This window comes from Ischnura elegans, chromosome 6 (genome assembly GCF_921293095.1).
Source record: "Ischnura elegans chromosome 6, ioIscEleg1.1, whole genome shotgun sequence".
NCBI lineage: Eukaryota > Metazoa > Arthropoda > Insecta > Odonata > Coenagrionidae > Ischnura > Ischnura elegans.
In genome coordinates this window covers 43,065,921-43,210,099 of record NC_060251.1, presented here as the reverse complement: position 1 = coordinate 43,210,099, position 144,179 = coordinate 43,065,921, and positions in this window count along the sequence as shown.

The following is a 144,179-nucleotide window of genomic DNA, read 5'->3' as shown; positions in this document are numbered from 1 at the left end:
TTCTAATGAAACTACCATGAAAAATTCAAACACACTTTTAACCTTAAAATAATTGTTATCGGACTACCCTGGTGGGAGATGGATAAAGACTTTGCAACTCCAGTCCAATCGTCGTCAATGTCACGTTTTGCCAAACCTTTCAGGCATTTCTCGCCATTCAGCTGAAACTTTGTAGGAGACATATAGGTTGAATGTATTACTTATATTACCTAAAAACAAATCTGAATTAACACCTGGATGGCAGCAGTTATATTTTGTTTTCTCGAAAAATCTTAATGCCAAATCATTGGGAAAAAATATTTCAACTATCCATACGATTAAGTGTGTAGTAAGTATAATGAAATGGCCTCTTAAGGCCTGGTTACACGGTACATTAGAATGTACAAGATTCTGTACATTTTTCTGAATGGTTTTCTGAACAGATTCTTGTACATTCTCATGGACAAGATCCACGAGTAGGTGGTTACACGGTACATTATTTCGTACATTTTTTCGTACATTTTAAATGCGCAACAAATTATTTCAACTTCAAATATAAACCAATGGGGAACATGCGAACTTTTTTAAAAGTACAAGAGCAATAAGATACTTACCTCAAATGTACTTGCCGAAAATTTCGCGGATGAATAATGTTTTATAGCTGAGATATGAGTCATTAAAAATAATCTTCATCGACTGTTTGAAAACACGTGACGGAGCGTGCGCACGTTACATCACGGCACGGTATCCACTAATGACAGGCCTAGGAAGTGGATAGAAAAACTGTATATGTGGGGCCTCAAACGCATATTTGGCGAATATAATTGCTGTTTTAACGTCAAACTTCGGATTGTGAATATTTTGGGTTGCCAAGGCGTTGTTGAAATAAATAAAGGCGATTGTTTGGGGATCTTTGGAAAGATTAAATTCAAATACGTTGATTGCAGATTGTGATCTACGTTACACACCTACATCATTTGCTTAATGCAGTAAGTGAATTGCAGCATGGACCTTCAATAGAAAAACGTGTGAAAACCATATAAATCGTGTATCCCATAAAACCATATAAAGTGCTCCGTCGCGGTCGTCTAGTACCTCTATTTACTCGCCGGAGAAGTTTTTTGCTTGTGTTCGAAAGGACAAAAATAAGAGGAATAAGTGGTTAATGATTCACAGAATGGAGTCAAATACATTATCTATATTGTCAACGGGATATCCTCAACGTAAGTACACTCTTAAATCATGGTTACCGCAGGATTTTATCAAGTTACTTATTTTACTTTGTAAACAACTCTATAAATGTACCTATCATTCTACCCATGTAGGATCAAATTATAAGGAAAGTGGCTGTTTACGAGAATAAATACTGATTACGATTAAACCACGGAGAAAAATAAGGAATGTAAGGGGCGGCCGGCCTCTCGTCGAAAGGAGCCCCTAACAAGGAATATTCACGAAGTGTCTTTCGCCGATATCGTTCAAATTTTGTTGGGTAGTAGTGTTCCATAATAAAAGCACATTAAAAAATTTTCTCGTGCCCTTAAGCCTTGTGATATAAAAAACAGGAAATAATAAAGGCAGTTGAATTTTAGCCTTGAAAGCGAGTGTGTCGTGATTTCCCTCCATCCTTCTCCTGTGAATCGGCGCACGCTACAGGAATATACTAGAAATATGAGGTTTTTGGCAAGGTAAATTCAATATTTATTACTGCGATGCCCATAGCGTTCGCTGCATGTCAACGCAACACCTAAAATTTCGACTCGTTTTGCAGTCGGTCTTGATTCAAAAACAGGAACTCTAGTAAATACAGCGTAAATAGTACTTGAAACTTATTTCTTTGCCTATCACATGCTTTTTTATGACCTTTTAACGATCATTTGGATCTCATTCTTGGACAATTCTCGCGGTTCATACATTAATGGCCATTCCATCTGATCCTTCCTTTTACCCATCCCCTTTTCTTGTGTTCCATTCTTTCGCTACCCATATCCAATCAGTGAGATATCCAAGTCAAGCAAGATCATATCAAATCCAAATAACTATCGGGGCCGTACGTAAACAAAGAAGTAGCCTATACAAGCCAGATGAAATGAATGTGTCATTTTCCTAGTCTGCCACCAGGTGACTCTGAGTTCAAATTGTATTATTGTCTGAATGAAATTAGAGCAGGCGTTCAGAAATTCATACATTCTTACATTTTGTGTGGTTACACGGTGCATTTTCGCGTTCATTCTGAGATTCAGACATTCTCACATTTTCTTGTACATTCTCATGTACCGTGTAACCAGGCCTTTAGAAAGTTACCATAAACTTGAAGTATCTCTCATCGGTATATACTCAATTGTATCGTATTTAAAGGTGCATATATTTATTGAAAAATATGGTTTGGAATCGAATTGCTACTTATAAGATATATTTCCTTAACCAGTAGATTACTCGTAGTGGTCTTATTAAAACAGCAAATTGCTTATTGGCGTAATAAAAACTTATATGCCGATATCTATCAAAATATATGGCTTTCATTCATATTCTAAACGGTTATCTTAAATTTAATTATAATCGTCAACAGTACAACGGATTTATAACAAAATATGTATTTATTAATTGGTAAATTATATTCTACAAAACTGGCTGCGTTATTCATATTGTTTATTAGCTTCGTTATTATATCGCGTTTCTGTCCATGACATTTTCAATCAGTTTGAACTCTAGAACTCATGATTGTCTTGCGATGACAGTAATTATCCAGTAAATTTTGTTGTTACCTTATTTCAATCATTTTATTGCGTTTCTCCTTTGCTTTGGACGATGCCATTTTTTCTGTCCAATGGCGCTTTGTATTTTTTTGTATTAATGACTTACATGTAAATGAATATAATGTATTGTACTGTCCACTAGAAGTTTGTTCAAGCCTTATGACATCGCGCTTCTACTCCAGAACGTCATTTTCAGTTTACAATGCACCACAGTATAACATCTGGTGCTCATTTGCATTAGCCATGTTCCGCAAAGTGTCGCCGATTTCAGTTGAACTTAACAGCAGTGGTCATGGTGATTGAAATTTTTCATAAATGTCAACTCGCGGGAGCAAATGATTGTCACGGAGCCGAAGTAGGCCACCATAGGTGGGTGATTCCTCAACGTTTTGAGTGCATATGAATGTCAGCGGGCGTCGACACGGTGAATATACACATAAAAGCGGCAAGGTCGACTATGACCCGCCGGAAAGGCATGCAAACAACTGCCCGGATGTCAAACAACTCAATTACGGCGCGGATAGAGGGAGGACGACACTGGGACCGAGGAGAAAACTCGTCCAGCTCACTTTATGAGAGCGATTGCGTGCGAGTGCGCGCTTGTTTTATCCCGAACGCGAACTCACTTTGCGGAAATGCACGTGTTTGAACATATGGGGTTTGTGGGATGAGTATCTCTTCTTTCTCTTTCCCAATCATTTCTCCAACAACCTGCCGCACCGGCCCATTCAACTCCCAATCATTTCTCCAACAGCTTGGGCCATTCAACTCCTTCCTTTTTGAATGCGTATCCACGTGTGTGCATGAGTTGAAACAATCGAATGACGAAAACACGCTCCCTCTGGAAACGTATGAAACACGCAATTTACTACCGAAATATGATGGCTTCTGAGAGTGTGTGGAGTGCCATTTTGGCAGGTGGCGCCGTTTCCGAGTGTTTTTCTGTGTCCAGCGCCCAAGGTATGGTCACAGTCACTCCATTTCTGGCAGCGCCATGTTGCCGCAACGCTCGAGGTTTGTGGTTGATTGCGAGTGATGCGTTGCTGCCGCGGCAAGTGGGTCCTTTTGTGCCACTGATTTTTCGAGATTCGCCGGGAAGAAATGTGACAGAGTAAGTGAAATTACATTTGAAATAATTCTGTTACTAGTTCACATCCATTAATTCTGCTTACGTTGCTATTATTCGCTGAAATAGAACGCATTATTCATTAAAAATTTCTCAGCGATAACGTAACCACCACACATTTCTGTTCAAAGAGAGAAATTTCTTACTGTACTTTGTTAAACACATACATTGCTACTGAAAAGCAGGCATATACTTAATTTAAACGACCATTTTTCAATGGTATTCAGTATGACTGCAGTACCAGCAATCAAGAATTTGATAGCTTAGAAACTTCCCGGCCAATGAGTGAGATTTTTTACCTGAATGGTGATTGTCTACTAGCCAAACTACTAACTTTCGACGCTGAGGCGTGGTTGATTATTTGTAAAACTAAAAATCTTATGTGTAGGGACTTGGGATCATAAATAATATCCGGGTTGGAATGAAACTATTAATTTCTTTTCCGTAGGCCACTGCATTGCCTAAATGCCTTACAATATGAAAAAAATCATTGGCTGACTGATACATGTTTTCAACGGCTGCGGTTATATTTTTGCAATCATTGACGCCGATTTATCAGACCTGAAAGTTTTTAGAACTTTATTTTTACAAAATACCAACGTCTTAGCGTCAAAAGTTACTAGAATATTGGCTAGTAAACAATCACCAATTAGGTAATACACGTGAGACATTGGCTGGGAAGTTTCTTAGCAACCGATCTCTTGATTGTTGGTACTGCAGTCCTACTGAATACCATTGAAAAATAGTCGTTTAAATTAAGGATATGCCTGCTTTTCAGTAGCATTATACGTGTTTAACAATAGGGTAAATAGTACAGTGAGAGGCAAGGCATTGCCAAAGCCATATGTAGGCGAAAAAATCATCTTGACTGGTGATTCTGAAAGCTTCTGAGAAATCTAATTAATATCTTTGAGTAAGTACGATGCGAGAGTGCACCCACCATTGCCGTTTTACAAACACTGGACAATAATCAAACTGTTCATCCGTGGTAGCAGTAGCGAAACTCACTCAGTGGCGACATTTTTGATGCGATTTGTGGTGCATCCACTGTACAAGGTCGGAAGTACACCGATGAAATTCTATTTGGAAATTGGAACTTACAACAGAGCTGCATTCAAACGGCGTCATTTTCACATAACTTTTATCACTCAAAACAATTGATAAGGTGGAAACATCCATTATAGAATGACGTAATTGAATTCCATTGCTACGTATTGTTAACAAAAGACTGTATCGATCTATATTTTTCTCGTGGAAACATCGTCACCCAATCAACGAGTTAAAATTAATTTTTCTTTAGAGAGCACATCACTCCAGCTTGATCGGCCTTATTCTGCAACTTCGTACTGTACAACAAATCGTAATCCAGTTGCATTAGAGGTATAAAGAGCTGGAGAGCATTAGCAATTCATGCAAAAGGACAAAAATGTCAGAAGTAACGCTAATTGCCGTTTGAAAGGGACTCAACCGCCAGCCGTATTCTGATTCGTATCTTCCAAAAACTTGCAGCAATGCTTCTTCTCCGCCCTACGTGCGGATTCAAAGGGATTTAGGATAAACAGTGGAAACGAGACTCAAGGGCGGGCTCGCAAGGTTACACTCCTGGGGCAGGGACTGTAAGCGCGAGCTTTTCTCCTCTGCACCCAGAAGGGGATGGACGGGAAGGAACAAGGAAGGAGGCGCCGCCGCGATAGGAGCCCGACGACGCCTCCTAGGAGGGGATAGGAAAGGAAGAGAAGGGACGAGGAATCCCGCACCGTCACAAAGGCGGGCGGGTGCTACTGTTAGCGAAACAAAGCATAAGCAATTAATGTGCCAGCGATTTTAGTGCATTTTCTTATGAGGAAGAAAAATCCATCGATAAAATTGCTAGATGGTATGATATACAGTAGAATTTTACAGTCCATCAAATTCCTCCGCTCTCTCAAAAAAAGACAGGATTTTTCCCCAGGGCGCAGCGTGCAGTTCACCTGCCCAAAACTCCGACGGGATCAGGCGGCACTAAGGCTGGACACACGGCAAAGGGGCAAGGCCGAGTGACAGTGCCATCATGCCAGAAAAATCAAACAGTTATTCGTAAACCTGATGAGGCGATGATGAAAAATAATGTCTCTATATGAGCTCTGAATTTTGGCCGACGGAAAACAGTCATGGGATACGTGATGATATTCCGGCGTGGGTATTACAACAATCATTGAACGATAAAAGAAATAGAAAATTAAAATATCATTATTGCATGAATTTCACGCAAATCAAGGATTGAGAACGTCTTATTTCCCTTTGCTGCCCGTAAAATATCGAAAGATTAAGCACAACAAGTCTCTATGCCTAGGTTTTGGAATTCTGGTAGGAGCCCTTGGGACGAAACTGGTATTGAACCGGGTACTTGCTGGTTCAAAATGAAGGAAATCATCCACAACACTAGCCTCTTGCTGATTGTAAGCTATGTATAGCACAAAAGAGCCCACGGGCAAGAAAAAAAGTAGAAAATAGCGCGAAAACAAGTTGTGGGTCAAATGACCGCCAGCCGTCCTTCTGTGTATAACATGTCATAAAAATTTAAAACAAAACAATATAGTTAAATTTTCACAAATTTATCAAAATATAGGCCAAAATTAATAAAGTGAAAAAGTTTCAACATTAAAAAAAATATTTTAATAGGAGAAAAATAAATTTGAATTCTGAAAATGGGTCAAATGACCCCTGCCGTCTTTCTAGTGCTAATCAGCTCATCCTTTAATATAAGCACAATTTTTGTGTGTTACGTCCTTTACAAACTGCCCCAAACCCCTCCAATAAGTTCATCCCACGCAGATTAACTCTTGCACTTGCCCTTCAACGATTGTCTTCGTCACCCATATTACGCAATGACGAGGTAGATTATTTTCCTCCTCCTTCTCAAATTTTTAGAAATGCTTTTTTCTCTCTGCTGGAGTTCTCTGGCTCGCTCACTTAGTCATGCCATTTGATCTTCACATTTCTCCTCTAGCACCACAATTCGAACGATCCTGAGTTCTCTGCGGGTGTCGTCATCCTTACTTCACCACCATATAAAAAGCGTACAATAAACCAAAAGCCTCACGGGTTGCCTGTTTACTTTGCTGCCATTCTTCCTATTTACTACTTCCTCACTCGTAGAGCTATCAATATATTGATCAATGTTTTCTGAATTCTTTTAGAAATGTAGCATCGCGTCGGCTACGTTGCGCAATGTGCACTCGGGAGGAATACGACTGAAATGCAGTTTATTCGATAAAGTGTATCGTAAATATCATTACTTTCGATTAACAGCATTAATTGTTGCTTAGTTTGGTTAATAATTACTATTTAATATGCATTGTTTTCGCAACGATATTAGGCAGACGAAAATGCTCATCTATTGGCTCCTCGGTATGTGACGTCATTCTGGTCTATCTCATCAGCGTGCAAGGTGTTTATCGTGTTTATGATTCAATAAACTACGTGTGCATTGGAAAAAGTTGGTGGATCTGATCTGTGTAATGGGAAATACGTTTAAGTGCTTATCGTGGAATCAGGTTTCGTGAGGGTTTCTTCAAATAATATCCCGAAGGTGGATGCTTCAATGATTGACCGTGCTGATTATGTTGGACTATACCTACATGCCTCGGCACGAAGTTTTAATGTTGAACTGGAGCTTTTTTGTTGTCTTGTCTCATTCATAATAAAGAGAAATGGACGAAAAACCTCATCGGAAATTAGGTCTAACATAAGTGAATTAAGTAAGATTGTTTACAGTAGGTAATTGGCCAAAAGTTTGTTAGCACGATTCAAAGGTTTACGGAAGTAAAAGTGCCGGTAGGTAGATAACTATCGATATTTGTATTATTGTCATTTCAAATACCGATCATAATTTAATTTATCTATTTAACTATTTTCTATTCTATTATTATTTAACCTACTGACTCGCGAAAAATAATTTTTCATGTTCAGTTATGGCCCGTGGTGAATGCATGAATATCCATAGTTAATTATTAAATTGCCGTTACTGAACTGGGTTCTTCTTCTTCTGGGCTATTTAAGGTTTTAAACGTAAGCACAAATAACTGAAGTTACATTTTGGTCCAGTTTAAGCAGTAATCTGATCTTAATTTCTTAAAAAAAAGCACTTTTAGTCGACGTATTTGTTCTTTCGTAGAATTAATGTATTCAAAAGCAGAGTTCTGATTATCTCAATGTTTCTACAAGTTATTTTCAGTTCGCTAACATAGATATGTCAGTCAGATGTACATTTGCTTGGTTGAGGTGTATGAATAGCATTTGTGAGGTATGTCTAAAAATTGGTTATTGAAAACTTGGTCCGGATGAATGACGGAAATCTCTCGGGCAGGAAATCAAATGTTTGATAGTTAGATCAGACGATTACTTTTCATTCATTCGGTTTCAATATGCTTCTCGAAGCATTTGTTAGCACAATTTAATAATTGGTTCATTTTATATTTCTTCACAGCATAAGTTCATTGGTTTTCAAGGTACAATATAGTGTCTTGTTATGACCGGTTATGCTATCCATTAAGCGAGGAATCCCTGCGCGCGGTGCATTTCCAAAAAGTAGTCCCGACTTGTGATACGTAATAATGAGCTTATTTCACATTCGATTTAGAAAATATTAGCATCACTGTGTTTGGAATTAAATTACAAACATTTTGAATACCCAAACTATCACTTTTTATCGAAAATTATTTTTCCGTTTTTTAGTTAGTAGTACGGGTACAGTTACTAAGTTAGTTACTAATTAGTGACTTAGTTTTCACGAATTAAGTCGTACTATTTTCAAGGATCATCACTGTTTAAGTGTCTCTTAATTTTAATGTCACTATAAATCTGCAAACGAACGCAAATGCGAGAACCGAGGAGTAAGAAATACGATTAGGTAGTTCGAGGTAGAAAAGTTGATGGAGTCTTGTCGTCAGCGTAACCGAGAAACAAATGAATTAAAAGATGTAGATGATGGCATGTACACACTTTAAATCTAGTTCATAAGGCATTCCATGGCTTCTTTCCAAACTCAGTTTACGCTGTAGAGGGGCTCACCCTAAAGAACAAGGAATGCCTGAGAACACGTCGAACAAAATGACGTCACAGCCTTGAGAATATGGCCGACTGGTGTTTCAGCGCATCATTAATTTTACAAATTTTAATAATTAATATCTCGCTTAAAAAGTACCTCTCTATTCTCAGACTCGGAATTTAGCCTAATTGAGGTGTAAATTCTTATTTAAGATCACTTCCCAAAAATGTGCACATACTCTATTATTCCATTTTCTCAAATTTTCACTCCAGTTTCATATTTCAATTTTACTGGAATACTGACGTTTTCTTAACGACTTTCTTGCGAAATATTTGGTTTAACTGAGAAGTAATTTTCTATATTTTTTCCACAAATATCGACGTTTGCACAAATTTTATTGCAGCCTATTATTTTCTTAGTATTTAAAACATTCTTCCTCCATGTTTCTATTATTTTACTCTGCTGGGATTAATAATTAGTTATATTAAGTTTTATCTGGTAATTTTTAAGAAAGGGAACTTGAAGTGAATCTAAGAGATAATTATGTTTCTCTCCCTCTAGTTATACAGTATACACTATATTTACAGTTTACACTACACTGTATTTCCAGGTACAGTTTACACTATATTTCCAGATCCGATAGAAGCGATAAATTAAGAGAGATGTTTTGCCGAACGGATAGATATGGGAATTCGTTTTTCCCCCGAACCATAAAGGACTTTAATAAACGCTAGTCCCAACCTCGTTAGAGCACTTCATTTTTTTTGTTGTAAACGGCTGGTGTCCTAGCACCCCCAGCCACACGCCTTTTAGACGGCTTGCGGGGTATTATATAGATGTAGATGTAGTCAAATTTCTGTATGGGGTAATAGTGTGATAAATTGGCATTCTTTGTATCACTATGGTCTGTAAAATAAGTTAGCAAAATTGCCGTGATTGAAATATGTAGACAAGTCCCATACCTAAACTTATATCCAAACGGATGTATGATTAGTGAATACTTTTGCTATAGTTTAATAAGCTACCTTTCTATTGAAATAAGGGAAAAAAGCACCCAGTTCAGGAAAGTTAATTCAAGTTTCTAAAGTACAATTTTCTGGAGCCAGTACTAGAGATAAATTGAATCCACACTCAAGTACACAATTTCATCAGCGTTAATGTTTGAATGTCATGAATCCTAGAGGGCATCTTTTTTGGCCAATTTTTCCAGTATTGGGAGGTATACACATTCCATGCCGTGCCTATGCATTTATTGATTTTTTTAGGGAAGTGAAGAGCTTTGGATGTCGCTTGAGTAAATATTTACGGACAATCTCCTCGGTCAAACAAACAGAAAATTCTCTTCCTTGCTGCGGTGTTTTACGATCTTTTTTTTTTTTGGAAAATTCCATTATAGTAATTGCATTTTCTCGTTGGTCTATTGATTCCCAGTGAAAAAAAGTTTTTGCTTCATCCCGTAATTAAAAACATTTTTATTTCTTTATTCACACTAAAAAGTCAGGTCAACTCCATTTAGGGTGACTTTGCTACAATATTTTTTGCTCAAGATGCCTATTTTGTCTCATTTTAGGTCTGAAATCCAAGGAAATTAAAGATGAAATGCCAAAAACTCTCTTGGGAACGCACCCGGAGTGCTAATTGGTAAGCCTTTCCCTTAATCTTCCATTAATGTTTTTGCTTGTATTAAAGCCTTTTCATTAGCCTTTGTGCTTTTTGACTTAAAATTTCTGCTTAATAGCCTTTCACCATTGCGACTATCAATACAGTGTAGGAATATCAAAGCTTCCCTTTAGAAACAGAACGAATATGAGCGCATATCACTGAATAGAAATGCTTAGTTCATATCTCCAATTAGAGTGAAATTGCTACGGTGCTCTGTTAGCGGAATTCGAAGTAGTTATCGGTGGTGGCCTTGTTAATTAGTGGGATATGATTGGAAAGAAAGTTATGTTTGCAGAAATTGGTAGCAGTCTATATATATGTATCTACACGGATCCCTATTCTCCATTCTTGATTCTTTTATCCAATGTTTGATTTTCAGCTGCTCTCCATTTGAATTGTTGCTTTCACTTATGCTTCATGTCTGCTCTGAAGACTCTACCTCTTATTCTCTTGGTGTATCTGACCTGTGTAGTTCTCAGGATTCCATCACGGAGCAGAATGATTAGATATTCTTTTCACGGTGATATTTCAATGATTTCTTATTTTAGACATTCTACAGAAATTCTCTTCATTTTTAAACTTTTGGGATCCATTCGTAGTCTAAAATATTGTCACTTTAGGCCATGTCATGGAAAAAAACGTTGAGATAGGCTAAGTATGATGCAGCGATATTGATTCTTTGATAATATATCGATGCGGCGCATCAAATATTACGAGGATCAGCGGACGAAAAACAACAGAAACGAGAAACTTTGAGACGTGGCAGGTGAATAACGAAACTTTTCGTGATAACCAGAAGCAAGCAGAGATGTTTTCTGGAGCGGGTAATAAGTGCCGTGGGAATGCAGGAAGATGTTATAGGTGGAGAAAGGTTGATATTAAGGGGAAACAGTAAGGGCTATGAGGAAAAGGGCCTCCTACATGGATAAAAGAGCAATGGACGTAATAACTTCAAAATTGTGGTATAGTAGGTGATGAAAAGAGCTTTTCTTGGGGCATTATCCAATTATTAGTTTTTTTTATAAAACAAACCAAGTGAATTTGATTTCACACATCTTCTCTTGTTAAAACTATGGGTATCTTACCTCGAAACTACGAACTTATATGAGTCCCTGAATGTAAATTTTAGTTTTCGACAAAACCAGCGCAAGTTATAGGGCAGCATAATTTGGAGGATACTTTTCAGTATTAAAATGTGAAATTACTGAAAAACAATAGTGATAAGCATATTCTCAACTAATGAACTGGAGTAAAAAACTAATCTTGCCATAAAACACCTCAATGTATCAACTCAATATCTGAAAATTTTGGATTGCTTAGTATCAAAAACTTAGGAAAATATGTGGTAGTAATCGATAACTATTTTAATTAAAGAATTTGTTGGTAAAATGTAATTATTTAAAAATTTTATTTCGTGTTTGCCCATTAATATCTGACTCTATAGTACTCTCTATTATTTTGGTAATTAGTGTACACATTCAATAAATCTTTTTTATGAATATCAGCATTAAATGTATTTTAAAAAAAAGATGCGTATTAATCCAGAAGATGAGTTGTATGAGAGGTTTGTTGTGGAGATATCCTCAATATTCGAGACAGTTTTTCATAAAATGAATAATATATGCTAATTTCCCATTGAATTCCCTGGGTAATTGATTTCCGCGATTTCCCCGAACCAATAACGGACTCACGGAAGTTTGGATTCAATCGGTAAATTGCCACATAACTTCAAGGAACTAGGATAGCGTAGTGGTCCGCGAAATGTCCCGGAAGTTGATCCTTAAGTAATTACGTCGGGTTTTTACTACCCGACAGGGTTTTTCGAATTAAAACTCACATTCAGCTAAATATTTTAGCGATTTCCATCCCATGCAATCTTATAACGTACTTTTCTGTTTTTCCCCTCCCAGCACCGTAAGACAAATGTATACGAGGTTTTCACTTACTACAGCTTCCCTTTCTAATCCAAGATGCTTCAGAATAAGGCTCATCGACGTTCTATGACGTCGTATTTCTCTCTCATTTTCACATCCATTCTATTTCTCATTTCATCATCGCATGCCTTTTCCGCCTTTGAGTGCCACCCACACAGAGGACTATAACATGGTTTGACTTCTAGACCACTTCAACTTGAAGGCGCTCCTTGGATCAGGGATGAGCTATCTTCCGGGAAAAGTAGATGCTTGCAGCTCTAAGTTCCTGAGTTTTGAGTAAGAACTTGGATATATATGAAATCGTTTTTTTCCGGGCAGTAGCTGCAAAATTGGGATGCTTCCATGGCGTAATTGGTGGAATTAAATATCGATTAGTTTGTATTAAAAGTAGCTATTGTAATTTTCGACTCGCTTTTTTTCGCTTTGAAAATATATTCAACTTGTCCATTTTTCGTGTTTTTTTTTCCTGAAATTATGCATACGTCTTGATAAGCATCGGAAGTAGCTAATCATCAATAAACATCAAGAAATTCCAGCACGCCTTCACCATGTCAATGTTTGCTGGCAAGTCAAGCATTGCTTTCGGCCATTGCATGCATAGGGCCGCTTATTTTGAAATCCGCAAATAAAAATTCTCAAACCTTTTGGTCAACTGACGAGAAGTGGCGAGAAGATAGAGCGATTTTTGTATTCACGCGACTTAATCTCGTTCAATGGCCACAAGAGGGCAATGTATGCATTCAACTTCTCCCTGTTAAGTTTTTGCTGTGCCTCATTTCGTTCAGTTCCAACCTGGACACCGTCGAAGGCAGTTATACTCGTCATACCCAACCCTGATCACACCTCAAGAATTCCCACAAGATTTTGAAATTTTGTGGTAAGTCAAAGTTCATTTCTTTTTTTTCGTAGCTTTCATATAGCCCACAAATTTTTATATCCGAAAATATCAAATCTCTTCCATTTAGGTTAATTTTCCATAGTTAATATAGGCCGACAAAGAAACCAATGTTTGTGGCTCTGCGACCCCCGCTTATTTTTTTCAGGATGAATTTTCTAACGTAGTTTGCCTACCTGTATTGGGACAGGATAATTTGCATTTAATTTCCCATGCCCACGAATCATATTTTGATTGTTCTGGTCATATTTAAATCCTAATTTCACGTTTATCTGTCTTAGTCAGAACGGCTAATTTTCAACTACTATTCAGTTGAGTTTCACAATATCTCACAATAGGTCTATTTTTTCTAATGATTTTTTCTTTAATTTTTTTGTGCAAATTTAACTAACGTTGTTTCAATTGATGACGAGAGAATTTAACAGGAAAATATTTTTGTGGTATACGGGCGTGAAAACAGAAACGATGCCATTCGAACTTAGTGTCAAGTACGGTTTTTCCACCAAGAGATGAATCATCAGTTTAGTTAGGTCGTGTTTAGGTTATGAAACCTTATTTCATGTCTTCTCTCGGACGAAGTATGAAGGGCGAATTTCGTGAGTTATTATTCGACACGAATGCAGAGAAGGAGGTGTCTGAAACCGCGTTTTAGGAGCTCATTGTATGCCACTATCATAAAATCGTCGCGGCAGTGGAATGGACCCTAGTGGGTACCTTATCCTAGATAAAAATTGGGAAGCAGGTCCTCCGAAGGACATCGATCACGGCCAAGGTTGTAGAGCTCGGAAATAATCACAATATGGCCGCATTTTATTCGGTGCATGGCGCAAGCCGACTCACACACCCGAACTATTCTTTGCGTCGTATCACTGCATGTAAGTCCCGTTAGCGGTGGCTGGCCTTCCTGATTTCCCAGTCAACTCCCCCTTATCTTCATACGTGTCCTCTCTTGCTCTGCGAACGTCCTCAGAAACCAACCTTTCTTTACTGGCACATAGGCTCAAAATAGCGGACACACTTACACCCTTTAGTATGTCCGCTTTTTTACTTTACTTTTACTTCGGTCTCTACTCGGAGGTTTTCCATTTACTGCTCTTTTCAGGGACGTAAAAATGTTTGTAAGTGATATAAAATATACTAGTTACTAAAATAAAAATAATTTTTAATTTTAAAATGCATTAAATTTTGATTTTTTTAATTTACGAAGTCCTTCTCGTAGGTCCTTTTTTGGCATATAGTGATATCCTCCTGTTAATTAACTCTCTTCAATCCCATATTCCTCCAGATATTCAATTCCTGCGTTTGCAGTACTATTTTCCGTACAACTAAAGACAGCTAGCACTTATAGAAATTTTACGCAGTGAGGAATCGGATTAGTGAGGTGGAAATAAATTTGGCTTCCCACCCTGTGGGTCAGGGTTCAAGTTTTAGCGGTGGAAAAGTTTTCGAATACTTCCAGATTTCTAGTCATATGCTTTGTGGAGGGCGCTAAATTACGTATAAGAATCTATCCGTCGGGTGGGGTGTTGAGCCGTGCTCTCCTAGGTTCCGTTTCTAGCAGCAGTGCACTACCAACGCCAGGATACTATCCACTCTGCCATTCCCTCATCGCGCTAATTACCTCATATGCCGGTCGCTTCCTCCAAATATTAAGCAGCATAGAAAGGCTTAAATACTAAGCAATTTCTTTATTTCTCTAAAACAAGTTAATTGCACTAATAGAATAAATAAGGATGATTTTCTTATCCACGTCAAAACTAACAGATAATTATTTTCACTTACAAGCGACGGAAGTGACCTTTTTACTATCCGGAAAAAAATTAGTTGAATTTCAATTGACAGTCACCATTTTCTTACCACGGGGTATGGCAATGTTCTTAAAATCAGGAACTTGTAGATCTTTTTTTTTGCGGTCCAACTTTTTTCACATTAATTAACGCACTTTTCTTTTAATTTTTCATCACTTCACCATATAAAACGCTGTAAGAAGTAGAATCAGTACGCTTCAAAAATAATATTTAATATTTAACATTTAGATTTACCTCAATATCACTAAATGCAATTATAATTAATTATCTTTAAAATTCGGTTACCACTACCTTTACTTCGGAGTTTTTTTTTCATTTACTGCTCGTTCCAGGGACGTAAAAATGTTTGTAAGTGATATTAAAAATACTAGTTACTAAAATGAAAAAACTTTTTAATTTTAAAGTGCATTCAATTTTAATTTATTTAATTTACGAAGTCCTTCTCGTAGATCCTTTTTTGGCACGTAGTGATATCCACCCCCTCACCATATCGTATCCAAGGCAACTTCCCTTTCTCCGCTTAATCCACCACATCCTTACTTACTCCAAACCTGAATCCCAAACAGAGACCACATGCAATCAACCTATCCTTGCTCCTCCATTCCACTCACTTAGTTCCCTCGGCACATTCACCTCTTCAGTTTACGGTAATACGCTCCTTACAATTGAAGGTAGTTTTTAGAAATTATAATCGAAGACTTTTATTTTTCGAAGAAAACTCAAAAGCACTAATAGAACGAATGAGAAGGTTCTATTTCAATAAGTAAGAAGATGAGCGGTAGATGAATGTTTCACTCACTAGCTACGGAAGCAGCCGTTTTTACTGTCATGTACGGAGTCGTCACCTGTCAATTGCATTTCTAACTAAGGAAGATCTTAATAAGGAAAACCTTTATTCATTCATTTTGCTGCTAATAGTAGAGATAACCTCAATGCATTTTTTTTGCTGCCAATGGTAGAGCCATACATGAAATAGAAAACATCAATAAACAAAAATAGTTACATTCTTCAATAAAATAGAAAAACATAAGTTTTCGCTTCAGTAAAATAAATATGTAATCATAAAATACTTTTGCATTTAGATTAATGCAGACTGGAACCTCCTTAAATATTGACTGATCTTTACGCTTCCCCGAGGACAGCAAACCCTTCTGTAAATAAACCACCCTATCCTTACCTACTCCTAAATCTAAACAGATCTCTCACGCCCCCTGGTCCTTTATCCCATCTCACTCATTTATTCCCTTCAATCCGATCCCTCGGCTCATACACGTCTGTCATGCTAGGGTCATTTAGCAGGTAATATTGCCCACATAATTGAAGGCAGTTATTAGAAATTAGAACCTTATTCTACTTTACCGCTACTCGCCGAAGAAAAGTCAGAACCATTAAGTATAAACGAGAAATATCTAACTTAATTAGCATAAACGGTAGATGAATCGGTTTTGGCGTACTTGCAGAGGAACCAATTAGTCCTACTCTCATGCACTAAGTCGTTGTCTGTCAATTGATTTTCTAATCACGGGTGATCTTATTAATGACAACTTTTTGGCATTCCTTATGCTGCAAATGGTAGGGTCATGTATAACTATCCCTAAATAAAACAGAAAAAAGTCATTCTCAAATCATTGAAATAACTTTATATTCTTAAAATAAATCTGTATTTAGCTCAATTTAGACTAGCACCTCTGATCTCCACACTCTCCCAAAGACAACATACCCTTCTGCGATTAAACCACCCCATCCTTACCCACTCCAAGAGCTGACTCCAAAACAGACCTCTCGCGCCCCCTTGTCCTGTCTCCCCCATTCCAACCACTCAGTCCCCTCAATCCCATATCCCCGGGAGAGAGGGACTCAAGTTTCAATCTCCTCTCCTTCCTGTCCCACCGACCCTGACTTACACCTCCACCTCCTCCTTCAGCTTTCTCCAACAGAGACGTCTGTCTTACTCTCTCTCCCTTTTCCACCCTGTAAACCGGGCCACTTTGGCTAATTGGGGTGGGGAATGGATTTTATACGGGGTGAGAGATACTAGCGCAATGTCCCAGCCCGTATCTCCTACGCACCATTCCCTTTCCACCTAAACTTACGCACTACAGGAAGGAAGTCCCTCGCATGCTACGCAAGGGTCTCGGGGAGAGAAGGCGATGGAAGGTATAAAGGGGTCTTGACGGAGGTGGCGCCAGGGGAGGCGCCTTAATCATTCAGGCGTGGCGGAAGAGGGCGGTGGGAAGATTAGGAGATGGCGCCGAAGTAAACGGGATGAGGTGGCGGAGGGTGGGTGTTGGGATGATATAGTCGTGGGAGATCGCGTGGACCGGAATATAACAGGAGATGGTTGAAGCATTGGGGTGAAAGGAGAGATCTCGCGTCCCGAATTGGTTACACAGCCGTTCCACACGGGGCCCGAAATGACACATCTCCTAACAGAATTTATTCGATTGAGCATGCAATCATTTTTAGGGATGAGGAAAGGGTCATTTTATAACCTTCGTCAACGCGTTCTTTTTTTCATGGCTAAAGACTTCACTCCAAGTCACGTCTTACTGCAATTTATACTGCAATGGAAATGAATTAATATTGAAATATGAACATTCACGCATCCTTCAGGTTGTGCAATAAATTTCTTCGTGTCAAACAGTCTTCAGAAGGAGCCGTGAGGAGAGAAGCTGCGTGTCGGGTTTTGTCTACCCTTCGTATAAGGCGCCCAGAGAAACGTGGCCTTAATGTCCCATCTGCTGGACAGACTGCTGTCCTTAAAGTGCCCTCTTCATATCTCTCAATTTTATTCTGGCAGTAGCTATTATTCTGCCGTAGCCGGAATTTTAACCAGACTTGCAGCAACAACATAATGAGGCAAGTATTCGTATTGTATGATCACGAACTAAGAATAGATGGGGATATTTCGTTGAGAAAAACTATGAATGGTAAACTTCCACACAATTTTATTTAAATACCGACCCACTTTCAACGCGTAGTGGCATGTCGAAACATCGATTCTCGATTCTCATGGAGATCAAAAATTTCCATAAGGTATCGCCGGAGACTTGGAACGGGTAATATTATTTCATAGAAATTGCCACGAGAAAAAATATTCCACTTCATCGGGAATCGTACAACGGACCTTAGACTTTCCGGGTTAACCCGTAGACTAATAAGCTATTCAGATTCTAATGGCAATTCTACCATGCGCATGACCCACTACCGCTATGCGCGGCATTAGTGAAGGTTTGAGGCTCTCAACCGGCTGTGGCTTCATTGAAGTCCTCTCTCCCTCGCGTTCGCGTAGCAAGCATTAACGAGGTGGAAATCACCTTTTCAACTCCACGTGTCAGTCGGGGTGTAAAGTTTGAATGATTCACAGAATTTTAGGTTTCAAAAAATCATGTGACCAAACGTATTCAATTTTTTGGCCATCAGGCAATCACATTCAGCCCATCATGTCTCAAAATATGGCCTATAGCATCATTTATGATGCTTAATTTTATTTCTGGAATGAAAAACGTTTTCGGAAAGGTTTAGCTGGCTTAGAAACATAAAATCCCACCTAAGCACACGTTTCCAGCAAGAGCAAGCACTCGCTAGGTTGAAATCGCCATAGCATTTCCACGCGCCGGTCGAGGGTTGAAAGTGAGGGTTGAAATCAGCGAAAGATCCGACCGAGAGCCGAGGCCGGAACACCCTTTCCGCACAATAACCCGCGGGTAATCGCCCGGAGGGACCATTAAAACCTCCCGGGAGGGAACGACGACAAAGACGCATCGATGACAATTACTCGAATGAACGGCCCGCGAGCAGACGTATATTACGAAGAGGTGCGAGATCATAGACCATTGAATCCGGCCTCGCGCGATCCGACAGTCAATTGTTCCCCAACCCCGCACGGTTTCCCCCGCACGGTTTTCATCGGAGCCCCGTTGCGATCGGGGTCGGCTACATCCCACGTACATATGTATGCCTGCGCCCTCATACTGCACACTTTGGCCGAACGGCGTGAGACCATTTCCGCCCGTGGGGAGTTCTCCGGCGACCGCAGAGTTTCCGCCTTTCCACGTCCGACCACGGTCGCGACACGTCGGCCATCCTCGATTTGCTGGGAGGAAATGCACGCGTATTGAGCTGGTTGGTGCGGAATGCATGCCATTCCGAGCGTCGGTCGGCTATTGGATCGGTGGAAGCTTCGGGGATAACCTATCACTAGCGCATCTACCTCTCTGAAAGTTTATTATAGAGTAGAAGAGTTTAGGGCGTTATTTGCGAAGCAACTACTGATTACAGAAACTATAGCCAGGTAAAATTAGCCCAAAAAATAGGGCCACCCTTGCATAAATTCCCAGCAAGATGAAACTTACATCATCGTTAGAAATACCACTTTTATGAAATCCTGGAAAGTCCCCATCGATCCCGTGGGTGTGAAAAATTTTATTCGAGGTCAAAGGCCACAGAAATGTGTTTTTTTTTGCCAAACGGTTAGTTTTACGATAAAAATTGCTCAGTAAAGATTGTGTATGTGAATATTATCTACAATATGGTCAATGAACTTTTTTCTCTAAGATTTATCATTTCTAAGAAAAAGCCATTTGAAAGTGAGTTAGATCTGTTCTCTCCGTAATGTACATGACTTTATTGTTTCGCTCTCCGTGCGTTCATGGACAGCTCTAGCAAAATTTCAAATGGCTTTATCTCAGAAGTGGTAAATCTTAGAGAAAAAGTACGGTGACAATTTTCCAAATAATTTCCTAGCCTACCATATTGGTCCTAGAAATTTTAATGGTATAACTAACCGTTTGGCCAAAAAATGCAAAAAATATTTTTGTGACCTTTGACCTTGAATAAAATTTTTGCACACATGGCATCGATGGAGACTTTTAAAGATTTCATAAGATTGGTATTCCTAATGTTTCTGTAAATTTTCAGCTTATTGGGAATTTATGCAAGGGCCAATGTCTATTTTCACCTGGCTGCAAGTCAAAGTCGAACCAGTATTGTTGCCTCCTTTATTGTAAGGCAGACCTCGCACGTTGTAAGTATAATTTGTACTCTGGCTGCGTAGAAAACGAAATCCGATTCTTTAAATGTCGCTAACGTATTTTAAGAAAAACAGATCCGTTATGTGAAGAGGGGCTGAACATGAACTGGAAATTTTTAAGTCGATCTCTATATGGGAAGGGGGTTAAATTTTTATTGAAAGATTGATTTTTCCCGGAAAGATAAATAAATGAACAATCAGACGAGAATATGGCACTATAAACCTTGCAAATCAGTAGCTTGAATTTTAGCTTAGCGATGAAACTACGTTACTAAATAATATTCCGCCATTATTATCGGAAGGAGGTTTGCATATTGAAGATTGGAATCTCAGCCGAGCTCCTCTCATTCACAGTGATTCTAAAAATTTACCAGAAACTAAACCTTGAAGTAGAACATTTTGCCACACCACTGCAATTTAAATAGTGTTGTCTATGAAATAGATCAACAAGGGGTCTATAATTTCATGGAAATATGAAGGGTAGTGATTGATTTTCGGTTTCAAATTTTTTAGTCCGTCCCATTCATAGCAGTTTAAATCACTTTTTCTTATACTATACTTCGTTCAACCACGAGCACGGTCGTGATGCGTCGATTTTCTCGAAGGAATTGTACGCTTATGAGCTGGACGGTTGCGGAATGAAAGACATTCCTTTCGTCGGTCGTCTATTACTTCGGTCGGGGATTCACGTGGGAACCTATCATTAGTGCATACATCCCTTTCGGAAGTTTAACTCGACAGATGAAGAGTTAAGGTGATACGATGAGGAAAATACTGGTAACAGAAACTTAACAAAGTGAAACCATTATGAACGCAATCTTTTACAGCGAAAGCAGCTTCAGAACAAGTGTGAACACAATACGCTCTTCTTGTGTATCAGATAAAACCTACTTTAGCATTGAGATCACGCAATTTAAAAATAATTTGATACTCAGGGCTAGAATGAAAATGAGCGCTATGGTTTCTAATCAGAAACCACATTGTTTTGTCAATAATGAAGCAAAGAGAGTGAAAGTATTGGTTCTTCATATTAGTGTAATCTTTTTTCTCAACATATCTTCCAACTACCGTGAAATTTCATATGGTATCACGAGCAAAAATCAAATTATAGACACAATCTTCCTGGGTATTTACTCACCCAGAAAACCGAGGGAAATAAACAATAAATTACGCATAGGAAGCATTCCACAAATATGATAAAAGCATTAATTAAGGCATTTTATGCTATCTATGATTTCTATCAGTTACCTATCTTCCCTGATAAGGAAAGGTTTAGGTGGGTTTCGTCACTAGATTTCCGATTGGAAATCTTTGTCATATGCGAAAAGTTGAGGTGAAAATTATGATGGAAGAAATTTTTCGTCTTGCAAAAGAATATTTTATAACGATCCCTATACATATAAACTTTTGCTGAATATTACAGTTCACTATTATTACAGTAAAGTGATCCAGCATAATTATAATAGAAAATTTGAGTTTATAACAGCTGTAAGGTAATTGCAAATACCATTCTGATGATCCTCCTAGGACAACGTTCAGAATTTTTTTCAAAAAAGTTACCTTAACTTGAAATAATACTTACCATCCCTCCGCGGTAATTCTTCTGGTCATTTGTTCCTTCAGAATCAGTCAAGTAACGGTCTCTCCTATAACGGAAAAACGAAGGGGTAGGTTTGCTCGCTCGGTTTCCGAACTTCCAATCCTGGTGGAATTTTCATCAACCCAAAATCACTCTTTCCCACATTCAATACGAGGTTCGGCCACGGTCGTGACCGTCGGACGATTTGGTGGGTGTAAATGTATGCGAATGGCTAGGAATGTTTCCTAGCGTCGGCTATATTCGATATTTCGAGACTTCGGGGAGAACCAAATGGAAGGAAACCCTAGGGCGGGCTCGCGAGGATACACTCCCGGGGGCAGGGTCCGTAAGCGCAAGCTTTTCACCGCTGCACCCAGAAGGGGGAGGACTGGAAGGAAAAAAGGAAGCAGGCTCCGCCGCGATAGGAGCCCGACGACGCCTCATGGGGGTGGATAGGGAAGGAAGGGAAGGGACGAGGAATCCCGCACCGTCACAAAGGTGGGCGAGTCCTACCACCAGCGAAACCAGGCATCAGCCATTGCTATTCTAACAATTTTGGAGGATTATCCTATGAGGAAGAATAATACAACGATCAAATCGCTAGATCGGGGAGACCCAGTCGCTGTTGCATGTATCTCTCTCAAAGACTAAGATAGGTTTATTCAACAGTTCATGTTACTATTACATACAATACTGCCAGCCGTCACACTAGGTCTATAGCGGTAGTTGTTGGGACAACAGTCACTTTCCAATAACCTTTCTCGTATTCTGACGACATCCTCTTGAAATCAGGGATGGCAAGTGAAACGAAATAAAAATGTTTCGATTCGACCCGGAGGGATACGAAAATACGAGGCCTGGGTGTAGTTTCGTTCCCGCACGAAAATAAAATCACCAAGGAGTTTAGTTTCCACCCGGGACAAAACTCTGCTCCCAGGAACGAAATTAAATGAATCGAAACTAGGCTGCTCATAGTTAAGTGTTGATCCCAGAAGTTGAGTGGAGGGGGATAAGAGGGAATTGTTTCGACCCATAACGTGTGACATACGTGGAGAGGTTAAAGCATTGAGCTTAAAAATGGAATGTTTGGTTTGCGTTCACCATTCTGTTAGTGGAAAAAAAATAAGTGGCCCATGCATCTAATGGGCGTAGGCCGAAACTCTACTTCATTAAACCACACTTTACCGATACATAACCGATTTTATTTCAACCCTGAGTTTAACTCCCCGGATTTAATGCATTTTCGTTTCGTTTCCACATTTCGCTCCAGGGAACGGAACAATTGAAATTTTACTGAATTTGACTCCCGTTTAGTTTCTGTTGCCATTCCTGCTTGAAACATGTTTTGGGAGCAGAATCAATATCTTTAAGAAATTATGCGTATCGTTGAAAATTTAGTGGTTGCTCAAGAACATTATTTTCATGCAAATAATTTCCTTAAATAGACCAAGTAACTTCATACTTGAGGCTAAAATGGAAAATTTCAGTTCTGTAGAACCCAATCCACTACGTTTTCATTTCCGAGCGCAAGTTTTCGAGATATAAAATAGCTTCAAACTCGGGCCCACTAGTAAAGTGCATACGATCGAAAAAAATGAGCTTTAAGCTGCTTCAGTTATTTGGCTGCGGTCTTTGAAGTTGAAATACACCATTGCTCGAGTAAAACCATATTCTTATCCGTACAAGTAGTCTCTCGTTTCTTCGACTTCAGCGCCTCTTAACCTAATTTTGCAAAATATAAATAAAACCCTCTTTTTATTTGTAGGAGATATTACAAATTTGCTAAGTTACTAAATGTTTTCACATATTTTATCAGTATTTTCGCTTAATGTCGATATCGCGAAGAAGTCAGCGTTAACTACACCTCTCCAATCGGCTTATCAGCTCCTGAAATTTTTTTCCTAACTACGCGTTCCATAATTACAATGATATTATTGGAGAAAATATATATGAAAAAAAGCGTTTAAGCTTAAAATACGATACTTCTATGAAGTTATATTACAGTGTTGCCAAATATCTCTACGCCTCTACTTTTTGGGAGCGTTTGAGGGCAAAAATCAATTGCTAATTAAATTTAAAATTAAATTTTTAATCTAGACCACGTGATACGCCGAGAAGTTATTTTCAGACGGACTGTCAGAGCTCTTTTAATTTTGGAATGGAATTTCACCATTTCGTGAATCATTATCTTAGCAGCGGGGGAGGTATGGTGTTGCATTATTGGGCTCAAAAAAAATTGTAAGAACTGGCAAAGTGGCCGAAATTTGTCGTACCAGCGGGTTGCCGATATCGCGGGTATAAACTTTCTCCCCCTAGACTAGTGTCACTATCGGATTTTGCTGTACGACAATGAGTACCTGTTCCTATCCCATACCAGTTCCTCTGCTTCCCTATGTTTCATCTTCGTAGATCAATATCACCCATACCGGAAATGGGCGTAGAATATCACAGTCACACCCGCGGGGCCATCTTCCTCTTGTGAGGGTGCTGAGTTGAGGGATGGATCGGGAAACCACCCCGTCGACAGGACTCCGGGAGGGTGATTGATGCGAAAAAGGGGTTTGTGGTGAGCGGGCAAGGTTTGCCTCTGTCTCCGCCCTCGGAGGGGATCCGCTCTTCAGGGGTGGAATGATATGGGTGAATAAGGATGGTTAGGGAACGGGGTTGAACCAAGCCAACGGATTGGGTTACATCCTCGAATGTGCGACGAAGGATAGGAGGGATAATCTGCGTGCGGACAGAGATTTATCACGCTAGATTTGTTTTTAACATCAGTATCACAAATTATTTCAGGATCAACATCGCTTTTCGAAATGTTTCCATCATCATTGGCTCAACTTTGTGGTATTTCGCCATAATAATGGAGGTAGTAACGAGTTTTCCTCACACCGTTTATTGAGGGCCGTTTGTTTAATATCTGGTTAACGTCAACCGGAGCATGATTGAGACGTAACTGCAATTTGAAGAATATTTAAAAACTAGAGTAAAGCAATCTAGTTTAGAAAAATGATTAATGAAACTAGCGGCACTGCATTTTTCACGCTACGTAAAATTGTAAATAGGGAGGACAATAGGATAGGAAGGATAAATTGAGTGAGGACAGAGATTTATCACGCAATATTTGTTTCTAACATCAGTATCACTGATAATTTCTGGGTCAACATCGCTTTTCGTCATGTTCCCACCGTCGCTGGCCCAACTTTGTGAAATGTTCCCTGTTTAATGGGAGAAATAGCAAATTTTGCTCACCAAGTCCATTTACCCAACTGGATTTTCACTGAGCATAATGATATCTGGTTAGCAGTAACTGGAAAATGATTCAGCCGTAACCGCAACTTAAGAGCATCTTAAAGTAAAGCAAAGTAATTTCGAATGAAGTTTAGTTAAAATAGTGACCTTATATGGAGGTTTTCGTTAACTGCAGTTATCACTCTCTGCGAAATTTTAACTATGATGGATAGTGAGATAGGAAGAAAGATCGTAGAGTGGAAAGAGATTTATCGCGCAAAATTTGTTTTTAACATCAGTATCACTTATGATATCAGTAAAATAATGTCTTATCGCCATCGATTTACGTAATTTTCCCATCGTCGCTGGTTCAACTTTGTGGAATTTTGCCATGATAATGAGAGTAATGATAACTATTCATAAAGCGTATATTTACCCAACTGCTTCCAACAGGGCCGGTATTATATCTGATTAGCGTTAACCGGAACATGATTTGGCCTTAACTGCATCTCGAGAAAATTAAAAAGCTAGATTTAAGCAAAGTAGTTAGGAATAACGTTTAGTAAAACAAGCGGTATTACAAGGAAGTAGTCGTTAGCTGCAGTTTTCACACCCCACCAAATTTCACAACCCTTTAAAAAGGATGGATAATAGGATAGGAAGGATATTCTGAGTGTGGACTGAGATCTGTCACGTAATATTATTTTTAACATCAGTATTACTAATAATATCTTACCACTATCGCTTATCGTCATGTTCCCGTCGTCGCTTGCTCAACTTGTGGAATTTCGCTGTGATAATGGTAGGTAATAATAACGAATTTTCTACACAGCATCTATTCACCCAACTGGTTTCGATAGGCCGGTTGTATAATGTCTGGTTCATGTTAACAAGAACATGATTAAGCACTAATCGCAACTTGAGAACATTTAAAAAACTAAAGTAAACCAGTGTAGTTTAGAAAAAAGTTTAGTGAAACTAGCGGCATTACAAGTAAGCAGTCCCTAACTGCTGTTTTCACACACCGAAAATTTTTAATTACGAGGGATTACCTGAGTGTAGACAGAGATTGCTTACGCAATATTTTTTAACATTTGTATAACTCATAATTTCAGGATCACCAACGCTTTTTGTAATATTCCTGTCGTCGCTTACTCAATTCTGTGGAAATTTGCTATTATAATGGAGTTAATAACGAATTTTCCACACAAAGTATATTCACCTAACTAGTTTCGTCAGACCCAGAGGTATAATATCTGGTTAGCGTTATCCGGAACATGATTTGGTCGTAACAGCAATTTGAGAGCATTTTAAAGCTGCTGTATGGCAAAGCAGTTTAGAAAAATAAACAGTGAAACTAGAGATATTACACGGAGGCAGTCCTCAACTGCATTTTTCACACCACGAAGCATTTTAACAAGGAGGTATATTCTGAGGCCAGACAGAGATGTGCGACGAAAGATTTGTTCTTAACATCAGTATCACTAATAAATTCTGGATCGCCATCGCTTTTTGCAGTGTTCCCATCGTCGCTGGCTTAACTTTGCGCAATTTCGCCATTACCATGAAGAAGTTACGAATTTTCCGCACAAAGTCGATTGGAATAACTAGTTTCGGCAGGGCCGGTCGCTTGATTTCTGGCTTACGTTAACCGGAGCATGAATTAGCCAAAACATCAACTTGAGGACATTTATGAGCCATAGTTTAGCAAATTAGTTTAGAATAACGTTTATTGTTAGTGAAACTAGCGACCTTACACAGAAACAGGCAATATCTTTAGTTTTCACACGCCGCAAAATCTTAACTAAACATATCAAAATCGACCCTCACTGAACAATTATAAAGGGTGTGAGAACGAAGATTTCAGCGGCGTACTTTGAACTTCTTCATTTCTGGCTACTAACGCGTTGTTTGTTATGGCGACGGCAACAGTTTATCTGAATATCTATTCACCCAACTTATTGATCTTCGACATGAAGACGCTGGGAGTAGTGCCAGCGAAACTGTTGTCATCGTCACAGCAGCCAACGCTGTGGTAACCGGAAATGATAAAGTCCAAATTATCATGGGAACAACTACCAACAGCAGTTGAAACCCGTAGCGAGAATGATCACTGTGAAGAAAATTACGAAGTTGTTATAACACCCATAATCAATGTGTTTCGTGTCCAACTGGTGCGAAGAAGAAATCGTATAGGCAGTAAATTCATGACATTCCTGGAAGAATCGTTACGAACCCTCCGCTTGTATTGAGAGATATGAATTTAATTACATTCCTTATGGGGATCTGGAGGTTGTGTTATCACATTTTGGTTCAAGGTGTGGCATTATGGTGTCCCTCACCCCGAATTTGCCATTCATGATGAGATTAATGGAGATTGAAGTGAAATATTAAATCTTCCTCATTCAGCCATTTCTCATAAGTTTGAAATCAAAATATCGCTGCTCGTTGTCTTATCCCGGAAAAAGTGCGTATTAACGTAAAGATGCGATCACCACAATTTAAGCAACAAAAAACCTGGGCCAGTTTGCTAAGCGGAGAAGTGTTTGAGAATTGGCGATCCACTAACCATTACCTTACCTACCAAAGGTCGTCGATTTGTCATCGTGAATAACTCGAGAAGTATGCAGCGGAAGGAATGCGAGGGGCAGTACAGGTATCTAATTTTCAAACATTATTACTATCGAAAATAATATCGTATACTAACCCTTTGAAAATGTTAGTGTTCAATATATTACATGATTGAGCTATTTTTAATATCCATGACTGGTCGAGGCTGAGAAAGAGTTCTGGAGAATTTTTCGTTAATCTTAAGTTACCCAAGCTACATCAGCAAGATACATAAATTAAAACACAAAATAATATTTTGGCTAGGTAATAATTCGGTTACTTTTCAACCCGCGGAATTTACTTGTGAATTTTCGATGTCCAAGACGTATTTCACTCTGACAATTAAGGTTTCACTTCTATACGTTTCATTATTTTGATAACGTTGATACTTTGGATCAAAGGTTTCCGCGGCGTTTCTCCGTATGTGTTATGGCTTTCGGGCGTTCCTCCGCGTTTTGTTACTCGTAGCGTAGGCGACAACAGATTCCCCAGCCATCCTTTTGGCGTCTTCACGTCAGAAGTCACGAAGAAAAAATTCTGACCTGAAGACGCCAGCAGGATGGCTGGAGAAACTGTCGTCACCAATGGACGGTGGATCCAGGAACCCAGGGTGGGCCCGCTCTTGAGGGCCGGGAACCAAGTCAGAGACTTATACACCCGCGCCATCTCAAGAGGGGATGGACAGAGGATGGAAAAAGGATGGGAGGTATCGCCGCGATGAGAGCCCGATGACACCTCCTGGGGAAGGATAGGGAAGGAAGGGAGGGACGGAAAAAACCCTCGTCGCTATAGAAGCGACCAGGGCACGCTACTAGCGAAACCATAGTTAAATCTTTCTATAAAAAAGAAAGATTTTCCTATGAGGAAGAAAAATCCTACGATTTTTTGTAGATTGTCAGCTATGGACAGAGAGATCAGGACTCATGAGTGGGTCCTCTGAGGAATACAACACGCCGGGGTCGGGAACCGACTCCGAGAGTTGTATGCCCACGCTCCCAGGGAGGGGTTTGGATGGGAAGGAACAAGGGAAGAGGCGCCGCCGCGATAGGAGCCCGTCGACGCCTCTGAGATAGGGATAGGGTTATAAGGGAGGGACGTGGTAAACACCTCACCGCTATAGAAGCGGAAAGGGCCCACTAAATAGTGATACCAGGCATCAGCCATTAATGCGCCAACGATTTTGGTGGATTTTTCTTATTAAAGAGAAAAATCCATCGATCAAATCATTGGATCTCAAATCTTTGGATCTCCTATGGATAACACAACGCGGAGGAACGACCGAAAGTCATGACTCATTAGGTTGACACGTTTTGCTCCGCTCACGATCTGGTTTCTTCAGATTACGCTGCTCATGTGTTGACACGTATTTTGCCTACTTATTAAAGTGCCTCGATTTGGTCTGTTCATTTTGGAATGAGTAGAATCCAATCGGAGCTCACTCAGAAATTATTGCCAAATTAGTTTTATAACTATATTTTAGCGTCATTTCCATCCTACACGTACAGCATAACTTAGAGATTTCCTCTCGGCTCCAGGCCTCCTAGCCTAATTTCCTTTTCTAATTACAATCATGAATACTGCAGCTACGTTTTTAATTAATTCAGATTGTATAGAAAGAGCTTTCTTTCATTCAACTGCGCTTCATAGTTTTTCAAACCTTTCAAATTTTCTAAGACATCAAGATGAGGAAGTTGTACAAAGATATCTTGGAACTAATAAAGTAAAGAATTAATTAGTCCTTTTAACGCAATGTGTTTCCTTTAATCCCGTGTTTTACGAGGCAGTCCCTATTCATAACCCGTAAATTTATTTCCAACAAATATCAAAGACATAAAATAAACATTTATTCACCTGTTTATTTTGCAGCTTCGTCGGATTTAACGGTAGAATACGCTCGCTAAATTCGTCAAAGCTGGCGCGCCTATCGTAAAATGCATTTTTTACTCTCGTCTGCTACAATGGGATTTTTGTAGACAAATTTATAAGGAATGAGTGATTGTACCCACTAATCCTAAATCCGCGTAAAACAGCATGGTAAAGTGATTAAACTCAAGTGAAATTAGGTTCTTTTTACACGATGGATCATGTACGAGGACTGACCTTGGTGTTCCCAGCAAGTAAAGGGATCCCAAATATTGTCTAATTATTGCCTGTCTAGTAGCTCGTTGGTAGATGAGGGTTCAATTTCAGTTATCATCCCACAGCTACTTCTACTGGTTTTTGATAATTCTTTTCCTACTAAGGTGTCTCTTTGTCACCTCCACATGGGATACCCTATTTTTAATTCAAGCTAGTTCTAAAAAAATAAAGATAAAGGAACTAGTGGAGTGACAGAGAAGAGTGCACAAGAACTTGTGGATTAGGCACATTTTATTGCACATGCTGCCCAGAATATCGATTCTTAGTGTATGTTTTTGGTAAAATAGCATATTCTAAGGTTTCCTTATACCCAATTCAGAAATTATCACATTGGAGTGCTAAGTGCTCAATTGAGGACATTTTATGCTTTATGATTTGCCAGTGCCTGTCCAAGTTTTTTTTTAGAAAAGCCGAACTTCTGTTGCACATCTGTTGTTGTGTCTTTTTTCTCTGTACCAAATTTTGCTTTATAACCTCAATGGATGATGCCTATAGTGAAAAAAAAATTTCATAGCGAATGTAAAGAGTATTTGTTATGAAACATAAGTCGCAGATAAACTTCCTCAATTTGGGATTTTTTTAACTTTATTTTTCTTCAGTGTCTGTCGAAGCTTTTTTTCTAGAAATACCGAATTTATATAGTATATCCACTTTATTCTGTGTGTCCAAGTTTTGATTTATTACCTCGATGGATGTCGCCTATAATAATAAAAAAATATTTTGTAGCGTATATAGAGAGTATTTGTTCACAAACATGCAGTCGCGAATCAACCTCCTATGCAATATTACGACGGCTCGCTTCGTTGGCCTCTTCATCGATGGGTTGGGCAGCAGTACGCTGCCCTGCTGAGAAAAAGGCACCCTGGACGTTCACCGCTTAAATGAGCACATTGGGTCATATTTCCCCGAGCATTTTTTTAACTTCTCTTCCGGGTTGTTCGATTTCCTCAACACTTCCTTTTTCAAAGCCCCGTTTCGTTACAAAAAGAGAGAAAAATATTTTTTAGCTTCGCTTCGAATTCCGGAGCTCGGACGTCCGAACCCTGTTGACAAACGAAGTTCGCTTGATGTCCCATGGAGTTCCCCTCGTTCACTTCACCTGTGTATATATCCCCATTGTGTGATATTCAAGCCAGTATTCGGAGTCATGTTCCACGATAAATCCTTTGTCCTTTCTCTTTGATGTATCGAGTCGTATTTGGGTCTCTGTCCCCTCCATATAATTTGAATGGATTATGGATATTCGGAATCGTGAAGTTACAATCTGAGGAAATAATTCGGTACCGAAACCTGCTAAATTGATGAGTAAGTACCTTCGTTCGCAGCAATAAGTTAACTTGGCGTAACTTGACTTATTGTGACTTATACCAAAAAGTAATGTACATAGATTATCCCACCGCACACTTCTCAACAAACATGAGATCGACTTGATAGGGAACCGATAGTTTTTAGAGCGTTGGTTAGGCATTTAGGGCAATCCTATGTCCCTTCATATCATTATTATTAAAGTATTCTGCCGATGAAGGTAGGTTTCCATGGAATACTTAAGACAAATTCTGGGAGCCTCCCTTTCCATCAAGCATTTCCCTCTTCACTTCACCATAAAGCCTACTCATTCTGTCTAAAAACCCTATTCTTCTCCTTCCTCTCCCTCGTTTGTCTAACATTCTACCCTCTAACACTGTTTACAACATCGGGACATCAACTTGGACCACCTTGGAGTAAAACCCGGAAAAGTTATATCTTCATTCATAGGAAAGCAGCCACGTATTCAGGAAGTGAGCTGATAGATTTCAATGTTTGTTCGTTGTAGTTGGAGTAGTCAAGACACACTCACTCATTTATTTAATTACTCAAGATTGGTTTGGAAATATGATATTAGAGCTCGCTACGAACTAAAATATGGGCATTTTATATAGGAATGTATGGTAACGCACTGTAACACGCTTTCATCATGGTTATTGTGGCGAGATTACCAATAATTTTCATATAATATCTATTTGATGAGATTTTAGCATTTGCCTAATTTTGGGAAAAAAATTTACTCGTGATTTAAAAAGAATACCGTGGCCAAAAAATTACCTATTTTTCATCATCTTTTTTACTTTAAAATTTTTATGGTGATATTGAATTTTTTACTCCTCCGTTTATTCAAAAACATGTTCATTTTATACGTTTTTCATGATCATTTGCTATGATTTTCTCTTTTAGGTTTAACTAAAAGTTTTTGTGCTCCTCAGGAAAATATAAAATCTCTCCTCGAGTTGACATATTTGAAAAATGTATCTATTAGTGAAATTTACCTTTAATACAGTGTTGAACGCAGTAGCTAATAATTTATATTTTCAACTTGTACAATGTGTTCATTTACATTCCAAGCATTGAATTCATATACGTTAGCAATTTGATACTGGTAATGGCCAAGTACAAAATTCTTTCTCCGATTATTCGTGGTATTCTGACAACATTTCGTGCTGGAAAACTGCGTGGATATGATGGCCATAAATATGGTGAGCCATGATCAGTCAGCGCCGTTCTGTGTTATTGTGAGCAGCATTAAATTTATGACAAGTGATTCACAAGGCTTAGCTCTTGTGCTATTTGACGTTTCGATATGGGGCAATATTAGTCATTTCGAGTAGTACTACGTCCTTTGGGAATTGAGGGCGTCGTTGAGTCCTCATATAATCTTATGTTAGAGAAAACTTCGGGTGAATCCATTGGAAATGATACCGCAGACCTTCTTTACGAATCGCGTCGAACTGTCTTGGGTGACGACCCATCTCGTTTCCGGGACGAGGACAGTAAACGCACGCAAGATTCATTGCCTTTCCGAAGAAGGCATTGGAATTTAGTCTTTTATCACCGCGTTCGTCAGCCGTTATCTAGATTTTTCCTGAGGAGAAGTGAAGTCCCTAGAATGATCAATCAAACTGCCGTGACGTGTCTGCATGACGGAGGAAATAACTGGAGAATAGTAACGGTTTCTCCGATTCAAATTGACACATTAGCCAATAGCGTTATGGCTTAAGTTCAGCGCCCAGGGACATGGGTAAAATGTTTTAAATTATTTTTGGCTTTTTGTCGAAATTAAATGCATCAATTATTAATGTTAAATTTGGAAAGAAAAAATTATTTGACTGTTATTTTCGCCGATGCACTATGATTCACCAAACGTCCAAAAATCCTAACTTGGTGAAATAATTTTTGTTGATGTATACCAACAAGGTTTAAAATAACGTAGTCCATTTAACTAAGTATACATGCGAAATTAAAATTTTCACGGGTGCTCGTGACGTCTATGTGTAATATTATGATAACTCACTGCGTCATTTTCAGATCATATTGAGAAACTGGCCATCATCGTTCGAAAAAGTTTTTCTCATCCTCACATTGACACGGTATTAAAGCTACTTACATATTTAATTGACATTAGCTATCAAAGACTCTTTTTATAAAATGTAGTACTTACCTATTAGTATCACATAATGTGGTATTTTTAATTACTCTATATTTATGGCATCCATGCAGCGATGACATCAGGGGGCTATTTTTAAACGAATCCAAATCGGGTGTGGGGAAATAGCATTAATATAATATAGGAAGCTGGTGTTTCAATTGCCGGCCAGTACTTTTATCGATATCAGGAATAAGATGAAATTAGGGTCAAAAGACCGTCCCTTCAATCCATAAGACCATCTGTTAGAATTCGAAATACTCTGGGGGTCATCGTACATGCTTCTTTTTCCTTCTTGCGTCCCTATTCTCATTTACTTACTTCTATGGGTTCTTCGCACCCAATCCATTCCTTTACTCAATCTGGTTACTTTGCCACTAAGTAATACGCCTTGGAGAATTCACGTTATCCGAATAATATCCATTACGAGATAGATGTCAAAATCATGTTTTAGGATATTATGAGAAAAAGTATTGGACTCGGGATCACTAACACCTTCCGAAACAAGAGAAATTGTCAGCAGGATATGTTGCGAGGATTTTTCTCATCCCCTTGGAAACCAACCGATGCCACGAGCCTGGGCCAGTCATTGCCTCGGATATCCGATAGACAGGATGGGAGGGAGGAGAGTGCCCCTGCGACCTAATTTCAGGACCTCAGCGATAACTCTCAAGGACTCTCTCAAATGGTGTCCCTCATGTATAGGCAAAAAATATAATTTCTCCCCCTTAACGCTTCCTTTTCTCTCTTCCATTCATTTTTTTTATCCACTCCACTCAACCTACAGTCCGGGAGAGGGGAACAAAGAGGAAGTGATTTATCGAATGGGTATTGCTTTCAGATTCGTCGATAAATACAAAACCCTCTTCGAAATCGACACCGCTTACGCATCGGTGGAGGACAATGTCAGGAGACGAGGCGGAAGGATGGGCCCCATTTTACTCTCGGCGATGGTGGCGCCGAGAGTAGAATGGGGCCCATCGAGCTTCCACGCCCAATTTTACTTCCCCTTACCAATGTAACCCTCTTATTCTCCCCCCCCCCCTGGTTCGCACATTTCCGCCTTTCGACCCACCCCACTCGTCCACAAATTCGCAAGCTCTCCCCCATCCCATTCTCCCTCATCCCCCAAAGGCAAACTAACTCCGTCCGAATATCTCGAGATCATTAATTTCCTCGAACCTCGTTTTTCTTCATGACAATCGTTCGCAGAATTTTTCTCCCTCCTTCCAGTTTCAATTTATCAAGTGAGGGGTGTGTCTTTTTTCTTCGAATTTTTCTTCCATCCTCTCTCCTCACCGTGTCTTTCTCAGTTTCCTTCTCTTCTCTCTCGCCGGTTTGACCATTGTCCCTAAAAAGTGCCCTTCCCCCCATGAATTAGCTGTTGAATGTGTCAGCACTTGTTATTTTTGTGCCTGCATGTGTATTGTTTCCTTTTCTTGTTTCACCCGGTCACAGTACAGGTCACGTGAAAGCTTACGGCTTATCGGGAAGGTTAATTTTGAGGTTGGTATCTCGATCCCCTAAAAAAAGAATAGTAATATATCACAAAAAGTAGTAGGGAATATCCACCCTCTCAATTAATGGATTATTTGCATAACCTATAAGACTCTTACGCTAATCCTATTGTCTTGTAATATATAGGATGAATTTATTTAGTTATTTACACTATTTGCTAGTATTTTTAATCCATATAAGCTACATATGAGGAAATAATGAGCTGAAGTCTTAAAATCTGAGATGAAAGGAACTATCATTTATGGTCTGTTTTGCACAGTATGAAAATTTCATGATAACAGCAAAAAGGTTTAAGTGACTAATGCTTCAAAAACAATCATTGGAAGATATGCGACTTCTTAATTGATGGAATTGACGGAATGACAGCTTGGAAGTCCCGGCTCAAAGGTCTTTTCATCATAATGTAGCATAAAAGCTCCAATTGACTGGTCTTTATCGGTGTCGTGTTACCTGCTTGAAACGTATAGCAGTGTCATGATATTTTCACTCTGTACAAAGGAAAATAACAAAAAAAACTTCCTTATATCCCAAATTTTATCATTGCACCTCATTATTTCCTCAAGCATATTTTTCTTATTTGAAACACTGAAAATATTGTAGGAAAAACTCTATCTATCCTGAAATTTTCAATCAAATATTTTAAGCTATTAATGAGCAATGGGTCATTAATAATTAAAGAAAAATGACCAGTCAAGAGGGAGGTTTGCGCCTAGATTACATATTTTATTTCATCTTGTTCCAAATTATCAAGAAGTCAGTGTCCTTTGGAGACCCTTGAGCATTACAATTTAATTCACCGTCTCGACGTCCAGTCCAGTCTCGACCACTGTCTCTCTAATCAGCTGTTTTATATGTCCGCAAGATTTTTCGTATCTACGAGTGTCTTTTCATTTCTTTTCTCCCTCTTGGCCTGCATATTTTGTTTTGGTGATATTGCGTGGCCGCTTAGTTATTTTTTCCCTTTTAATCATCACAGCCACGGCTTTTGCATTAACATGCCTGTTACGCAATACTCCCGTAGAAATATTTCGAATCGTCCACACCTTATATAACACGACGGCAGTAATAACATCTTAGTAATTTTTCACACGGTTGCCCATCCTACCAATTTGATAATCCCTGTTTCTTTAACATGGGTACAACTGTACACCGATGGAGTGATAATAACTCAGTAAGTGTCGAATTCTTAGATGCTTTGAATGTGTGCTGCCTTTCCCCTAGTCAAACGTCAGCTCCAGTACCATAATCTGTCAATTAAGATTCCCACCTAAGCCGTTAGCGGGCAGCGTGCCAATTCCTGGCTGGTTTAGAATCTTTGAGTAACACGTTTTGGTGATTGAGCCCAAACGACCCGATTAAAAGGCTGCACGCCTTCTGACCATCCCTGGATATTCCCTTCACCTCACTTCACCTATTTCACCGCCTCATCTCTTATCCAACCCCTCACTCGCCCCTTTCGGTTCCATTCTGCAAGAGTGGCTAGGATACTCCACCCCCTCCCTTGCCCCTTGAGGCTCAGGCCAGCGGCGCGCTATGAGGAACGGGGTCAAGTGGAGGTCGAGGTCATATCCTACGCCGAGGAAAGTGATATGAGTCTCAGTAGTAGGGCGCAACAGGGAAAGATGCTAGCACATATGCTAACTTACATGTAAGTGGATAGGTTCGCAGGTGGTAATACCATAAGTATTTAAGTAAGGTGTTCATGGATTCAACAGAGTGGTAGGCTTCTTGTGACATTCCAACAATTTAATTATATGAAAATAGCTGATAATTTTCCAGAAAAAAATAATCTCACGACCAGATATGATATATATTGCATTATTTTCTACTGGAAGAATACGAATTGGAAGGAATAAGAATTGAAGCTAATGATAAATAGTGAAAAATAGGCCTGAAGATCATAAGGTACCTAGTATAAAACGCATTGAAACCTGCCGCGAGATAATTTTTTCGTGGAAAATTTCTTGTAATTTTATTGTGATTATACATCTGGACATGTGGACAAGATGGTGTATCTATACTTGTGATTAAAGCCACAATTAAGGCATTTCACTTGCAAAGGGACATGGCTTGCCTCAGTACCGAATTTTCTGGCACTTCTATAAGTTTCATTATACATTTTAGTGATGCAAATATTATGAAATATCGTTGGTCAAATCCTGGAAATAATGTGATATGAATGCTGTAAAAAATACGACCATGCTAATGAATGTGCAAAAAAGTGTTTTTGAAGCCTTCGAAACCTTGTCTTCAGACTAATCCTCTCAGAGCAGGGCAGCGGCTTTCTTAACATATCATTTGACTTTTTTGTAACATACCTGACAGTGATAATCAAATTAAGTTTAAACTCTGGAAAAGGAAAAACAAGTATTCATATTGACTGATGGCCAAAACAGTCTATCCCAATGCAAATCAGTATTATTGAATATAATCATAAATATTCATTGCTTCATTCATTATCTCTCGGAATACCACCAGAAATATACTCGTACTGTCTTTAAAGAGATGCATAATTCCATTTCGACCGGCATTTTAAACTATGAATAGCCTTTTTATACCGACTCTATTATCTTGAAATACTTAGGGTTCGTAGAGTAGACAAGTTTCAAGATTTTGCGGACCTTCTAAATAGAATATTTTACCTTAATATGCGCTCTCGTGTAATATTTTTATGGTTGAGACACTGGTAGAATTCAATAAAGTTCTACCGTTTTGTGTATTGTATTTAATTAAAATTAATGACGAGGATATCACAATTTTTAAATTCTAATTCCACAAAAAAGAACATGACCAGTGTGGCGGGAATAACACGTAATCTTATGGGCAGTATTGTTAAAACCTCTCTCCCATGCAGGCAGTTCCTTTGTCTCCGCTCTTACAATATTTCTTTCTTCGTTTTACACTCGTCCCATTCCAGAAGCGGGCTAAAGTTATCCATCCCATACCTTTAACCAGACTTCCAGTCCTTTTCCGCAATTCCTCTCCCATTGGGGGCCAAGGGTGACCCAGAGTTCTTTTTTATTTCACGTGCCTTGTATTAATTATGCTACCTGTTAAGGCCCCAAAACTCCCTCTCCCTTACTTCCTTCTCTCGAATTCCACTTTTATGTATTCTTCCACGGTAAGGGGAGTGCCAGCGAAGGGGAAAGTTGTCCTTTTTCTCCCTTTTTTCTGCATATTTTATTTTTTCCCGCTCGCGTGTGAGAATCGACAAGATAATCACGCAGTCGGAAAAAAAGCAGCGTGGCTAAACAAGGCCATAAATTTCCTCCTCGGTTGCAAAAAGTCAGCTGTAATTGCTCAATCAACAGACAAGGACCGTGTGATTTTTTTTGGGATACTGAATGTTACATAAAATAGCCAGGTCTCGCTGAGTTATTGTTGAGCGAAATAATCCGGGGTAAACTTGCCAGCCTGTTCATGTTACTAGTTTTTATTTTGCTATATAGGAGTGGAATCAATTCTAGAACCCTATCTTTGTCCGATAGAGGCTTTAAATTTACCATAAAAACTACGTAAAATCTTTAAATTAATAATTCCCGGGGTAAAAAGATGAATTTCAATAATTATGAATTTTATTTTCCTTTGATTAGTCTCTTCTTTTCTTATAATTATCTATAAGGAATATTGTCTATTCATTTTATTGCAATTCTAAGTTTAGTATCCTGCTTCTCATCATTTTTCTCTTTTCTTATGTAGTTCCTTCCTTATCTCACATCTTAATCCCTTATATCCTTCACATATCCCATTATTTAACTCTAGATCCTCATCTGGGAACCTCTAGTACAAATTTTATTTCCTCATAGAATCTTTGTGTGTGTGAACAAAGTTTCTTTATCTTTACATGGTATTTGGCTACCTCCATAAAATACGCAGCTGATAAAAATTGCCTAGTAAACTTTTCTACAGTCGGGTTCCTCCTCGAGAGGTGATCGATTCTGGCTCACGTGGCAGACAATTCAATGCACAACGTGAAGCGTTGCTTCATTTCCTATCTGCGAATTTCCATTTTAGACTTTTGGTTAATGTGATGTTTTTATAAGGTAGTTGGCATAATTAATACGAAAAGGTGTAAATAATTAAAGCCAACGTCCTTCTACAACGGTTTAATCTCCACTGACTTACAGATGGTTTTACAAATGCTTTCAGAAAACGAAAAAAAAACAAATGAGGGAATAAAAGAGAAACATTAGTATGAGAAGTTTTCGTTCACTTAACAATATAAAATAGTATTCAGTGGTGCCGACTACATGAGGCCTGAGGGGACCCGAGCCCCCTCAAAAATTCGTTATGGGTGTGAGGAAAAAAATTGTCAGGCTTGTCGATTTTTCCCGGAGTGTCCAGATTTCGAGATTCGAGTTTTAAGGGATCTAATGTTGATCATATGACTAATCTAAAATGCTTTAAAAAATTTAAAACTCACTACTTATCAAATTTCCCGGGCCAAGATCCCCGGTTTGGGCCCCCCCAATATTTTTTGTAAGTCGGCATGCCTGATAGTATTTAGCTTAGCAACTGAAGAGACATGTTTCTCGTGTTAAATCTACGTGTATCCAATTTCCTGGGCTACTAATAGAGCAATAGTACACAGAAAAATTTAAAAAAGTGGAAGATAACATCCATGTCTAGTGCTCCTCGTATACTACTTCGCAAAAACATTTCCTGTGGCGCACTCATGCTTCACTAACCACCAGTACCACCCTTGTCCGCAAATGCCCAACTCTGCGGTTCCTTCACTGGCGTCTCCGAATGTTCGCTTGAATATATTTTCCTGCTTTTTAATTCAGGAAATCATTCAATCTTTCTTTTTGGCTGCATTGTTTGGAGAATCATTCTCCAGTGTGCGACAAAAAAAGGGTAGCTAGAGGAGGAAAAAGTGTGTATCGCTCTTCACGTACTCGCTGTTGTCTCTGCCGTGGACGTCGGTAATGATGCGTCAGGAGCGAGCCTTGGGGGATGGATTCTGTTGCGCTATCGTGATAAATCGAACTCCCAGGGTGCACCGGACTCGGCAGAGATTCCGGAAAAAGGGCGCAAAAAATACGGAATGTATGGAAATTAAATCCGCCTCTCGGATCCGGTGTGAGACGTACCCTCTCTTGTTCTCTAGCTGCCTGCCTTCGTTCAGAACGCTTGCACGCAACGAGTCCCCGTCTACGACGATCCTCATTGCCGTACTTCTCGGCATACAAGGCACGTAAGACGCACTGAGGTTTTTCAGGAGAGAAATACTTAAATCTGAATGATTAAAAGAACTTATTTCCTGCCCTTAGTCGGATCTTATCACAAGGGATGGGAAGGCTCTTTGCTCAGCCGCAGTGCAGACGAAGTTCTGCTTATGAAGTTCACATTGGGTAGTACTTATATACCATGTAAAAAAATCTTGTATACAACTTATTTGTAAAATTTTAAGATCTACTGTCAAAAAGGTAGTAGAACCCTTTTGCTTCGTAGCAAAACATAGTCATTATCCACTATTTCACAAAAGATAACAGATTTCTTGGAGAATTTCTATTTGATTTATTTAAAGATAAGGTTATACCCCTGTGTCATCGCTGAGTTTTGGACAAGTTACAGAGTAAAAGAAGTGTACCATTTGGGAATGAAAATTAAGTACTTAGATTTCTCCTTTCTCTTAGATAAAGTTGGTCACCTTCTGATCAGAAGTTTGTCTTCTTATTTTTATTTTTAATGATCATGATTCGTCTATATTTTCAAATGATGAGCTAGTCCACTAATTTTCATTCATTATCGATTTTGGATAGAGTTTTTAAAATATAACAGAACTGCATTCTTCCTTTTTCTGATCTATCGCCAACTTTTTGTTGTATTTGTGGCGAAAACTCAACGGTTCCAACCCTTTAGAAGGTAAGTCGATGACCCCACAAATCCATTCCGAGCATGCCACTGTTTTTCCTCCACTCCGCTACTCGTGTCGTACATGAGCAAAAACTATGATGTCGTCGCAAACTCATGAGAAGTGGACGGACTTCCGCGTTTCTTTAAATTATTTTTTCTTTTCGCGTCAAACAATAGAAGTCTGTGTTAATCTTTGGCTCTAACTTTGGGTAAATGTTTTAGTTAATTAATCATGCCTTAAATATTCAGGAAAAATATCGGAATATTATCCAATGTACCGTTCGCTGTTAATGCTCTAAGTTACCTCAGAGTTCGGTTATGCCTATATTCGAATTTTTACGATAATTTATTGCTTTCCTTCACCACAACATTGGCTGTACGACTTTTTGTAAGAAAATATTCAATGTATAACCGTGAATGGCTGCCAGTCACCAATGATTTCCTACGTTCTTTATTTTTTGTGATTGATGGCCAAAAACATATATACGTCAATCCTGCCCTCGGCATATGTCATTTTATTGACATTTTAATAAAAAGAAGGAACAAGCTCTTATTCCTGCCTCTTCGTGGCGTAAAAATCCAACTTTGTGACATTTGTCATTGTATTTTCATCCGTAAAAACTCACTCGTAATTTTTTATCTGTCACCAATCTCATGCAGAGAAGTATTTTTTTAGTTAAGGTGCACGATAACCTTTTCAAATAACCACTCTACCCATTATCAGTGGAATTTTTCAATTAAAATCAAATAATGTTGAGAGGTTTTCAAATGTAAAAAATGGTTAAGGTGGATCATGTTGGTTGGGTGGCTAGAAATTTTTCTTCCCACCCCTTGGGCCCGGGTTCAAATCCTGGCAGTGCCAGAGATCTTATAAAAACTGCCAATTGCTGCTTGAGTGCTTCGTCAACTTAACAAGTACTGCACTTCATTTGTCGAATGGGACGTTTAGCCGCAGCCCCCTTGATTTTTTCCTCTATGATCAGGCTAATGCAGGCTCAGAATTTCTCTCAATTCTCCATTATATACCAAGTACCTGACCACAGCTGTAGGTCACCTGCTCCAAATTTCAATGACACTTGGGAACATTTTATAGCGTATTTTCTATTGACTTCAATTTTTGAGCTTCTCTAGGGTAAAACAGGCATTCTGATTTCAAAACTGTAAATAGGTTTCTTGAACCACGCCAAGTTTTTCACTACACCAGTGGTGTCATGGTGCTGGAACGCCTTTCCGGCACTGATTAAGAAAAGGCATAAGAGTCAAATAATATTTTTATCAATTTTGGTGCTTCAAAATTTCTAATAGATACATTCGTATCCAAAAAAAATTGTAGTTAAATGTAAATAATATCTTGAAACAAAAAAACACAGAGTAATATTTCAATTGTAAAAAAAGTTAAGTAAACTGCGTTCCGACACTGCTAATTTTACTATGACGTCACTGCACTACACCTTGTGTGATTGTGACCACACTCCGCTACATTGAGCGTCTATCGCAAGAGGCATCGTTGCTCTCCAATTGGCTGATATTAACCGTGTGCGACTGTTTCCAAGTGACTGACGCCGTAGGAGACCAACAATAGGTGCATGGTAAACTAGTTAGGCAGGAGACGCAGACAAGAAGTCCAAAATTTGCAAAGTGGGGAGCTAATGTGTCGTGAGAGTTGGATGCACTGATATTTTGTTGCCAGTTCACACATATCGGTAAACAGTAGCGGATCCAGGATAGGGACCAAGGTGGGGGGCCTTAATATGGAGTAAACTCCTAGAAGTACTGCGGGTCCGAACAAAAATTATCATTCTTACTAGTGTAAATTGGGTATCCAAGGGGGGGGGCTATAGCCCCATTAGCCCCCCTCCACAGAATCGCCACTGTAGGCAAACCGTTCATTCATCGGTACCAAGCCATTCACCGGTATTCATTCTGTATCGGCAGTACATAACGGCAGGTAGGATTTCCCTTTAAATTCCTTCACATGAAAATTTTGTATGTAAAATATGATACAAAAAGAGGGTAATCCTGTAGCTCAAAAATTTGACGTGATTGATAAAAACTGAGGCTATTTCCTCATTCAGAGGCCAAAAGTTAGTCGGAAACTAGTCTCAGATCTTAGAAAACAAATTGGTTGTTCCCTAGCGTAATGGTTTACCATTTACCGATCGAAATATCTTCTATGAAAATGCTATCAAATACATTTTCTTTACTGGGTGAAATGATGCAGCAAGTAAAGTGATATGAATGCAAAAGCATATGCGGCAGTGCTTACGTAATTCACATACCCAATTTTCAACAATGACTGGAGTTGAGTGAACGATCAAGTACATTTTCAATAATATACGACAATAAGTTAGCATGCAGTAAATCCTGCATCATCTGGGCCATTATGATGGATCTCATTATTGATAACCCCTTGGTTTCCATTCCTGCTAATAACCGTCAACTAATAAAGCTTCCTAGATGTAAAACGTCATGGAGTTCATCGATCGTTCATACTAGAGAAATGAAGGTTTTGTGATCTATCCGGGTGCTTTTATGCAATTCACGATACTTGATAAACAAATTATTGAAAATTCTCATTTTTCTTTAGTTGGAAGGACGAAAATAAATAAAAATTATTCGTCTAATTGCATAATTCATTATTTCAAACGTTATTTTCGAAACGATTTAGGTGCTTACATTGATTTTGTGCGATATGGGAGGAATCTTTTATATTTTGCTATTGTAATTGTACATTGACTAGCATGCTATAAGTAAACAAGTATATAAAGTACCATCATACAGAATATTGGCGTTAGAGAAGTTATAATTTAATAAAATTTATTGCACTCAACTTTTATCCCTGCGCTAATATAAGAAACAAGTTTTATTTTTCCCGCCACAGCTGTGCAGAGTAACTCAGATACACTAACAGTAAAAGTTTTCAAAAACAATTTAAATGTAAGAAAACCATTTGTCGCCTAAATAACGACAAAGTGCTTGAGCTGATATACAAAATCATCAAAGGGACAAAATAAAAAATTATACAACATTAACATTATTTGGGGTAACTGAGTTACCCCGCAAAGTCACGTAAGATATAATGTAATACTACATAATTTTCATTCAACAACTTGAATATTACGATGAAAAAAACAGTAATTTAATTTAGTTATTTAATTATTCCAGTCAAAATATAGAATGATAACAAACCAGTCGTCATAGCCAGTATGTATATTCGAATATTGCCAATTGATTCTTGATCGCAAGCACAAAATTTGAAGGTCTCCATTGTTTATATTTACTTCGAGGATTTCACCTCATGAATTCCTGCACCCTCTGCTTGAATTTTCTCGACCCACCAATGTTATGAGAACCCTGTTATTGCGAGTGTGTTGCGTGCGATTCTCACTATCTCTCATGCATCAGAAAGTAAGGTAAATCCGCCATGCCTCTCAAGTTGCGACTTTCACTGCCTTCGACCCCACGTTGACCTTCGCTATATCCGGCGTCACGTGTTGCTTCGGCCCTTATTTCCTGCCTTCAATCCAGTCGGTCACCTCAGGCAAGAACAGAAATAATATTTCTGATTTATTCCCGCTAGTTTAGATAAAAATGTATCTGAAACAATGGATTTTTTAAGGTGAAAATTATATTTTACTAAATTATCATTTGCCATTAGCAACTAAATCTTCAACATAAATTTTATTGTGGGAGGAAATAAGCCGTTAAAATTCAAGATTTGCATGAATTGTCTTAAATACGGAATACATTACGGTCTTGCGAGGGTATAAATGCAAAGGAATTTCCGTTAACATTTTGTTCGAAATGAAATGTTTTGATATTCCACCAGTCAAGTTTTATTCCACCGTTCAAGTTCAAAAGACTAGTGGAGGATGATATAAAACAACACTCATCATACTGACCTTGGTCTCGTCTTAGCAAGTTAGATTCAAACATAAGTAATTTTAAATACGCTAGCATTAGCCCGTTCTACTGATATCGACCGATCAAGTTTTCTAACGAAGAAACTGTGGTAAACAAACTTTCATTGAAAATATAGTTAAGCCCTCTTTATATCTCCAAAGTGAGTGGTACCGTTATCGATTGCAGCATATTTTTCAGGGTTGGACAGACTGCACGGTACGACCGTGCCGCGTCTGATTGTGCGTAAGTAATATCGCCGCAAACAATGGCGCCGTTTGACTCCGTCTCCAGGCAATCGCATTTGGCGCCAGCTCACCCGCCGTGTCGGGACGAGCTTCATATCTCGGTGGTTCTTCCAATTCTCCTTTCTTGAATCCGCCACGGGGCCTGGCTTTGCGCCTTCGAAGAAAATGAGTTCGCCCACCGGGAGTCCCCCATTCAATCTCGGCTTTTGTTTCTCGCCAATAATTCGTGCCTGGTGTTAAGATTTCAGTGCTGTGTTCCGGGAAGCGCTCTGAGGGGTTCCCTGCCTTTTGCGAAGCTCCTTTTGTTTCGAGGATAAATATCAAAGGAGACGGCGTTGATCTTAATGCCAAACCCTCTCCCAATAACTGCGTGGACAAATTTGGAAGATATTGCGTGGGTATCGCAGTGACGAACAAAAAACCTTGGGGAACCTACCTAATTAGATTTTATTGAAATTATAAGACGTCGTGTACAACAGGCTCGATTCCTTGCGTTCTGATTGCCAATGTATTCTTGAGAAGATGGAATAAGAGACTCTTACCTTGTGAAGCCTAATGCGGTGTCTAAAATATATTGTGTTAAATGAGCTGTTAAATGTTGTGTGGTGGTACATTCGAGATATCTGTATCCTTAGGTTTGAACTATATCTTTTTGATAATTTTCCTTTTTGTTACGTACAAATGTTTTGGTCACAGAAAAACTGATAATTTCTCAAATCATCGTACCCTTTCATTTTTAAACCATACTTTCCATAAGCAACTCGCTAACTTGTTTTTTGAAAATCCCTCCTACTTTATTTTTCCTCATTCTAATATTACCTGCTGCATAATTATGGGTAAAATCGTTCACAAAATTTCGTGTACTCTCAATCCGTAGAAAAAAAATGAGCATGGAAAAATCCAACCCAATTACAAACAAAACTTTAGGAATAAGATGTGAGGAATATGTGAGGGGAATTTTAAGTGCAGGAACATTATCCGCGAATTCGGGAGACCGGGGATCGAATCCTGTTGAAGGAGAAGAATATTTCCTTGATGTAGTTTTCACATTTTACTTTCATTTGCGGGGTATCCGTAGAAGGCATGTCGCTGGCTTGCCTGCAGCTATTTCCTTGAGCAATATTCAGTATAAGACTTTAATCACACATGCATGTAGTGAAATTCTCAAATTTTATGGTTTTTCCGTCCATACGAATTTTTTTATACTTCTATGGTCTTTATTTATTTGATATTATATTAAAAACCCAAAAGAACTATTGATTAGCATGATAATGAATTAACAGCTACATATCATAGACACAAAAATAAAAAATTGCGACACTGATTTCCTGTTAATTGATAGATATATATGAGTGGGTGAGAATCCAAGGGGTACAAGTGATTTTTCCTAAACAGAGTTAGGTATAGATATTAGGTAAAATAACAAATGGGATCAACTAGATATTTAGTTGTGCATTTAATTTTTTCTGTTCTGCACAGAACAGAGACTCACTCGTATCCCTTGGCCAACAAGTTTTTTTGTACATTTCTTCTATTAGTTTCTTTCCCTAACTCTGTTTAAAAAATCACTTGTGCTCTTCTCACCCCCTCATATGAAGTTGAAGTTAGTCAAATTAGGAAGGTATTTGTTTTTAATACGAGCGGGCAATTAAATTAAATATTTTTGAAGCTGTTAGACAGAGATCTCAAGTAAATAATGGATACAAAAAAGTGTGTTGTACAGCTTTGGGGTTATAATTTCAGAAAAAACGCGATTTCTGGGTGAGTGTAAGGCGAAATTTCATTAAATTTAGGAGATCACTGGTGCAGGTTTCACGTCCTGGTACGTCTCGGGATAAAATAGTTAAGGATATCTTTTGAATACAGAAAAAAAGATATCCTGGCTTCATTTTGCTATTACTAAATTTATTCTCGTGGAATAATTCAAATGCTGATACAAAATATATGTTAACTGGCTGCGGCTAAGTTGACCGGAACGGTTGGGTTGCTTGTCGACAATGACTCGCAGTAGCTCGGTTGAAGCACGCCCCACCATTCACCGCGGTGCGTAGAGACCGGACGAAGCCGGTTGGGTCGCGCATGCGTAGTGGGGAGCACCAGACGATGCACAGAGCCCGCTTCGCTCTCCAGCAATATCCTATGCAAGGAAATTACCGTTGAAGGTAGAGAGTAGGAAACGCATTCTTGGATTTTCAGAATCTTAGATGGGGAAGAAATTCCAAGTGATAGTATGATTTCGAAGTAGGATAAATTACGCATGTGGAAAAGTGGGTTGGAGGATTACATTTAGGGGAGCTTAAAAGCGAATCCTTTAATTTGGTAAAATTAGGATGGACAGGTACTAATTAGCATATTCTGAAAGCAGAGACGGATCTGGGCCGCCATCTTGCAAGTCTGGAGCTACATTAGCTTTGAAATGTTCCTAAATATACTATATATTTCGATATGAGTCCCGTCATTTATTATTTCAGTCTCCCATTCTCTTTTTCCTTTCGCTTTTCCCGGGGGAACTGGATACATCTCAGTCTTTCGAGCGGAAGAACGACTTCTCATTTCCTCGTTTTCTTTCGGATCAATCTGCGCGGCTCCTTCTGCTCTGCTACCTCATTTCTGCTCCTTGCGAGGTTTGGCGAAGCGGAACAAAACAACACGCGTGGCGACCGGAAGTGGCAAACAGAAGAAGATCGCGGTCCATACCAAGACGTATCAGAAGAGGAAATGGAGTTCGGCGTTCTTATCTATGACCCATCTCCGACTCTGGACCCATTTCGCAACGACACATTCCAAAGTGGCCCCAGATCTTCCTATTCCAGTCCTCTCTCTTTTTTTAGTACGAGTATATATGAATGTGCGTGTCGGAAAAAGGCCCTTATACTACATTACAGTCTATCTCTGATAAGTGCATCCATCGGAAGTCGAATCAAGAAAATGTTCGCGCGAAATATGCGGTGGCACCCCAGGATGTTGGCCGTTCGCCATATAGGAATGGAAGGAGTGGAACTAACTCATGACATTCATCTGTGTCTGTCAGTGGAGACATTGCGTTGGTTTTCTGAGGAAATTACCATAAGAGTCGAGAAGAGTGGGTTGGAATAAATATTCAAAAGGGGAAAATATTTACAAATGTCAATGTGGCAGGCAGAGCCGGAGTTTTTTCTGGCGTCATCTAATTCGTTCGGAAATAAATATTCACATCCAACGAAAAAAGGAATGTCGACTTGTTTTGAAGGTTTCTCATTCACGCTGCTAATTACTCTGAACTGTTAGCCAATACAAAATTCAACGTGTTTGCTTAAGGTGAAACTCTTTCTGGGAATGCGTCACATAGTTTAAATGTACATAACACTAAAGCATGTAGTAGCTACCAAAGTTTTATTGAAATCGCCGAGCACACATCAATGATAAAGCTTGGACTCTCGACACCAATTACCAGAAATGATTTTTACTCCTAAATGAAGTACTAATGCATACTGTTTGCATTTGGCGACAATGGGTAAACTTTTGCACTCTTTTTCCTCAAGTCCAACCCTACACTGCATTATTTCCCACAATAATTAACCAATTTTATCCTTACCTTATTAGTTAGCCTCCATAAAAATGGCTCCACTATCGAGAAAATCTTTTAGTCGGCTCTCTTATTTATAATATCATTAAAAAGACGCAAGGTAGAAGTCACTAGTAAATTTACAGAGTGTGAATTAAAATACTTAGAATCCTCATGTGGAGGTGTATTATGTTTGTTTTTCATGAAAACTATGACGATTTGTTCGCAATAGCTGAAATTATCAATATATTCATCGGTCGTAACATATTGTAACACTTTTTCTGTTTTAAATTCTTCATTTATTTCATATATATTGCTGCAAGTAGGCGATTGCCTGGTGGCAGCATGAGATTTAAATAAATGAATTTGGTTACTAAATCACAAGGCCATTAAATGAAACGACGTTAAGAACTAAGTATATTTCATTTTCTTATCTGTCATTGGTCTTTAGAAACAGTGGAGGTAATTCAGTTAAGTTTTGTAGTTCAGTCGAAATTCAACTTCCTTCTCAGTCGGTGTCGCTAATTACCGTTTCCTTGCTCCGACACGTGTTCCTTATCAGCGTCGGCATACGCACACGAGTGGACTGGTGTGTTGGTGATGGAGGTTTGGCAACATGGGCAGTCTTGCTCGGCATATAAATCATAAGTAGGCGGGCTGGTAGGTTCGCCGGCCACCCATCGCTTTCTAAAAGGGACGGCATTAATCACGCGGCGGGCGACACGCGCGGTCCGGCGGTGAACCCCTTAACGAATGCGACAACATGGCGACCGTCAGTCCGTCGTGCTGGTGGACGTAGGTACTCCTCTTTCGCACGTCGTCATTCTTGTTTTTATTCCGTTAGAACACGTCACTTCTCAAATGCACGCACCGCCAACTCCGTGCGAAGACGATGACTGTCATGATAAGGCCGCGAAGTAATCGCTGGCCTCGGTATGTTGACAAGTTAGACCGTGTTCACCGTTTCATTCTGTACTATATCTAAAGAATGAAGGGGAGTTTTAATTGGTTTGGCATTCAGGTAATACGTACATATATCCCGTTATTTCAAAATATTTGGGATATGGGCATTTATGTAGGATAATTTCATTAATTTATCAAATGTAATTACAGGTTACTAATGGCTGGAAAATATAGTTGGCATTGAATTTATTCATAAGACGAAGCAAGTATTATTTTGATAAAAAAAATAGGGAATCAGATGTTCTTAATTCTGTTCACATCAATTACACACCAAATGGATGATTCTCGAGTTCACTTCGCGGAACGGTGACATGTTAGAATCAAGGATAAACTACATTTTATTCCGCACAGTTTATTTCACACTACCGTTTTTCATGTCATCGAGGGGTGAAAGAGCTTTTGCTACCCTTTACCTCTAGATAATGACCTCAAACGGTCGAAACTGGTAGAGTTTTTAATTTATACTGTGTGGAATATAAAAACGTTTTCTTTCTGATTTTATCATTAATTATGCGCATGAAGAATTTTGTGTTTGCTCAAGAGCGTAAATTGCTTTTACCCTTCGGTTTTTTTCCAAGTTCATAATTTATTTTTTAAGAAGAACCATATTGCGGCAAAAATGGGTTAAAATGTTGGGACGTTTAAATGATGACTAAGCTAAATAATGGCATTCATCAATGAATTTACCTATTTAATTTTTACTTGACTATCCAAAAACATCTGACTTCTCTTCCTACACCCCCTTCCATTCAAGGGCACTCTTAAAGGTTACCCCCCATGCTCAGACTTGTAAGTCCCTTGAAAATGGCTTTAATAGTGTTGAAACTAGTCGCGTAGAAATAATTGTGAATTAAGCTCTGTGCAATGGACATACTTGAATAAAGTGACGGCCGAAGTTCTCCTCATATTTTACTTTTAATGGCATGTAATTATTGTGCACCCTACTTATTTCACTTTGAGTCAAGTGATGGGACATGATCAGAAGAGAGGCGATCAGAGAATAATCGCGTGTGTCTGATTCATTAAAAGGATTCACCCTTTCCCCATCCTCATACTATGAACTGAACGATAGGCCTAAGGGAGGGAGGGGCAGATAAGGGTTGTGTCGGGGCTGGGGGTCAAAAAGGGTTTGGGAGAAAAATTTTGAATGCGGAACAGGATGTTTGTCGTAAATCATTCCCTTCGTCTTCTATTGTTTGAAAAGACGAGAAACTTGGCTCGAATAATAAAAAAATAAAGTGTTATTCCCCTCGGAAAGGGTCTCAGTGCTCCCGGCGACAGAGGAATGAAAAGGTTATTTTCGCTTTGAGACATTGAAGGGTTATAAGGGCACGGGTTCTTGACTTCTTCGGATGGCAGTCGCTTCCTCCTCCTAAAGGTCTCAATTCTTCTCCCTGCTCACTTGTCCTATCGGGAAAATCAGCTTCGAGATGCGAAAACAAATGGTTCTCTCTATCGGTGTGGACGATCGCGGTAGTATGCTCCAATTGGCTTGATAGAGCCACAGTCACTTTAGAATCTGATTGTGTGACGTCTTCTTCATTCGGGAATGACCCTTTTTTTAATAGAAACTATTCATAAAATTGTCTTCTTATACACAAGAAAAGCTGATTTGCGGTAGAAACTTAACGAAATGACTACCAGTGCAACCTGTCTATTCAAAAGCCAGGTTGACTTTGCTGCGCTACCGGTCGTTACCATGTAGCTAATCGTTGTGGCGCTGTTGCCTGTCGTAGTATTACACCTGTTGCTGCTTGCTAGAGTTTTGCAGCGGAGAACTACTGCAGTGGTAATGCAGGAATTAATTGTGGCTTACTACTGTTTGTCTCCCGTTTTGTGGGCAGGCAGATTTTTGCCCGTTTTTGCAATTTTTTTCCGAAACTTTACTCTTTGTCAAGCTATAGCGTTAAGATTAAGTGTAACCCATTTAGTACCAGCCTATTTTGCCTTGGCTTTGCTGAAGAATGCCAGGGCTTTTTTTAGTGAATTTGTAAGTTTGCGCTTAAAAATTTACATGAAGCCCAATATGCATTTTAAGAAACTATTTTTTTAATTTGCTCTCAAAACTTACAGGTATGTTAAAGCATGGCAGATACGAAAAAATTTGCCAAAGTTACATGCAGGACAAAAAATAAAAGGCAGGAGCGTAAAAGAAAGCGGCCTTTAAATTGGCCCTTGGAACTATTCGCATATATCCTCTTGGCCGATGGATCGGCTCCCCTGGCACTATAAGGGTTAAGACTTGAGTGCGGATATTAAGCATGAAACGCACCAAACCCCATTCCTGTAGAACTTGGTATAGCTGAAATAGACAGTGAAGTTTGATTGCGCAAAATGCAGACAGACTAACACGCTTCAAACTTAATATATGTACAAAGTGCAATAGCAATATTAAAATCATCAATGAAGAAACCAGAGGAGAGTGGAAATATTTTAGTTGCTGACAGTTGGGATACGGCTCAGGGGATGAAATATTTACGTGATAAATTGAGGTGATCCTAAGGGTAAGGGAGTGAATTTTGAAGGGAGGAGAGGCGATGTAATGGTGAGCGCTTGGTGAGAAATAATCTGGAAATAGGCGGGTGGAGTAAGGATTGCGAGCAGGTGGATCGACTTGTTATCCTTGGGTTGAAGATAAAAAGCAGTTTAGGACAGATAATAGTCGAGTTTAGGGTATAGTAGAGTTGTTTAACACCCATCTTAGTAGGTTAGGTAAGGAAAGATACATAAGATCTATATAAGATGCACTAATTATCGGGGTTTGGAACCTCAGGGAAACATAAATGTAGGCCATAACCAGCGTCACACATAACATACTACGTTTGTTGTGTTTGTGTGTTTGATGTGGTTTTAGGAATTACATCTACACACTTTGCTTGTAAACATGTGCTGTGGCTCAATTTGACCTAGTCTGTTGAAAATGCCTAACAAGGAACAATGGCGCAAATTTAGAAGGAAACCTTCAACTGCAAAGCCAATTGTTCACTTGCTGATCGTTATAATTAGCTGAGGTACGCATTTTCCTAAATCACGGAGTGAGCCATAAGTCTACCAACTATTTCCCAATTACTCATCATTAAAATATAAAATAACTTTCAGGTGTTGTATATATGTAGCGTAAGGAATTTCTTCTCTTGCTATCATAAATTGAAATATCGTGTAACGTGTAACGTGTAACGTTACAATTTATTTCGTAATATGATAAATATTACTAGTACTTAGCATACATATCAGCAGATTTAAAAGAAAAACCGCTATATATGCCGTCATTTATGGGAGACGTACGATTACTTCATTAGGTATTTTTTGTAATCCTACATTTTGAATTTTTTTGGTTGCTTATAAACGTTTTGAAAAGATTTATTCGGATACAAAGATAGCTAATATTAAATGTTATCAAATAGTCGTACTGCGTAGCTTATCTTGCTTACGTAGGCAACAAGAGAAATTAGAAATAATAGATATTAAGTCAATTTTTCATCACTATTCTTGCCCACAGAAAAGAACGTCTAAGTGAATTTGGGATCGTTGATCATTGTTCTAACACGTTCCTCTGCTCCATCTGTGTTGCCAAGGGGCTCTTAAGTCCACGTTTGAATTTTACGATCGATGGACCAAAAAATTGCTGCTTCTATCGCTAACGCCGCGAAACATTTTCAAAAATAATGAATGCCAGGTTGACGGGTGAAAAATGTCATGGTCTCTGGCTCTTGACAAGTTATGTGACAATATTGCGATTTCGATATTTACGGATGTGCTACCCGGAAATTCGCAGAGATTTTACGCACACGGGAGGGAGTTCGTTTTTTTTTAACGAGACATTTTTCATTTGATGATATAACGTCGTCCGTCGTGCAGGGAATGGTGAAAGATAAATGCTGCATCGGCTGTTGGCTACTTTTTGATCCATGGGAACGTTATTGGAAACTGGATACATGATACTCAGGGGAAAAGGAATCACGTGAAATATATCGCGCTTGCCAACTTGGTGGTTGAAATTTAAGATGGCCAGATTCAGAAAGTTTTTGATGATATGAGACTGTGGCTGTCTATTTATCAGAAGGGAACTATACAAACACGCTTGCACCCCGTAAAATTACTATCCGCTTTTTTTGCTCCCTTAGTAATTGATACGGTGATTGGATCATTGATCATTTTGCGTCATATGTACCATCTATTTCAAAAATCAGCTTTATTTCTAAAATTATAAATGTTTGATTTTCAAGAACATGTATCGATTATTTTTATTCATTTAATGTGAATTTATCTAAGTACTCATCAATAAAGTCATCAAGGGGTTGTTATATATTTTTTCGTGAATTGCTGCTACGAAGAACAAACTTATTTATTTTATTATCCTTGTTCCTTTTATGTTCTTATCAACTTAGTTTTACCCAAATGTTGCGAATATATGTTAAATAATTTATCATTTCTTTGTGCTTGGGCTGTAAAAATCATTTATAATTGCATAAAGTGATCAAAGTCGGATGTTCCTGAGTGAGCGTTGATTTCCTTTGAGGGACTTACTTAAGTGGCTATCAGAAAAATGAGTAATGTTCCAATTTTGCTGTATTTCAATGTATAATAGTTTGACTGTGGCGGTAACGTAATAGACTAAGCTCATTTTTTATTTTAATAGAAAAATTCTGATTGTGGTAAATAAAACTATTTCCAAATTGGACGTTCAGGTAGAGAAGAAATTCCGCTCTAAAATGCAGAAATTTCTTTTCACATTAGGCTTTGTTTATAAGCAGATATTGCTACTATAAAATACGCTTTAGGCTACCAGACAGCTCTTTATTATCATCTCTATACCACTAATGACCCTCATTCCATTGGAAAACAGCAGGCGCAACTAAACGAAAGAGTGACACATTACATAAAATTCAAAAGAATTTCTTCCAAATTTTGTTTAACTCCAAGCCACAAGACGGTAAAATAATTTCCAGAAATTTTTGAAGTTTTTCAGATCTTAAAACATCATTACATTTATGATATAGTTTGAAAACAACTTTCTACTTCTAGTCAAGGACGTTCGTTTTAGGTATTATATCTGCGAAGCGATCCCTTTTTCTCAAATAATTATGTATTAATGACTTAGCCCTCAGTGTGTGTTACCACCATGGTATTTAAGAGAATATTTTGTAACCAGGGGTTAATAAAATAGTTTTATACACCAATTTATTAGCTTCTATTTCCACAACTATGACTTTTCAAATATTTTGCAAGAATTCCTCAATTTCAAGCAGGAATTATTGTCAATTATATTTGGAATTATTTTTAATATTATTTATTCATTACATTGTGGTTATGTTCTCCACCCATTGGCGACTTTAATTGGAATTATTTTTATTATTATTCGTTCATTACAATGGGGATATGTTCTTCACCCATAGTGGAAAGTGTAAGCTAATTTTCTACGTATTATGCATATCGCTCCATTCCGTAAAGTTACGTGGAAAACTTAACTTATGAAATGATTTTTAGTATCAGCGGAGGATATATCATTTGCTCTTTCCACTAACGAGTTTGTTAGTGTGAACACCCTTCCTGAATATGTTTGATGCGTTAGAATTTGAGAGCGAATGGAGTAGATCGTAGAATGAAATAAATATAACAATAGCTTTTCATTTTATAATTTTCAAACGGCACTTTTTATGCTCTATCGCAATTGTCGTATACTTCCGCGCATGAAATCAAGAATTGAAAGAGCCGATGTAAAAGCCATTAGGGAATATTCTCCTCTTTGACTGAGAGTATTGGAGTAGGAAAATTAACTCATACTTTGATGGTATGTACCTGGATTTTAGCTGAAGTCTCCTTTTGATTTTTAACTTTTCAGACATTTGTGAAGTTTATAGTGGTGTATAATGTATATAACGCGTTGTTATTTGGAGAACACAAATGGAATTTTCACTTCGATCTCCATTTCACTCTTTTCATCAGCTAATCAATCAACTATAGAAGAATCAGAGAGGCTTATTTACATTTCAAATCCTCTTATTGCGAAAAAATAGCTGAAAGGTCCTTTTCATCTCGGAAAGTAACATTCTTTTTATCGTTTAAAGTGCTCTCTACCCGAAACAAAAATGCATCTGCCTGTTAGAGTGAAGTGCTACTTTTTTAATATCAAAATAGCTGCGTAAAGCTAATCCTGGTGCGAGTTTTCAAAGCCCAAAATGAAAAACGTCAGGCTCAGAATTCCAGGATTAATTTTGAAATAATAATTCAGTTTTAATCAGTTGCAGAAAAATGTACGTAAGTCACACCTTTCGTTATTAAATCCATTATTTTGCAAGTGATTAAAGTTTTATTTTATTTTGACTTTAATTCTGAATGAAGAGATCTCCTTAATGAAGACTTCATCGAGAATCTACCTCAAAATTGAGGCAGGTTCAAATTTGTCCAAGACGGTATTATTTATCCGAATATCTTAAATTATAAAAATTAGTTCTTACAGTTTTCAAAATTTTTTAACAATTCACTTTAACCAGTTTTGGTGGTATACAATAACGAGTTCAAAAAAATCTTAATAAAACTTATCACACTTATATATTCTTATTACTCTTATATATTGAGTGGGTATAAACGTGTTAATACAAATACAAAGGTATTAAGTGGGATGAAATTTTTAAACTATTATCTAATGAAAATAATAGTTAATGATGATGTGAGTTTAACAAGAATTTCCATTAGTCTTAGTGTTATCCCATGAATCTCAGGCTCTTGAGTTGGTCTAAATCGATGAACGTAAACTCTGCAAGACTAAATGAATGAATGAAATACCTTGAATAAAGCGATCGGGCGTTTCTGTGTACGAGATTAATTTTTGGGCAATATTTCTCCTACTACAACCTTAAGAATTCAATTTAAAACTCCTAGTCTCCCATTTTTCAAACCGAAGGATTATCTTTGATGTGGCGAGTCATTTACCTCGCGTGTTAATACAAAATGAAAAACTCTTTCAGCTGGTACTTCCCATTTTGAGTGGGTATAAAATCGGAAGCATTAAAGAATCAATTCAGCAACGATAGAAAATAAAAACAGCCGGATAGAATGATTTTGGTTCAGGAATGTCTAAACTGCGTTTTCTCACGCGAACTAAATTGCATTGTGGTTCGCGATTTGAAAGACGTGCCCAGACAGAATATTTTCTCCGGTCCCCAACCTAAGGTTTCTAGGGTAGCATTACCTTTTATGATTCTTTTAAAATATCTTTGAGACTCGTCCACTCGTGCAAGCTTGCAAGGTTACGAACGGCGTCACTGTAGGATATGGGGCCTTCGACACTAAGGGTATTGATACGAATAATATGATAATAATTCGACTTTATTGCGCGAGGTCGGGACTAGAGAGTCCCATCTTTCATTTAAACCTTAGTCATACATTAAATATTTGCATTTTAATATTTTGTCAAGTTAAATTTGAAATTAAATGCGTTCAGTTACGGATAAAGAGACATAGAAGTACGATTTTAAGAAAAAAAAACTATATTTAAGTGAAAGAAGTAGCATTTACCAAGTGTATAAAGATATAAGAACAAACATGGGGAATATCTAAGAATATTAACTTTCGTCCTTATTAGAAAAAACTCAATGCAGAAAATACCCACATGAGAAGGGGCCGTGAAAAACATGCGAAAACCTATTGAGAAAGAGCTTATGCAAACAATGTGGGATGGGGAGAGAGAGAGAGGAGGGCGTTGCCACATTTTCTCAAAAGACTTTTAACGGTATGGAAAGGAAAGACCGAGCCGAAAATTCTTGTTCGTATTGGCAACACAGCTAACATACTCACGGAGCTTAAGCTACGGTGGTCCGAATACGACTCAATTTCCCTTAAGCTGGGCTCCTTCTCTCGCATTTTGATTGGTTTTCAGAAAATCATGTGCCCTCCACCCTCACACCTCGAAAAACTGGGGCCTGCCTCCCAGTTGCAAAGGTGTTTGAAGTGAATTCTAGTGCGCTCTTTAGTATTCCTTCGCCATTAAGTTAATTGCATTACAACAATCGTGAGATGAATTTTCATTGATATAGCTTAACCTGAGAACTTTTAGATAGATTGCGTTTCTTTTCTGCAAACATCCAGCGAACGATGCACGTTACCTTAAAAAAAATGCGTTTCATTTTTATGGGTGTCGCTATTGATGCAAGTGAATTCATTGATAGAAAATTATTAAAAATGCCCATGTAACAGTTGTAATCCAATCAATACATTAATGAGTGCTAAAGTTTTAGAATTATATCCAAGTGTTTTATTTTAATATATTAACACCACATTCATTTCATTGAGTTGTATTTGCAATGACGAAACTTTTGCCTCACTGGAAATATGGTCATTTGGTTTTATATTATTGACTCCGTAATTACAAAAGTGGTATGATCCACCCCGCCAGTTCAACAAAGATGAATAAGAAATCATAACTATGTCATCCAAAACCCCAAAAATTGGTAAACTCCGTTAAAATATCATCATGGATATCAAGCTACTTCTCTTCTTCGCATTTACCGAATTTGACCTAAATGTAATTTAGCCACACAATAATAATTCGTCTCCATTTAAAGCAATATAATTAGGGTATATAAAATTATTTTCTTAATTAATATTGTTTTCATAGTTACCATTAATTATAATAATTGTAACATCCACCATATCATCCATGTGGGACTTATTTTTTCCTATATTTTTAGGTTTAAGCTTTCCTTTGCAACAGTCCTCAGTATAATTAACTATTTATGACAAATAATAACGTTTCGATATAAATTTTCTACCTTTGAAATACAGCGACACTTTCATGATTCTACAAATAAAAAAATATAAAGCATTCTTCAATCAAGTATAACGAGGTCAAAATACGATGAAATATATCTAAATATTTTTATTCTCTTATTCGAAAAAGAGTATTTAAAGCATTTTGCAGCAATGGAAGTTGATGAAGAAAGTTGGATATGTTTTTTTATAAAATTATTGAGTAATATTCAATGAATCCATTTTCTGAGATGACTAATTGCATTCACAATGTTTTAATCGTCATAGAAGACCATTTATGACACATGGAAGATATAACAAATTGATTACGTTTTGATATTCGTTACTACTTTTAAAACACAGCTACATTTTCATGATTCTCCAAGTAATAAATATATTGCATTTTTACAGGCAAGTATATCGAGGTCAAAATACAATGCAATATATTGAGATATTTTTTAGAGGCCCTTTTTATTCGAAAATTAAATTTTAAGACATTTCGCAACAACATCCTAGCAAGAAAAAATATTAGATTTGATTTCTGTAAAAGTGCTGAGTTATATTAAATGCATTCCTGGACAAATGATGAATAATTCTATAACCTCAATTCTGGAGGTAAGTTATCTATTCTAAGATGATCAATGGCATTGTCATGTTTTAATCGTCATAGAAGACCATTTAATCCCTGTATTCCTCGTTGAATTGATCGATGAATAAGGGATGGGAATATTCCACAAATCAGAGGGAATAATAGCTGGGAATAATCACAAAAAGTTTGTCTGTGGGCGTTAAAAGAAATCAAGTCAAGTGGGATATTCATTCATTCTGTGCTAATTAAAATTTTTGTAATTAACGTAATGCTTTGGGCGTATAATATTTCAGCGGAATTGGACCTCGGCGTTTGTAACGGAGATTTTAAAATGCCATCATTAATTACATATAGGAGAAATTAATTGCTTTCCATTGATGATGCAAAAGTCCAGATATTTAATTTATCATTTGTGCAGTAACGTGGTTCTAAATTTATTTGGCGCTGAGCAAACTTCGATATTCCAAAATTTATTTCAACTTTAAGCCACGGGAAAGCCCCAGTATTTATTGACTGCACCCGATTGCAGTCAAGCGTTGGCATCTTCAATTCTATTCGAAGAGATTAACAATAATCCCTCTCAAATGATCGAAACATAAACTGGGGCGTTCCATTGCAAATATCTAAATTTATGCTTGTATCAGGACGATTGGGTATTTTAAATGTTATAGCCAAATGCATACGCTTTAATTTAGAAGTATAATAGAGCAGAGAAAGTTATTGGTAATTAAACTTCTTAATCTGGGACAGTTGTCGACGATTTTCATTTTTTAATTCAGTGTTTTTCGTCATAAGCGTAGAATTAACAAATTGGTTCTTATAAAACAGTGAAAACAATCACGTTTTCAAAGGATATAACTTTGGATGGATTCTATCTCATTCTATCCAGTGTATTCCCTTTAATTACCATGTCTGTTTCATTGCACAGCAAACGCCTCATCAATATTTATCATTTTGAAATTTGTTATTACAACTTGTTTGTTTTTATTTATACCTTTTTGCAATGCATACAGGACATACAGACTGACCGAGAAAGTACCATTTACTATTCCAATAGTTTTGATAACAAAAAGCTTTATTTTTCAACTTTTCTTAGTACTTTAACGCATGAGTATTCCTTAAACTAAAACAGACTTTTTACACGGCACTTTACTGTACCTACCTATACAGACACTTAAGGAAAAACAGCAGAATGTCTGAATTTGACAACAGTGCATCACAATGTAGAATCATGGACGCTAAAGACCACTCTACGTCTTGCATCACTTGCTTGTAAATATTCTCCAAACTGGAGTATGGCCTAGTTGATGGTCAAGGGCTTGTGTATTATCGCAATTTTTAACCTTAACAACATGTTGTCTTCATGTTTCTCGCATCTTCGTGTTTCCTCACATCCACTCGCGCAGGCACATGCGTGGTGTAAAACAGCCTTCAAGAAGGTGGATGAGATTTGGTTGGATCATTATGAAAGAATTTTAAGGCAAGACTAGTGAAGAGTATAATTGTGAGTGTAGCACTTTATGGTCCGCAAACGTGGAATTCGAGAAAGGAGGAAGACAAAAGGCTAGAGGCGTTCCGAATTTTTGTGAGGTGGATAATAGAGAAGGTGGAGTGGATTGAGAGGAAGAGGAATAAAAAGTGTCATACGTGGTGGGTAAGGAGAAAAATATTAAAAATGAGATGCGGAAAAGACAAAGTATTGGGATGGAGCGAGAACTGAGCAAAGTGGGGATGTTAAAAACTGTTCCAGGGGGAAGAATGTATTTTGACCTGGGATGGGGAAGATGAGACAAGGATTTATGAATTGAAGGAAAGTGCGTTTTTGGTGAATTGAAGAGATAAGTCCAACATTGGCGGTAGAGATTCTCAAAAACTCTCTCCAAGCCTACCTAAACCGATATAATCTTTATATATTCTGTATATTTTATGCATATAAAAGAGGATGTCTGCTTGTCTGTCCACTTTCCGTGTCCATACGACTGCACGAATTGCAGCCAAAGTTACTGCGTAGGTGTATATTATGCCTGTAAACCCTTCAGTACTATTTTTGGTTGCTTCTAATGCGTCGTTTCCTTATTACCTATTGTTAGGTTACAACTTCAGCGATTGAACATCCTGCAGGGTAAGCAGTGCTTACTAAGCACTCTCTTGATACTCTCAATGGGGAAGCTTTACTCGATTATTTCTACACTCAACTATTAATCCTCTCGGTGCAAACCTTTCTGCTGGGGTATGCATTCACACGACCCTGCAATGTTCTCGGTCTACGCCGTACGGACACACAATCAATGGTCTCGAATGGGGTTTAGGCTGATTCCTTGCGCGGTATGTGGAAGTCGTATTTTCCATCGTCTACTGTTCAGCGTCTTCGCTCACCGTCTTACTTGAATTTTGAGTCAACCGTGGGATGCATTTGGGAGTTGGGGCATGACCACCTAGAAACTCAGGTATCTAGGTGGCCATGGTTGGGGGCTCCAAGTTTCTCACATCCTCTGGGTAGGTACTATCCTTCCCGCGCAACGTCGCACAGTGGGCTAGAGTTGACCACAAAGCTGGGCAAAACCTCGAAAACGATTTTTTTTGGGCTAGAAAGGTGAAACTCGCATACATATGTTCACATAAATTTTGCATAACATGCCAAATTATTTCTTTCCTGTTTTTTTTTCACGTTAACAAAATATATGAGGTCAAAGTTGAGGAAATTTAGTGGAAAACGAGCACCCTCGATTTTTTCTAAAATAGCCAACTTTATCCTCGTGCAGTGGTTTCATGAAATGTTTATCGTCAAAACTGTTATACCACCTTAATTAGCACTTTTTTATTTTATTTTGAGGGTTTTTAAAGATTTTGTGTCATCATTATCATCAAAATATATATAATGGCAAAATGCATATAGCCAAATGGCGGAGCCTGTTTTCAGCCAACTTTTTACATAAACGTAGAAAAAAAGTAGATTCGCCGATTTCTGCCAAGTGACTAGTACTACGTTGTTCTATGAAGCTTCTACATTATGAATCTAAAGTAAAATCCTGCACAACCTTGAACCCCGAATTTTCATCGTTTTTTTCGAGCATGCGGTCGACTCCGTCTCTGGCCTGAGGCGGCGGAGAGTACTGCGACGCGGCGAGCGTGTGGATGCGATATGGCCATATTCACTTTTATGACTAGATAACAGATATAATAGTGATAGAAAATAATCAAAAGAAAGTAAAATTAACTAATAGTGTTACGAATGACTCTTATAATTCAATCGCTGGACTCTGCACGAGTTACACTAAAAGGCTACTTTCTTTGAATGCATTCCATATACTACTACGGAGAATGGACTAACATCGTGTGCTTAACGTAGTGTAACGCTTCGTGTGGACTGCTAGTACTATTTAACGATTTGATCGTTGGATCATTCTTCCTCATAGAAAGATCCTCCAAGGTCGTTAGAACATTAATTGCGTTCGCTTGGTTTCGTTAGTAGTAGGACCCGCCCGCCTTTGTGACGGTGCGGGATTCCTCGTCCCCTCCCTTCCTTTCCTATCCTTCCCCTGGAGGTGTCGTCGGGCTCTCATCGCGGCGATGCCTCCCATCCTTATCCTTCCTCTATCCTCCCCCTCTCGAGTGGCACGGGCGTATAAGTCTCAGACTTGGTTCCCGTCCTTCGACAGCATATCCTTTGCGGGCCCCGCCCTGGGACCCCCGAATCCACTGCTAGTACTATAATAAAGCTTTACACATCCGGGTGACTCTGTAGCCTCAGTTGGCTAGGCAGCCGTAATTTCCCTGAATGATATTCATTTTTGAATCGCGTATTCACGACGCTACCCTTTCTAGCAGCCCTCCGTTGGTTATTAAGAACAGGAGGCGTACTTTGGAGGTATGCCTTTGCGTGGTGCTGGAGGCAGATCGTTTTTCAAACAAAGGATCCCATTTCAAGTCGCGCATCAGCGTTACATCTCCAGACGTCTCCCCTCTTCCTCCGCTTACTTCCTACCTCCATCTACCCCCGTCCACTTTCACTTTCGAAACTCCTTCTCCCCCCTCTCCAAATGACACCACCTACACTCAGGCCCTAGAATAGGGCGGGGAAGAGGGGTTACAGATAGATGAAGATATGTCTTTATTTTATACCGAAGTTCTCCTCTTCCACCTACCTTTTCGTTGGCGTCATTTCATGCATATATGTAAAAGGTAACTAAGCATTTACAACAGAAAAATATAGAATTAAAAAACTCACTATTAGTGAAATGTCAATCCACATAAACAAGATATTGAGGATGAAAGGTTAAAACTTCTTTTGCACACACGGAAATTTTGTGTAAAAAGATTTCTGTTGGTGGCGAAAAAAATATGAGGATAAGTGAGTAATATCTTTCAGCAAAAAAACAGTGTAGGAAAACGCCCACACAACGCGGGAGGTGTGAAAAACCAGCGAAAACCTAATGAGTGAAAACTAATATTATGATACATACAAAATACAACATGGGGAAGGGGGCACGTTCCAGGAACTGAAGATTTCAAAGGGTGACAAAATTTGAAAAGTTAATTTATTAGAGCTATTTAAATTTTCTTATTTAATTATTTAGCGATAACTACTACAATATAAGTTATTAAATATTAATACTGATGTAACTCGGTGATAGCAAACATATGGTGTGTAATGGCAACTACCACATCTAAAAAATCAGCTAAGGATGTATTTTTTACGATGTAATAAATTCAAATAAATGCATTGACACATATAACGAATCTATTGATTCCACACCACCGAACAGATGTATACCATAGATCATTTGTTGTTTCCATGATCCGCATATGGAATTCACCGCCGGAAGACTTGAAAACAAGTATATCCTTGGCAAGTCTCAATAGAAAAATTTTCAATCTAGCTAACTCCAGCATGATAAATTGAAAATAGAAATTGATTGTTGTAGCCTACTTATATTTGCATTCTAAATCACTCTACCTTTTATGGTACACTCAATGACGTGTTAATTAGCATTATCCATTCAATCTATGAGTGCACATAATTCAGGATATTTAGTTGTATTTTTTTGTTGTTTTTTCATTTCTTGTTTATGTGAATGCATTATTTTGGTTGTTCAACTATCAACGTCTTAAGTATTACGAAGTCCACGATAGTAAATGTTTGTTATTATTGTCATATTTTAGTGCTCAAGGGAGGGGTTGGCAAACTGATCTTTGCCCCCCTGACAAAGCTCCTAGTTCTGGCCCTGCTTATACCCCTTTTTCCACCTGCTCACTCTTTGGTAATGTCTCCGGACTGGGGTTAGATCATTAACCCCCTCAATTCTTTCCTGAAAACGGTCCTCCCTCACACACCCTACTTGCGAGTTTGGAAGGCGAGTATATTCACTTCCCCGTTTTCCCGAGACTCTCATCTTTGTTTGACTTTCCCGCCCTTTTCGTTTCGAGAACAAGGAGTGTTATAGGCAGTGGATGCATCCTTCCTTACTGTTCTCTCCTTATTTCGCAGTGAAAAGCCTCACCCAAAGTAACCTTTGATCGTCAGTGACAATGAGCTGATTCTCCCTCCTTTCGATGTTTTTTCTAGCGACCGAACTGAAATTCGGTACTTACGGTTGCTGCATGCATTACATGAACATGAAGGATTTGATCTACGATCATATATTTTCCCGGCGTCACAAGTTCAGAAAGGATTCTCTGGTTTTCCAGCGCGTAATTGGCTGCATATCCCCCGACGTTTCGAAGAACCACTTGCTCTTCATCCTTAGGGAATCTTAGTACTCTCTATGATGATGATGAGCAAGTCATTCTTCAAAATGCCAGGATACATGAAGCTAATTACGTGATGAAAAACCCAAGAATCCTTTCTGCAAGGGGAATCGGTTAATGAAGGACACAGCTCCGACGTGGCCCCGAGGGCTAACCCGCCTTAAAAATATTAGATAAAGTATTTAGAAGAGCATTTAAAAAGACGTAAAGAAAAGATCACAATTAAAAGTAACAGTACCTATACTTATTTCTGCTGATTACCGAGTAAATATGTCCACTGTGTAATTTCCGTCTCCTTATAAGGTAACAAACAGTCTGTCAACAATCATAAAAAGTGCTTGTGACTAAGGCTGGGGTGAGCTCTACCAACGCCACCTAAAGTATACTAAGTAAGTAAGTTTACTTTAGGTGGCGTTGGCTCTACCCACATCTATCGTTACGATAGTCTTGTTAGTGTAACTGACCTCTTAGATAAACTCGGATGGGAATCTCTGTCGGACCGTAGATTGAAAAATAGACTAAACCTTTTAGATAAATTCAAGAGCAGTGTCTTTTCTGACGAAGTTAACCATATCTTACGGACGCCAACATACAACGGAAGATCAGATCATATAAATAAAATAAGAGAGATAGATTGTAGAACAGACAGATTCCGAATGTCATTTTTTCCACGATCAATAAGAGATTATAACGGCAGCAATAGAACTCGTAAATAGATTGCATGACTTGTAGTGTAGCCTACTAGCATATGTAAAAATTAATGCATGTTTCTTAATTCAATTATTATTTCTAACAGCATATAGTAGTATAGTGTTTTAGTATACGGGACGTTTTTGGACGGTGTGGTGTGCATGTGGGAGTTCAAATGCATGCTGCATGCTGGTGATTGATCACCCCCTGCCAAACACCCTAGAGGTGGCTCGCAGGGTATTATGTAGATGTAGATGCATCCAAAACAGCCTTGGGGTTTAATCACTGAAAGACATAGAATGGAAGCCGAGGGACTTATTGGAGAGAGAACTCCATGTTGGAATGGCAATATGATCCTTGTAAATTTAAACACCTTCTCCATCAGTCTAACTGAAAGTGAGATCTTTGTTTGTATTGAGACTTTCATTTTTGACTCTTCGGTCCTCAGTCTCAGAACACAATGCATCTTTGTATTTAAGTTGGCAGTGGTTTTCACCCGTTCATTGAAGACAGAACAGGACATTTATTTTTCCGACCCAAGCTCATCACCCGCCTTCATTACCTTTCTTCATCAAACATGCCCTTTCTTATTCTCCCTCCATAACCTCACCACCTTTTTTCGAATCTTGAGTCTTTGGAGTTTCAGCTGCAGGTTATTCCTTCCTCTATAGAGCCTCCTGATATTATCTCCCAATTTTGTAGCCAAATACCTCCGTTAAACTGCTCTCCTTTGATCTTCACTGGTAATGGATCGATTCGGTTCATAGCCTGTTCGATTCTTTACCTATAATTGAAAATTTAATCATGTACAATGAAGGAGAAAATATATTTCGATTTTGATGAGTGTCCGTACTGATGATTAGTATTATTATTAATAATGCTTATAGAATAATGTGGTACAGTTGTCAATATGATTCACTTGCCCATTAAATACGCAATTAAATATTTTTTACATGGCTTTCCCTTTTTTCTAATAAATTCCTCTTTGTCATTTCTGGAATCGATTAGTTATTAAAATTAACTTTAATTTTTTAAACTCCTATAAAACTTAGCATTATGCAATAAGAAATAGCATTGTAATAATGTCAAACAATTAATTTATTAAAAAAGAGGAACTTTTGGGATGAATAAAAAAATCATGGCATTATGAAAATTGTGTGGATGGATAAATGCATAGAATTATATCCATCTGGGCGCTTAAAAAAAACGTACATTTCGTGAAAAATATTTTTCCACAAACGGTGTTGCGATATTCAGTTTGCGATGAAAATATGCACATATTTGAGGCATGGTTTGTTGTGTGATACGCATTTACGGAATCATTGAACAAAATTTGAGAACCCTAGGGTGAGTCGATAATATACTTCAGTTTAAACGATCATTATATAACCAATATTTTAGCATTGACGGTAATTCAAACTAGGAGTGAAGTGGATGCAGTCATTTTTTCACCATTGAAATTGGTAAAGCGGGCAAAAAAATGCGTGGTTGGGAAGTAGGAGGTAAACAGAAGCAAAATCTTAGGTCGTTTTATAACTATATATACCTACGTTACGTAAAACAACTCGCGTGGGTTCATTCAAAATTACTCTTGGGTTTAGAGGCTTGGACCATCGGAAAACGTGATCAGATTTGGATGAAGGCCTTCGATATCTGGTACTGGAAGAGGATACTGAAGATAAAATTTGCAGATAGGGTGCGTTAATTTTTTTTTAAGTCGATGGGAAGTCCCCTCGAGGGAGACCGAAGAACTATAGCCTAGGAAAGAACAAGAATGATACGGGGAAAGTGTGAAACATTTTCAGGCTTCAAGTAGTGGAAATGCGATATATCCGTGATGAAATATGAACAACAAATGGCAATTTCTTATAACTCCAACACCGCTCCTCTAGGTAGTGGTTTTATACATTAAAAGTGTAGAAATTACCATATGTCGTTTACATTTTATCAGGGATACGGGGAAGAAGATCATCAGGAAGGTAAAATATCTAGTTTGGGATAGGGATAAATAGAGGGCTGTAGTTAACTAATCGTAGGATTTCAATACCAGGTATTAATATGTTTTTAAGTATTGCATGAAACAGTTTGATCCGAAGTGCGCTTTTAGAAGATTGCTTAGTGATATAATTAACTAGCCTGCCTGTCCGGAAACTGAAGGATACAGTTCAAAGTCCATATGTAATTTAAAGCTATGCATGAACAGTTCTCTCTGAAGTTCATTTTGAGAAGATAGCTTGGTGGTGTAATTGGCTAGCATGCCTGGCCGGCAGTCGGAAGTTCGAATCCCTTCCGAGCCAAATAGTTTTTCATTGCAAGCTCCATCCATTGTGTTCATATGTATTTTAAGTTGGCAGTGCTTTTCACCCCTTCTTTGAAGGCAGAACAGTACATTTATTTTTCCAACCCAAGTTCATCCCCTGCCTTGAATGCCTTCCTTCATCAAACATGCCCTTTCTTGTTCTCTCTCAATTCCTCACCACCGTTTTTCAAACGTCGCGTCTTCGAAGTCAACCACCGGAGAGATCCTCTTTCTCCTCCCTTGTACACATCATCTTCCCCACAATGCAAACGCCTCCCCCTTCCCACACGAGGGCACGTGCGCTGCCAATTCAAAGCTGGAATGCGATCGCTATCTCCTTTTTACACTCTCACCTTCCTCCGCTCATCTCGTCTCGTCTTCATTTTGCACGAGTCCAACGTCTCTCGTTCCAAATTGATGGTACACAGTTCCAGCGAAAGTCATGCAGTACTCAAAAGACGATTTAGACGACGCAAAAGTCTGCATACACTTTTTACCCCGCAGACCGCCTCAAATGGGCGTGTTGGGACTCTAAAAATAAGTGAATTTTAAATGAAAAAAGTGCGCATAAGAAATGCAGTCATATTTTTTTTTTTTGCCAGATTCACTTGCGTCAAATTATGAAGTACCTACTTTCTACCTTCGTGTTACCAAATTCGTAAAATCTGAAAACGTTCTACTATGGTGACATCAATGAAGTTAAGAATGATTGATATACTACGATGGCTTGGCAATTGGTCTTCTATGGTTGGCTTTCGGGATTATAGATGTCTTTCTGCGTTGGTCATTATATTTTCTACTTCAACCAGAACGTTTACCTTCCATTATATGGTGCATTTTTGCCACAATATTTTGTTACTCTCTAATGCAACGGTTCTATAATATATTTTGACAAGCTTTTTGTATGCCTGGCAATGTGATGACTCCACATGATCCATCCACACCGCCATTTTACACCCTCATCATCATCACTGGTCAACAATCCTAAGATTGGTTTGACGCAGCTCTGCACTCAGTTCACCTATCACCTAATCTTTTCACACCTACGTATTTCTTCTCTTTCACATCCGTCTTTACTTGTTCCAAATATTTTGCTCGAGGTCTTCCGTTCTTGCATTCCACTTGTCCCTCGACGATTGTAATCATCAGGCCATCATGCCAAGATGTGGCCAGTAAGTCCGTCTTCTTGTTAAGGTTTTCATGAGGCTTCTCTTCTCTCCTACTCTTCTCAGGACTTCCTCGTTACTAACTCGGTCAATCCATTTGATCTTCTTCTGTAGCGACACATTTCGAAGGCCTCTATCCTTGCTTTCTCCGCTGCGGTCATTTTCCATGCCTCACTTCCGTATAGGAGCATACTCCAAATGTAGGTTCTTATAAATTGTTTCTTTACTTCCATATTTAAGTTTCCCGCTGTAAGCAGGTCTCTCTTTTGGTGGAATGCTCTCTTCGCCTGAGCTATTCTGCTGATAATTTCTTTCTTACTTCTCCCGTCACTAGTTATCATGCTTCCCAAATAACTGAATTCATCAACCTCTATCAGTTTTTTCTTACCTATTTTAATGTTAGTCTTGACTACTTCTCTTCTTCTGCATACTAATATCTTGGTTTTCTTCCTGCTTATTTTCAGTTGATATTTACTCATTACCCTACCAATATTAACCAGAATATTTTTCAAATCCTTCTCTGTTTCTGCTATAACAGCTATATCATCGGCAAATGTTAGCATGCTATTTTTTTCTCCATGGATATTCACTCCCAATGCCTTTACTTTGATTTCATTAATGGCTTTCTCAATGTGAACGTTGACAATTACGGGTGACAATGTACAGCCTTGTCGCACTCCTTTCCTAATTCTTGCTTCTTCACAGCTGGGCCCTGATTTTATCACCGCTATTTGGTTTTTGTATAAACTGTGAATGATTCTTCTGTCATTGTAAAGAACCCCAATTTCCTTTAGGATTCCAAGCATTTCGCTCCAACCCACGTTGTCAAATTCCTTCTCTAACTCCACGAACGCAACGAACGGTGGCTTGTTCTTTTCGATTCTCTTCTCTATGAGCAGTCTAAGGGCCAATATTGCTTCCCTTGTGCCTTTGTTTTTCCTAAATCCAAATTGGTCCTCATCCAAGAACTCTTCTGCTCTTAGTTCTATTCTTCTATAGATGATCCTTGTCAGTATCTTCGACGCATGTGTAGTAAGGGGTATGGTCCTAAAATCTTCGCACTTCTCCGCTCTTTTCTTCTTAGGAATAGGGATTATAATGTTCCTCTCTAAGTCCTTTGGTATGTCACCTGTGGAATACATTTCACATTTGATTTTGTATAGCTGGTTCATCGTCTTCTCTCCTGCATTTTTAATTAGCTCTGCGGGAATATCATCGATGCCAGACGCTTTATTTATCCTAAGGTCTCTTAGGGCCGCATCAAAGTCTGATCTTAAAATTGGGGCTACCATGTCATCGGCATCCACTTCCCTCTCCTTTTTGATAGCATTCGTTCTTAGGCTGCTTCCTTTGCACAAATCTTCCAGATATTCCTTCCATCTCTTCCCTTTGTCTTCGTTTTCAATCATTAGTTCTCCGTTTTTGTCCCTAAGGGTATTACGTCTTACGCCCCTTTCCTTAAAGTGGTTCCTCACTATCCTATAGACGGCCTCTACTTTTCCATGTTTAAGATTGCTTTGCACGTCTTCACAAATATTTTTCACCCATGTTTCTCTAGCCTTCCACGCTTTACGACATATTTCGTTCCTTATTCTCTTGTAACAATTTTGTCCTTCCTCTGTTTTCGCAGCCTTGTATTTTCTTCTTTCTTCAATGAGATCTAATACTTCCTGCGTGATCCATGGTTTTTTCATAACGACTTTTCTTTTACCAAGAACTTCCTCAGCTGCCGCCTGCAGACCACTTCTAATGGTTGTCCAACTCTTTTCCACTGGTTTATTGGTCGTATCCTCCCCTATTCTTTTTCCTAGAGCTTCTTTAAAAGCCAAATGATGCTGAACCTCCTTCAATTTTTCAACCTGCCATATGGTTTTCACGGCTTTCTTCGATATTTTTAAATTTCAGGTGGCATTTCATCATAACTAAGTTATGGTCACTATCGATATCTGCCCCTGGATAACTTTTGCAGTCCTTCACCTGGTTTCGGAATCATTGTTTCACTAGAATGTAGTCGATTTCGAATCTTCTAAGGTCTCCTGGCATCTTCCACGTTTATCTTCTTCGCTGGGGATTTTTGATCAAAGTGTTGGCAACCACTAGCCTGTGCTCAGTGCAGAATTCAAGTAGCCTTTCTCCTCTTTCATTTCGGTTACCTAACCCATATTTCCTAGTTATTATTCCGTCTTGACCTTCGCCGACGACGGCGTTCCAGTCACCTAAAATAATAAGATTTTCTTCCCCTCTTACCTACTTGAAAACTTCCGCTATACCTTGGTAGACATCATCTACCTCTTCATCTTCATAATCTGACGTAGGCTTGTAAACCGGCACCACTACAGTAGCTACGGGTTTAGTATCTATTTTCACCATTTACTTCCTATTAACTTTTTTCTTGAAAAAATTACACAACTGCGATTCAGTTGCTGGTATATAGTAGATAAAAAAAATACAAGAGTTCATCTAGTTATGCTCATCGTGGAATCGTATTGGTGACGTTTTGGCTGAAACTTGGTAATTTTTCCTAAAATAATAACTGGCATAAGCTATGTTTTTGTGGTGCATTTAATTTTTACTCTTCTGAAAATATTCGTGCATATTTTACTTTAATTCATTACAAATCAATTTTACGACGCCACGCCCCAAGTATTACTCAAGCCATATATGGATGAGGTAAAGGTATGCATACATATATGATGTAGGTACCGCGATGATGAAAGTACTTCCTAATTTTGATGGGATTTATAGAAAAAGGAAGAAGGAAATATGATAGATCCTCGATTAATGATATTTATCAGTTCCAGAAAACCGATTGCCAAGCGAGTTCTATCATGCATTGAAATTGTTTCCGGACGAGGAATTGGTTGGGCCAATACGTTAGGGTAACGCTTTTCCATAACTTAAACTTAATTTTTTAAACTGATTTTTAGCGATTTTAAAGCGAATTTATCGTGTGTTGATTACACATTATTGCTGGATGAGGAAGCAGTATAAAGAGTTCCAGCGTAAGTAAATGTTGATAGGATTTTTTTTGCTCTGACAAGGCGTACAAATACATAGCACAAAAATTTCACAGAAATGAAAAGCACTCACCTTTATCGATATTCAAATGCAGATACCTCGATTTCCGGTGGAGTGGATTTAGCCAGTTAAGATACAGAGGCGATAGTCTCAACTGTGGAAATTTTTCGACTATTTGTGCGAGTGGAAACATGATCGGTGAAATTAAAAAATTGGCTCAGATTTTTCGGCAGAGGCATCGTGAGTCGAGCCTATCGTAAAGTGTGAATTTTATTTACAAGTGAATTAAGGCAAGGTGGTGGTGCTTCAGGGGAATCGTAGCCCAAAATTGCGTGAATTAGTGCCTCCCGTTATAATGCGAGTGTTCCCGGAGGAGATCAGATGCGATGAGCTCGCTGCGTGAGAGGATGTGTGAGCGGTGATCACTCAGCTTCAAGTGGTGAAAGTCGTTGCTTGAGAGACTTCGAGTGAATCATCATGATTGAGTTGACGGGTATACTCGAATCGGAGGAAGAGATCTGAAGAGGCGCGCTAAGCCATAAGGAAATTGCAAACTCCATATGGCGTAGACGCAGGGATTCTTCACTGACAATTGGAATGAATTCCCAAAAATAAATTATTGCCATTATTTTTTGAAGACCGGAATAGTAAGTTTATAAGTGCTCGTGAATATTTGCAGCCATAGCTGAAAAGGTTACCGTTGATAATCCACTAAAACCACTGCATTGTTACAGGTTGAAAATTATCATCTTAGGATTTCTTGGTGTGTAAGATTTGTATACTCTTATCCGGTTTGGTGCAGGGTAAGGCTTTTTTAAGTCAATGTTGTAATGAGTAACTCTCGCGTCATCCTAAAAGTTGCGTGTAATATGTCATTACTGGGAGGTTTAGCCTCGGTCGCAACAACGTAAGTGGTCTTAACGTGGCCTATCTATCGAGTTTAAAACTTAAGAAGATCATCTACTTCCTCCTAGCAACATAAAGCGTCGTAACTCACCTTGACATAATTAGTTGGCCGGGAAAAGTGCAATTACTTTTTTAGAGTAGATATGGGGGACCATTTCGATCAATTAAACTACTACACCCGCTAAAAAAATTTAGAGCGCATATATGTTCTGTGTTTTAGGGTATTTCCTCAATAAGCGTTAGCCGAGTTTTTAGGCTGACGATGAATAATTAGATGGGCGCTTTTTTTAAATGTTCCGATTACAGAATTCGCGGTCTCAAAATGTGCGGAATAGTGATAAAAAAAATTGTTAAAAAAGTGTCAGGTTTTTGCGACGTCGGATAGCCGTGCCTCTCTCATACGGTTGTTTACAAGTATTTCCCGTAGAAATCCCATTTTTCCTCCCTACTTTCGCTAAATTTGTACTTTTTATGAAACTGCATTGGCAAATGAATCATATGGCCCCGGCTTGTAATTATCACTTACTCTAGATGCACTCTGCCAGCATGTACGGGGAAGGGAGGAAGATCCACAGGAGTGTCGCGCGAATCAAGAAACGCGCGGCGCGCCTGGCGGCAGGCAGGCGGGGGGCGTGCGGCGGGTACTTATGAGGCAGCGTTTTTGGCATGAAGGTATCGAGATACGACTAAACGGTTGAAATTTTTGTCCTGTAGACTATTAAAAATTGGGTCGAATAGCTCAACACTCAAAATAGCTACATTTAGCTACTAGGCGCCTCAGGAACGGCTATCCGACGTCGCACAAACCTGAAACTTTTTTATAGTTTTTTCTCACAATTTTTCACATTTGGAGACCACGATTTCTTTAATCGGATCATATTTAAAAATTGGCGTCGGCCTTGTGAACCATTGATTGCAGCTTTTATAACTCAGGTGCTCAACTTGTCAGTTGCTCAGACCCATTTTCATGTACTGGCGTGCTGAAATAAGTTTTGACATTCTCACTTCATAGCATATTCATTTCTTGAAATTATTGACGTCTCTGCAATGCTAATCTAATAAAATACCCTATAAGAATCTACTGCAACACGTATATGACTAATTAATGAATTGCTTGAGTATGTTCTACGGAGTTAATTTGATCAAATTTTAAGGGTCTATTCTCATCCCTCGATCAAAAATCTGGGAGATATTGTTCAACGTCAAAAAACTCTCTAAGTTTACTTCTCATTTAGCAAAAGCTCCGAAACCATTAAGGTGTACATTACGAATGAATGAAAGAAAAACACCGTCTAAAACCATAGTTAAGTGCTACATAACGTCATAGGATACCTATACATAAGGCCAACCCATTTTCCATAATATATTCCTTTTTTATTGGTTTTGACGATGGTTCCAATAGCGTAATTCATCCTATGATGAATCTGAAATATTTCTTGACGAGGAATCAGTTTAAGGGGTACCAAAGCATCTGAATGTTGGTGCGATACAGTTGTATTTCCTCGACTGTAGAAACATGTAATTTATGGTGCATTGTGCAAGGAGAAACAAAATCGGCGAAATTTGAAATTTTATAAGAGTGCGCGCAAAATCATCTCAGATCGTATACATACGATCGGCATGCCGAATCCATCTTATAGCGGTGGTATGATACCGAATACACCCAATTGGTATACTGCACATGTAATTATGATTTCTTAATTATTATTAGATACAGTAATTCATCTAATCCTGTTTTTCCGGCTAGTTTTCACTTTTTTCTACCTCTCAGGGCAACAGTGTGCCTGCAAATGCTTGGCACATGACGGATCAATTCTGATGGGAGTGAGAGGGTGTCAGGGGGGTTGCCGTCGTGAGGGGAACCTTATTCCAGGAAAACACATAAACGGATCGGATGGCTCTGTTCCTCGCAGCGCAGGCGGGAAGAGCAGATCTTCCTTTCTCTCCCCAAATGACTTTTCAGTGCTCCGGAGGAAAACAGGGTGAACATGGAAAGGGGGAAAGTCATTAGGCAAGCTTACTTCGTATATGACGATACTAATAAGTAGTAGGTACTTTTCGTGCGATGTCCGCAGAGTTTGAGAATTCTGAGTCCCTTAGCCAAGGTGACAATTACGTAGCCTATAAATGTAAAGTAAATTTTTTACCTTTAACATAATGAAATCGCTGGTCTAGTTCCGCACTTTTTTATTTCTACAGACCCAAATTTCGTCACATAATGCTCTTTTAAAAAGCATTTCTTGATAATATGATTATGTGCTGAAACCTGGGTCGGTTGAAATAAATGACTGTGGAAATACTCATGTGCTTTCATCATGTTAAATATCAAAGATTTCCACCAAATTAAGCCGGTAACTTTCTATTATATAAATAGTTTTACATCTTCTAAGGTTCAAAATAAGTGTATATTGGGATTTCGTAACACTATTAATACATCATTTGGCGTGAATTTTTTTTCTATGACAGCCCAGTTTTTGTCCATTTAGCGTAACACACATTTTACTGCATATATCCAATGGGTTGTGCCTTTTTTCAATTTCCTCGGATTATAGATTTCAGCCTCTTTTAATAAGCTTTGGGCTAAAACTTCAGGACCATTGGAGGCCATTTAGTGCAAAATAATGCAATAAATATTCATTTCCACAAATACACCAAGTGTACAGGGGTAAAAGTAAAAGTTTTGGCTTTTTAGAACCAAAAGTAGGTAACTCAGTTTCTAAAAAGGCTAAAATGGAAAGTCTCAGTCCTAAAACTCACTCCAATTGTACGCCTGAGGAACCGTTTTCGATGAATGGAATATGCCCTTACCCTATGTTCCCCTCGCGATCTTCTCGACAAGGGCCAAGAAAATAATTTCTCGTAATCATCACTAGCTGAATTTCAATATTTGCAAAGCCTTGAACACCCCAAATGCCCTAATTTACTTCCGTCCTAATTGAAGTCATACGCATAAGGAGTGTGACTTTCCATTTTATCCTTAGAAATGATGTCACATTTTGTAATTTATAAAATTATTTGCAATCGCCTATTAGTTCTTTTGAGTGACTTTCAAATATTAAACAATACACGTCATTTTTTAGCTTACTGAATCTACTTTCCACGACACGCTTTAAGAGTTTGAAATGAAGAATTGGAGAAAAAAATAATCATCCCTTCCATATTAACACAGTATTTTGAATCGGATTGAAAATCTAAATAACTGCCCGGAATTTAACCCAAGTACTACGCATGGGAAACCAGGAATAGTCTTGACATAAATTAGTTAAGAAAAAAGCTTTTTTGGCCATGGGTGGTACAAGTATTCAAATGTTTGGGCGCTTACCACAATAAAGTCTGAGAATAAAACGAAAAGCTCCCAATCAATTCGATATGAATCGCAAAAGTTTTGTTCAAGTGTGCTCATTCACGCTCGTGCTTCGAGTTTTATTGAGCATTTCTCGATGTCTCTTAATAATGGAAAGGTATGCCGAAGTTGAAGGGTGTAATGGCAATTTCTCCACTTGAAAACTAACCCGGCGCAATTACAACCCTTAGTTTTAAAGCAGCAAGCAGTCGAAAGTTTTAATGCTCTGGAGGACGTAAAAGTTTAATGCCCCGAAACCTTAAGCGTGTGCGGGGAGAGCGGAATATTAACTTTTCGTCTCGAATAATATGCTTAGCCCATTTGGAAAAGCAAACTAACGGGGAGAATAAGCAGGAATCCCATCCCCCTGCAAACTACGTGCTCCTGAATTGGTAGGAACGTTTAAGGCTCTTGACTTACAGTAGACTTGAGTGGGGTGGAGGTCGATTCATTAAGGTTGAAGTTAATATTTCGAAGAATAGTCGAGAATTTCGAGAGAAAACTCGAGGAAGTCATACCAGGATGAAGAATATATATCGTTTTTCATACTACTATGAATATCGCTGAACCTCTGAGTAGAACCGTATATTACAAAGCTATTTCATGCAGGGTGTCTATAATATAGATTGAATGAGGGTTTTGCCTAAATATTCTGCAGGTAAAGAGAGGTTTACATGAAGCATTTTACCAATCACCCTGGCTTGTCTTCCCTTCCAAATTGGACTTGATTCTTCAATTCACAATGAACCCTCTTTTATTCTATTACTACTTCTCCCTCATTCACCAATCATTTTTTCCTCCGGCTATCAACTTTTTCGACATCCCTTCCCAGCTCAAAACTTGCACGACACAAGCCTTCTGTCTCCTTTATATCCAATCTAGAAGCTGCCTCTGCTCACCCACCATGCCCAGAATTTTGTTGTTCTTCCTCATCTCCACCCACTTTACTTTCCCCATTCTTCTCCTCACCCACATTTCGAAAGCCTCCAGTCTACTCTGGGCCGTCTTCCATAAAGTCCATGTTCCCGCACCATAAAGCGCTTCATTCTAAATTATACTATTCACTAGACTCTTATTTAAACTTATTGTCAGCACTGGATCAATATTCGGCATCTTCCAATACGAAAAAAATATTTAAATGGGCAAAAGCGAGATTATGTGATTGATTCGATGTGTCTCATTACCTGACCACGAAGTTATGGATAACGTTTGATTTCAGGTGGTATGTTTCAATTTGAAATTTATTTGTCTATACTGTAACTTGAAGCCGCTAGAAACATACTTACTACCATATCGGTGATTGCGGGATAAACGAAGTTACTGAAACATTCGTCAATCTTTTCTTAACTATTTTTCCAGGCTTTTCTTATCTCTACGGTTTAAACTTATCTCTCTTTCGCCTGTTGTCGGTCGCATCCTATTCTCTTGTGGTATCGCAAGTCCTTCCATAGTCATTATTCCTTTGCCAAGCTATTTTCAGAGACATTTCATAGCTTGCAGTAGAGACCTCATTCCAATAAATTGTCACATAAATTGAAAAGTACATTACGTGTAATTATTAATCTATGTAAGATATTTTCATTCGTACCTATAAATATTAACATGCGTTGGCATTCAAGGGCAGAAATGGGGAGATTCGGGTTCGATTCCCGAACAAACCAAATGATTTTTCTATGGTGAATATCACCCTATAAAATAATTTTGGACCAGTGTGGGTGACTACATAGTATGTATAGTATAATACATAGTATGTAGTACATACCTACTCATTTCTCGTAGCATATTGTAAGTGGCACTTTTAGGATACCTATGGCTCGGCAGTGGCTATTCTGAAGTTTTTTTTTCCTAAATTATAATACTGATCTATCTTGAATTGGCTAATAGATCGGTTTGAGACAGCTCTCTTATCGATTCTTCCATCAGCTAATGCTTTCATACCCACGTTTACCTGCTACAGAGAGTTTTTCATATCCTTCTTTACCTGCTACATATAACTTATAACAGGTCTTCATTTTCCTTCTTGGCATCCACTTGTCGTTCGACGATTGACCTCATCATGCCATCATGCCAGGCCCGTACTGGGCCGCCGGGACGTATCCGGGTACGCCATCCAGCCTGGAAATCTTTGGCGCCCTCCTGTTCCGAAACTGAAAAAATTTTCACTCAGAATCCCAGCATTGATCGGTTAACTTGATTTCAATGATGTCTCATTTAGCAGCATAATTAACATCGTCTTAAGTAAATAAAGTAATGATTAAAATTAATACAATTCCATCTGGGAAGATTTAATACAATCTCAAGAGTGTAAGGATTAAAATTTCCTAAAACTTATTTATTTAATTCCACACCCCCAGACCCTCTCTTCCTCCTGTAGTAGTAGTATGGTGTGTAGTAGTAGTAGGTGTGGGGTAGTCATGTTGAGGTCAATCGTCAAACCACAATTGGATGCCAAAAAGGAAACTGTAGACCTCAAATAAGTCATATGTATCAGGTGGTCCTCCCCCTGCACAATGGTGGGCCCTCTTGCCATGTACGTCCTCCTAAGGAGGGGCCCAGAATGGGCCTGCACCATGCCTCAAGACATGGCCAATTACGTTGTTCCGTCCTCTTATACAGGTATTCATAAGACCTCTCTAATCCCCCTACTCTTCTTAGGACTTCCTCATCATTTCTCACTCGGTCGATCCATTTGGTTCCAATCATTCCTCTGTAGCGCGACATTTTTTTCACCTCTACCCATGATTTCCCCATTGCTGTCATTGCCCATGCCTCTATCCGTAAAAAAGCATGCTCCAAAGGCAAGACATATTAAAAATCCATCAGAAAAGTGAGTACACGACAAGATCAAAACGAGCAAGATTGAGACGTACGGGAAAGACTTAGAGATGAGTGCCATTGATGAAGAACTCTATCTGGTAGCGAGGCGTGAAGTATGACGATGAGCGACGGTGAATAAGGAATTAGCTGATCGGGAAGGGCAGAGTTATGACGCCACAGGGTTCTATGGTCGTGCCCTGTTTTACGAGTCGGTCCTTCAAAAAGAGAATGCTTCGGTTCCATGGGAAAGGAGAGAGTAGAGTGACGGGGTGGGCATAAATTTTTCCTCGCCGGAAAGTAAACGAAAGCCTTGAGGGTCTCGTATCCGCGAAGGCGACCCCCCGGACTCTTATCTCGCTATCAGCCAATTTTGAAAGGCAAACAACAGTCATGCCGCGACTTGAGCACGTTTTATTTTTCGCGAAAAGGGAGTGAGGTCCTTGAAAGAAATCTGCAGTGGTAGCGCATAGGATACGCGAAGGGAGATCCAAAAATAGTGAAACTGTGACAAGGTTGTGTGTTTCCTCGGGCAGTATTATTTTGAGAGGTAAATAAAGGGTGGCTAAAACGTTTGATTTATGTTTCTCATTTATTTTTAGAACTATTTTTAGTCGGCATTCCATTTTTATAAGGAAACTTGGGCTTTCCATAATGGCATAGATGGTTTATTCCAATTATTTTCATGACATAAAAGCAAAACCTAGTGTTAAACAACCCCAAAATATCTTCCTTATTAACTATGATAATACTTTCTACATTGCTTACATGTGCCCCTAATTAAAAGCAATTAAGTATCAAACGAACGCATTTAAAAGCATTCATGCCCTCGATATTCGGGGGGGACTCGAACCCGTAATTTTCCATTTGACAGGCTTATCGGGCTTATTCCCGCTGCCACCGAGGCTGGCAATCAATGGCAAAATTCGTAATTAAATTCAATAACTAGACTAAAACTGTATCTGCGTTGAGTCACCAACTTTTATACATTCCCAATCCCAGCATGAATAGAATTTTTTAAATACATTTTCATTTCTATGCAGTTTATTAGATTGCGTGCTCTGTCTTTTTCTATTTTCTCATGTATTAAAAGTAGGAAATCTATTACATACACAAAGGATGAAGTTTGCCGTGAAAAAATATTTAACTTAACCGGGAGCTCGCTACGATCCCTGCTAACCCAAATATTTTTTCATGGCGATATTCGTTCTTAGTGTAGGTATATGAGTTTAAATCCTTGTGTGTGACTGTGTACAGATTTACTTGTTTCATGGAGCGATTAAAAGTCTATTGCTCATCTTAACTATAAGAAGAGGTGAAGAATTTTAATATGCTTTTTTATTCTTAAAAGTCGTTTCAAACTGCCTAAAGCGATAAATTATTATTACTCTGATTGCATTAACGTAAATTATATTTTTTTATAAGTCTCTGTTAGCATTTGTCGCCAAAATGGTTTTAGTCGTTATTAACATCGCAAGGAATTGTTATATATACGGATCCTCTTTCTTTTTTCTTAAGATTTTGCATGAAAGGCTCAAAGCTGCGCCCAATGAAAGTGCATATATTTCATAGCGCGGAAGCAAATAAATCATGAATGAATTCTCAACTTTTCAATTAATATATCTCACTTAATGCGAAATGAAAAGATTGTGCGTATCAGTAAATACCACCTAAATCGTTAGGGCAACGTTTGTTATAAAGTTTTGATCGATTGATCGTTTATTTTCTGAATTATCTGCAGCTCTTAGGAAGTACGAAATTCGAGATATTTAACTTTATGGTCAAGAATCAAGGCTGAATGCTAGTTTTACATTCATCCCAGAAACTTACGTAGAAGCTTACTTCACTAAAAAGGTCACTTACTGACAGACGCACATAATTGATGTTTTTCCCTAAAAAATGGATGTATATCCTTCGTAAAACTTCGTAAATCGGGTACTCGCCATGTTACTTAAAAAAATCTTTTGGGCCTACGTTGCGGAGTCAATTTTTGGGTGGTCCCAATGTTTTCCAACCGATGCTGATCGTTTTTTTTCTATCACGTTCGAGCAACCCGAAAATTGATACGGCGACATAGTCCAAAAGATTTTTAACTAAAATATATATATATATATATATATATATATATCATTCAATGTATCGATCATATGCATTTCCTTAGCGTAAGTATTTCATGATAAATGTTTTGTTTTATTATAATTTGGTTTGGTAATTTAGTCGACGAGCCTCTCTCTAATACGCGGAATAATGAATACGCGACGTGGGGCGTATGAGGTGTCTCTCATGCAATGAAAAAGATAGCATTCGGTCATTCGTTCACAGCTCCGAACGGCGTCAGAGACGCAGAGCATGTTTAATGTGCCGGGTGACGCCCATTACTTCCCGCGACTCGGCGTGTTATGTGCTGTGCGAGTCCCCGTAATAACGTCTCAATCCTGGTGTAATTTTAAACCGGACACGCCGTGCATGCGATCCTGGCAGGTTCCTTTTATCTGCCGGCGGTTGCACTCCGTTTACGTGATCTCCGACCAGGCACACATCACCATGACGCCAGACAAACGTCAAACTCACGCGAGTTGTTATTCGTCGCCATGTCAACCGGTCTCTTCCGTCTCGCAAACATCTTTTCCGCGTCGAATCTCCGCGTGCCGATCTTCAACTTCTCTCGCCTTCCGCAATGTTCTCTCCTTCTCACACTCCCAGTGACCTCAAAGGGTCGGAGAAGAAATAAAGGAGGAACGTGCGGCGATTCTAATCGACACGTGTCGCGTCGAGGTAGAAAGGACGGAGAAGATGGATTGATGATATGGCCGGGTGCACCAAGGTCCGTGCCCGGAACCATTGGCTTCATCTCCCGGCATTGTTGGATATTAGTTTTTCTCGTGTAGTTTGGTACTCTACCGCATTCAGTCTTCCTCTTTTGAAGAATCGCAACGAATGACTTCATCTAATCAATGATGTTTCCTCAATTTGCATTATTAAGAACATTCCTATTTTAGATCGTGTTTTTGCATTAAAAATTCCTATCGGTGTTATTGCTTAACTCCACTTTTGTGCAGCACATTGCGAGTTATAGACCTCCAAGTAACAATTATACTCATTACGGTTACATTTTTTTTGGAGGACCCATACTCAGGAAGAATATATTTAATTTTCAACCTTCTCGTCTTCCCGAATGTCCTCACTAACGTATGGCATGTACGATATTTAAGGGGTTTCAATAATTTCCTGGGTCTTTAGTTGTTTTTTTTTAATTCACCATGCATAAAATATTTTTCGAACCTATAGTGTTGTTCCAGTTATCGGTTTTCATAATTCTGTGCATCAAGCCAAAATAACGCAAAGGGAAGAGAGGAGAGAAAGTAATCTATACTGAAGTTGGTATGTTTTACGAGTCCAGCAAGGATATTTGTAATTGACTCGATCATAAATTTATTTTTTTCGCTATTTTTTCCTTAACAATAAAGAAAAAGATTTTACAGTGCGCCCTGAAGTTCTTCATTTTAACTTCAATTACTATATTTTACTCTTCAAACATTCATGCATTGTTGTTGAGGTTCTTTCTTCCGTTTTGTGCGTGGAGTATTGGACTTTCCTCTTGTTGATTTTTAAAAGTTTTTCATCACTAGTGCGATAGATACCGGCAGCTCCATAAATGAGACCAAAAAATTGCTACATAATGGGAATAGTAATTAGCGATTGCTAATGCAGAGCCAAATCACTTCTCTCATTCAGCTGTAATAATTCCAAAGGTCCAGGATAAAATTTTATATATATTAATTCTAATCAAGAGAAAACACGTAGGGAACGAAATATTATCTGTAAATCCATCATTAACTGCAGGAAATCGAAATAAAGCACGCAAAGTTTGTACGCATGAGCATTTGTTCCGATATTTATTTATTTTCAGCATTTCTCTTGAAAACCACATCTGAGTAATGGTGAGATTCGTTTACATGCGCTGTTATATGTCATAAGTTGTCATAAAAATTAAAACAATGCGTGCTCAGAGCATGGATATGTTCCCACAAAACCAATGATGACGCCGTCTCTGAAAGAATACAAACTATGAAAGGGTGTGCCTCATAGGTATGATGTTTTAGGTGATTCCATGCATTAATTGATATGATAAAGTTTATCAAGTTTTTCCAATAAAATTGTTGATTTACGACTATTAGGTAAGAAGAAGAGAAGGTTAAAGAGCAAAGAAGCTTAAAGAGCAATTTTCGTCTCTGTTTATACGAGTTAAGTTAAAAATACACAAATGTAAGTAATGTCACCGTACTCGCGCCTGTATAATAAAAGGTCATCAAATTGATTTCATACTTAGGGTTAGAGAATAATATTAAGGCAAGTTAGATATATTCATTTTCGCAATTGTTGGCTTTTATTACGTGGTTTTACGAACGAAGGACTCAAGACTAAATGGGACCTTTAGAGAAAACAGAAATCGATAAAGAATGTTACGTGAAGCCAGTTATTTATCTGATCTTTAATAGTACCGATGGCAAGAGTCGTAAAAAGTGCATTAATAAGTTCTTTACCCGCATTTTATTGTTTCCAGCACCACCGAAGCAATCATTTTTGCTTTTATTTCCATCGTTATAATTCAGAAAGGTGGGTAGGTAACTTGAGTAGGAACAATAACACTGGCTTTTACGCTCAAAGACTCCAATTTCTACTATTGTGCGAGAGATTTCTGTTTTACTGACAGGAATATAAATTTTGTAGCAGTCATTCTCTTCTCTTTCCAAAACAACATTTCATGGCCTATTCTGCTAGGCCACCATATGTTTCCCAATATTCAATCAATAACGTCAACGCCGTGCCTTCAGATTAAGCAACGGTTTCATTCTTTTATTTTACACAATTCTCACTCTTAAGCCATAAATCGCCACAAAACGTAAATATAAATTGAAAAATAACTATTCACGACGGTTTCACAAAGACAGTTAGCTACTGGATAGCATGACTCAAATTAATAAATTAACTGCACTTAAAAAATTATTGATCAATTTTATTCGTTACATCAATATTTCTTGCAATATAGCAGATTGCCACTAATATTACTTTTAAGGCAAAAAAGGCCAGTGAAATAATTTTATCATTCTGTTTGTATGATTTATTTATTCAAACTACCTGCTTTTTATTATGCCTGCTTCTAGCTTTATATTCCAGTACAATATTTTTTTCAAAGAATATAACTTTCATCAATCTTGTCCACTTGGATTTGTAAATGTCACGATCGTAGCCAACATATTATAATTTTCTTCATAAGATATTACATTACAAATAATAACCACATCTCCTCAAATTTCTTCGACTGCGCAAAGCAATTTCGTCAAATGATGGGAACTCTCGTAGATATGATAATTGATAGATTTTGTCGAAATCTGTACATTTACAAGTTAACTTGTAGGTGCGAAATTAATGAAAGTATAAGGAAGTAGCAAAGCTACATTTACAACTAATTATAATTTTAAGCATGATCGTATGAGAACATACAAGCTGAAAGTCAATAAGTAAGTTTGCATCACCAGATTAGAATATATTGGCATCTCCACCAACGAGGCAAAAAAAAATTGGTAGACAATGGGAATAGTCATTAAAGGTTGTTATCGTGGAGCCAAATAAATTATCTTATTCTTGCAGTTCAGCTGTAATAATCCTAATTTCCCACGATAAACTTTAAAATAGTTAGTCCTTCAAGAAAAAACACGTAGTCAACGACATACGAGCCGGAAATAGGATATGTGTATGCTCTAAAAGCCAAAGATTGTTTAAAAATATAGAATGATTTTTTTCTTCATTATTTATGATTGGTTTTTATCATGGAGTTCCTAAAAATTTAATCATTTCCTTCAATAAAATCGATTATCAAATCTAATGTTGGAATAACACTGTAAGTGTACACTGCTATTAAAACCATCACATTTGTCTTCTTCATGTAGCGGGCTAAGAATGTGTTGACATTTCTAAAGACAGTCACCTAATCAATAAAGGAGTTGGAACTGGACGTAGAATGAAATGCAATATCTTAAGTAGCATTGATAATTTCCTGTGCTGTTGCAAAAACACTGCACGAATAGGCTCCTATCAAAACCACCACATCTTTCTCTTCCACGTATTCGGCTAAGAAAATGTTTACATGTCTTAAGACACTCACCGAGTCTAAAAAGGAGTATGATATGGACGTAGGATGAAGCGGGACGGGGGAAAAGTAAAAAATAGATGGACCTTGAGATGGAAAATATATATATAAAATGTTTTTATTGAGGAGTTTATATAAGTATCAGCAATCTATTCAATAGAATTGATTATTACCTCTGATTTTGGAAAACGACATATGTATTGACCCATATCAAAAGCGTCACATCTTTCACATCATATAGCCGGCTAGGAATGTGTTGACATTTCTAAAAACACTCTCCGAATCAAGAAAGGAGTAGGAAATGGACGTAGGGACGAAAACCAATGTCTTAATTAACTTTTATTATTACCTGTGCTGTTGGAAAAACACTACAAGTATAGACTCCAATCAAAACCATCACATCTTTCTCCTAGGAATGTGCTGACATTTCTAAAGACAGTCTAGGAGTCAAGAAAGGAGCAGGAAATAGACGAGGGGACGAAACGCCACGGGAGAAAAGTAAAAAAAAATACATGGACCTTAAAAGAAATGGAAAGGTCATGAGGTTGACTTTACTGTCATGATGGTGTCGAAGGGGAAGAAGGGAAGAAAAATAGAAAGCCGTGTTAAGGAGACGGACGTGAGAGACGAGAGGACAAAATGGGGAGAAATGAGCGCGATGATGCGATAGGGGAAAAGGGTGTGACCTTTCTAGGGGAATAGGACGAGGGCACTTAAAGAGTTCGGATGGAGACAGTTAGGATGATGGGAGGTGTCCGTAGAAGGTTCGCGGAAAAACTCGGGAAGGCTTTCAGAGTGTCATAGAATGCGGTCCCCTCGTGTGTGTTACGGGACTTGGGGTAAATATCGATAAATACCGTTTATTTCTTGTATATTTTTCTCGATTCATAGATTCGCATTATTGAGCGATATGTGCACTTGTTAATGTGTTTTATCCTAGTTATAAATTTCCTCGAGAAATATAGATTTTTTACTGAAGGTAAATGTTGTCGAAATGGGTTTCTATCCTTGCCTAAGCTATTTAAATTATATGCATCACACTGAAAACTTTTTATCTCGTGTGCCTATTTTTTATTCTTTTATTTGTATTTATATATCCTATAACAGCATTACTTTGGCTTAATATTGGGTAAAGGGTTACAGCAAATGATAATTAACGACCATATACAATCACATCTAGGTTTGGGGTAACCTCACCAGGCGGTGCTTGAAACCACGACCTTCCCTTGTTAAGAAGAGGATTCTATCCCGCTGCTACCGAGGACGGTCGGTATATAAATAAATATGCGATTAAATTCATGATTTTAATGTGTGTAAAATTGACAATATAAGCTAGAGGGTGCGAAAACATTCGTAGATTCTTATTTGGTAAACCAGTAAACCAGAGAGCCGCTCTCCGAACTGTCTTCCAAAAAATTATATTCGGGTCAAAATGGTATGTTAATACTGCAATCCCAAATAATTCTCCGTAGTGCTCCGTAATATTTTTCTTCGATTCCCAAGCTAGTTCCTTCATCCCCTTACATTCTGAAACCCCGTTCCCTTTCTTACATACTTCAAACAATTACCTTTTCTTCTTCATCTTGAGAAATTTTCGCTCAATTTTCCCGTCTATTGTATATCTCACGTCGCGACGCGTCGTTACTGCGTCTTATCCACCGGGATCTTCCCTAGCGTAAAGTGCTCCATAGTTACGCTATTTTTCTCACATTCTTCGGAAAATTTCCTTTCCCATCCATAACATCCGCCGCCAGCCAGGTTTCCAAGGCTGCAAGTGACTCCAAGTCAGGAAAAGAAAAGTCACTTTCAACTTTCTACGCTGACAATTTATTAACAGCTATGGTTGAATTTTTTATTCCTATATAGTGGTTTCATGACGTTCAGCCAGAAACGTTAAGCAGTGAACCTTTTCAGCTTTTCAAATAGTCCGTTATTTTGGATCCGTTATAATCCACTCCCAAAACAGCCGTTAAAAATGCTGTATTTGGAAAAAAAATAAATTTTCATGTACCGTTATCTTCATCACCACGTATCTGAAGATGATGATGCTCTTCACTCTACTATTTTAATTGCTTTACTTTTAAAGTTATATATTTCCTATCTTTTACACCCTTAAAAACTTTCTTATATACGAGAGTTATTCCAAAATTAAGGCGTGGTCAAGCAAAAAAATCAAAAATCAAAATTTTGACCAAAACAATTGTTTTATTTACATTCCTTACATTTTTCTCTATTTTTCTTCATAATTTCTAAAGATATTTAAACATTGGTCACGTCGTTCAACAAGCTTTCTAATGTTTAAGATGTAGAAATCGGCCGCCTGCGAAGATAACTAGTTTTTAACTGCTTCTTTCACTTCATATTCTGTGTCGAAGCGCTTGCCGCCAAGAAACTCCTTCAGGTAGCGGAACAAGTGGATATCACTTGGCGCCAAGACCGGACTGTACGGTGGGTCGTTGAATTTTTTCGTCAACCGCATTGATCAAATCGTCTGAATCCACTGATCATAGGCCTGAGCGTGGCTCATCATGCACATTTTCCCGTCATTCATTAAAAGCTCGCACCCACTTGCGCAATTTACTGCCACTCATTATGTTAGGACCGTAAACTTCAGTAATCTGCCGAAGAATCTCTGCCGCTGAAAGGTTTCTTGCAGGCGAAAACAGTACCACTGTCCTTACTTATTTGCCCAAATTCAAAAAGTTACTCTGAATCGGACCTTACTTTTGGTATAACCCTCGTAAGACACCCGAGGCACAGTGGGGCCAAACCCCACTTTAAGAGGACAAAAGTCCAAAATTGAAAGTTTGAAATGGGGTTTTTTAAATATTAGGTTGGGTAATAGGATGCTTGATCTGCATATCAGTGTATTTCATGGATTGGCATGTGTGCACCTTTGCGTAGAAATAAGTGCCAAAGTGAGAGAAAAGCGAAGCACTGGTCCCAGAGTCGCAGACGCCTAAATGGACGGTCGATTTTAACTATGATTACAGTACACTGGCCCTTTTGACAATATTTTCTTACCTTGCAATAAATTGGAATAAGTATGGAGAATATAAATTTGCTTTTACTATTTATATTTTGGAGAAAATAGCCGTGGAGAAATTAATTATCATGAATGGAACGTCGTTGATTTTTCACGATGAAAAGTTTTATTTAATTAGAGAAAAGTTATATAATCGGACGGAATCGTAACGTGATTTTTAGATATATTTTTAATTGAAGAACGAGCTAAATAATGTAAAATAAATCAACTGCCATCGAGTTGCATTTTTTTTTTGCAAGAGTTTTATGATAAAAGATTAGCTATGCATGACAAGCCGAAAGGGAATCCATCCGGCCGCTATGGCTGCATAGCAACGGGTAAACTATAATATAAAAAGTGTCCATTAAGATATTATTATTTTGTAATAAATCAAATTTGATCGCATTATATATTTTCTCTACTCATAGATACAAGCGGTGAAGTTTTCTACACAAGGGCAGAGATTTTTGAATTGTAGAGAGGCCTTTGCCGAGGCTCCCATCCTGTTGTGAATGAAGTGCTCGAAAAGGTTATTTCCGTTCAGCTGAGGTGTACTTATTCGATTCCGGAATGCCAGTTTAGTAATTTTTCACTCTCTACGCGCAATAAACCATATTCTATTGTATTTAATTTTTGAAAGTTGAAACTTCCTCATCAATATAGTATTTTCGTTCTTTTTGCATTGGAAAATGGTACATGCAAACTTAAGAGCAAATCTTTATTTTTCTATTAAGCATGATGGTTTTTTTAAAGATATTGCTAAAATAATTTTGCAAATTTTATATCAGATTTTTTCTGAACACTAGGATTATTGACAAGAACTGTTTTTTTATTATTTTAAATTATTATATATAATCTATTTCTACAACTACTCAAGTTACATTTAAAATTCTAAAAGTAATGAAATTGAAAAAATTAAAAAAAATTGAAAATATTGAAAACTTAACATTGCATTTCATTAAATCGGTCTCTAAAACACGTATATGAATATTTTAGGGTAGTTAGTAAAATTTTTTGACTTTTGTCCGTCTAAAGTGGGGTTTGGCCCCAGTGTGCGAGGCCACCCTTTACATTCTTTCCCATCAACCTGTACTTCGACAATTTTCTTCATCTGGTCGCCAGTGTCTCATAATGTATCCAGCTAAGTCAGTCAGTCTTCTTCTTAGAGTTTTGAAGACTTTTGGAAGACTTCTCTTTTCTCCCACTCATCTTAGCATTTCCTCGTTACTTACCTCGGTTAATCCTTACGTTCTCCATCGTCCTTTGATATCAACACAATTTCTTCGCTTCCTCTCTTGAATTTTCTGCTAATTTCAACGTTCATGTATCGTTCCCAAATAGAAATATTCTCCGTATGCAGGGTCAGAATAATTGCCTCCTTATTTCTATGCTTATATCCTTAGGCTTTAGAAGATTATCATTTTTAAGGAAGCCCTCCACGGCTTAATTTTCCCCTGGTTATTTCTTTCTTGCTTCGTTCGCTGGTTATTCCGCTTCCTAGGTATCAAAACTCTTTTACCTCTCCGATTATTTGTTTTCCTAGTGTAATATTAACAGGTACCGTAAGGTATGTTTACTGCAGTTCTGCATCCCCGGCGGTGGGTTGCGTGATGCTGATCCGTGATGCCGATCCGTGATGCCGAAGTTATAGTATTAGTACGGTCATCGTCTCTTCTTGAGTGTCGTTTGCACACACTCCCGGGACGTGAAGGAAAGATCCAGAGTGCTTTCTCCTGTACGAGTTCGGCGAGTTATTTGCGAAGGGGTCGTATCCCCTCCTAGCCGAACGAACCCTTTAAGCGATTCGCGCGTTAACTCTGGGGTTGTTGAAATGGGATCGTTTTTAAGGTTGACGCGGCAGACGGTGGTGTTTGGCTGAGTGGGATGTCAGGAATGAGGTGGTTTGGGAAGGTGGCTCGTGTTCTTCTTGGTGTTCCCCAGGAGTAAGTGCCCGTAAACGATCGCCTAGCAATAGAAAAATGCTCCTAGTGACTGTAACTTGGTGGAGGTTCCTAGTTTAGGCCTTCAGATACAATTGATTTACGGCGAATAGATTCATTTTAGGCCTGGTAAGCCGATGGATTAACCCATACGATTTAAAATGCGAATGCAGGAACGCGTGGATGTACGCATGGATGTATGACGCACGATCTTGCTTCAACAGAAATAGAGTCTTTTCTAATGTGATTAATATATGCGTGCTTGTTCCGTTTTGATTTACATAAATCGTTCGTGCTTCTATGCATTCAGTTCGTAAGCGATAATTCTACCCTGAAACCAGACCTATTCGTCTTGATTGCATTGGCGGAGTTTCTTGTAGTCTTGGGCATAATGTAGGTTAATTTAGCTTACAAAGTTCATCATTTTATATTCAGACTATTTTAAGCAGACTCTTATCAATATTTCTCTGCGTCCGACATCTGAAAATTATTCCTGATTATTTTCTCGGATATAAAAGTCTCCAATTTTATACACAGGCAAAACCTATGTTGACAAAGAGCTATTGTATACACCGTGAGTATTTCAATCGTCAACTTTTTGAGTAATTAATGCGTATCAGAATAATTAGACTTGTCGTAAGGGAGTATTGGATCATGCAAAGGGATTATGCGTCAGGGGTTCATTACCATCTGCGACGCCTGGGAAGTATGCAATATCTCACAGCATCTGAGGTCAGATGTTCGTAGGCAAGTGACTTTACAGTGTGTATACCGTAAGTTGGCGCACGGGTCCGCGAAGTACCTGAGCCGCGAGCAAAGAAGGGGAGGAAAGGACCGGCAAAAAACTGTATGGGACCGACGCAGGCAGCTGGCGGGTCCGTTCGCCCGTCCCTTGCCTCCCCCCGACGATTTTTTTACTTTCTCATAATATCTCAATCTTAATAGCATATTTGTAAAGTACTAAATAGCTGAGAAGATTTATATAAAACACGAAGTGTTCCGATCATAAATAACGAAATGGTCGAAAGTTAAAACAAAACACACAGTATAACGGCTAAAAAATAACTTTCAACCGTTTAGTTATTTATGATCGGAGCACTCCGTGTTTTATATCATAAGTCTTAGCTTTTTTAGTACTTTAGAGTGAGATACCATGAGAAAGTAAAAAGAGTTAATAATTCTATTAGAGGTGCTAGTTGCCTTCGTCGGGGGGAGGAAAGGGACGGGCGAACGGACCCACCAGCTATCTTTGTCGATCCCATACAGTTTTTTTGCCGGTCCTTTCCCCCCTCCTTTGCTCGCGGCTCAGGTACTTCGCGGGCCCGTGCGGCAGCTTGCTGTATACACACTATAGGATATTCAGTATTTTTAGACATTTATTGTTAATATGTCAAAATAAATAGCTTAGTTGGAGAGGAGCCTTAAAGGCTGCCATGAAGTTATTAATCCAGAAATTACTTGGGGTGGCCGCCATATCCCTCAATCCCGTTAAATATCCCAATGTCATCTTCCATGATTCACTACACCATTGGCCATCTTTAAAAAAATTCCTTTTAAGCCTCTCAATTTGCGACCGAATATGAAGATTCGTCTTCATCACATTGTGGACCGAAACGAGCTCTTCTGCCTTAGTCAAGTATCTCCCAAAAGTTGGGCTCTTTGAGTGGGTCACATTGAGTTTTTCCTTGCTTTTGAGTGTGACCATTCTGTGCTCGTTCTTGGTGGAGAGTCACAGAAGGTATGATCAATAATATCCTGCATTCTTTAACGGGGTCTTCTCTGCAGTCTCGATGATGACTAAATTTACCTTAGAATCATCAACATGGTTCCTAAAACCTCGTGAAGGATTCCAGTCCGCATTCTATGTGTGAAGCTGTGAGTAGTAGTGTGTAATTGTAAATATTCCGTAAACCACCGCAGAGGGCGTTCTGGCTGAGAGGTTGTTGTTCGTCCCTGGCGCAGTTCTCGTTTAAACATCACAACAAATATGTTTACGTGAGTTGTGACACATTATTACGGTTAGTGGAGTTCCCACGCTTATTATGTATCTTCTATCTTTTTATATAAAAGAGGATGTCTGTCTGTCCGCTATGCGTTTTCATACGCTGCACGGATTGCATCCAAAGTTAGTACATAGGTGATATCACGCTCCCAAACCCCGTAGTGCTACCCTTGATTACGTACAACGCGTCCATTTCCAATACTGCCTTTTCTTGCAACTCCACCATTTTCAGGTGAATGGCCCAAGAATATCCTTACTGTCATTTTAACCGTTCATTCCGAAAAATCTTGTTACATCATTCAAATATTTTGCTATTGAGAGGACATTATGACCATGAATTCCAATTTTTAAGTTCCCCCTCTGGTAACTATTCTTCCCGTGCAACGCTGGGTGGCTGGTATATTGTTAAGCAGTTTCTTTTGAAATTAGTCTTTAAAAAAATAACATTTTGAGTCATGTTGCGAACGTTCACACAGTCTTAAGGCAAAAAATGATTCTCCACGCGCCGGCAATAGAAGATTTAACGTTCCATTCAGCCATCCCTTTGTTCCTCACCAGTGCTAGAAAGCCCAGTCCCTCTCGTTTGTATGCGCTCTCAGAGAGTCATTTTTTTCTACTTTCCCAACGCGCCATTCCCTCTCGCAATATCATTCGACGTGACGTGGCAGTCACATCCCTCAAGGCCTCGCTTCGAATCTTCATCTCGCCTTCCATTTCTTTCGCGCCGAGATAGGCGGCGTGAATAATTAGCGTCAGGCGATAGCTTCCCGCGCGCGGGAACTACTCTCCACGCGGTAGCGAGCGTCTCTCTCCCCATTCGCCCGGAGGGAATCAGGGAGTTGAGGGGGGTCGCCCAGGTCGTCACGCGCACCATTAACTTTCAAAGGTTGTGCGGACCTAGAGTCCCAAGTCCCTCTCTCTCTCTCTTTCTCTTCATTTCTTCTCTCTGTTCTTCGTTGAGATGAATAGTTTGCGACATCTTTACAGTTGTGCTCAAAGGGCGTGATTAAAGTGGAAATCAATTTTTAAATAACTATGTCCATTTATTACGCTTAGCATATACGGTATTTTAAAGCCACATTGCCTGTCAGAGGGTTCCACACATGCATAAATACCATGCGGTAAATTTCATAATGTTATACAAAACAGATAACAAAAAATTATATTAATATTATCATACCACGCAACGCCATCACTCCAAGTCAAAAAGTTATAATACGTGCGACACGTTAATAATTTAGTAATACATTTTTTCATGGCAATTTTAAAATATGGATAGGCTCGTACATCAATTATTTTTATTTTTTTTAGAGTTTCTAAAGTAATGAGATCCTTAAGTTTTTGTTTCTCGTCAGATTTCTTCCTAAAAACGACCTCATTGGCCACACGTGGTTATTTTTTGTTTACACTCACGAAAGTCACACCTCCCAGTGAACGGTTATCCTCATACGAGGTTCTGGACTGGAACTCTAGTGGTGACACCAACTTATGAAAAGCGGGCGGCGATCTTAAAATTTTATATTTCATTTTAAACATATGAGAGATTGGTTTATGACATTTTTCGTGGTAACTTATGTTACCGTCCACATACCGAATTCTAATAATAAAAATCACGATTTCCGGCGCGATTAAACGACTCCATTGTAAAATAGTTAGCTGGTGTGAACTCTGTGGAAAGTGAAAGGGCAACATTGAAGTCAATAACATTTGCATGACGGAGATAGCATGAAGTAGAGAATCGGGATATGCCATCAACTCCGATGAGACACAAAAAGCTATAGAATGGAAATATTTGCAATGCAGGTGAAAGGAGATAATCATGTCAGCCAATCTCATGTAGAGTCCTGTACAGGAAAAATGCATCCAATGCAAATTGAGTGGAAGGTAATGCCAAGAAAAAAGTTCGCAATCCCTGTTTTGATAGCGAATTCCGGTTTAGGTAGGTTTAGTTCACTACAAATAGTACACCAAATCGTTTCTTTATCTAGGAACGCTTGCAGGACAACTAGCGAAACTGTCATTTATTCCTTACACCTTATGTAGACGAATTCCGAATAATATGTACATCATTGCCCATTACATTTTATTAAATGTTGCGAACAGACTATGTCATATCGTGCAGAGTGCTCTGATTCCTTTGTTTTATTCTCTTAGTACCTTCCTTATATCTCGCCCTTTTCGATTAATTTAACCCTGTTTTCTCTGACTCTCTGTTACTCTCTTCCGTCTACTTTGCCCCGTGGAAACTATGGGGCGTAGTTCCCTGACATCATATCCCACTAGAAAATCTTATGCTAGAGGGTTTTTCTTTTTTCAATTTCTAATTAAAATTTTTGCAATATATTTTAGAGCCTCGTTTGAAATGGAGAAAAAATTATAACCACATCGTTCATTTCCCGCATTAATTGTGAATTGTAAAGTTATTTTCCGGTTTATACCTCTTCCGCAAGATGAATGAGATTGAAGTCGCCTACATTATTTAATTACTGGTATTTCACTTTTAACAGAAGAGTTGCAGGTTACAGTTCTCCGAGATATTTTGGAGCGTTGGAATGGGCGTTAGATTTCCACCCCGTGGCTATAGAAATTCAAAATTTTGCTAGGTTAGTCACTTTATGTTCACCAAGAATGAAATTTGCTATGAAGAAATCATTTGTCTAAGACAGGACTCGATCCTAGAACTTCCGTTTGTCGATCAAGTTTGCTACCAGTTACACCGTCATGCCATTTTCTTCCGAGGCGATTCTCAGACTAGTTAAACCGAGCAAGATATTGACAAGGTGTTTTTGTGTGGTATAAGTCCACACTGGGACAAAAGACGTAGGTCGTGCTTACTGAGCCACTGTTAGCGAATAAACCCGTGAAGCTACTCCACAACTGATATTATTCTATGCAGTGCTAGATTAGTTAATGTTAATCACATTTGAGGGGTTGAATCCAAGGGTTACAAGTGATTTTTTACTTGATAGAGTTCGGTATTGTTAATTTTTGGAAGAAATATACAAAAACTTGATTACCAATGGATACCAGTGAGCCTCTGTTCTGTGATGACATTGAGTGGAAAATCAGTTGCATTACCAAATATCTAATTGATCTCGTTTGTTTACTTTACATAATTTCTGTACCTAACTCTAGAAAAAGGAAATCACCTGTTCCCCTTGGCTTATCACCAACTCAATTTTTTAGGTTACGTGATCAGGAATAGTTACAATTAGAGAAATTAATTTATAAAAAATAGATTTTGAGGGAGTAATTAAGGAAGCATTTTATACAGTTGATTATGCGTCAGTAAAATACAAAAAAGAGACGAAAAGGTTAAATATCGGAGGCAGTATCTGAATGCTCGTTTGCTGGTTGGCAGATTTTCACACTTCTTTTTTTTTCTGAGCTTTCACGACCAGCTATGTATGATCAAGTTTTTCTCTCACATATTTTGACAACTGGCTAACAAGGCTACTACCTATGATTGACTGTAAGAAGCGTGACTAATCAATGCAGAAGTAGAGCAAAATGATACATGAAAATACAATGATGAAATTGGGGAACATCATTAAGTCAACTAATCAAAATGTACACTGAGCTTACATTTTGGTCTTTTGATATCAATATTCTTCATAACTGATGTATACCCAGATATACATCCACTTTGGCTTTTGAGACATTAATTACGACGTTTTGTCCTAACTTTAAAATTTTGAGGAAAGCATTTTGATGGAAAATGTGAAATTTAATCGGATACAGTCTCGTCTGTCACGCAGATACTGGTTGGTTATTTTTATTTGGCATTTAAAATGGTTTCTATAAATAAAGTTCTTAAACTGGGTATCCTAGTAAATACCCAATCGACTTTGCAAAATTTCATCTTAGATTACTCCGTGAAATCGTGGCAAAACGAAAGTAATGATTATTCATTCTTCTAATGATTAACGTTCCAGTCCCTTTCATCAGCGGATATTAAAAATTCTCGCTAAACATTTTCTTGCCATCCAACGCATTGAGTCACAGCTCTTGCTCGTTAAATCTCCACACGCCGTTGGAATCCGCGCTAACGAGTGGCTTTGAACACAGGCTCAGTATTCATCACTCCACCGCTGCCCCAATTTTTTTTCTTTTAAAGATGTATCTCTCGTAATACATATAACTTTCCCAACGTTTTTTCGGATCCTGCTTTCCTCTTTATACTATTCTATCCGCTTAAAATTTTTTCCCAACGGTATTATGCCTACCTAACTCTCTCTCGCAGCGATTACGCGGCGCTCGGCTCAAACGATTTAGTAGGTACCTACTCTCCTCAGTGACGCAATAATTGCTACCGCGTCGCACCACCTATAGCATTGCAGAACTCCGTGTAAGTCCCACGGTTTCCCGGGCTGAGCATGGGGTTAAGGTACTCGCCTGTATGGAGCAGTAGTAGTGAGACTGAAGATTTATAGGCCGATCCGGGATGAATGCAGAGAAAGTTTGTCAAAAATTCACTTGGCGTCTGTGGCGGCGCGGTGGGAAATCGTTTAAGATTAGCACTAGATGTAACGGGGTCACATGGCTACCTAGAAGGACCATAGCCAGTCATTATGATGGGTAGTAATTACATTAAACATTTCTTAGTTTACGTTCAAATTAAAAGATAACTTCATTACATATAAGCTTTTCTTTATTTGTCAACGCAATAGCGTAAAACCTTTTTTACTAAAAGTTTTCCAAAAAAAATGAAATAAAGAGAGTTTTAAATCGCTACTGCTTCCCATGTCCTGGTCTACGACATGCTACTCGGTATAACAGATATGCTTCTTATTTATACTCAAAATTTAATGAGGAATGTGGGATACATAAATGTGCTGATCAATATATCCATACGCAATATAGTGTAGTGATTTCCTGAATAAAAAAGCATTTCCGTTTAAAATAGAATGGAAATGCTAAACCCGTCATTTTCACCGGTATTGATCTTTCTAGTAGACAGGTGGTATAACTCATTTCCTACGAGGGCCGTTTTTGTAAGCTCCATTGGGCCACGAACAGAAGACGACGCGATTGATTAATAATTATTTCACAGGTATACCTTGAGTACACTTGTAGTGTACTTTCAAGATAATCGCCTCAGCTATCAAGTAATTGGTCGTAACTGTGGACAAGCTTAACTATACTTTCTTCAGAGAATGTTGCCGCCTAAGACTTCCGAGGAATATTGACGTTGCCATGAAGCTCATCGCCCGTTTGAAAGAGCTTCCCTTCAAGGTACATCTTAATTTCACCGTAAAGATAAACAGGATCAGGAAATCACACGGCACTAGGTAGGCATTGCACGGTGGGTGATCGAAAAGGTCCCATTTAAATTGCTCAAGGAGCAGTTCAGCTGAATCAGCGCTGAGATGACGGTCTTTGCCATGGATTAGAGCACTTCGAGAGGTCAACGTGTCTATTCTTTTGCATTGAATGGGAATGGGCGAAATGTTTTAAACTGTTTCACACTCTAGCCACTGTTCATTTTAAAAAATCTCTCTTATTGGCATGGAGGTGAAGATATGTCAACGCTGAAGTCATTCGACGAGTTTTCTAGCTGTCACTCCGCAGTGCGCACTTGACGAATCCCCCTATAGTATGAAGTCCTCTTTGTGCTGTTTTTGGGAATAATTGATACAAATAAATAAAATAAAGGAAGCTTGTACGGGGTAGAACATTTTGCAGTGCCAGGGAACAGGAGACGTGTATAGTAAATGACGATTGGTCAGGGTATATATGGAAGTGTATTACATTAGCTAACCCTTTTTTGCTAACTCAAGAGTAGATGGTGATGTTTCGTGGAAACATGCAGCAAGTAGCACAATCACATACAAATGCAGATGGGTTTTTGGGCTGCCCTCCGCGTCGATTCATCTCCGTGACGACAATTTCTCATGCTTAGAGCAGCAGGCGGCTTTTTGGTTTTAAGGTCGCCGACGTTGCAACAGGAGCCTTCAGTTTACTTAAAAGTGATGATTTAATAGATAATATAATCAAAAATATAAAATTATGACAACAACCGTATTAGTACTTTATTTATCCGTGAGATTAAGGCATCTTTTTCATTTACGATGAAAGTGGCGACTTGTATGAGCCCAGTTTAATACAATGCGTGTGGCAGTATAGCTGCGAAATCCCTGTTGGAATAGTCTTGGTTATTTCAAAGCAGATTATTCTAATTTATTAAGCCATTTATAACTGGGTCTTACTGAATTTTGTATATCTATCAAAATTTTGGTATCAGGGTATTTTAATTCATCGCATATAGACCGAGCCAATGGGAAGGGTACATATATCGCTCGGGATAGAATTAAACGAGTACCTGGGGATTGGATGGTGCTGGGGGCATAGAAAATGGCTTAGCGACTTGGCATCGGCCCACGCCCGGGTCAAAAGCCGCCGAGGTCGTTTTCCGAATTAGTCCCGCTCGGGGCAGCGCGCTTCATCCACCCTCCCTGCTGCCAAATCCCACTCTTTCCAAATCGCTCCGTGTCCCCATTCCCCTTACGTTGTCCTTTACCGCTGCCTTTTCTTTGCTCATCGTGCCCCAGAATGGTGTCCCTCTTTCGAATTGCTCGTCATTAGTCCACAATCCTAAGATTGGTTTGACGCAGCTCTCTAATCCTTACTCCTATCTGCAAGCCTTTTCATAGCTCCGTATTACTTATATTTCATATCTTCTGTAACCGGTCCTATGAAACTCATTCGCAGCCGTCCCTTGCCCTTCTTACCTTCCACCTGTCCTTCTACGGTTGTTTTCATCAGTCCATCATAGCTTACAATCTGGTCAACCATTATCCGTCCCAAGGTCCCATCCTCTCCTTATCGTTTCAATAATTTTCTTTTCTCCCAGTCTTCTTAGTGCTTCCTTATTACTTGTTTTATCTTTCGCATTGCTCATCATTAATCAACAATCCTGAGATTGGTTTGACGCACCTCTCTACTTCTTACTCCTATCTGCTAGCCTTTTCATAGTACTATATTGCTTCCCTCTCATACCTTTTGTAACCTGTCCTATGATGTCCTATATGTCACTCACTCGAAGCCGTCTCTTGCCCTTCTTAACTCCCACCTCCTTTTACGGTTGTATTCATCAGCCCATCATAGCTTATTATCTGGCCAACCATGTTCCCGTCCCACGGCCCCGCCTTCTCCTTATGGTTTTAATAATTCTCTTTTCTCCCACTCTTCTTAGTACTTCCTCATTACTAGTTTCATCCATTTTATTTTTTTCATTCTACGGTACCACCCCATTTCGAATGCTTCCAATCTTGACACCTCTGCTACTGTCAACTTTAGTCTCTCGAATTTCTATATTTTAAAAACCAGCAATCACACTACGCTTAATCGTTCATGACAGGGGCAAGGTTTAAAGTTTCAGTTACAGAAATAATGCCTTAATTTCGTGAGAAATTTAAAGAAATTTTGTGGACACATCGTTATTTTTTTGTGACAGCAAATTTATGCATTTTGTTTATTTTAAGAGCAAAAGATTTAGTGGCATGGAAGGTAATCTTTTCCTTGAGATAAAAACTCCGTATTTCTAGGGAATTGGTATTTTATTCTGGAGAAAAAATATTTTACGGTGCTGGATTTGTCATAGTTAATGCATCTGATTGGAGAAAAAAAATGTTTCAAACCATCAGTAATAAATATATTGGACATTTATTATAGAAGTTTCCAGTAAAGTTGTAAATGTATAGAAGTTATTCCTGACTATAAAAGAAAAATATGGCGTCGCTAAGGTCAATCTCACGTATCTTCGCAATCTTCTGCGCTTATAAACTAATTTTCTTTTTGCATTTGAACATTGCATGCAAAATTCAAGTATGAATAATATTTAAATTATGCTACAATGCGCTGCGCTTTATCTTATAGACCTTTCGTTATTTTTTAGCAAAACCACCATTTCTCTTTCAGATACGTGTGGAATGCTTCAAGCCTGGAGTTCGTTTTATGCTTATCATCAGAAGTTCTCTCAAATATAAGGAAATCAGGGCACCGCTAAGCAATTCTACTGACCTTATTGGTAAGTTTAAAAGTCTTTCCTTTCATTAAGGTAATAAGCCTCAAACTGTGCTCCAGTCTCAAAAAAATGTGTCCCTATTGGGAATTCCTCTATCATTTTTTTCTCCATTAGTTAGAAGTTGTAAATTTCACTTTTCGTCCCTATTAGTAGAATAGGCATGTTCCATATTATCAATTTTGAAACTCCTATCTATTTAGGAATAGGTTTGATTTATTGATGTTTATTTAATTGTGCTGCACAGTAAGATAAATAATTATAAATGATGTCTCTTTACTCATCTGTATATATTCTGTGATATTTCACATTTTATAAAATTCATGCCGTTTCATTACTTCATCGTTAATGTACCTACTTTAGCGGTATCGTTTTTTCAGAAAGCCGGCAAGGTAAACTCCGTTTATAACCGAAACGTTTGAATATCATATTCACTTGTAACTCCTAACATTTTTATGCCTCTTATGACATCATTTTTTAATGGCAGGAAAAATCCTATGAACTAAGAAATTAAAAATAACTGGGGCAACTTCCGGAAGTTAATAAGGTACATTGTCATTCTAATACTTTTTATATGTTCATGCATCAAATAAAGCATTAATTCGAATGAACAAAATTGGTATATGGTTTTCTAATTATTTTAATACTTTTTGTGGTTTTTTATCAAGTCTTCTAGTTTTTTTTCTTTCGCTGCCAAGATAACTAAGTAAAATTCCGACTGCGGGTCTCTATGAAAAGTTATGCAGTAAAAGGTTGAAGTTTTGGAGAGGAACTAACTGAAACAACGTACAGGAAGGAGCTTCAAAAGTCTCATTGACCTACTTGCATAAAGTTTCAATGCGTAAGAATTTTCTTTACATCCCTTATAATTTTTCATGCTCTAAAGTACGGGAACGAATGAATAGAATTGAAATGAATAGAAATAGAATTGCAGTTTTGTTCTTAGTGCGATTTACTTAATTTATATAACTAGTCCCAAGAAATCTAAGTACAGTTTCATATAATCCTCTAGTTAAGTGTACGTCTAGAATTCATTTTTTGCCTCTAACTTAGTGATTTATTTATGTTACCGATCCAATAATCCATTTTCCAGTACTTGTAAGAGAAATTAGTTGAATAGATGTATAAATGTTGAAAAATCTAACTGAAGTATTATATCATCAATTCATACTCGACTAATATTTAACCTGTCAAAATATTATGTATATAAATGATATCTATGAGAGCTGATTGGACGAACATGAATAATGATAAATTAACTATGGCATAACTAGGCGTGTATATGTTTTCTTTTGAGTTCCAATTGTTAAGGGTAGTAAACGAATGCGTTTTCAGTATTTTAAGGTGTAACTACAAATTGCTGCAGGGCAAACGATGAGGATCACTAATGCCTTTTACAACTGTTTGGGAATTTGAGCAACATCCTAGGTTATTCAGTTGGAATTAATCGAGATGTTCAATCATTTCCAAATTTATCCGTGAAACCACTCAAAAAAGAACCGTCATCAAAACTAGTTCGAGTTTTATGTTTCATGTAATCTGATGTATTTTATTTCATTTTAAAATCTTTGAAACACTATAGCTTTCAATCTTAAATTCGTGAACATATGCTTTTGTTAATATACTTTTTAAAGCTCTTTTTGTCAAATTCTTTCAAGGCATTTATCTGAATGATGGTTTTCTGTTACTAATCATGGTTTCCACGACTTGGCATTAATTAAGGAAAGACGCTAATTGCTGTCTAACCCATCATGATGGGATGTTCGTCCATGGGTTCTATGAATTCTGAATGTCTCTAGCAAAATGTTCAGTCAATAATTTGAGCTTTTATTGATGCCTTTTTAATAAATATCTATTAGTATATAAACTAACTTACATGGATTGATTTTTACTCCATTGTATTAGAAATATTTCTCCCTATGTTTTAAACGTATTTTTGGGGTGCTGAATTGTGCTGTATTAGGGGTTTCTATCTTAAATAAATGAATTATGCGCGTTTTACATACACGACGCGGATGTAGTGATTAGTATGCTAGGTCTCCAATAAAAAGATTGGTGTTCCAAATACAAAATCTCCCGAATGTTAATTTTGACTTTTACAGTGATGAAATAAATTTTTTAAATCCAAGAAGGCGTTTTTGGCAATTTTGAGCGGATTTTGGGAATTAGAATTTTGAAAGTTCTCCTATCTACCCGTCTCCGTTGACGAGAGCGAAGTCTACGGAATCGGTCGGACTACTGCGATGTAGAAGGTATTGGACAACCACCCCGTTACCAGGAGATGTAACTGTGCTTTTGACATGACGTGATGGTATTCTTCCCGGTAAAATATTCATCATCATAAGTCAAAAAATCCTTACATTGGTTGGTATTGTTAAGACACAACTCTCCCTTCCGCTCTCCTATGCTTTCTACTAGCTTTTTCGTAGTGATATATTAATTCTCGTTCACAGTCTTTGTAACTTGTACCATGTAACTCATTCGTAGCCACCCTTTGCCCGTAATCCCTCCCACCTGTCCTCCTACGATTGTTTTCATCAGGCAATCATGCCTCCTAATATGGCCAACTAAGTTGTCCCGTATTCTCCTCGAGGTTTTCAGAAGATTTCTCTTTTCTCCCACTCTTCTTAGCACATAACGTAGGTAAAATAGACAACCAATTGTATCTGCCAGAGTGGTACCACGGGTTTTAACCCAGTAAACCAGTCGAAGAAGTCTGATCCTTTTCGAATTTACCATTGTCAAATTCCTCCAGGACACCTATCCAAAATGCTAATTTTCTTAATCTAGTGATGGTTTTTGCTGTTTGCGCGTGTATTGGACTTTATATCAATGGCCAAAAGATGAAATTAGGTTATTTTTACCTTTTTTCCGACGCCTATTGGTAATTTGTTGGTTTACCAATGTTTACTTCGATTCGAAGTCGCTGTCAGTTGCAGTCAAACGGTACAACGATCAATATCCAATCTTCTAACCATCTGACTAGAGTTGAAGAAGGAACCGTAGGGGTAAGACGCTAGTTTCTCTTGGCAATATCATTATACAGTCCACTCTTTTCTGGTGATGTAATGTCGGGCGAATACCTAGCTCCCTCATGTTCCAACCTATTTCAGACGGAAAGAGAGACAATTGGTTTATTCCTCATAGTATAAATTCATCTTATGCCCCACTTTCCGCTAAGGCCGTTCACCTTGCTTTTCACACATATGCGGTCTTGTTTCCATTTCATCGTTGCCAGTGCTACGTTTTCCTTCCATCTATATATAATATGCGCTCTTCCCCAAGGCGGTGAGGCCTACTTGCACTTCCCCTGTCCTTCCCTGGCCGAAGGGTCCATCCACGCCCGAAAGAAAACTATACATCCACATCCCTTGTGATCTTTCCTTTTTTCCCTCCGTGCATGTCGTGGTCCTTATTCACCTCTCCTCTCCCAAAGTGTAATACTCTCTTTTCCCCTCCAAAGGCTTTACATTTCTTCATCCTTCACTTTCTCCATACCCCATTCTTTGCCCCGAGGAAAGAACGCACCAGAAGAGTGTTATTCCTTATATTTCTTTTTTTCATTCTTTTTTACGCTCTCATTTCATCGCGACATCATTTTTCGCTTTCGTTCTCCCCTCTACACTTTCGTGTCTAAGGCCCCCACCTGTTTATCCACTTCTCTTTCCGTTAGATAGATCCCCCATCGATTCTTTTTTTTTCTTATCCTGTGCCAATATTTATACTTCCAATGCCTCCTTCTTCACAGTCTCCTTCGACGTCTTTCCTTATCCTTCTATCTCCTCCTCTTTCCTCATCCATCCACGCACGTTGTCGTATTTCTATCCACCCTCGAAAACTCAAGTGGTTAACCCTCCTCCCCTTCTTATGCATTTTTTCGTTCCTCTTACTCTTGCTCCACGGAGCGATGTATATATGCCTGGCATGTCTCCACTGCTCTCCGTTCAACCTCTTGTGAGCGCCCTTAAAAAAAGTCGTGTTCCAATCCTCGTGAAAGAGTTGTACCGTGTAATCCTCGGTTCGGTTCTAATTTTTTTTCCTGTCGGAGGAATTGGTCGTTTTTTTCCTTCAGGGATATTTTCCGTATTTCAGTTTGAAGCGGATTCTTTAAAACGGGAAAACATTGATCATTCAACCATCTTAAAGTACGTGATAGATAAAAATGTATCCATTTATACATATTTTCGCAGCAATGGTAGGACTGGAAATTTTAATCGGTGGCGTTTCAACCCTCTTCAATTGCGGAGTCTGTTGGCATTGAAATAAAATGTATCCATTATGCGTATTCAAAGATCAATGACATTCTCTTAACCATATGTCTTATGAGATTCTTCCAAGGTTATCTTAAGTTTTACCTCATTTCGTTGTATTTCCTGCAATTTATTGAGAAATCGGGGGATCCGGGTTCGAATCCCGGTCAAGGCGAATGATTTTTTCTCTGTGGATCTTTCGCACGATTGTGCATTGCGGGGGACTCCCGTAAAAGTTATCACCGCGGCTAGTCCCGGTATACTTTAAACTATTGAGAAATAGCTCAGAACTTGGGCCATTGCGGTTTAACCCAACTCAATTCTGGACGAGTACCTTCCTGATTGTAGCTTATTCTGGCCGAAGAAGAATCAGCGTAAAGCCTACTTTCATGTTCTAATGAAAAATGTATTAATAGTATTTATTTAAGGGGTTGGAAGCCTATTCTTCGCTAATATACGTGATGACTGCTGATCTGGATCGAATAGTAGGTCTTTTGCCAAGCCTTATTTCGTGCGACGGGGGAGGAGTAGAGTAGTAAATGAAAGGCTCAATTGGGTTCTATGACCTACAGTTACATCAGATTTTTGTTTGAAAACATCTCCCGTGGGGATCGGGTTGGTGTGGTGGCTAGAGTGTTGGCTTCCCACCCGGCGGGCTAGGGTTCAAATCCCGGCATAAGCAGAGAATTTTCAGAGACTGCCCGATCCCTGCTTGAATGTTGTGTGGAGGACATTTCAAGCGCAACACTCCGTCCGTCGGATGGGACGTTAAGCCGTGGTCCCCTTGGCGCCTTTCGTTAAGAGCAGGCTAACGCCGACGCCGGGTTTCTCTCCACCCTTCCTTCCACACCCTTCCCTCATGGCGCAAATGACCTCAGCTGTTGGTCGCCTCCTCCAAATACCATACCATACATCTCCCGTCACTAGTGTCAAACTTCTCATTTGATTTGTGACGCAGTAATATAAGACGGGTCATCCATTTCCCTTGATTACTAATTTTTATTTTTTGTCGAATCTTAGGCTCTCATTACCGTAGATTATCTGTCGATAAATGCTGACACATTTCTAATCTTACATATGTATATATATAGCCACCATGCAAAGGTGAAGTCGACGGTATTTAAAAGCATACTGGTTCCGGCATTGGCACTAAGTGTAAGAGTATTAATTCCCCGATTGTAGGTATCACCTTCATACAGGAACAATGTGAGCAAATAAAATGAGAACTTAGATTCCTCTATTGCTGTGAGAGAAAGAATGATTTACCTCATCTTTACGCTGGTGCAATATGAGTTTCTTAGAGCAAACTTCCAAATTAATTCTTATGTATGGAAATAAATTCACCACATTGAAGGTTTTAGCAATAGTTACATTCAAATTCAAGAAGGGTTGATGTATTTCTCTTCACATCATTTAAATATAACAAGTGTTTCAATTTCATTGTAACATTAACCTCGTTTATTCTTTTTAACACAAACCTTTTTCTATCTATCTGATCTAATTATCTATCCATGTATCTAACTATCTAATCATCTATTTAACTATCTATTTTATTATCTATCTAACTTTCTATTTTTATCAACCTATTATATGTTTATTTTTCAGGAAAGTTGTGATTAGGTGATGAAAATTTAGCTACGGTTTTTTTCTCACAACGCAACAACCATATCTAATTGCGTAATAGTAATTCGAATATTTTCCAAAAATATTAATGTTAATTTCATTTTAATAATCTATAATTTGTCTTTGACACATTATATTTGATGCCCTCTATCATGCCATCATCGTTCACTTATTCCATGATTTCGATTTTGTCCTACACTTCTCTTGCAAACATTAAACGCGATTAAAAGGAAATATGCTGCTTTAAAATCTTGTCTATGCAATATGAGCGGTGAATGTATTCTAACTCGAATGTCCTAAGACGAGTTAAACTAAAGGTTGCTTCAGGCCTAACCAGGCGGAATTCTAATATATTGTAAATTAAAACTTAAATTTCGTATTATCATTGGATCACCCGACGGTAAAAAGGAATTTATTCTAACAGGACGTTAAAATGAATGTTTTTGTGTCACTTTCACTAATTTTTAATTCAAAATTGTTCTGTTATATCGTTTACAGCTTGCACTAAATTACTCCCCGACCATGCGCCGTGAAATCTACTCCATTTCAATTCAGTCAGAGGCGGGAATGAACCAGAAATTCTAATTTTTCTAGCGCGTTGGGTTTCGGCGAAAACCTTTGACTGCGCACATCACGTAAACTCACGCTGTAATCCGATTCATGCAGTAACCGAGAGAGAGAGGCATAAAAACTCTCGCATCGCATCGAATATCTGGTTTGAAGCGTTTTAATATCCCGCTGCCAACACTCTCTTGGAACCCTTATTGGCAACACCGCTGGTGGGAGTAGGGGAGGGCTATTGAGCGCTGAAGTACGGATAGGAATTCGGTGTGGGAATGTAGTGGGGGATATTTTGGGAAAAGGGTGCTTGTGTGACGGAGAAATCGTACCCTGCTTAGTGAGGGTAAGATATAAAAGGGCGAGAGGGGGGGGGAGGCCGTGGCAATTGATTGATGATGCTCCCACTAAATTTCGCTTTTTGTGTGCCCGCGAAATGATTGGACGATTGTGGAATTCTTAACGCGGCACCGGATACAAGAGGGAGTGTTATTTATACGCGCCTCACGATCGAGAAGGAATAATTATTGGCGGAGGAAACATCTCCCTCGGGGCAGGCATGAGCGGGCATGACGAACCCTTTCAGGAATCAGGGCACCCGGGAGTCCGTAATGCATTAATTACAGCGATACCCTTTTGTGACGTCGCGGCGCGCTCTCTGAGGGCGGTATCGAGAGAAAGGGAGTTTCTTTGATCCTTTCCGGAATGTTACGGTCATAATTTATGATTTAGCAATGATTGAGTGTTGGTAGGAAAAAGTTGTGTTCGGGAGAACCCTGATCATCATATAAATTGGGTCCAAGGAAAGAATTTAAGTGTTTCTTTGCTCGTTAAGCCATGCTTTATGATGGGATTCATTTAAAAAGTACTTTCAGGTAGTTCCATGCCACGTATTGTATGCTATAAAGTCCGCCAGAGCTATATTTGGTATTGAAATTTGTCGAAATTTTTTTCTAAAGGAAAAGTAAAGAGAGGATTGGTAGAATCGAGGGCGGGAGTTTATTTGATCCTTTACGAAATTTCCCGGTCATAATTAATGATTTAGAAATGATTGAATGTTTGGAGTAAAAAATTGGGCTCGGGAGAACCCTGGCCATCATTTAAATCGGGACCAAGGAAAGGATCTAAGTTTTTCTTTGCTCATAATGCCATGCTTTATGATTGAATCTATTTAACTGTACTCTCGGGTTAATTAGCCACGTATCGTATACTATACAGTTCTCGAGAAGTTTCATGGGTATTGAATAATGTCGTAATTTAAGTTTAGTACAAATTAAAGATAAGATAGGTAGGTAAAAATGATGCATTCCGGTGAATAAATTCAGGCTCTTTCATATCATTCATCGAGAAAATATGTGTATATGCTTAGGTTAAATATATATTCCTTTCCTCACCATTCATACTTCAGCTGACGAAGAAGCCTGAAGTGCTTCGATAGCTTCGACGAGTTTATTTATTCAATGTGAGTGTTTCTTTTTTGTGTCTCTGTGTTCATCGATATTAACTTGAACTATTTATTATATATCTCACCACCACATTCTTCCCGGGCTCTCAAAAAATTAAAAAAATATTAAAAGATCTGTACTCTATCATCAGAAAAAACAAAATCACGGCTGCTCTTCTTCCATCCTGCCCCTCCATTGCCTACAGAAGAGCACCTAACTTAGGTAATATTTTAAAATCCACCCGCCCCCTCCTACGGCACGCTTTGCCCCCACCTTCCTCCCTGACTCCATGCAACCGCCCCCGTTGCAAATGCTGCCCCCTGCTATGCCCCACCACTTCACCTGTCATCAATAGATCCTCCTCCACACCGTCTTGCACTTCCTTCAACGTTGTATACAGGCTATTTTGTAATTTTTGCCCCGCGTACTACATAGGAGAATGTACCACACCCATATCCATCCGTATGAATAACCACAGGCACTCCTGCAAAACTCCCCCCTTTCATGAACCCATCCCCATTCACACTTCCTCACACAACAGTACCTTCGACCAATGTTTTTCCCTAACCTTCATTGAAGTTTTGCCAGAGAGGGCAACTATCATCGAGGTGAGGACGAGGGAGATGGCCCACATCTGGGTTGAAAAGGCGTTTGAAACGCCCGGGCTAAACATCGCCCACTAAAAGCCAAAACAAACCCTACCCTCCCTTTTCCCCCCCTCTCCCCTTCCCCTTCTTCCACCCCCACTACCTCACCAAGGAGGGCGACTGGAGGAACTTACCCTGCCTGCAGCAGTTCACCTTCAGCATTGAGGATAGCGGATCAATCCGCTGAAACGTCTGAACGTTTATTTGTTATATATATATATATATCCACCGACTCCGCCCTCAACCTCCACACCCTCGAATTGGCTTGCATTTGGCACTTTCAAGCCAATAGCCTTCCAGGTCTGAACGTATCATCCTAACCCCTATTCCTAACTCCCCCTCCCCATACACCTCTCCCCTTACCCCTCTTCTCCCTCTTCCAACCCTCTCCTTTCCTCACCATTCATACTTCAGCTGACGAAGAAGCCTGAAGTGCTTCGATAGCTTCGACGAGTTTATTTTTTCAATGTGAGTGTTTCTTTTTTGTGTCTCTGTGTTTATCGTTATTAACTTGAACTATTTATATTACGTGCCACGTGCATATCATATTTTCCAAAACATTGTATATATATATATATATATATATATATAATAAAAAAACGATTGCCTTTCCCAAGGATATAACATTCGAAAATGAATTTAATTATTTTTTATTGTTTGATGTTTTTTTCTCGGTTTAGTGCAAAGATCCAGGTTGATTTCATAATTGTTGGAGTTTTTGGTCTTCGAAATTTATAGTGTGACAATATCATATTTATCATATATTAATTACTTGGTATCAAAGTCTCCATTTTTAAAATCAAGGCTATCACTTTAATCAGTATCATACTGTTAAGATGTGTTACTGATATACTCTGTCCTCGAGGTGTACTGAATAAAACACCAAGAAGTTTCTTCAGTACCCTTCCAAAAACACAGAAATTTAGTGTATGGTGAAAAGTTTCTTTTTTGAATTCATTGCAAAGCATTGTTTTGCATATTTTGGAACTACAAAAGTATTTTATCTTATGGAAATAAAAATTCAATTGCATAATTTTCGAAGTAATCACTTTCTGAGGTATGAATTGCTTGAGTCTTATATCTCTCTTGGTTGCATTCAACTATATTTTAGTTCAATTTACGTTGTACTAACTTTTGTTTTACAATTTACGTTCAATTTACGTTGTTGTAAGTGATTTAACTGCTTGCAACTTGAACATGCAAAAGGTCTTCATTAGTCTTAAATCACCATAAAAGACGGTTAAAACTCGCATTTTTAAAACCTAACAGAAAAATTCAAAAACAATTTCCTTTTCTTCAAATTTTCAAGCATATGAATTTTTGATATGACTTTTTTACCGTCTTCTCCCCAAAATTATGCTGAGCAAACTCTTTGGTATTTACACGCTTTTTTAATATTAAAAATATCACAAGTAAGACATACCGGCGCTCATTAAATAGGTAGCGCAGTACCCATTTCTTAAAAAGCATTTTTCTCCAAACCCCTGAAAAATTCATTTTTCTCATTTGAAGTGATATAAGACGAGATGTATTAGGGATAAAGAACTCTTAAAAGTGTCATGCATCCCCCTTATCACTTCCTTACTCGAAATTGAAGTTGGAAATTTTATTATATTTTGAGAATAATCCATTTTGGGACGTAAGCAGGGAAATTATGCTTGTCAAAGCAATTACTTGCGCCAGCCACGTCCCACGCCGTCGGTATATTGCCCCATTATGAGTGGGAGTGGGGGATGCTGGGGAGTCCAAGTGACAGAGACAGAGGCTCCCCTCCGCGACACTCGGCTGAACTACTCAACCTAACTTTTCCATCCCGCTCCGAGGCTGTGTGAGCTCACGAATAACTAAAACGCGTCACAACTCCATCGCCGAAAACTATATGCTCTCACTCTCCCCAGCGTTCCTGTATCCCAACTTGAATCCCCCCCCCTCCCACAGATCAGTCGAGTGTAATCATGTCTTGTCCTTGTTCTCTCTCTCTCTCTCTCACTGTTGCCAGGATACACCGTCGTTTATATCCCTCGGAAACCATACCACAAAATGGTTACCATTTTTCTCCAAATACCTGACCACACATACCAGTACTTGGCAACTAATCCTTTATTCAACGCAAGCAGCACACGATATCCATCGTTTACCTAAGAAGGTTGATGTTTAATATTTTATTCCTCGCTTTATCGCAAATATCCAGGTTGATTGGATTTTTTTTGGAGTTTTTAGTTTCCGAAATTAATAGTTTGGCAATAGGATATTTATTATATATTAATCGCTTGTTACAACAAAGTCTCCATTTCTAAAATCATGGTGATCACTTTAATCTGTACCTAACCGAGATACTCAAAAACTATTTCATTTGCTTCAATTTTCCAAGCATGTGCATTTTGATATGACTCCTTCACCGTCTTCATCCCACAGTTATGCTATTGACCAAACTCTTAGACATTTACACGCTCTTTTAATATTAAAAAATCATAAGTAGGAGTACCGGCGCTCGTTAAATTGGTAGCGCAGGTATCATTTCATGAATAGCATTTTTCTCCAAACCCTTGACCACGCATAACATTACTTGGCAACTAATCCTTTATTCAACCCCATCAGCATACGATATCCATCGGCTATCTAAACAAGGTTGATATATCCAGTATATTAAAGTATTTGACTGATAAACCCTTCCGTGACTGTGCGTGGCAAATCAGTTACCCCAAATTATGTTAATGTTCTATAATATTTTGTATATTTTGTCCTTTTGATATTTTGTATTTGAGCCCAACCAATTTGTCGTTATTTAGGCAACGATTGATTCTTTGTTACATTTAAATTGTCTGTGAAATCTTCAATTTTAATTGGTTGGTTAACTGATTGTGAAATACCCCGCACAGCTGTTGGAGGGAATAAAATGTTTTTTTTTTATTTTGAGTGCAGGGATAAAAGTTGAATGCAATAAATGTTATCATATTATAACGCCGTTAACGCCAATATTATACATGATGGCAATTTTTGTGTTTGTTTCTTTATAGCATGTTAGTCAATAAACAGCTGCAATAGCAAAATATGAAACATTCCTGCGATTTCGCACAACATAAATGTAAAAACCTAAATGTGGCCAAGAATTTATTAATAAATTTTGCAAAACAAGATATTATATGTATCATTAAAAAATCCATGGTGTTGGATTACAGAAAATATTAAAATACGACACAAAATTTATGAATTTTAAATGGGGTACCTGAGATACCTGTCACAGATGTCGCGTAAGTTTTCTAGGCACAATCACGGAAGGGTTAAGGTAGGGATCCATGCAGTAGTACTCAAAAATAATTATGCAAGCCTCCCCTTCCATCAAGCACTTCCATCTCCAATTTACATTAAGCTCTACTACCTTTCATTCTATCAAAAAATATCCCTTTCTTTTCCGTCCTCCCGCTCCTATACCTAACATTCTACCCTCCAACACTGATTTCAACATCTCCAACTGCTAAGCACTCGAGCGTTACATATATATCCTGTTTGTAACATTCGCGACGACTTGTAAAAATAACGTTACATAGATATCCAAGGTATTATACCCGTGATATTAACCCTTAGAGCACCAACCGATTTCCTTGGTACCTCGCTAAAAGTGCCGAGGGATTTTTGCTGATTTTGCAGTAGGTTAAGAAAACGAATTAGGTCTCAAAAACAACTAAAGTTATGTATTTAAAAGCTTTAGAAAATCTTCGTTATATGTATTTTCATCTGTTTAACGTATTATTTGACAAAAATTCGATATTATGAGTGAACTTTTATAATTTAAAGAAAATATTTCATCCTAAAATAAAACGAATATTGACTATTGAATAATTAGTGAACTAGCATCACCCAAGAGTGACCTGGGCACTTTTTGCTTCCTGGCACTCTAAGGGTTAAAAAAGTGTTGTACCAAACAGTATTCATCAGTAGCATATGTTCTCTATGGAATTGAAGGGCACAAAACTTTTGTCTACCTGTCTGGGGATTATGAAAAACCATAATAAGCACACTCATTGCCCACTCATTACATTTTGTGAAGATATCCAAGAGTTGTTGCAATATTGACCTCCATGTCCACCTTTGGACATCCCTACAATGTTTTTTGGAGTTTTATTTTAGATATTTGACTGATATCCTTCCAACATTAACTGGATTAACATGGATGTTACACGGATGTCATATTTTAGCACCGATAATGTTGTCTTGATATTGTTGGGATATTGATTGCCGCTTAGGAAGAGTATGCGGTCTTCGAGCGCTTGAGAAAATATCGGTTGTTTTAAAATGGATAGCGGGGCATTAAAGCTTTATGAAAGAATATTCATGGATATAAAATTACAGCCATAAATCATATACCTATAATAAAAAAATAATTACCTCAACTGTCTAAAATTTACAACTTTGGTGACAAAAATCAAGGAGCTTTCGGTATCTTCTGTGATCAAAGGTAGTGTGTAAGTTACCGTCCTTAAATTTCAATGCAATCCTATATAATAATCACAAAAATATTAGTTTTTAATGCTTTATAAATATGTCATTCAATATAACAAGTGACAAAAAAACGTATCATGTGAAGAAAATGTAAGTACGATAAGAGAAAAAATAAGGTCATACAAGAAAAAACAAAACTTATAAATTTCTATGCCAAAAATATAGCTAGATAAACATACAATACCAAATGGAAGATCGTGTCAAATATATTTATGTAGAATAGCCTACAAGATTTCAATGTGTGCAACTTTCGTTAAACGGCAAACGTCAAGACGACATACCTGCTTTTCCCAAGTGTTGTTTAGTGTCTCTCGAGTAATTGTTACTACAGCTGCTTCAATAAATTTGTCTAAATTCAGAAAGGCCAGCTGGTAGTGGAGGCACGGATGTCACCTCTGAAACATTAAAGGTATAAAAGGTTATAACAATGTTTTGTCGAAATTCTAGCTTCTTCTTTTTAATTAATTTACAACCGAATTATTTTTCTTTTTGTTTTATTATTGTAAAAAACATTATTATAACATTTTATATATCAGTATTATGTGCTCAAATTGGTTCATAGCCCTGATAAAGCCCTAAAGTTGGCTAAGTACCGAAAAGTTGGGAAAAATTGACATTAAAGATTCTTCAAGACTTTTATTTAAGAACCACAAGGGAATGGGTGTATGTAATATGTGTTCCCTCCCGATTGACATTATTCAGGTTTCTGCCACGTGCGACTTTCTCGAACGCGATAGTCGGTTCTGGCCCTGACAACGCCATCGGGTATAAAAGGATCGTTTATCGGTCTCTTCGTCCGGAGCAATTTTCTCCGACAAAGCGTCCCCGAATGTTTCGTTGTTTCCTTTCCAAGACTACCGCTTAACTTCGCAATGTTTCCTCCCTGTTTTTATTTATTCATTCTTTTTGCACGAATAATGAAGTGCTGAGGTGATATTTCGGGAATGACACGTGTACGCTACCCTTCCCTTTGCGTCATAATTTTTATTTTTGTGCCGTGACCGATTTCGCGTCCAGCGGAGGGATAAAGCGACGTGCCCACTGGCGACGATGGTTTTCTGTGATGCATCCAAGTTTAAATCGATTAATCACGCGATCAAAGTACGTGCTAGTCTTCCCGTTGCTATTTTGATTTCCTTTGACGCGTCATTTGTCGTAACACCGGCTTAAATAAACGAAATTTCTCAAATTTCTCGTAATTATAGTAACCCCCTGAAACAGAGTGACTGCTAATGTAAGCTATTTTGGTGGTGTATATTGCCGCGGAGTGATTTTAATTTTTGTGGTTAATGTTAACTAATTGTAAGAGGAACAACATAAACATTTCTTTACATGAAAAGTTAGAAAATATTTTTATCGATTACCATACGTAACGTCGATATTCATTTACGTTTCTACTCCTCAGAAATTAAATCTACCTTGGGGCCATTTAAAACATCTAAGAATAGGTAAAATTTAATTTGTAAAATATATTTATAATGAGAAGATGATGTTCTCTCTCTCTAATAAATACAATAAAGTGCACTAATCAAATATTTTTCCCATGACGAGATGAATAAGACGACCGTCCTCATTGTTTTTCTTTACTTTTTCGACCGTATAAGCTACAATTTTACGGTAAAACAATGTTTAATGATTCATTTTTGTAGTCAAATAAACAAAAGGGGTAAAATGATATATGACACGACGCTATTAAACCCCGGCAAAATTACATACAAATGATTTAAGTTCTGCGTTCTACCTTTTTTTGCGCCGATGATAGTCTTGTGGTATATTTGGTACGTCAGAGAATTTCGCACTGTCGAATAGTCATGGTATGCACGAGGAAAGACATAAAATCTGAAAAATTGGATATTCTATTCACGCTTGTCTTTTAGGTGGTTCTTAATAAGCCGTAAAAGTTATTTTTATGTGTTTATTTTTCTTCATTTTTTTCAATTAGGTTTTAACTGGACTCAGTATTTTTATTTTCTATAAAAACAAACATAGGCATTAATATAATGTTATCAACGCTTGAAAATGTTTTTTGATACTCATAAAATCGTAAAAAAGTGAAAATTCGAGGCAACCTCTGATATACTCCTTCACAGACTCAGTTATGAAAGCCATTGCCTTTGAAATTCCAATTTTTTGTCTTCCCCCTAATACTACTTTATTTTTTGCTTATGTATTGTTACTTTGGTACATAATTATTACAGCTCTATGAGTTTTGATTCACAATTTCTTTTCTTCATCATACATTAAATAAACATAATATTATATTGATTAGCAATAAAGTTAGGTAATAAAGTCGGTTATGATACAACTTCATGTTTATAGGACGACTGTCCAAGCCAAAGAACTGCCAGCCTCCAGGTTGACGCACAGAGTGAATATGTACAACTGTAGCTTGTTCTAACTAAACTGCATGACTATTATTCGGAATTTATGTAATATTATAATATTTATATAATTAGGGTAATGCATATTTTTACTATCCAGTCATTTACCGTTCAAATTCTAATCTTGCAGAAACAATTCTCTCGCATTTTTTTAAATTACCTATTTTTCATATTTTATATGATATAGGTAAGGATATGCCTGGACAATTCATTACTTTTTTCAGGGAAATCCGTCTAATAAAGCAAACGGTTGAAACGCTGATTAATTTTTATATTATATATGAGATGTAACCCAATTTCAAAACGAAAGACCTCTTTATTTTTAACGTAACTCAGGAGAAAATGCATCGATGCGCATTCTTCCTTAAAATGCCTTCGTTACTTTCAGTACTCGCTCCAGCGACATCTAATTCTGCGGAATGGCGTTTGACCTAACTCGTGACTCGCGTAATTCAGTTGTCCGTAGAATAAAGGTGAAGGAAAGAGGAAAAAGTGAAGAAAAAAATAGAACTTACTCCAACGTACAGTCTCCAAAACTACTCATCCGAACTTTTTCAATTTTAATTTTTGCCGATGGAGTTCCATCGTCTCTATATCCACGTCCCAGTCAAGTAATTTCCTATTCATTTCTCGCATGGGCGGCCGATATTCCCTCTAATTATATCACCGTCTCGATTTTTCCGACTCGTTTGCTTTCCATTAAGTTCCAATCGAGTCCAATTTTCCTTCATTACGTTTGTTTGCATACCGGCGACAATTACCATTCCAAAATTTGGTCAACCGTCTCTTTCTCCCGACCGAGACTTCTCTTTATTTGTTCTTTCCTCTCGCTATCGCCAAAAAGTTGAGAAATTTCGGGAATTGCTTATCAGATTTCTCTTCTGCTTACTCTTCAAGATTCAGGATTTTTGTGACTCGCCACGACAACCATTAGTTAAATCACTTGCAGACATGTTCTTTCGCTTATCGCACATTGCATCACATTAAAACCTTTCCCAAATAATGAAGAATCTGAGCTTTTCCCGGTGAATATAATGGATGAAAGCTTCTTGGGTTTCCAACCGGGTCAGGGTCTGCATTGTTTAGGCCGACGTTTCGTTGGGAGACTTTCCCAACATCCTCAGGGCTGATGATGCCGATGTCGCTGTGTTTTGATATATATACCCTCCCCCTTCAAAAGCCTTTCCCGGAGAAGGGCCCGGGATGTCCGATGGAGGATACGGTCAACGGCATGTGACCGAATGGGTGACTTTACTGCGACAAAGGTTGGGATAGTGTCTTCGTCTCGGCATCTCAATAGGAAAGCGAGGCTGCTAAGATATGCTTTCCCAAATACATGTCCTTCCCTATGGCGTGCCCCGGAATTTTTTTCGGGGGAAGGGGGTCAAAATTCACCGGGCGAATTAAAATATATAGGGAAAGTACTAAGAAGAGAGTGTTTAACTAATTTTAACCATTTTATTATGAAAAAACTTAAGTTTTCTAAGAAATATTTTTTAAATTCATGATTTTTCAATATGTTGTTTTCTTTTGTGATGCAAAGTAAGTGGGCTTTAATATTTTTCGGGGGGATTCAGACCCCCCGGACCCCCGACGTGACTCCACTCGCGACGCCACTGGTCCTTCTTATGCTCCCATACTCATCATTGTGATGACACTCTCTTTATATACAATTTAATTACTTTACGGGGTGGAAAGTCTTAATTATTTCTTGCTTTGAATTGTTGACATAGGTGAATAATTTATAGTGAAATTTGTTGGAACATAATGAAGAATACTTACCTCCGAATACTTACTACTGCTGTCAATTACTTCCTAAACCTCATCCGGATACCAATTTTTCGTCATTTGCTCAAGGATTTTTTTTTGCTCTTTCATTCTTCATTGACTTCTGTGCCATGCTCCTCCGCATCACGAATCTAATAACAATCTTTCGCAAGAATATCAGTATTTAGATTGAATACCGAGGGAACGTACGCGTCATAAATTCCTTCCTTTAAGTCGAAGAAGGAGCAGCCAAATTCGTTTGATATCTTCTCGTATTGTTGAACTTCCTTACAGTTATGAAGAATTTTTTTCCATCTATTGTAGAGTCCATAAAAATCAAGAGTTTTTCTCCTTTCTCCAAAAAAATGTATCCTCTAAAGACTTGGCTCCTCTAATTCCCGCCTTCCTAAAAGTATTTTTTTCAATCGTTATTAATTACCTATTTCAAGTTGTAATATCTTTTCGCTGAGCTTTTATGTTTCTCATTATAATGGATGGATATCATCATCGAAATCGAACAAATCGGAAAGTATCTCATGTTGGGACTCTGAATTCTCCAAACAGTGTATTTCATTGCGATATCTATTTTCTCAATTGATTGGACAAGCATTTTGGCTTCAGAGCTGCCATTTCGGATGCAAACTATTCCGTGTCTACGAAATTCTCAGGGAATGGCCCAGATTTCACCACTGTAGTTTTGATATACAATGCCACTGTACAATTTTGGAATGTCAATTCAGCTCGCCGAAATCCATATAACAGCAATCAAAATGGTAAATTCATATTCAGCTTCGCCCATCCCGTTGAATAGGTGAAACTGAAATAGATAGCTGAAGAATGTAGATTAATTGACAAATGAGATCTACTCTTCATCTAATATCTTTACTTGATCCTGCCATAATATAAAAGACTCTGCTTGATTAAAATGGCTCTTGTTTATGAAATTGTACTATTTCGCACCGAATTTGCTGCCTGCAAACCCGGTAAGAGAGTGCAATACGAGGCTTAATTGAAGGCATAGATTTTATTTCAGCACAACCTGGCTCCATGAAAAAAGTTGGTACAAGAGCCTTCAACCACGAGTAAATAATAGGTGGATAGTATGGTTAGCATTGATTAAATTTGCAATTTTAACGAAAAAACTGTAGTCCTGTAACTTTTCGGCACATGAGGACATTGCGGTTTCCACTTCCCCCAATATCCACACAGCACAATCGTAAAATAGAATAAACAAATTGAAGTAGCAAATATTAGTGCCATACAGTGGTACTTACTGCTTAACAAATTAACAGACATACTTTAAAGTGGCAGTACGAATAAAATAGGGTGGGAAAAATCGGTTGCGTTATTGAAATTAGCAATCTAGCAATACCGCTGTGCGGTAATGCCAATAATTGTTAGACTCAGAAGATTTCACTACTATATCTACTTCAGAAGACTAATTTTTGTAGTGAGTTTCAATAGTCTGAGACTGTTTGACAGAAAAGCCGACGTATGTTTAGTTGAATTCGTTCATCCAAAAAATGTTTTAAAATTTTATAAAATATCATTTCAAACTTAAGTATGAAGATAATTTTAGGTTTCAAAAGGGTACCTTTGTGTGGCACCTTCACAAATTTATGCACGGGTGGACTCATAAAATCCAACGGAGATAAATATTTTGCTTATACCTCGCAACAAAAAAACAGCCATTTCAATAACATTCTAACTATAAATTTTACCCCATAGTATACTTCGATCATTAGAAAAATGGCATCGAGAATTAGAAAACAGCAAACAAGGAAGATATGACAGATAAATATTAAATATTTCGAAGCCAAATGCACAATTACGGCATCTTCAAGTATAAATGTGTACAAGCTGGCTATGCGAAATGTAGTGCCGTAACAGTTAGCCACAACGGAATATTTCTGTTCCGAGTCCGGCCAGCCTTCTCTCGGCCCAATTATAAAGAGAGAGGCAGGACACGAATACTGACACGTCGTGGGAAAGGGGGCGAATAGAGATGAGGGACTGAGGGGAATCCTTCTACTGAGACAGATCGTTTTCTTTCATCTCTCGTCCCTCTCTAACTCTATATATTCATCTCTTTCCTTCCCGTGGCTTTGCGTACTGGACGCGAGGTGCCCTTTTGTCCAACTCACGCGAGGAAAAACACAAGGGAAGATAGGGGGGATAACACCTTTTTCCCTCGAGAAAAAAAATAACAAGCGCAGTGGGGCTGCTTGCTGTATGGGACTGAATCTGTGGCAGGTGAAGGTAAAAACAAAAGAACACCGGCTTGACCACCGCAACCCAGCTATGTCTGCCTCCCGAGTCCACAAACCCTATACCCATCTCCTTTCCCCTGCTTATTCTTCCCTCTTGAAGCGTTCCCTTTCCTTTTTATTCATTTGCTTTCTCTGTTTCTCTTCTCCTGCCACCGACCGCAAAACCGTCAGCTCGCCCGCTCCTCTCAGAGTCTTTATTTCTTCAACGTATTTCGTGTGCTTTTCAAAAATTTACTTAAAGCTTAGCTATGAAGCTTATTTAACCCACTTTCGCACACAATCAGTGGCGGATACATGTGGGGGGCTTGCACATTTCCAAACACTGTAAACTGCAGATGTAACATTTTTTAATACGTTGTTTATTTTCAGAATATCTTCCAAAATTTATAATTTTTTCAGCACAAAATACGTCAGATTTTATTAATTTTACCTAGACTCTTGTATTAGAAGAATTTCCAGCTAATAGTGACAATAACCGTTGAAGCAAGAAAAAAATACTATGTGAATAACTAGAAACAATTTAGTGTTTTAAATCTTTTAAGCATCACATATATGTTTTGTATTCTCAACAACAGCAAAAATAACATCAACTCTAAAGTAACGCAATGTGTTTTCAATTTATACCTATTTGTAATTCTTCCATCGAGGCATCGAGAATATAGTTATTTTTGTTGTTTGTTTGCTGTTATTTTTTTACGGTCCTCTGTGCTATGTTTTGGTTTAAGTAAATTTTAGGTTGTCGAAAAGTTGGCATTTTTCGGTGAATTGGTATCACGATTTCCCAAATAAAATTCTTTGTCGGAATCGTTGTTAGCTCAACAGTAAAGGTCCTAAGAATTAGAAAAAAAAACTTGGTGAATGATTTCGGGAATGCTTAAAAACCACTTTTCTTTGACAAGCAATTTTATTGAAGGGTACATATAATGGCATTCCCGAGGCGACAGCACTGCAAGTCTTCCGAACGTCATCAAGCTCCTGTCACCGTCATAGACTCCCTTCCGCGACACAAAGGACCGTATTGCTTCCGAGATGGTGGTTCCTCCCGTTGGCCCGTTCAGACCTTTTGACTCCGAAATCATTTCTCCCCGGGCTGCTCGCTCATGCTTCACACCGCTTGCTGACACTGCGAACGCAAGCCAGCGAGCGAGCGCACGGCTGCGTGCGTCGGAAACGCTGGAGACAGACCGGCGACGAGGCGGTCGTTGAGAGAAGTTGAAGATGGGGAGGAAAGGGCAAGGAGACTACTTGTCTTAGTTCGTGCTCTTACGAGTGGAATTTGATATCCCCCGAGATGTTCGCATTGCGTTTCGAGAAGGCAAATGAATGTGGCCTCCCACGTTTGTGCGAAGGAGTCAAAGTTCAAATGGAAGCATGTATGGATGCCATCGATTCCTTTCGTGGAAATATATATTGCTGTCAAAGAGTTAATTATCTGCTTACGCCGCCGAGTCTATATTACAACACACGCGCACCCACATACGCACATATAAACAAATAAATTATATACGTACATATATAAGCGATAAATAATTCTTAAAGTTACTCCATAAAATGATCTGGATATTCCGGGTGCAAATACAGCGTGATCTCGGTAACTCAACGCATATACAACCATAGCTTAGCCGGGTTATCGAAAACGCCGGATTGTTGGAAACGTACAGGAAACAAACGCAATGCACAAAAAAATTTTACAGGTAGGTTTTTACGTATAAATATCCAATCACATGCAAATAGTGACACCAACTCTTCCTACTGCTTAGGTTGTGAATCAAGGGAGATAACTAAATAATAATAACGATTATTGTCGATAAAGGTAGAATAAACCCTGTGAACTTTATATAAATTATGATCAAACGAGCACCCGGATGCATAATAGTAAAATAAATACTTGGTATGCAATGAAATATCTTCCATTTAAATTTAACGTAATTATGTTAGCTGAAGAGAGGTCGCCAGCCCTGCACGGCTGATTACTGAACGTGTCGGATTACCGTAAGGCTGGATTACAGAGACCGTAGTGTACTCCTACATTAAATATTGAGAATAAATATCTGTTACCCTGTAATTTCCACTATGTACTGCTGGTGACCTACTATTTTAAATCATATTTCTAAAATGTTGAAACTTTCAGTATATTATTTTCTATGTGAAAGGTTTTTTCTTTTTCTCCGTTCGCAATGCTGTATATTCATCGATTATTTTCGTTTTTTCATCGCATTATGATTTATTTTCCCACATCATTTGAAATGGTAACTTTGATTTTAAGTGTTTTATATCATTTTTTAAAATTTTTAACCGTATTATTAAGCTCACATCTTTAGGGCCAGAAAGACACATGGTAATAAAACAATTTAAGTTGGAATTTCTATGAATTTTTTTAAAAATAAATCTGAAACAGTTGAATACATACATTTTGTAAGCGTTAAGCAATGCCTCATCTGTTTCGGTGCAGTTGATTTACTCACGTTTAAAAAGATATACTGCACTTAAAGAATAATCCATACAATGTAAAACAATATAAAGAATTTTTTTACTGGGTTGAAAATTTGAATATCCGGAGGCATAAAAGCTGTGAGCTATCCTCAGAGGGAAAACACCAAGTTGTGAAGGGCATTGTTCAAACTAGGGATGACTCGATTCCATTTGACGATTCTCGATCCCACTGATTCTCGTTAACGGAGAGAATCAATTGCCTAAAGTCGATTCCGATTCCATCTTTTCCAGGAAAATAGTATACATCGAAATTTATGCGACGTATTGCAGACGAAAGGTTCGCGTGATGAAGTCACTCATATAACACTACTAAAGAACACATTGGAAACCTTACCTGATTTAAACCTTCAAATTTGAAAAGTAGAGCTAAAAAATGATATTTTTTGGATTTTACCCACTGTAAATTTTTACCCGTGAGTCTACTGAAATTTATATTTTTTTGTGTGCATCGTAATGAGTCATTACCTTTCGCAAAATGTGTACTAAGTTGTTTCCTATCCTTTGAATTAAAGATACTGCAATTGAAAAAGTTTCGATACATTTAATCTTTCATTAATTATTCATTCTCATTTGGGGTATTTTCGGACAAATAAACATTTTTCAATAGGAAATAGTGTTAGGTTCCTACATATACATATATATTTTGATAATATACAGTAAGCTTAGGACTTTAAGGCCGCCACACACCTCAGCAACTGAGCACTATAAATTATAGCATTAACAAATTATATCTGAAACAGTTCAAGATTTTATATTTTATTAAATATGAGGGTATAGTACGGTAACTCATATTCGATATTTCTAATACATATACTTTTTGGACCACAAATTTCTCTTTGTTGTTTTATTCCATTCAATTCTTAAATATTAATGACAACGATTCTACTGACGAATTAATATCCCACGTGTTAGTATGAATAATAATTGATAGAGTCGCAATCGAAAATCGGGAATCAATTTGGAAGAATTGGAATCGAAAAAATATGGACTAGACTCATTCCTAGTTTAAAAGTATCGTTTATTTTTTTAAATCCATTGCAGGAAAACCGTCCGGCACCGAAAGGAAGTTTCTCTCGGTATGTAGCAACTCTGGTGCAAGCAATGAGTCGCAATACTGTAAGACAAGCCGTGAAAATATACTTCAATGGACCTGAAATACCGTCAGTCACATTACTTCGGTATGGTTACCTGGCAACTTAAGTCAGTGGCGTAACTCTAGGGGGCAATGAGGAGATAGATTCCCCCCATAGCCTCAGAAAATTTTTGTGGTATACTAATGTTTTCCCTGTTGTGATTAATTCCCGCAGCATTACGAGTGAAACCCATATTTTGATTGCAAAAATTGTGAAAAATGCATTTCCAGGCATGTCAGTTTTCGAAGAATTTTAACGTTGCCTGGGAGAGGCTGTGGTAGCCCCCCAGACCTCTCCAACCCCCCCCCCCCCTCCCAAAGCGAAAGTGAAATTCCTAATTACGCCACTGATCTAGGTCATGACTCTTTCCTACTCTTACGTACCATCCCACAAGCTGCATCAAAAGGCGTGTGGCAGGAGTATTGGGATACCTAACGTTAATAAAGGATTTTAATTAAATTTTAATCGAAATGCGCGCTAGAGATATTTGCCTGCTGAGTCCCATCTAGCATTCATTGAAGTCCTTAATTAATCGGGGATAATGCAAATTACTTTGCCGATCCGTTCGGCAAACTTTTTCTCATATTTTTCGTCTCTTTTGGTTGAGTAACTTTGGCAGATTGCAGCGTGTTGTTGTTCGTGTCGTTTCGAAAGATAATTACTCTTGATAGTTACAAAAACCTCCGGTGCCTCCAACCCGAATGTGTGTAAAAGCAGTGTGTAAACAATCTCTGTCACTCCAAGCAGTTTTTTTCTAACAATTTGGTTGCTTTAATTTGAATTTTATTATGCTAACGAATTCATTTTAGCAAGCACTTTTTAGAGAAAAATTAAACCATGAGTTAGCGCTCGTTTCACACCAACGATAAAAATCTTCGCGAATTTGTCCTAGGAAAGGAACTGTCAACCCCCTGCAATGAAATTCATTCGCCTGTGGCTTAACCTGGGTTCAGCTCCATTCTCACATTTCAAAACCACCATCAAATTGTCGAAGGCCATTTCTTTTATGCCTCCATCTTGGGGATCCCCGCTACCTTGATATTCGTATACCTGTGGCTTAGGTCTGGCTGAGCTCTTCCATCACCTACCCATATGAATCTCCGGATAAATTCATTGAGTGAGTTTTGGCTAGGTAAGGGAATCAACAATGACTCATGTGACTGGGTAGAAAGTGATACTCACAGGTGATTGGTCATTTGATCGGCGAAAGGATAGGAATTTAGAGGAGCCCGATGAATAACGTTGTCGATACGAAGAAAGTTCGTGGACATTAATTCTTCCGAAAATTTCCCTACGACTAGCGCAGTCGATTCTACAGCGTGATACAGCTTTTACGCTAATTAAAATGGAAACCGTAAGAGAATCGGAGGCCATGTGCAATGCTGACAGAGAGAACTTCACTTTTTTTTGAAGCCCTACAGAAACAAAACACTACGAGAGATATTTTTCGGAACGAAGATCTACGTGAATTTATTTTTCCTAGAAACTCAAACTATTCTTATAATGCTATTTGGAACTAGTGCGCGCATATCCTCTTCTCTAAAGAGCTGGTTTCCTAACACCCTCTGCCACTCACCTATGAAGGCAGCTCCTTAGGTGGCATGTAGATATAGATGTATGAACTAATGTTCGTAGAGAATTATTAAACTGAAAATTTTACACATCACGTTTCACGAAGGACTTTTGAAATATATTTGTTTTGAATGAGTTAAATTCCTCTCTACCGATATTACCGTTCATTACCTCACTAGCATGGCCAAATATGCTGATGTATCGAAAATTAATGACCTCTCAGATGCGTTGGGAGCGTAATTGGCTAGTGGAAAGAACGCTTGGTATCTTCCTGGTTTTAAATTGCGGGTGAAGCAATTTGATACCCCCAATCGTAAATTCTGGAAATTCGAGGTAGTCGAGGGAAAGGGACTGGACTACTTAACCAGAAAGAGAAAGATGTGAAAATTGCTGACGGGATATTTTTCATTTACTGCATTTTGCATAAGATATGTTAAATAAACTTTTTTTAAAGACATTCAACAGTCCATTGCGCGTAAATAAGTTAATTATGATTATAGGGCAGACGATACCATTTTTAAGATAACTTGATAAGCGAATAATTTTAATCCAGTTATTTTCCGTATGTTATCAAGAAAAGAACTGATTATTGGCCATATACACGCCTGTAGCTAAGTCTGGGATAAGCTCTACCCTTAAATATTGGAACCCACTTTGAAGATTAAACACGTTATGTGAGTGAGTGATATAATGTTTTAATGCTATTCGCGGAATTATCTACCCCGGAGACCATCGATTTCTTAAAGAAAAACATCACAATAATCACCTGAAAGGTTTGATACTTAAATATTCATGTTGATGTTGTTAGGGAGTTGATGGAAGGAGAGGTAAGATTGTTGAGGAGAGAGGAAAAAAGGTAAAGTTGCTCGAAGTAATGAGGTGAAAATAAATTATATCTTTAAGAAAATAAAGAGGATTTGGAATAAAACAAACGTCTGTGGTTGCACACCAATTACAGAAGAAGATATTTCGAATAATTTCGAGCATTTTGCGTTCCAAAAATGTATTCCAGCTAATATTTTTTTCAAACATTTTTGCAAAACTCCTAGAAAAAAATAAACGGAAGATTCCTAAAAATTTCGAAACTTTCGACTCCGTGTTGGCTCTGAATGTAGGGTTTGTAGGATGTTGCCCTCGCTATGCAGCAAGTCTGGTGCAGACGCTTGGAGAATTGGCGCAGTGGAGTGGATTGAGACGTCATTTGCGGTTTTTGAGAGGCCTTACTTATAGTATCCCTTTGCCTAATCGCTCATGCCCTCCCCCCTCTTCCTCCCACGGCTTAGCACGAATATCTCCTTAAGCGGGTCGAAGCACTTGAGGCGAGAGGTCACATTACTCTCTCGCAGGAGTGGCCATTCTCTTTAGCGGAACGGTATGAGCATTAAGTCCTTTTGCTATCTTTATCCGTCTTAATTCCCTCTTGAGTTTGCAGATGGAGACTTCTAAAACGACAACGGACCTAGTCGAAAGAAAAAAACTTGCTAAATGTCACGGAATGCGTTCGCACCAAAAATAGTTCCCTCTTTAAGGAGTAAATAAGTATGTTTTTTTCTAAATTTATTGCTCTTGAGGGAAGTGCAGTATCTGCTTTTTTCTTTAGTACCTCATGGTTACTATCAAGTTTATAATAGAAGGGTGGCAACTGCGGTTGATGTTGAATATAAGACAAAGCCTTGAGTGCTAAGTGCCTGAGCTATCGTTGGAGAAGCTAAGTTCACGAATTCGCAGTTGCTTTTAGGAGTAAGATATGAAGCTCATTGAAAAAATAATTGACGAAAGATAATATTTTATCTTGAAATAGAAATAATCGTACTTTTCTTCATCATTCAGCTTTGTACAAGTTATTTATTTGTCTTTGAATATTTAGGGGAATGACAGTTGCAATATGTCATAAGGAAAATTCTCCTTTGTTAAATTTTTCATCAAATCAATGCTTGAAGAACCTCATTGAACCTTTCGTCTGCTAATCATTATATATTTACAAAGTTGGTCACACCAAGTCGTGGGCTCACAAAGTAGAAAGAAAAAATTGTAATGACGACAGATTATCATATCAGCGGTGAAACAAAACTGTATAAATTACGCATCACTCCCGCTATCCCGGTCTATTTGGTCTTCTTATCCCGACGTATTACTTTTTCATACCTCAAGATATTCTTTCTTCAGTGTAGACTCTTTTCTGTAAACATTTATCTCAGTTTTAAAAATTGCATCGAGTACCTCTACATGCATCATTTTGTCAAAATATTTCTCCTTTCAAAGTGGACTTTACACAAATTTGAAGCCTACTCTCGTATCAGTAGCCATAATACCATATAGCAGTTACTTGTACACCAAGCTCCCTCAACGATATTTTAAATTTGTATACTTAACTATGGCGCAACGATACGTTTTGCATCTTGAAAAGTAAAAAATCCTTGCAAGGTAAAAAATAAGTAGGGTAGTGAGGGACAAGAGTCCGCATGGGGCAAGATTCCTTCTCAGAAATATTTTTATAAATACCTGGATGATGCCAATTGTAGTCAATAAGGTTCATTTGCGTGACCAAATGTAACACAGGGGTGCGTTCAATGGAAGATCAACGACAGAACGTTAGTTTTTCTAATTTTTCAGTTTTACGCAACGTTTGTCTAATTTGTAGGGCCGCTTAATTTTTATATGTGCTTTTGGCGTTTATTTAATTGCTACCTTTGTCTAGCATTCCTTTGTATGCATTCTTTGCCTCAGAAATGTATGCAGTTAGCAGGTTCGCAGCTCTCTGTGTGTTTGTGTCATGGCGTATTAGGTGTAGCAAGTGCTTTTGGGGCAAGAGTCCTGATGCAAGTGTCCGCATACGAACTTACCCTCAAATATTCCTTCCTTATACTCCCTTAACAAATTCATGTCCATACAACCTTCCACCATGAGTACTTTACTCTGCTTACTGCTTACAACTTACAACTATACTTTGCCTATCAGACATCGGGAGGCACATGTCTCTCTTGAGAGCATTTGATCTTATCCAAAAGTATTGCAAACGTAAAATCGGCTTAAAAACTCAAATTAGTCTGAAATTCTTACGAGTTCCCCAAACACCCAGAAACTAAACGAAAAAATATCTAAAAAGAAAGTAAAGGGTTGTAGTACTAAGCGGCGGTTTCTAAACGGCAAACAGGGCATTCACTTCACTGGAAAAACTGATTATGACTACGTAGGTTGTGGAAAATTGTACTCAGATCTACCAATTGTTAATTGCATACTGTGTTATGAATGTAAAACATGGAGGAAAGAACCTTGCCCCTCATTTTATGGAAAGTAAAAGCTCACAGGTGAAAACTGTGATTAGGACTCTTGCCCCATAATGGGAGGACTCTTGCCCCACAATGGGAGGACTCTTGCCCCACGTGAGTGGCAAGTTTCCTATTTGTTTTTCTCTTATATTTTGCTGTATAACTGCAGTTCTTAATTTCTTCTGCAGCAATGGAAGATAAGTATTGTAGTACATAAATAGGGAACAAATTGTGAAAAAATAAAAATTATAGCTTGAACCTGAATACATAATTTTGTAATTGTTTGTTAGATGCGTACTATTGCCCCTCATTCCCCTATTACTTTTATTCTATGTTGTCTCAGGTTAAGAGTTACAGTTTTTGGCGATTCTAGGTGGAATAAATCCTTCGTAGGGTATTGAAAAGAAACGCTGGATTTCCATTCAATAAAATATTTTTTTATAAAGCAGAAAGGAGATTATGAAACATCAATGGAGAGCAATGAAACATCATTAGGTCATCACTTTAGCGAATCTTGGCTTTAAGCTAAGTGGTAAACAACTGCTGGCGCGGTTTTTTGAGACACTAGTACTAGCGTGGCGACATACCAGATTCCCAAATTATTTATTTAATTTATTAATAAATACTGATATTTTATCGAAACCACCATACGTTATTGAAAGTTTAAGTTGTTTTCAACAGTTCTTGAGGATTAGATTTTGATATATTCAATATTTCATGTTTTTAGAAACACTTTGCATTTTTTTGTGAAAACTTAAAATCATATTTAATTTTCTCATAATTCAATTATTACAACGAAATCCAAAATAAATTAATATACACCATTTCAATTCACAATGGTAATTACTTCAATGCAAAAAACGAGGTATCTATGTATAATGCAACTAGTGGTGCAGGGACATACCGAGTCCCCCATATCACTTTGCACAATGGTCGCACTTCACAAGGGTGAGGTAGACTGACAAAAACCAGTTTAGTGGGAGGGAGGGGAGTAGACTTTAAGCTACTAAGTAGCTAAGCAATGTTGCCTAATCACCCTGGAAGTAAACAACAAATTTACCAGCCTGGGGATCTACCATCACCCCGCGCCAGTAGTTAATCTTTTTTTTAATATAATTTATTTATTACAATGATAAAAATTGTTTAAATCATACATTTGATAGTTAAAATTTTTTTCAAACAATAGTTCCATACCTATATAACATTAACCATTCGTTAACATCCATTCAAATAAGTAGTCACATTGCATAGCATATTACAAAATTTTTAAAAATGTTACAAAATATAAAATATTATCTGAAAAATATGATATTGTTATTATATAATTCAATTCAGTTAAGTATATCTTCCAATAAAACATGTAAGTTCTCTAAATATTTACATTTGAATGAAGACTACATTATGAATAATATGATAATAATGAATGAATGATAATAATAACAATAATAATACACCTCACCATCAAATGCCTGGTTAAAAAGAGGTGAGCTATATAAGGAAACGGAAGGGACAGAGAGTATGAGGGTTCTAGGTGAACCCTTCGAAGGATACAATGCACCGGGGCCGGGAACCAAGCCCGTGGCTTATACGCCCAGACACCCGGGGAGGAGAAGGAAAGGAAGGAAAAAGGATAGAGGCGCCGCCGCGATAGGAGCCCGTCGACGCCTCTGGGAAGGGATAGGTACGGAAGGGACGGGACGAGGGAAAAACACCCCAACGCTATAGAAGCGAAGGGGGCCTTACTATTAGCGAAACCAAGCATAAGCAATTAAATAACCAGCCTGGGGGTCTACCATCACCCCGTGCCAGTAGTTAATAATAATAATAATATACCTCACTATCAAATACCTGGTTAAAAAGAGGTGAGCTATATAAGGAAACGGAGGGGACAATGGTAGCTATTCAGGACAGAGTAATTGGTACGAAGAATTATAGGAAATATATAAGCAAAGACGGAAGCATATTAAATGACCTATGCCGTAAATGTAATGCAAAGAGTGAGACGATAGAACACATAATTAGCGAATGTATGAATCTAGTTGGTAATAAATACACCAAAAGACACAATAATAAATGCAAAATTATTTATTTAGAAATAGCATATGTTACCGGATTACAAATGGATCATGAACCATATTACCTGTTCACCCCTGCTACAGTGCTGGAAAATGAAAATTACAAATTATACTGGGAAAACACAATTTACACAGACGAATCTGTTCAGCATAACAGACCGGACGTAATCTGGATAAAAAAAGAAAAGCAGACCTTTATAATTGAAATAGCATTTCCGGCTGACCACATCCTTAAGAAGAAATACGAGGAAAAGAAACAAAAATATCAAGACCTCGCAAGGCAAAGAAAAACAGGAAACAAAAAAATCTGGAAACAGGACGTGGTCACCATCATCCCCATAGTAATATGATCAACAGAAATAATACATTAATCACTTAATTTTGGAATTGAACAATTAAACATTAAAAGAAACACAATATATAGCATTCAAAAATCTGTAATACTGGATACATGTAGAACAGTTATATTGTTTTTAAATGAATTGTAACTTGAGGCAGCGTCTTGGCAAGGCCCAACACTGGCAGACCTCCAGGTAAATCTTGTGGAAAAATAAATAATAATAATTTGAAAATAATCAACGAAATTCTTACAGAACATTGGGAAATAACAAACAGAAGAAATCCATTTCTTGTGAAAATAAAAACCTGAGTAATTCTAACTCTCAGGAAGTGGAGAAATTTTGGTCAAATACATGGTCGAATGATACATCCCATAATGGAAATGCGACCTGGATGAGAAATGAAAGAGCAGCAGCGGAAAACATAGAAACTGTGCTTCCCCCCATTATTACAATGGAAATTCTGGAAAAAATTCTTAGCCGAACCCATACCTGGAAAAGCCCAGGAAGCGATAATGTACACAACTTTTGGTACAAAAATGTCACCAGCTGCCTAAAGCATCTACTGAAATATATAAACGAATTTTTGAAGTTTCCAGATAATATTCCACCTTTTTTAATGGAAGGTAAAACATATTTATTGCCAAAAGAAGTCGCATATAACTATCCATCAAAATATAGACCGATAACTTGTATACAAACATTTTATAAAAATTTTACCTCTTGCATAACAGAAGAAATCAACAATCATATAGATGAGAACCACATTTTAACGGAAGAACAATAGGGGTGTCTCAGAGGAAGCAAAGGTTGCAAGGAACAGTTGATAATTGATTCAATTATTCTTTAACAAAAAAAAGAAAAGAAGAGGAACCTACACAGTTGCTACATAGATTACACAAAAGCTTTTGACTCTGTTCCCCATTCCTGGCTTATTGAAGTACTATACATCTATAAAATTCACCCAGAAGTTATTAAATGTCTCCATATTGTGATGGAAAAATGGAGCAATATCTTGCACATAAAAACTGACGAGGGTTTTTTGCAGGCAAATAATATCAAAATCAAACGAGGAATATTTCAAGGTGACTCTTTGAGTGCGTTATGGTTCTGCCTTGCGCTAAACCCTTTATCAAACCTCCTGAATAATACTCAATATGGAGTCAAAATAAAAGGAAAAGAACCAAGATGCCACACTCTATCACATCTTTTCTAGATGGACGATCTCAAGCTATATGCAGGATCTAATAATAATCTAAATCAATTTGCCCGTTTAACTGAAATATTTTCTGAGGATATAAACATGGAATTTGGAATAGATAAATGTAAAACTATCACAATAATCCGAGGTAAAGTACAAAGGAATGATATTCCACTACAGGATGGGCAAATAATGGAGGCCATGGATGAGGGAGATACCTATAAATACCAAGGATTCCAACAAGCAAGACGGCTAGACCACTCTACGATAAAGCAAAAATTTTCGACTGAATTCCAAAATAGAATCAAGAAACTTGTTTGCACGGAATTAAACAGCAAAAACCTCACTAATTCAATTAATACCTTTGCCATCCCTCTCCTGACATACTCCTTTGGTATAATCAAATGATCACAAACAGATCTTGACGACCTACAAATAAAAATTCTATCCCAAATGACAGAGAAAAATATGCTCCATTAAAACTCGAATATAGAGAGGAGCACGTTGCCCAGAAAATTTGGTGGAAGGGGTATTGTAGACATCAAGAATCAGCACAACTCACACATTTCTCAGTTACGGACATATTTTTTCAGCAAGAAATCTACCTCGGGTCTCCTGAGAACTATCTGTGACGCAGACAATAAATACACACCGTTAAACCTATCTGACGAAAGTATGCAAGTTAGAGAAACCACTGTTACTATAGACAGTAAAATGTCAATATGGAAAGCTAATTCCCTTCACGGGAGACACCCTCATGCCCTGGAGGCCCCTGAAATCGATAAAGATGCATCGCACGCATGGCTCAGGCATGGGCAACTCTTCCCAGAAACAGAAGGATTTGTGATCGCAATACAAGACCAGGTGGTGAAAACAAAAAATTCTGAAAAATATGTAATTAAAGACCCAAATTTATTGGATGACAGATGCAGAAAATGTGATAATGCCTCTGAGACGATACAGCATATCAGAAGTGGATGCACTAACTTATCTCAAAAAGACTACCTGCACCGTCACAATCAAATATGCAACATCATACACCAGAAATTAGCTCTAAAGTATTAACTCATAGAAAATGGAGTTCCTTATTATAAGTACACACCTAAAATCATCCTTGAAAACGAACACTGTAAGATTTATTATGACCGTTCAATTATTACCGATAAAACAGTCCATAGCAATAGACCTGATCTAGTAGTACAAGATAAAACTCACAATGAAACGTACTTGATAGACATTGCCGTACCTAATTCGCATAATATCTCTACAGCCTACACCAGTAAAATGGAAAAGTATGAAGAACTTAAAAATGAAATTAAGAGATTTTGGAAATCAGATAAAGTACACATAATACCTATCATTATCTCCGCCACAGGAGCAGTGCCTCATTCACTCCATCAAGGTCTTCAAACTATTGGACTGCCGAAAAAACTAGTTTATTACAATACAAAAAGCAGCAATTTTAAATACTTGCCGGATTGTCAGAAAATTTTTCAACACAGAGTGAAGAGACGAGAGCACTTGGTGAAACCCGTACCTCGCCTAAAACCAGCAAAAATGCTGTGAAAATATATTTTTTTTTAATAATAATAATAATGTCGTCTTTATTTCACAAGCGAATTTAGGACTAGATAGTCCTCTCTTACAATTAACTTGTTTGACAATCACATACATCCATGCCCTGGATGGTGGTCAAACCACCCAGGCGGGATTCGAACCCGCGACCTCCAGGTTAGCAGTCGGGGACTTTACCCCCGCACCACCGAGGCCGGCCAAGCGAAGGGTTAAGCGAAAACTCGATTCCCGTCTAGCTTAGCAATATAGGTATTCTATGGCATGGCAGTATCCCGCGAATCCTACCTCATTGAACTCTCCTTGGAATCTCTCACTATATACAAGTATCTTCCTCCCTCCTATTCATTTCCTCCTCTCCTCTTTTCTCTCTCTCTCTATTCCCATAATCCCATTTTCGCACTCTTTTGTATTCCAACTCCGTCCTTCTCCCACCCCCTCCTTCCACCTCACTTCCCCTTTCCTTTAATTCCAGGTTTTTCTTTTTTCTTTTTTTTCCCTCGTCTTCTTCTCCTAACCATCTCATCCCATCTCTATCTCTCTCTTCTCTCCGCTCCACTTTCCCTTTTGTCCTCTTCCACATCTCATTTCCGTTCCTCCCGAGTCCCCTTTATCTCCACTTCCCCTCTTTCTGTCTTTCTTTCTTTAAATCATTTCCTGTAACCCATTGAAGACCGGACGCCAATTTTTCCTTGAAGCATGAATCACACCATCACTATTTCTCTCCTTTTCAAGGGACATCTCCAAGAATCGCTCCTATGATGGTGGAACAGAATGGCCCTTTAAATGATCATTTTCCGCGATAGTTCCAGGGAAGGAAATGCCATCCATTTTTTCTTCTCTCGGCACGCCCCTTTTTCCGTCGTTGACACCATCCTTCACCCAATCAGAATGAGTGGCGGCTAAAAGAGATTTTAACGCCACGCTTGTCTTTTCATTGAATGTTGGTTGTATGTACGGAAAGTGAAGGAATAGACGATGAAAAAATGGACGGTGGGAAAAACCGAGTGATTCAAATAAGTATGGGTGGTGCGATCCCTCTTTTGATCCCTGAAAACCTATCACCAGAGCAATCATTCAGAAGGAAATAATTATCGTGTGATATATATAGTTAATTATTCCTTATGGTTCGTTTCCTCTGACGAGTAAGCTTGTTGCCTGATAGGTTAGCTAATGGCCATGGAACCCATTGAAAAGTGAGGGGATTTAAAATAGCTCAGGCAAATTAGGGAAAGATAGGTTTCTGAATCTAGTCAAAGGGTTTAAGAAAAATAAGTGTTGTGATCCGCAAAGATCTGCCTTCCATCTCCTGGCTCATGGCTAGATTAAATTTACCTTGGACACCAGAATCCGAAAAAAACTTTTAGTATTTTACTTATTTGTACTATCACTCGATTGTTGTAAGACGCAGAAAGTTTATTTCCCAATCGTTGACCTTTTCTGTCGTTGTCACTAAGCTGTACATAAATATTTGAATGGCATAAGCTATTGCCTCGTAAATATCTGCAAACATCACGTTGATTTGATAATTATTATGGTGATAAGTAATAACGGAAAAGTCTGTTTCGTGGCAAAAGCAAAAGCGGAAAGTTGCAAAAACTGTTAAAACAAAGGAATATACTCAAAGGTTTAGAAGCCAATCAGGAAATAAATACAATCTATTGAAATCCATCAGTAGAAAAGAAATAAAAAATATATAATTTACTGCCGAAGTCTTGTCGAAATATACAATTTATTCAGTAATTAAATAGAAAACGTGCGTCCAAGGTTGCGTACTTCATGGACGAATTAATTATTTGTGAAATTTTTTCAACTATTTTATAATTAAAAAATACCGTTTTTTCCTTTCATCAATTTTATATAGACCTAAACGCTGAGAAGAATCTGCGCCTTTGCCATCCATTAACTCAAATTAAATAATATTCCGGAAAAAAAATTAAGGCTCATGAAAGACTTTGAGAGACTCTCGAAAATAAAATTCTAATTGTAGACGACTTTTTAGTCAAATTAATTTCCTTTCTCCACCCTTAATAAACGAGAAGACTTTTATTTGGTTTTTTTCATAAAACCAAGGTGACATTTTCGTTTTGAATTGTTAAAAAATACACTTCATCATTCTATTAAGGAGCTTGATCTTGGTAATTTTTCAATTTCCGCCATTCATATATAGATTTTCGTGTGTAAACCAAGCTAATTTTGATGCCCAATAGAGTATAAGCTGGATAAATTAATCAATTGAATGCTGTGTTTCCAATTCTACCGACGTGATTCCTGAGTAAATCTCAGTCCTTTACCGTTATTAAACTTTCAAATCGCCCCGAACTGTCAGCAGAAATGAGCTCATCCAACGAGTACTTTAAATAGTTCAAAAGTTTGTACAACACACGGTTTTTCACATGGTATTTTTTTCTGGTGATAAAGTCCAGCACTGATTAGTACGTTAGCACCGTCTGAGTGACAATAAATTAATTATTCTGTTAGTTACATTTTTGGCTTGTAATCCAATCAAATCGCAGAATTAATTAATCTATTATGCATGTTCAGTCCTTGGATAATGTGCAATTAGCTATCGTTGAAATGGGATAACATTTGGACAAATTAATTTATCACTCATTTCGTAATTATGGACATATTGATTAGCTAGGAACGATTCATTCTTCTATTCTCAATCAAAATCAATACAATTTTAAATACCAATATATTTTCTAAATATTATTGACAAGCTCAAAAAGATGAATTATGATGATCATGAACCAATCTTTATGCGTAATAGTTCAATATCATCGATTCAAATTTAGTTTACATGGCTTTACTGTATTGTATTTAGAAGAGGCAACCGACAGCTGAGGCCATTTGCACCATGAGGGAAAGTTCGGTAAGGAAGGGTGGAGAGAAGCCCTGCGTCGGCATAAGCCTGCTCTTAACGAAAGGCGCCAAGGAAACCACGGCTTAACGTCCCATCCGACGTCCCATCGGACGGAATGTTGCGCTTGAAATGTCCTCCACACAACACTCAAGCAGGGATCGGGTAGTCTCTGATAATTCTCTACCACTGCTGGGATTTGAACTCGAGCCCGCCGGGTGGGAAGCCAACACTCTAGCCACCACACCAACCCGATCCCCAAAACCTTTTACTTTGGCAAATGTTTTTGCTTCTTTAAGGTCGATTGTATGGCGATTAAAATTAGCTGTACTTTGCAACCAGTAATCATAACGTATCATGAACTATATGCGGTGCATATTTGCCATACAAAAAAGGCGGGTATTTCTTGAACTTTTTCAGGTTTTAGAAATGATAAGGTTGATGTAATTTCTATTTTTATTGGACTATATGGTTGACTAACAGCAAAAGAATGATACATCAGTATAATAAATGTGGATGAGGTCAAATAAGGCAATTTGTGCGAGTTAGAACTCGTTTTCAATTCATAGAAGTAGATATGTAGTTTTTAGAGGTAGGGAAGAAGCAGGAGAGGTAAAATAAGAATTCAATACTCCACTGCACAAAAGCTCAGCAATCGCCCACCGAATAAAATTCGTTCATCTAGTAGCCCTTGTAGTATTAGATGAGCGGATTTTATTTGTTGGGATTGTTATTGAGCGTTTGTGCCGTGGAGGCATCGAATTGGTGGGAGACAGGTAGCTATGACAACTCCATCACACCCCTCCCTTGACTCAAACTTCGAACGCGATCGTTTAATTCTAAATATTGACATAAAAAGACTTAATAGTTGAACATAATGGCACTTAAAAATTTATTTGATATTTTGCCTCGTCAATCGACAGAAATTTATTCTTTTACCGGTTCCAAATGGACTTCTCTCTCTATCATGCTTAAAGTAGGAACTCTTAGCATGAAAATTCATTTGCTTTAGGAAAATTTCATTCGTAATAGTTTGTTGTCGCATGAAACATGGTCTATCTAGGTAATAATTTCAGCTCTTTCGTCGCTAATATTTATTTGTCGGAACAACGAAATATCATTGGGCCGTTAAATTGCACCCAGTCAGTGAAGATCTTAGGAGCCTGTTGGACAAAATAAAAAAATGGCTGCTTTTGTTTACATCGTGTAATCTTGCGTCTTGTTTTGAATACGATGAATAATTTTTTTATAGGTTACACAGCTGTCGTTAAGAAAATGCAACGTTTTATTGTGTTATTTTTACAATGTTTATTGATAAATAAAAGGAAAGGAGCTCTACGGTCTCTGTGGATATACAGTTAAAGAAAGGCTCTTTGTGAGATCCCTACAGCCTTGCAAAGGTATCTGGTTCTGTATTCTGTTTGTGCGTATGCGGTTATGGTCGCCCCTGGCGAGGAAGTAATATTCCCGTAAACTTCCAAATGAGGGTCTTCTGGTCTTGGTAAGAGGAGTGTTTCCAAGTTTTACGGCCATTAGAGATCGACTGTTTTTTGACTGAATTTTTCATGATAAATTTGAAAAACAATGGATCGTCATAAAGGTGAAAATATCTTTGGAACTGCTCATCCCACTTCTCCAACTCAGGGATACAGTTGAGTCGGGTTTCGGCAACTATTAGTCTATTGGGCATCATAATTAGCATGATTTACTTACGTAAATCCATATATGAATAGCGGAAATTGAAAAATTTCCAACTCAAGGATACAGTTAAGGCGGGTTTATCCAACTCCTAGTCAATTGGGCATCAAAATTAGCTTGGTTTACGTGAGTAAATCCATATATGAATAGCAGAAATTAAAATATTCCAAAGACTAAGCTTTTTAATAAAATACAGTGGCACCTATCAGTCAGAGAGCCAACTGCCTTAACCGCAGAGGTTCCTGTAACAACGCTTCCCTATGGTTTGAGACTAAATTATCCAAGTGATCTAGTCTGATGATAAAGTTACCATTAGATAGTTCGATAGAATACTCCTGCAGCTATGGACTATCGTCAGAGAAAATGAGGAAATACGACAAAGATGTGTGAAGACGATACGAGGAGGAATAAGTTCTTAGCTGTGTGTGTGAGTAGATATCGGTTTTGGAGAGACAGGGAAGAAGCAGGAGGCGTGGAAAGAGAATAGGTGGGAGGCAGGTGGCAAGACAACTCCATCCCATACCCTCCCTAGTTTCGAAGGCGATCGTCAGAGGGCGGGGTGAGGCTGAGAGGTTAACAGAGCGGTCGTCCCGTCTGCTACGTGCTTCGCGAAGAAACCCTGGATTCTCCTCCTTCGTTTGAAAAGAGGAGGTCTTTATTTGCATTCGACCTCCGTGTCTTCTTTCCCCCTGTCCTCCTCGTACCCCGAAAGTGTGGGATCCAAATATATGTCACGTGTTCCACGACACGTAGACACACCTGACGTAAGGTATCGCTGCTAGTTATTTCAGTAAATCTTCGTGTTTATCTGACTAACACACAGTTTATTTTGGTCTCAGTCGGCGTCCTAAACATTTCTTCTGTTGCATTAGTTTTCAAAGCTAGAAATGATGAATGAATAGGTGTTCACGATCTAAGGTGTACGGGCGAGTTTTGAAGAGGTTTTTAAAGATTTAGTTCACCCACTTAGTGGATTATTCATCGCAAAAGTTCATTAATATAGTGTGTGGAAGAGAAAATCGTAGACTAAGATCGTGTTTATCTGGCTAACACACTGTTTTTTTGTCTCAGCCGGCATTCTTAACATTACTTCTGTTGCATTAGTTTTCTATGCTAGAAATGATGAATGAATTGGTGTTCACGATATAAGGTGTAGAGGTTTTTATAGGTTTAGTTCACTCACTTAGTAGGTTATTCACCGGAAAAGTTGATTAATATGGTGTGTGGAAGAGATATTCGTAGACTAAGAAAGGTTCCAAGTAATGGAGATGAGGAAGCTCTTTACTATTTGATCCTCACACCCCCTGTCAGCAAAAATAAGCATTTGTGGAATCACTCCCTTCCCCCAATTTCTTACGCAAGATTTTTTTTATTTTTTTGTTTATGATAGATAAATTTATAAAAAATCTTAATATTTAAATGTGATTTTGAATTAATCTCATAGTAATTTTTCATGAGCAATTTAAAAAGCTTACTATTTTAGTAATATTTACTAATAAATTGTTATTACTAACCTGAACGCTATTTATTATCCAGGCGTTCTTTAAACTGAACGATATTCTCTACTCCATCGCTCCTCCATTTTTGTGCCCATAAGATAGACCTTCCAGTATTATGGTCCAACGTAAGCGATGCCATGACCCCCGTCCTCCCATTGGTTAATTGACAGTAAAAGTAGCCCCCACGCATACCGGATTACCTATAAAAATGAACCAACATCAATATCGTTTTGGAGAAACGTTTTGCTCACCCATATAGTAATTCGGAAACATATCTCAATAATTGCGTTTTTTTTCAAGCATGTTATGCAAAAAGTTGTAGTTGAGCTATATTTATTATCGCAGTAAAATATGAACTTCCTTAAAACTCACGCTTATCAGGCATGTGACCTAATATGAACTTATTTTCGTTGCTATTTAGTTGCTGCTTGACCAGCGACAGGATATTCGCTCGCATTTTAAACTCTCTCCCTTGCACTTGAGCCAATGTTTGCCCGGGCCAGTCGTCTCCCGCGCTTTCTCCGCCCTATTTCTCCTTGGCGAAGCACTTCTCGTTCGCCTACGTATCATTTAAGAGTCTTGTCTCACTCCAAGTTTCCTTCGCCCGTGGGATTCCCAAGGACACTGGGGCGTAGGAAGAAGGAAGTTAAGCCACAGCGCGTTAGTCGGTAGATTCGAGCGAGAGTGAAATCATAAGGATACAAAAAGGGAAGAAGTGCTATAATGACAATGAAAAGCGAATAACTCAACTTTTCTCAGTGTTCTAAAGCCTTCCATGTCTACGGAAAAGGCTATTCGGGCTTCCAGCCGGGTGGTCTCCCTCCGTTCTCCCGACGTTTCGGAACATGAGTCGGGTTCCATCTTCAGGGCTAAATGAATAGGTGTTAAATGGATTAGCCCTGATGATGGAACCCGACTCGTGTTCCGAAACGTCGGCAGAATGGAGGGAGACCAGCCGGCTGGAAGACCGAATAGCCTTCTTCGAATATATTCGCCGGGAAAGCATCACATTTTACTTTCTTCCATATCTACTTTGACTTGTATGGGAAGAGATGAATCTCAAAGGATTTAAGCTGGGGGAGTTTAAAAGAATTAGGGACGAGGGTACCAAAACAATATTAGATGACTCGGCCAAGTCTTACGGAAAAAAAACACTTTTTTCGTTCATCTTCATAGCTACCATTGGCATTGCTTAGAATTTTCTTCATGATGAGGCATGGACCAACATGTAATATCCATTCATAACTAAAATAATCTATGCATTGATTAGTAACTGATTTAATTCTCTTATTGAGTATGGAAGGTAACATTAACTTTTCTCCAATGTGTCTTACACTCACTTCGAGATTCAGGCCGTACGTTGGTTTGGTATGTAATGATAGAGCTCACTCCGTACTTAGCCAAGCGCCTCGTGATAATACGCGCATTCACTTAAATTAATAAAACATTTGTCGCTTATCGACCGAGACCTATTCTACGGTCTCTCCGCCAATCGGGCCAAAATCCCTCTCAGCTGTGATTTCTTGGAATTCCATCGTCTCGTATACTCTGAAAAGACCTTTCACCGGGATAAAATTCCAGAAAACGTCTGGATCGGCTAGGACTAAATATAAACGTGCCTACGTGGTAAATGGAAGGTTATCTGAGGGTTTTGAATGGTTAAGGTCGAGAATGAAGTGACAGCTGCGTAGACGGAAGTCATTGGTAAAGGAAAGAGAGTGAGTCCTTCATAGATCGACGAAATTTCTTATCTTGGTTCCACCTTTTTGCGCTATGTGATTGTATTTCCCTTGAGGGAAGAACTGCATGTCTTAAGTAAGATGTATCCATATGAGGTTGCTACTTCAATTGATGGATTTTTTTGAATTTTCAATGAAAGCCGAAAAACATTTCGTAGCCAATTATTGAAAGAAACCCTTTAAATGTTTATAACCAAGATATTAGTATGCAGCAGAAGATAACAAGGCATTTATAACTTTAAAATAAGGAAAAAACTGGCAGAGGTGGATGAAGGTTCTTATCTGGGAGGAAGAATAATAGGAAGAAATTATCAGCAGAAAACCTCAGACGAAGAAAGGATTCCACCAAAGAAATTATCAATATATAACCGGAAATTCAAATATAGAAGTAAGGAAACAGTTTATCAGATTTACATTTGGAGTATGCTTCTCTACGAAGGTGTGAGATGCAAGAAATAATAATAATAATTTCGTTCGAGAAATGGCTCCATGTCAGTTGCTCCCCACTCAATGACATTTGCAAGCCTTGTGGTAAGGTCATAGCAAAAAATGTTAAAACACATAGAAAACATCCAATTAATTTCAATTTTTATTTTGTAATACTGTAACATAAGACTACTTTCTTGATATTATTAAAGCTAGTTGTAGTTAACACCACGTGTATAACTTTAATTTCAATCCAATTTTACTTCTTGGGCATCTCTCCTCGATCCCATGGCCGTCTTTCCTCGAGTTTAAGGAAAGATTGCCGCTTTACTCAATTTTATTAAATATATATTTACTTTTTTTGTATGATTAATTTTTTAAATTTATTTAAGAAATGGTAAACTTATATAACCAATTGACTAGGTTCACATGCAATTAACAATTTAAGGTAAAACCTTTCGATTACCGAATTACCCTCAGGCATGAAAAATGACAGCCGAGGATAAATGTAGGTTAGAGGCCTACGAAATGTGTTGCAACAGAAGACTGATTAGAACCAAATGGATCGATTGAGTTAGTGATGAGGATGTCCTATGAAGAGTAGGAGAAAAGAGAAGCCTCATGAAAATCTTTGATTGAAAAAAAATGACCAGATGGAAATTTATAGGACATATTTATAGGCCACATCTTGAGACATGATGGCCTGATAAAGACAATCGTCGAGGGACAAGTGGAGGGCAAGAACGGAAAAGGAAGACCTCGAATATAATACATGGGACGGATCATGAAGGATGCGAAAAGGAAGAAATACGTAGGTGAGAAAGGGTTAGCTGATGGGAGAAGAGTTGCATCAAACCAATCTTAGGATTGTTGACCAGTGATGATGATGATGATATAAAGAAAGTGTTCATTACATTTCATTCGTGGAGGAAGAAGCCTTTCTGTCTGTTTATAATTTTCAGGCAACTGATTGATGCTGATTAAATATAGGTACTAAAATAACTACTATTCAAATCATAGGAATATTAAAAAATAAAGGAATAAAATCTATTACTTAACAGAAATCGAAATTGATTTAACCTAAAACACATAAAAATGCAATCTACGTCGGACAAGTGGTGGGCAAGAACGGAAAAGGAAGACCTCGAACAAAATATATGGCATAGGTAAAAACGATGTGAATGCGAAGAAATACGTAGGTGTGAAAAGATTAGCTGATGGGGGAGTTACGTCAAACCAATCTCGGGATTGCTGACCAGTGATGATTATGATGATATAGAGAAAGCGTTCATTACATTTCATCCGTGAAGGATGAAGCTTTTCTGCCTTTTTACCATTTTCAGGCAACTGACTGATGCTGATTCCAAATAATTACTTACTAAATAGGAGACAGATAGAGATATAAGACAGGAGATAGAGATGATAAAGATAATAGCGAACAACATTAAAATAGTCTCGAACCTTTGAGCAAAGCTTCAGTAGTTGGCGCTTTGGCCGAGATCCCCGCGCGAGTCCGTTTTCACCACTCCACGATTCAGTCCGTTCCGATGAGGTGATTCGGTGCGTGTTTTGTGGGATGCAGTAGGCGTTGGGAAGATAGAGAGGGGAATAGGATTGAACTGCTGGGCCGGAAGTGATCTCATGAATAACCTAAGTCCTGCCCTTTCGACTACGCCATGCGTGTACAGATCGCGGCGCCAAGTAACGGGAGACCAGCGAAGATGCGTCGGAAAGCATTGCCTCCACATATGTGTACCCACCGGAAGATAAACATGGAATGGGACACTATCCCAAACACTCAGGAGCGAAACATGGGGCGGAAGAAAAAATCGTTGGCAGGAGGTTGTTGGGAATAAAATACACGGACCATCTCCATGGTGGGAAGGAGCGAAATAAGCAGAATCCGAGGTCAGCATCGACTTCGAAAATGCAAGCGAAGCCGCGTGGGGATGGTTAAAGGAAATGCATAAACAAGAAGCGCAACTTGGTTCCCTACCCCCAGCGTCTCTTTCCGCCGTTGCGACTGTAAAGTTTTCAGTGAGTTTTTACGTCCCAGACGCGTCCCTACCAAATAGACGCCGCCTCTTCTCGTGCGGTCCGATGCGGATGGCGTTAACCTGCTCGACGAAGTGCCGCTCCTCTCGGCAGTGTCCAAAGGGGCAGTATAACGTTTGACGAGGGTCGGCACAAGAGTCTTTCTTTTCCTTTGGGCCCGCGGGGAATATTTTACTACTTTTACGCCCTGAAGATTTCGCCAACTTGCATTGTTGAAACAAGGTCTGGCGCAACAAGGTCACTAGTTAAACCTATGAATATCATGTGATGGTACTTACAGTAGTAATAAAATATGCAATAACTATGATTGGTTCAGTCGTCGTGAAAGCTGATTTGTAATATGTTGGAGGAAGAGTTCTTGGGTTTGCAGCCGGGTCCAAGGGTTTTTCAGCACCTTAAATAACTCGTTGTGCTGAAAGGTGCTGAAAACCCTTGTACCCGGGTGGAAACCCGAGAACTCTTCATCCAGTCTGTTCGCCGGGAAAACCTCATATCCGTCATGATTTGTAAATACATTTATAAAATATTTGTTGATCGATTGTAATGCGTCATAGGTAGTCTTAGGTATGATATGGTATTTGGAGGAGGCGACCGACAGCTGTCACTTGCGTCATGAGGGAAGGGTAGGGATGGAAGGGTGGAGAGAAACCCGGCCTCACCCATCATGGATAGCACTTTTCCTGTCTATTCTATCTTTCCATTGTCTACCATTCTCCTCTAGTTGAAGCGCATTCCATTTTAATCTCATCCTCTTTCTCTATCTTCTACGTGACCCATTCGCGTAGAACAATTATCTGTATAATACTCTTGGTGAGCCCTGCTCTAAGTTCCTACCTAACACTCATCGTTGTCAAATAATTCCTTCAAAGGAAATACGTAAACAGGAAGTGCTTTCAAGGTTCAAAAGCGCATCGTTCGTAAGAGATTTTTTCCTTGCTATTGCGTCCTATTCCTGCTACTTAACTATGATACAATAGCTGCAACGCAAGTAAGTGCTGAACAAATTGGTAAATTACCATGAGGTGGGCTATTAAGCATCGTATGCTTGGCAGTCAAAGTTCTGCCAAACCCCATAGG